This window comes from Solanum stenotomum, unplaced genomic scaffold, assembly GCF_019186545.1.
Source record: "Solanum stenotomum isolate F172 unplaced genomic scaffold, ASM1918654v1 scaffold23673, whole genome shotgun sequence".
NCBI classification, from domain to species: domain Eukaryota; kingdom Viridiplantae; phylum Streptophyta; class Magnoliopsida; order Solanales; family Solanaceae; genus Solanum; species Solanum stenotomum.
Window position 1 is genome coordinate 408,933 of NW_026027624.1, and position 118,639 is coordinate 527,571.

At 32.4% G+C, this 118,639-nt stretch overlaps 14 protein-coding genes across 22 annotated transcripts; 9 read left to right on the forward strand and 5 right to left on the reverse strand.

Annotated features, from left to right (window-relative positions):
- The first annotated feature begins 570 nt into the window (after positions 1–570).
- Positions 571–5,862, forward strand: LOC125851262 (two-component response regulator-like PRR1). 3 transcript variants are annotated; one of them, XM_049531048.1, is made up of 5 exons: positions 571–674; positions 1,932–2,666; positions 3,204–3,389; positions 4,185–4,545; positions 5,579–5,862. In XM_049531048.1, exons 1-4 carry the CDS (start codon positions 630–632, stop codon positions 4,479–4,481), a joined length of 1,263 nt encoding a protein of 420 aa, XP_049387005.1. In that variant the 5' UTR covers positions 571–629; the 3' UTR covers positions 4,482–4,545; positions 5,579–5,862. The 3 variants fall into 3 exon arrangements, with proteins under 3 accessions (XP_049387005.1, XP_049387004.1, XP_049387003.1); XM_049531047.1 differs by lacking the exon at positions 571–674 and adding an exon at positions 708–838; XM_049531046.1 differs by lacking the exon at positions 571–674 and adding an exon at positions 722–844.
- Positions 5,863–21,990: 16,128 nt separating this feature from the next.
- On the forward strand, positions 21,991–25,540 carry LOC125851236 (uncharacterized). 3 transcript variants are annotated; one of them, XM_049531009.1, is made up of 4 exons: positions 21,991–22,324; positions 22,521–22,588; positions 23,147–24,955; positions 25,066–25,540. In XM_049531009.1, the coding sequence occupies exons 3-4, from the start codon at positions 23,291–23,293 to the stop codon at positions 25,228–25,230; spliced, it is 1,830 nt and encodes a 609-aa protein (XP_049386966.1). In that variant the 5' UTR covers positions 21,991–22,324; positions 22,521–22,588; positions 23,147–23,290; the 3' UTR covers positions 25,231–25,540. The 3 variants fall into 3 exon arrangements, with proteins under 3 accessions (XP_049386966.1, XP_049386967.1, XP_049386968.1); XM_049531010.1 differs by having other exon boundaries at positions 23,182–24,955; XM_049531011.1 differs by having other exon boundaries at positions 21,991–22,588; positions 23,182–24,955.
- Positions 25,541–29,918: 4,378 nt separating this feature from the next.
- LOC125851293 (probable inactive histone-lysine N-methyltransferase SUVR2) lies at positions 29,919–35,303 on the forward strand. Of its 2 annotated transcripts, none has more exons than XM_049531082.1 (8): positions 29,919–30,168; positions 30,395–30,959; positions 31,814–32,943; positions 33,482–33,744; positions 34,236–34,302; positions 34,408–34,458; positions 34,585–34,680; positions 35,046–35,303. In XM_049531082.1, exons 1-7 carry the CDS (start codon positions 29,980–29,982, stop codon positions 34,675–34,677), a joined length of 2,358 nt encoding a protein of 785 aa, XP_049387039.1. In that variant the 5' UTR covers positions 29,919–29,979; the 3' UTR covers positions 34,678–34,680; positions 35,046–35,303. The 2 variants fall into 2 exon arrangements, with proteins under 2 accessions (XP_049387039.1, XP_049387038.1); XM_049531081.1 differs by having other exon boundaries at positions 30,386–30,959; positions 35,046–35,299.
- A 4,600-nt stretch (positions 35,304–39,903) lies between these two features.
- LOC125851286 (60S ribosomal protein L23) lies at positions 39,904–42,753 on the forward strand. The gene is made up of 4 exons (XM_049531072.1): positions 39,904–40,022; positions 40,119–40,403; positions 42,072–42,113; positions 42,500–42,753. The coding sequence occupies exons 1-4, from the start codon at positions 40,010–40,012 to the stop codon at positions 42,580–42,582; spliced, it is 423 nt and encodes a 140-aa protein (XP_049387029.1). The 5' UTR covers positions 39,904–40,009; the 3' UTR covers positions 42,583–42,753.
- A 3,329-nt stretch (positions 42,754–46,082) lies between these two features.
- Positions 46,083–47,858, forward strand: LOC125851257 (acid phosphatase 1-like). The gene is made up of 3 exons (XM_049531041.1): positions 46,083–46,585; positions 47,132–47,341; positions 47,433–47,858. Exons 1-3 carry the CDS (start codon positions 46,203–46,205, stop codon positions 47,608–47,610), a joined length of 771 nt encoding a protein of 256 aa, XP_049386998.1. The 5' UTR covers positions 46,083–46,202; the 3' UTR covers positions 47,611–47,858.
- Positions 47,859–48,236: 378 nt separating this feature from the next.
- LOC125851278 (peroxygenase-like) lies at positions 48,237–50,330 on the reverse strand. The gene is made up of 6 exons (XM_049531063.1): positions 50,197–50,330; positions 49,459–49,608; positions 49,290–49,375; positions 48,801–48,895; positions 48,581–48,706; positions 48,237–48,427 (listed from the first exon to the last, which is right to left on the reverse strand). Exons 1-6 carry the CDS (start codon positions 50,324–50,326, stop codon positions 48,274–48,276), a joined length of 741 nt encoding a protein of 246 aa, XP_049387020.1. The 5' UTR covers positions 50,327–50,330; the 3' UTR covers positions 48,237–48,273.
- Positions 50,331–51,480: 1,150 nt separating this feature from the next.
- On the forward strand, positions 51,481–54,959 carry LOC125851266 (eukaryotic translation initiation factor). The gene is made up of 5 exons (XM_049531050.1): positions 51,481–51,748; positions 52,513–52,681; positions 52,803–52,928; positions 54,586–54,648; positions 54,755–54,959. The coding sequence occupies exons 1-5, from the start codon at positions 51,552–51,554 to the stop codon at positions 54,800–54,802; spliced, it is 603 nt and encodes a 200-aa protein (XP_049387007.1). The 5' UTR covers positions 51,481–51,551; the 3' UTR covers positions 54,803–54,959.
- Positions 54,960–55,573: 614 nt separating this feature from the next.
- LOC125851287 (protein PROTON GRADIENT REGULATION 5, chloroplastic) lies at positions 55,574–57,600 on the reverse strand. The gene is made up of 2 exons (XM_049531073.1): positions 57,192–57,600; positions 55,574–55,813 (listed from the first exon to the last, which is right to left on the reverse strand). The coding sequence occupies exons 1-2, from the start codon at positions 57,444–57,446 to the stop codon at positions 55,709–55,711; spliced, it is 360 nt and encodes a 119-aa protein (XP_049387030.1). The 5' UTR covers positions 57,447–57,600; the 3' UTR covers positions 55,574–55,708.
- A 2,540-nt stretch (positions 57,601–60,140) lies between these two features.
- Positions 60,141–63,243, forward strand: LOC125851271 (uncharacterized). 2 transcript variants are annotated; one of them, XR_007444901.1, is made up of 2 exons: positions 60,141–61,232; positions 63,137–63,243. XR_007444901.1 is itself a non-coding variant. In XM_049531057.1 (1 exon), exon 1 carries the CDS (start codon positions 60,306–60,308, stop codon positions 61,170–61,172), a length of 867 nt encoding a protein of 288 aa, XP_049387014.1. In that variant the 5' UTR covers positions 60,141–60,305; the 3' UTR covers positions 61,173–61,357. The 2 variants fall into 2 exon arrangements, 1 of the variants encoding a protein (XP_049387014.1); XM_049531057.1 differs by lacking the exon at positions 63,137–63,243 and having other exon boundaries at positions 60,141–61,357.
- LOC125851270 (actin-related protein 2/3 complex subunit 2B) lies at positions 62,919–68,709 on the reverse strand. 2 transcript variants are annotated; one of them, XM_049531056.1, is made up of 10 exons: positions 68,043–68,709; positions 66,367–66,433; positions 65,925–66,126; positions 65,445–65,611; positions 64,516–64,593; positions 64,291–64,423; positions 63,911–64,002; positions 63,784–63,840; positions 63,611–63,662; positions 62,919–63,315 (listed from the first exon to the last, which is right to left on the reverse strand). In XM_049531056.1, exons 1-10 carry the CDS (start codon positions 68,099–68,101, stop codon positions 63,104–63,106), a joined length of 1,119 nt encoding a protein of 372 aa, XP_049387013.1. In that variant the 5' UTR covers positions 68,102–68,709; the 3' UTR covers positions 62,919–63,103. The 2 variants fall into 2 exon arrangements, with proteins under 2 accessions (XP_049387013.1, XP_049387012.1); XM_049531055.1 differs by having other exon boundaries at positions 65,919–66,126; positions 68,043–68,707.
- Positions 68,710–73,933: 5,224 nt separating this feature from the next.
- Positions 73,934–77,535, forward strand: LOC125851268 (uncharacterized). The gene is made up of 2 exons (XM_049531052.1): positions 73,934–74,679; positions 77,116–77,535. Exons 1-2 carry the CDS (start codon positions 74,444–74,446, stop codon positions 77,171–77,173), a joined length of 294 nt encoding a protein of 97 aa, XP_049387009.1. The 5' UTR covers positions 73,934–74,443; the 3' UTR covers positions 77,174–77,535.
- Positions 77,508–79,958, reverse strand: LOC125851267 (histone H2A.Z-specific chaperone CHZ1). The gene is made up of 3 exons (XM_049531051.1): positions 79,763–79,958; positions 79,120–79,190; positions 77,508–78,464 (listed from the first exon to the last, which is right to left on the reverse strand). The coding sequence occupies exons 1-3, from the start codon at positions 79,835–79,837 to the stop codon at positions 77,690–77,692; spliced, it is 921 nt and encodes a 306-aa protein (XP_049387008.1). The 5' UTR covers positions 79,838–79,958; the 3' UTR covers positions 77,508–77,689.
- Positions 79,959–83,911: 3,953 nt separating this feature from the next.
- Positions 83,912–87,847, forward strand: LOC125851285 (heterogeneous nuclear ribonucleoprotein 1-like). Of its 2 annotated transcripts, XR_007444902.1 has the most exons (3): positions 83,917–84,234; positions 85,616–86,936; positions 87,464–87,847. XR_007444902.1 is itself a non-coding variant. In XM_049531071.1 (2 exons), exons 1-2 carry the CDS (start codon positions 84,013–84,015, stop codon positions 86,819–86,821), a joined length of 1,428 nt encoding a protein of 475 aa, XP_049387028.1. In that variant the 5' UTR covers positions 83,912–84,012; the 3' UTR covers positions 86,822–87,107. The 2 variants fall into 2 exon arrangements, 1 of the variants encoding a protein (XP_049387028.1); XM_049531071.1 differs by lacking the exon at positions 87,464–87,847 and having other exon boundaries at positions 83,912–84,234; positions 85,616–87,107.
- Positions 87,848–89,329: 1,482 nt separating this feature from the next.
- LOC125851283 (uncharacterized) lies at positions 89,330–99,238 on the reverse strand. The gene is made up of 25 exons (XM_049531067.1): positions 99,100–99,238; positions 98,668–98,849; positions 94,362–94,579; positions 94,054–94,159; positions 93,869–93,970; positions 93,729–93,788; positions 93,503–93,581; positions 93,180–93,327; positions 92,884–93,007; positions 92,628–92,808; positions 92,484–92,512; positions 92,208–92,356; positions 91,930–92,032; positions 91,727–91,822; positions 91,601–91,656; positions 91,393–91,516; positions 91,237–91,299; positions 91,097–91,156; positions 90,854–91,015; positions 90,694–90,767; positions 90,502–90,595; positions 90,282–90,418; positions 90,130–90,210; positions 89,926–90,031; positions 89,330–89,487 (listed from the first exon to the last, which is right to left on the reverse strand). The coding sequence occupies exons 2-25, from the start codon at positions 98,839–98,841 to the stop codon at positions 89,425–89,427; spliced, it is 2,589 nt and encodes an 862-aa protein (XP_049387024.1). The 5' UTR covers positions 98,842–98,849; positions 99,100–99,238; the 3' UTR covers positions 89,330–89,424.
- Between the last annotated feature and the right edge of the window lie 19,401 nt (positions 99,239–118,639).

Sequence of the window (118,639 nt, forward strand, 5' to 3'; positions counted from 1 at the left end):
GTGGTAATTGTTTTTTAAAAAAATTTAAAATTTTAATGAAAATTTTTTAATTTTTGTTAATTTTTTTTTTGGGATGGTGTGTGGGGTGGTAATTGTTTTTTTTTGTTTTTTTAACATCTTTTTGGGATAGGGGGGCTGGTGGGGATGGAGTGAAGTGATAAAAAAAACTTAATTTTTTATTTTATTTTTAAAGCTTTTAACAAGATTTTTATTATAATATGAATACCCACATTATCTATTGGGTAACTCATTTTTATCCATTTAAAATGTGAGTCGAGTCGAGTAAGTTATCCATTTTTATTTAACTCATTTTTTTATCGACTCATATTTGACTTGATTCGCTCGTTTGGCACTCCTAGTTTTATATAAGCTTCCTAATCTAAATGCTCCCTCCACGTGTCAATATTTCATGAGACGTCCCACAAATTGACTGGCCCACCAACAACATGGTCGATCCATATATCACTAAAAAGTGTATACCTTTGTACTTCCATTTAGACCAACAACCCCAACCCAACCCACCCCATCTTCATATTATAATAATCCCAAATTTTCATAATAATCTCAATTCTCATATATATCCTATCTTTGTTTTTTTTCAATCCAAAAAATAATCCTATTTTTCTTGCATGGATTTCTCTCTACCATTGGTTACAAACATGAGTTTCATTAAGGTAACAAAAAAAGTGAAATCAATTTAATCACTTTTTTTATAAAAAATTTCTCCTTTGATATTATGCATGATATAAATTTTCAAGATTTTGAAAAATTAAATCAAGAAACAACAATGTTGCAAGACATGATGCTTCATCCTCAAGAACATCATCAACTTTTTAATGTACAAGTTATGTTGAATTCTTATTTAATTCTTATTATTATTTTTACAGATTTATATAGACAAGATTCAAGTTTTTATAGAAATGGGGTTTTGAGAATTGATTTTTTTTTATTCCTCTTTGATTTTTCTTTCAAGACCTTGAATTAGATCATATTACATATTTACTACTAACAACTATTCCTGTCATTTTCTTAGGTTGCATTTACTCAAGAATATTTTCCTTTTCAAGCTTATTATTCAAGTTGTCCATGTGAAAAATGATTCTTTTTTTTTGGTCTAAGGTTCTTGTAAAATGACTTTCATGAAAGGAACTTAAAAATTATACTCCCACCGCCCCATTTTATGTGGCAATATTTGACCGGATACGGAGTTTAAGAAATAAATGAAGATTTTGAAATGTTTATCAAATTGCCCCTTCAAAAATTAGTCATATTAACAAGTAGACTCACTTTTCTCCTCTCCTCATAAATGTATTGGAGTACTATCTTTAAGATTAAGTGGGACCAATAAGGGTAAAAGAGAAATTGTACCTTTAAATACTTACCATATAAGAAAATGTGACATTCTTTTTTAGACTGACCAAAAAGGAAATGGTGCCACATAAATTGGGACGGAGGGAGTAGACAAAAGTTACATGCTTATCATAATAGCCTTTTAGTGCTACAAAAATTCCTAACTTTGGATTCTTTTTCACTAACATAATCCTCAGAATTCATGTCCTTCTTTTGTACAATCTTAGATGCCACAAAGAGTTTTTAAGTGTACTAGTGTAAAGTATTAAGCATCTCTCGAGTCTCGTGTCTCCTGCAGGCTGCATGAAGAAAGATGGCATTTAGATAATATAATTAAAGTGTTACACATCTGTCGAGTCTCGTGCAGGTTGCATAAAGAAAGATAGTTTTTAGATAATATACATTAAAGTATTAAGCATCTATTGAGTCGGCTGCATTAAGAGAGATGGTTTTTAGATAATATACGCAATGACATGATTCTATTCTATGAAAAAGTAGTAATAGTAGTAGTAGTACTATAAAGATGCTACTAATTAATAAGTGATATTTGACTATAGTTTTTTTTGTTTTTGTTTTTGTAGGAAGAGATGCCAAGCCCATTAAATAATCAAATTTTGAATTTTTGTGAATCTGAACTTTTTTCAGAAATACAAAATTCAGATGTTGCTTCTAGCTCAAATGGTTGTTGTTATGATGAACAATCATCTTATAGTACTACTACCAATTTTGATCTAAACAAGTTCCAAAAAAATGACGAAAAATATGATGGGACGATCACAAAAACAGCTACCAGTACGACTAATGTTAGTCCTGATAGCAACAACAACAATAATATCGACAATATGTCAATGATATTTGATACACAGGATGAAATTGATAACGACATTTCAGCATCAATAGACTTCACACCATCCGCGAATTTCACACTTCATGATCATCATTTCCTACAACAACATGAGGAGCAATTCGACGTAAATTGCTCTGTTATTCCCCTGTCTCATCAGTATCATCATCATCCTCCTCCATTAGGACATATATACGAAGATGAATCGTTGTCTTCTCTCCCTCCTTACATGCGAGGGCTCGCGAGTACATCTTCTTGTGCATTTCTTGATCCTAATATGATGAATTATCTTCAAGGAAATATCAACAATACAATGAATTCAGAAACTTCAGCAATATTTGCTGCAGCTGCTAATAGTCATGCCTTGTTCTTTGGATCTCAATTGCCAAATCAAGAATTGGATTTTCAAGGAGAAAATGGTAGAATTTTTTGCCCTGATTCCTTGTCAAGAATCTATAACAATGAGATTCAGGTATTGATTTCCTTTCATGTGTAGCACACGAAGATTCATCATTTACTGTATATGCTTAAAAAATAATTTTGACCTTGTATACGCGTTGTGATTTTTCCAACAAAGGAGCTTCAAATGAACCCCTTGTGAGGCTAGGAATGGTGTAAAAAGGAAAAGTTAAATAAATCAAAGAGAGATTTTCCGACAACAAAAAAAGTTTTTTCACCCAAATCGAGGTAATAGACCACCTAATATTCAATGTAATTACCATTAAGTTAAATAAAATGAGAGGGGGAATTTCTGACAACAAAAAAAGTTTTTCTCCCCAATTGAGGCAATAGACCACCTTGTGTTTGATGTAATCGCCATTATGTCTGAGCTACTCCTTTGTAAGAAAATTATATTGTATAAATAGGTCAAATTTATCTATCTCTCTCTCTATATATATATATATGTTGAATCCCTTTATTTTTTTTTATGTATTTACTTTTTTTATATTTGGAATCATCTGAGTGAAAATTCTGACTCAATTTTTTTTTGTTTGTTTTGTTTATGTAGGCATTGAGCAATGAGAGTCAACATTTGGTTAGTGGTGGTGGTTGCTCTAACACTTTGGCCACAGAAATCACAAGTTTTGAAGATCCTACCTTTAAATCTGGTAGGTGTTCAGTTGAAGAAAGGAGGAAGAAGATTCATAGATACATGAAGAAAAGAAATGAGAGGAATTTCAGCAAAAAAATCAAGGTCTACATCTTCCTACTATTTAAACTTTTATTCCTTCTCAACCTTCCCCTGAAATTTTTTGAAGCAGTGGCGAAGACAAAAATTTTGCTAAGGATATTTTAATGTTTAATATATGTTTTAAATTAATATATAGTATAAATTTTTGACGAAGACATTCTATGTGGCGATGTACTTTTAACATTAGACTTTTTTCCCCTTTTTTCCTACTTTTTCTCTCTCCTTTGTTTGTTCTTCCACTGGGGTTTTCATTATGTTTTATAGAGATTCGAGCAAATTCTATAATAATAATAAATGCAGAAAGATATGGGGGAGGTACTTTCCCTGATATACAAAAAGAAAATCTAGGATGATGATTTTCAAAAGATGAGTAAGGGAAAGAGAGAGAGGAAGGCTCTTGAAACGAAACAAGTCTAGAAAGAACATGGAAAGTATCCCCATTAATATAAGCAATTTTGTCTCTTTGAGACAATACAATAAAAAGACAACCCTCTCTATTTCTCGATCTTGATCAACTCCTCTATGTTGTGTTGAGGGGAAGGGGGGAGGGGTGTCGCCGCCTAATAGAGGCAAAAGTGGTGACCACGAAAACTACATGCATCGAGTGTTTGGATCGAAAGAGGAAGGGAGACAACTCATCCTTGCTTCATACCCAAAAGACTATAGAAAACACCATATTGCCATTAATTACACTTGCTACCATTGGTAAATTTTAATTACTTTTGTCAGACAATTTTTATTATTTTTAATGAAATTTAGTGATTATACGTGAAATTAACCCTACCCCAAAATTTGTAGTATGCATGCAGAAAAACACTAGCAGATAGTAGGCCAAGAGTGAGGGGAAGATTTGCAAGAAATGATGAATTTGGTGAGGCAAGTAAAGCAAATTCTTGTGGTACTATTGAAGAGGATACAATTAGTCATGAAGATGTTAGACTCAATAATATTATGTATCATCCAAATATGGTTACATCTTCAACTCATCTTGACAACAATGCCACAATTTTCACCACCAATTGTCATGTACCAACTACTAATGGTCCCTATGATATGTGCACACCTCTCTATTGTACAGATGGTCAAATGCACTAAGTTAAAGAGTTTCTATAAAGCTCTACAATGTGCTCCTATAAGTTCTTCCTCTGCATATAACAAGGTACACTTCTAACAACCCTTCATATGTTTTTGGGATAAGGCATCAATATCCCTAGATAATTATAACCGAAATTTCGGAAATACATCTTAACTAAACTGAGGTCTTATTACTCCTAAACTCATTTTTTTTTGTATTTTTGTACACTTTTGACTTATGTAGCACACTCTGTGACTCCACGTAGTTGATGCCCGTGGGATATGTTTGGATGCCACGTAAGCCAAAAAGGTGTACAAAATTACAAAAAAAGGGGTTTGGGGGGGGGGGGGTGTAATAGGACCTTAGTTTAGTTAAGGTATGTCTTTGAAATTTCGGTCATAGTCTGGGGGACCCTTATGCCTTATCCCTATGTTTTTTCTGAAAAACTATCTTCGTCTTAATTTATGTGATGGTATTTGTCTGGACACGAATTTTTTTTAAAAAAGTTCTTTTTTGGAACTTGTGCTCGAAAATAAATTATATATATTTGTGAGGCTTAAATCGTCTTATGAAGGATAAAATGGTCATTTTAAAAGTTAAAATTGTTACTGCTAAACATAAAAACGTGTCATTTTTTTAGGCATAACACATAAATGTGTCATTAGAGTTACATATTTAGCTAAAAAGATTTCTCCATAGGTCAAATAGGGTTACATATTTAGCTAAAGCCAACCAAATTCTTATATGTGTTGAGTTGGACTATCAAAATGGATCGAATTAATAAATAGAAGAGGCCGACGGCCCTACCTAATACATCATATTTAACCCAATACATCTTAAAATTTATGAGTTCATATATACTATTATTATAATTATAATATATTTTTATGTATAAATTTATACTCTACATTAAAAAATATTGAATTCAGATAAACTCAATATATTGAAATTACATTCGCCCTCGCATGCTGTAGCACATAATCTAGCTTATTGTCATGTTACTAGTCATAACTTTTCTATGAATAGTTATAGTCACTTTTAGGTGTTTTCATAATGTAAAAACTACTTTATAATATTAATGTATTTAATTAAACTCATAAAATATATTGTGTAACAGTATTAGGTGGTGAAAGAAGAAGAGGTGGAATTCATTATATATATTTCCACATATTATTGGTGTGAATCAAATATTGCATCAAGCAATCTTGGATTTGATCAGCTGTCAACTTTATTTTGGATACAATTTTGCAGAATTTTGTTTCCAATAGGATGTATTAATTAGTCATAAACTAATTAATTAGAGAAAACAAAGAATAACTTGTAATAACTTAATCAATGTCCTTTAGTTAGGGCATGTAAATTTTGTAAATGTTATGCTATTGTAAGTTACACTTTTGTGTTTTGAATTGCTTGAAGTTTGGTTTGACTTATCAAGGTAAACTTCAAGCATTTTTTTTACTAAAGTTTTGACCTTTGCAAGGTCAAAATTCAAACATATTGGATTGAAGTCGTGGCCTTGGTAAGGCCAAGCTTCAGATATATAATGACTTGTTAAGATCAACTTCAGATATTTTTATCGAAGTTATGGCCTTGTCAATACCCATAATAAAAAAAACCCTGAGGTTATGGCCTTGACAATGCCAAATTTGAGACTTGTTTTTACTAATGTTCTGGCTTTAACAACGCCAAACTTCAGACATTTTTTTAAAAGGGGAAAAGCTCAAACATGTCATCGAATTTTGAGAAAAGCCTCATTTATGTCATATGTTAAAAAAATTGCCTCATATATGCCATTTTCATTTGAGAAAAGGTTCATACGTGCCATTATTTGTTAACGGAAATGACATAGATGAACCAATTTTTTAACGGATGACATAGATGAGCCTTTTCTCAAAGTTCGATGTCATATCTGATCCTTTTTCATTTAAAAATATATTTAATTAATGATATGGTTGAATCATAATTGACCATGTGTAAAAAGTGGTTTTGCGAAATCAAACTGTTTTCGTTAACAAATAATGTTATGGATGAGCCTTTTCTCAAACGAAAATGGCATAGATGACCCAAACTTTTAACTGATGACATAAATGAGTCTCTTCTCAAAGTTCGATGACATATTTGAGTCTTCTTTAAAAAATGAAATGTCAAAAGCACACTTAAACTATCCATTTTTTTAATTTCACACCTAAACTATTTGGAGTGTGAGAAATAAGCCTAAATTATCACTACTAAATTTGAGAAACACACCTCAAGTAATATGTGATGGTGGATGTACTACACTCTTTTCTTCTTCTTTTAAAAAAAGTTTCCACATAGATTGTCACGTGGAAAACAATCCACCATGACCAAAAGTGGCAACATATAATTAATACATGTAACAATCCCAACTGAAAATATAAATTGAAACACCCAACTTCACTTTATAATAATCAATTGAATATGTGTGTTTCTCGAACTAATGAATGAGTGATAGTTAGGTGCTTCTCGCACTCGCAATAGGGAAGGTGTGTTTTTGATATTTAACTAATAAAAAACGTGTTAGCAAAAAAAAACACTTGAATGGAAATTTGGGCCAGACCTGTCAGAGTGTGTGTATACACACATTTGGCCCAGTCAACATTGAAATGTATTTTTCAAATTAATGAGTGATAGTTTAAGTGTGTTTCTCACACTTTCAACAGTTTATGAAACTAAAAAAAGGATATGATAGTTTAGGTGTGTTTTTGCCACTTAATACTCTTTTTTTAAACTTAAAATGTGACCTTGACAACACCATATTTCAAACATTTAAATAAAGTTGTGGTCTTAACAATGCCAAATATCATATACTTTTTTATGGAAAAATTACGCATTTACAGGATTTAAGATAACATAATCTCTAAAAAATTCTTACCATTTGAATTATTTACAAAAATCCCCTTTTCCCCTCTCTCTCTCTCTTAACATCCGGATACATCACTCCACCTCTATTAGATACATTACAACTTTATTTGTGTACAATGCATCTGGTACAAATGTTATTGTTGATAGGGATAAGGCACAAGTACCCCCTAGACTATGACTGAAATCTCATAGACACACCTTAACTAAACTAAGGTCCTATTACCCTTCTGAACTCAGTTTTTTTTTTAATTCTGTACACCTTTTGTCTTACGTGGCACACTCTATGATTCCATGTTGTTGACACGCGTGGGAGATATTTGGATGCCACGTAAGCCAAAAAGGTGTACAAAATTTTTAAAAAAAAAGTTTCGGGGGGGTAATAGGACCTTAATTTTGTTAAGGTGTATCTCTGAGATTTCAGTCATAGTCTAGGGTGGTACTTGTACCTTTTCCCTTGTTGATACATAACCTCAATTATTTTAAACCTAAATCAATATGAATTTGGTTTGTAGCTATAGATCTGATACATAATTATATATATGATACACAACTTATGTATTGTTTACTATATATTGGGAGAAGGAGCAATGTATGTGAGAGTTATGAAAAATCTAGAATTATTATAATTAGGGAAAGTTTTGGAATAGAATATAATTAGCGCACGCCCAAATTGTTGAGATTTATGTACTTTATATTTTCAGTAATGGTGATTTATTATTGTTTTCTAGCTTTTTCTCCATATTTGATCCTCCCAGTAGAAGTGTTGGAATGTGTATATATAAAATGTGTATTGTAATGGTATGTATGAACTATGTATAAATTTTGTATACATTGATATTGTTTGATAATAGAAAGGTCTTGATTATTGACTCCACATATTAAATATTATTGAAAATTGGACTGGAGCATTTTGAAATATTTGTGGTTCCTTTGTGCATGAAATTTGTATAAATTATATATAATTTGGTGCCACATATAAGAAGCCCAAATACTTGGCTCGTTCACAAAAAGGGTCCCAAGTTTAAATATTTCAAAATAATCAATAAAAATTCAAGGAAAAAATGACAAATATATCCTTGAACTATCGTAAATAATATACAGATATATCTTTCGTCATACTTTTGAGACATTGGTGCCCTTGCCGTCCAAAAACTAGAGCATATATACCCTATATACTAACGGACATACACGTGTCATAATCTTATCCACCGATCCGACATTTATTAAATATCGGATCGATGGATAAGATTGTGCCACGTGTCCCTATTTAGTCTTCTGTTAGAGTGAAGGGTATATATGCTCTAGTTTTTTTACGGCAGGGGCACCAATGTCCCAAAAATATGACGGAGGGTATCTGCATACCATTTACTATAGTTCGGGAGTATATTTGTCCTTTATACACATCCATACAGTACTTTAAAAACTCAAAATTTTAATTTCAAGTTTCTGACTTTAAAATCTATAAACAACTGAAAGCTTAACTTCCAAATACCTTCTTTAAAAAAAAAAAAAAAAAAAAAAAACCTCAAATTATACTACTAGGTATACATTTTCTGAAAATTAAAGAGGAAATTAAATGACAAAAAAAGTTGGAATTTGCCTAAAAAGGAATAAGGGAAAGATGACTATATATATATGGGTCATATTTTGAAGTGCTTTACTTTAACATATTTCAAATGACATGAATTTATGTACCTACCAAAACTCTTGTGATCATATGTTGAATTATAAAACCATATATTATTATATTTTAAAATAGTACAAAGTTTCCTTTTCTTGGAGGGGCAATTGAAAGCTCCATTTTAAAACCATCTTACAAACTTTTGCAAAAGGTGTTAATAAAACAAGGAATATGGTTAGCCACATGCTACATTTTCTCCAAAGATTCTAATGGGGTGGTGAATATTCGGTCCCGAGTTTGAGTTCTGAAAATAAAGTTGATTTTGATAGATACTGAATTTGAGTCCTTGAATGAAGTTGATTTCGATAGAAAGTGTTTTATCCTTAAAACAGTTTTCTAATGTGAATATGAATATAATTAAGAGTAAAATATTTTTTATTTAAGATATCTTTATTTCAAATTTCGAAATATGATATTTTAGATTAAAAATGAAAGGATGCGTACCAGACACCACAATGTGATATATTTAGGTGAGAGGAAGTCAAAGATCACAAGCATCACATTGACACTTCCAATATCCAACTAATTAAATTTGCCTAAATTGAAGGTAATTAAATCAACAAGTCATTTTCACTTCCATAATCTGGAATACAACAAATTTAATAAAAATAATTTGACTAAAACATTTGACAAAATCAACCTTAAAACAGTAATATATAATTTCTCACCATTTAAATTTTTGACTTTGATGAACAACAAGGATTTATTTATTTATTCTCAAGAGTTGGTTGGTTAAATAGTTGTTAATCGTACAAACAAACATTTCTATGTCAATCAAGATTTCATTGCGATTCATTGCATTAATACTCAAAATTTTGTTCACATGTTTTTTTTCCGTCTCTGATATCCGCATTGGAGCTTGACAAATCTGAATCCATGACCATTTCTGGCGACGATACTCCCAACATAATTTTTTTCATTTTCGAGTTTTTTCATTCTCGAGTTACTTTAATTCGAGACTTTAGTTAATTAAGGATGCAAAAATAGCAACCATCCTGTCACGATCCATGTAATTGGTTCATAGTGATTCTTTAGTTTGGCCCTATCACCACCTGAATTTGAGTTTTCAAAAATGAAACAATTTTAATACATTGTGTAACTACTAAAATTTGACTTTTGTAACTCTGAAAATAAGTGAATAGTTTATAAAGTCATGTCCCTTTTGTATTTATTTCTTGAATTCAAAATTTTAAATTCAAAATCAATGAGATAATGTTTTTATAATAAAAAATAATAAACACCCTTCTAGTGTTGCAATTATTGGAGCATATTCTGGATTCATGTCCATTTTATGAATTTGAATTTCAAATTTGTTTTTATTAGTGAATATGCTGTTGTCTTTGTTGCATAGACAATATAGATTGTCACTAATTTTACCGCTAATTTATTGCTAAATAGTTTGTGATTAACAAGTTTTTTTTTGATAATTCGTCGTTAAATTGGATTGATGAAATCGTCACACGTCATAATTCTTTTCCATTTAGCCCTTTTATTTGAGGGAAAATTATATAAAATAGCAAACTATTAATTCAAATTAAATGTTATAACCACAATTTCATTTAATTCTAATATGTAGCAAACACTTTGTCATCGCCTCCCTCCCCAAATTTCTTGCTCGCCACTCTCCTGGTCTCGCTCACCAGTCTCTCTCTAGCCTCTCTCACTTTATACAAACAGAAATGTATAAATTATGTTTGTGTTTGTATAAAGCGAGAGAAAATTGTATATATACATATCTTTTCGTTCGCCTCTCTCCCTAGAGAATCTCGCTCGCTCTCTCACTTTATACAAACACAAAGGTATAAATTGCGTTTGTGTTTTTATAAAGAAAGAGAAAATTGTATATACAAATACAAATACATATACTTTCGTCCTATACACTTATAATTATACAAAGCTGCCAACGATTTATACAAACGAGAGGCTGCCAGCGATTTATACAAATCTGATGTTGCCAACGATTTATACAAATCTGATGCTATATAGCAAACATAAAGTTTGCTATGTAACGCAATTATACAAACTATAACTATAACATACAAATATGATTTTTATGTTTGCTAAACCTATTGCAATTAGTCTGAATTTATGTGAGATAATTATCTATGTTCAACAGAAGAAAATTCAAAAGTTAAACAATATGTTAAACAAATATCTTTGTAACTTTCATTAAATCCAAAATAATAAGTCTTCTAGTCTTACATTAACGTGTTATGTTTATATATTTATAGGATACTTTTCAAATTTTGACTAATGCCTAATTTTCTCTTCTTTGAATTTTACAATTAACGAACAATTAAGTGGAATAAGAAAGCTTAATGGAAATTTTGTGTCATAACCATATTGGCAATGAGTAAACTTTAGAGTATCAGATTTATATAAATCGCTGGCAACCTCTCATTTGTATAAATCGCTGACAGTCTCTTGTTTGTATAAATAGTTGGCAGCTTTGTATAATTATAAGTGTATAGGACGAAAGTATATGTATTTGTATATACGTTTTCTCTCGCTTTATACAAACACAAACACAATTTATATATTTGTGTTTGTATAAAGTGAGAGAGGCGAGGGAGAGTGGCAAGCGAGATCTGGGAGAGTGGCGAGCGAGATTCTCTGGGGAGAGAGGCGAACGAAAAGATGAGTATATATACAGTTTTCTCTCGCTTTATACAAACACAAACATAATTTATACATTTCTGTTTGTATAAAGTGAGAGAGGCTAGAGAGAGACTGGCGAGCGAGACCAGGAGAGTGCCGAGCGAGTAATCTGGGGAGAAAGGCGATGACAAAGTGTTTGCTATGGATTAGAATTAAATGAAACTGTGGTTATAACATTTAATTTAAATTAATAATTTTCTACTTTATACAATTTTCCCATTGACAATTTAAAAAGAAAAAAAAGGTTTGTTTGGTAAGGTACAAAATATTTTTCATATTTCACATATTTGTTAATTAATGTATTTAGAAAAATATTTTCTCCAATCGAAAAACTAGAAAAAACATGTTTTATAATAAAGTAACATTGTCACACTATTGTCTTCTCTCTACCCCCAATACCCCAACCACCCTAGAAAAAACATGCATTTGAGACGATATTTTCTACTTTCTTACCAAACGTCAAAAAGCATTAGAAAAATAACTTCACTGAAAAAATCGAGAAAACATGTTCTATAAAATAACACTTCACGTTATATATAGGGATAAGGGTCTGAAAAATATCCCAATTTTAATCGAATTTGCCATTGCGATACTAAACTTTCATGAGGACCTATTACCTCCTTAGATTATTTAATACCGTATTTTTTACCCCATGAACTATTTAATAGTGTATTTTAAAGGTATATATGTGTCCACGTGGACACATTACTATTTATAATTTAGCATTATTTTTTATGTCCACGTGGGTAAATATTTATATTTAAAATACGTTATTAAATAGTCTAGGGAGGTAATAGGTCCTCATGAAAGTTTAGTATCGCAACAGCAAATTCGACCAAAGTTGAGGTATTTTTCAGACTCTTATCCGTCATATATATATATATATATATATATATATATATATATATATATATATATTGTTGCCCATTCTCATCCCACTACATATTCTTATGATAATATTTTCTGCTACCTTATCAAATATCATATATTATTAGAAAAATGATTTTGTTAGACGAACGGAAAAAATATATCTATAAGTGATATTTGATCGCACTATTATCTCTCCCCCCCCCCCCCCCCCCGGTTAGCTACCACCTTGCTTACTTCCATTCCACTACATGCTTTTGAAACAATATTTCCGTCTTCTTATCAAATATTAAAAAGTATATAAATATAGAAAACATATTTATTTTTTAATTCATGAAAAATATGTTTCTTCGTACTAAACGCTTATTCTAGAAAAGATATGGAATCTAATAAATTATGATTGATGTAGTCATTGAACTAATCAATTGAAGGCAAACGTATGAATACCTTGTGTAATAAGTGGATCACTTCATTCATCATTTGAAAAGTCGAAATCAACAAATTGTTCACTCCATTAAGTGAATTAATGGATCACCATGTGCATGCACTATCTAATAGTTGTCTATGGTTTTAATGCATAACAAAAATTGAGAAGAAATTAAATATGATAACTATATTTGCTGCATACCACTCAATAAGAAAATAGTTGGCAATATTTTTTTTTTTCAATTTGATGTTCGGTATTTATATTAAGGTCTGGTTAAATTTAGATCTGTACATTGCAAGACTCATGAACGAGCCACCTAATTAAGAGAAGGGTGGTTCATTGCACACCTTTTGCTGAAAAATTATGTGGTGTACATAAGTTAAATTTTAGCTATTATATGAGTGTGTATGTGTTTATATTTATTTTTTCATACCCTTAATTAATATAACTGAGAAGAAAAGTTGCACATTCTTTATCAAATTTCTAGCTCCACAAGGCTGCCACTCGCATAACTCTGAGGGTGACGCTCCAAATGATATTGTTTTATTTCTAGAGCTGGCTAGAATCCGAACCTTTAATCAAGAATAAAGGAGCCCCAACCATCCAATCACATTGATTGTTGTCGATGTTTCTATTTCCATAACAATACTAGCTTTTATCCATCGAGTTAACAACTATAGAACCAAATCAAGGGAATTAATTTAAATTTATCGATACATATACTAATCTAAATTGCTCAATTTTACCGTGCAATACACTTTTGGTCCATGCATTCCTTATCGTTAGCAAAATATTTCTTACTTATAGTATCCTTTAAGAGTTAAATTTTGATGGGAATGTATTCTCGATCCTTGAATGTCATGCTCCAAACTGAATGATACTGAAACGCCAGATAAAGAATGTTTGGCTTCAGACTTGAGGGGGTATATGTTGATGGAAAGAATTCCACATTAGATTGAGATAAAATCCCTGATCGATCTTCTTATAAAGCACGCTTGAACAATCCTCCCTTATTCGACCTAGTTTGAAAAAAACCTTTTCTTTTTCAATATTTTCATAACTATATATTTTTATTTTTTATTTTAATTTATGTGACATTAATAAAATTTTAACGGTCAAACAATTTTTTTATATGTTCTTTAAATTTTAAGTTGTTGATTATTGTGGTTAATAATACTTTATATGTAATTTTCAATATTCCCTTTGTCCCAATTTATGTGTCATTGATAGAATTTCGAAAGTCAAGCAAATTTTGTATATGTCTTTTAGATTTTGAAGTTATTTAATTATTACGAGTTATAGTACATTTTACGTATATGTTACTTTTTCTATCCCAAACAATGTGACATTAGTAGAATTTTGAGAGTTGATCAAATTTTTTGTATGTCCTTTAAATTTTGAAATTGCTAATTATTGTGTGATTTGTAGTACGTTTCATGTTATTTCAAATAATATATGTTATTTCCTCTATCCTAATTTATATGGCACTAATAGATTTTGAGCTTTAACCAAATTTTATAGATGTCTTTATAATATTTTATGGTTTAACTAGATATAGGACCCCGTGCCAGCACAGGGCCCAAATATATATATTTTTTTATTTTAATTTATGTCATATTATGGAATTTGAGAAGTTATTGAAATTTTTATCTGATTTTAAAAATATTTTAAATTTTTAGCTATTGTGATTTGTAGTACTTTTTTTTAACATAATTTAGAAAAAAATATTTATTACTCTGTTTGTTCTAATTTATGTGGCACACGCATAATTTTAAATATTAAGCATTTTTTATATGTCTCTTTAATATATTAAGTTGTTAATTATTGTATTTTATAGTACATTTTGAACCTAATTTTTTAATAATATATGTTATTTGCCATGTCCCAATTTATGTGGCATTAATTGATAGATTTGTTGGAGTCGAGAGATTTATTTTGTTAATTATTGTAATTTATAGTTTCTTTTTCGTCAATTTCAAACAATATATGTTGTTAATTGATAGAATACTTTTAATGTAATTTTTTTAAAAAAATATGTGTGACTGTCCATGTCCCAATTTATGTGGCACATGTAAAGTTTTGACAATTAACCAAAATTTTAATACATTTAAAAAAATATTTTTAAGTCGTTAAATTTTAAGTAATTTAAATTGTTGTATTATTTATTACAATTTATAATACTTTTAAAGTAGTTGAAATATTGTACTATTTATTATGATTTATAACACTTTTTTTTTAAATTTATGTCATATTATGGAATTTGAGAAGTTATTGAAATTTTTATATGATTTTAAAAATATTTTAAATTGTTAGCTATTGTGATTTGTAGTACTTTTTTTTAACATAATTTTGAAAATAATATTTATTACTCTATTTGTTCTAATTTATGTGGCAGATGCAGAATTTCAAATATTAACCCTTTTTTATATGTCTCTTTAATATATTAAGTTGTTAATTATTGTATTTTATAGTACATTTTGAACCTAATTTTTTAATAATATATGTTATTTGCCATGTCCCAATTTATGTGGCATTAATTGATAGATTTGTTGGAGTCGAGAGATTTATTTTGTTAATTATTGTAATTTATAGTTTCTTTTTCGTCAATTTCAAACAATATATGTTGTTAATTGATAGAATACTTTTAATGTAATTTTTTTAAAAAAATATGTGTGACTGTCCATGTCCCAATTTATGTGGCACATGTAAAGTTTTGACAATTAACCAAAATTTTAATACATTTAAAAAAATATTTTTAAGTCGTTAAATTTTAAGTAATTTAAATTGTTGTATTATTTATTACAATTTATAATGCTTTTAAAGTAGTTTAAATATTGTACTATTTATTATGATTTATAACACTTTTTTTTTTAATTTATGTCATATTATGGAATTTGAGAAGTTATTGAAATTTTTATATGATTTTAAAAATATTTTAAATTGTTAGCTATTGTGATTTGTAGTACTTTTTTTTAACATAATTTTGAAAATAATATTTATTACTCTATTTGTTCTAATTTATGTGGCAGATGCAGAATTTCAAATATTAACCCTTTTTTATATGTCTCTTTAATATATTAAGTTGTTAATTATTGTATTTTATAGTACATTTTGAACCTAATTTTTTAATAATATATGTTATTTGCCATGTCCCAATTTATGTGGCATTAATTGATAGATTTGTTGGAGTCGAGAGATTTATTTTGTTAATTATTGTAATTTATAGTTTCTTTTTCGTCAATTTCAAACAATATATGTTGTTAATTGATAGAATACTTTTAATGTAATTTTTTTAAAAAAATATGTGTGACTGTCCATGTCCCAATTTATGTGGCACATGTAAAGTTTTGACAATTAACCAAAATTTTAATACATTTAAAAAAATATTTTTAAGTCGTTAAATTTTAAGTAATTTAAATTGTTGTATTATTTATTACAATTTATAATGCTTTTAAAGTAGTTTAAATATTGTACTATTTATTATGATTTATAACATTTTTTTTTTAATTTATGTCATATTATGGAATTTGAGAAGTTATTGAAATTTTTATATGATTTTAAAAATATTTTAAATTGTTAGCTATTGTGATTTGTAGTACTTTTTTTTAACATAATTTTGAAAATAATATTTATTACTCTATTTGTTCTAATTTATGTGGCAGATGCAGAATTTCAAATATTAACCCTTTTTTATATGTCTCTTTAATATATTAAGTTGTTAATTATTGTATTTTATAGTACATTTTGAACCTAATTTTTTAATAATATATGTTATTTGCCATGTCCCAATTTATGTGGCATTAATTGATAGATTTGTTGGAGTCGAGAGATTTATTTTGTTAATTATTGTAATTTATAGTTTCTTTTTCGTCAATTTCAAACAATATATGTTGTTAATTGATAGAATACTTTTAATGTAATTTTTTTAAAAAAATATGTGTGACTGTCCATGTCCCAATTTATGTGGCACATGTAAAGTTTTGACAATTAACCAAAATTTTAATACATTTAAAAAAATATTTTTAAGTCGTTAAATTTTAAGTAATTTAAATTGTTGTATTATTTATTACAATTTATAATGCTTTTAAAGTAGTTTAAATATTGTACTATTTATTATGATTTATAACACTTTTTTTTTTAATTTATGTCATATTATGGAATTTGAGAAGTTATTGAAATTTTTATATGATTTTAAAAATATTTTAAATTGTTAGCTATTGTGATTTGTAGTACTTTTTTTTAACATAATTTTGAAAATAATATTTATTACTCTATTTGTTCTAATTTATGTGGCAGATGCAGAATTTCAAATATTAACCCTTTTTTATATGTCTCTTTAATATATTAAGTTGTTAATTATTGTATTTTTTAGTACATTTTGAACCTAATTTTTTAATAATATATGTTATTTGCCATGTCCCAATTTATGTGGCATTAATTGATAGATTTGTTGGAGTCGAGAGATTTATTTTGTTAATTATTGTAATTTATAGTTTCTTTTTCGTCAATTTCAAACAATATATGTTGTTAATTGATAGATTTTTTGGAGTGGACTTTTTTTTTTATTAATTATTGTAATTTATTGTTTCTTTTTCGTCAATTTCAAACAATATATGTTTATTATATAATCCATTTTATGTGGTACCAATAGAATTTAGAGAGTCAATTAAATTTTTTATATAAGTTTTAAATAATTAAGCTGTTAATTATTGTAATGTATAGTATTACTTATATTATTTTTAAATATATTTAAATATTATATGTTAGGTTTTTTATCCTAATTTATATGGCATTGATAGAATTTAAAGTGTCAAATAATTGTTAATTATTGTAATAGATAATATGGAGTATTTAAGTCATTTATAGTATAGTAATTAATATATAATATGTAGTATTTAAGTGTTATATTATGGAATTTGAGAAGTTATTGAAATTTTTATATGATTTTAAAAATATTTTAAATTCATAACTATATATTTCAATGTACAAGATTTTGATAAAATAAAATCTTTAAAGTTAAATTATTAAAACATATATAATGATTTTATAGAAAAAATAATATCATATAAAATTAAATGAAAAGGATAATAAATTCAACTTTTACCATGATAAGGTTGAAAAATATTATTTAAGTGGAAGGAGATGGGGCCCACTTTTGATAGTAAATCCTAGACTCTTCTAATATATAGTAATTACCTCTTTTTGATTTTTAATTCATTAATATGCTTTCTTCACAATTATCAGTAGAGCTACCTTTCAATGTTGATGGTTTAGCAACATACCCTTAAAAGAACAGACCAACGAAAGCCTCCTCTTATTGCTTATTGTGCGTATTATTAAGTAAAAAGTATTCTAATTAATTCTACTAAAGATTCACTAATTGAATGCTGAGAGAAATTAATTAATGTGAGAAAAGTACTGAAAGAAAGACTTAATCCTACTCCATCCGTCCAATAATTATTGTCTATTATAGTTTTTTGGAATATCCTACAATACTTGTCCACTTTATGAAATCAATGGATAGTTTACCCCTTATCATTAATTATAGTAATTTTTCAATTATATTTTTTAATACATTATATTTAAAGAATGATATAGTAATATTACTCTTTTATTTATAATTTCTTAAAAAATGTATAAAGTCAATACTGGAGAAATATTATTGGAGAGAGAATAGTTGATATCAGTCACCAAAGCAATACAACTAAGTAGTAATAAGTGGGGCCCATGTTTTCAGAAAGTTGTGCGAATTATTTGTAGTTTTAAGGGGACAAATTAGTCCAATAGATACAAAAAATGAAATGCAGCTGCACTATTCCTTTAACTAACCAATTGAATTACATTTTTCATGTGAAATTACAAAAGTAACAACTGAGGATTTTTTTGTCAATTCCCATAAACGGGAAGTTCCTCACATTCACTCTTATTAATAGTAGTAATATAATAATTTTCAAAGTTAAATTAGATTGTATTAATTTGATATTTTAAACAAAAATAAATAAATATGCAAAATATATACAAAAAGTACTATAAATTGTAATTTTTTGCATATGAATATGATGAAAAAACACATTGTAAAATATTGGTTAAAATTCTTATAGTTTGACTCTAAAAAGGAAATCATAACAATTAAAAGTGTATAGAGAGAGTAATAAAGAAGTTTAAAATAAAAGGTTGAAAAAAAGAATAAGATAGACAACATATATTGAAAATTGAAAACATATAAATAATAAATGGACCCAAATGAGGTCTAACTTTTCGGCTAATAAAGTAGTAGGTAATTAATGATGTTAAATTGTCCAATAATATAAATTTTAAATTTACAACCATAAAAGAAGAATGTACAACACTATCTAAGCACATATCATCTAACACTTGTAATGTGCTAAGTAGTAGATATTCCCACTTATTATATATAGTAAAAATAAAAAAAATAAAAAAAATATATATACATATATATAATTCTTATAGTTTGACTCTAAAAAGGAAATCATAGTATAGAGAGAGTAATAAATAGGTAATTAAATTTCAAGAAGTTTAAAATAAAAGATTGAAAAAAAGAATTAGATAGACAAATATTGAAAATTGAAAACATATAAATAATAAATGGGCCCAAATGAGGCCTAGCTTTTCGGCTAATAAAGTAGTACGTAATTAATGGTGTTAAATTGTCCAATAATATAAATTTTAAAGGTACAATCATAAAAGAAGAATGTACAACACTATCTAAGCACATATCATCCAACACTTGTCATGTGCTAAGTAGTAGATATTCCCACTTATTATATATAGTAATATATTTTAATCAATCATCTTGAAGTTTGAAAAAATATTCCATCATATAGGTATGTCGAATAAATCGAAAGTCTAGTAATTAGGTTGAAATAATATCATCCTTGGAAGTATCTATAAAGTCAATTAACTCTAATCCTAACTTTATAAAATGGTAATTTATTATTCTCTCCTATGACCTATATATATCTAATCACATTTATTCTTTTAAAAAAGTAAAATTTTGCTCTTTTTTTTTCTTTTACTATCTATTTTTTTTTATTCCAAATACATCACAAGTTTCCAATCTACTGAGCTTTTTGCGCCGCAGATAAAATAATAATAAAGAAAAAACCAAGCAAGATAACAACAATAACAATTAAAAAACACTAGCAACATGACAATATTAAATAATTTGAATCATGATATTTAATTTATTTCACAGACAAATCTACCACCAAACATTAATTTCACAAAAGAACATTTCTAATGTCTCTAACATTAATTTCGAAAACATGTTTGAAAGATAACACCTCCAAAAAAAACAAAAAAATAAAAAATATGTCCTACCCTTGTACGTGATCTAAGTCAGAAAATAATAATATAAATATAATTGCGGAACCAAGATTTTAATTAAGGGAGTTTAAAAACTAAAAAAGTAAACACACGAACTAACTAAAGGGAGTTCAATATATATACATAAAAATTAATTTTAATTATACATAAATTATATTATTTTTCGTCGAAGGAGGATCGAATGAACCCCTGATCATAAATTGACTCCGCCCCAATATATATATATATATATATATATTAGAGAAGTCACATGTTTGAAGAAAAGTGATAGGTAAAAGGTATCAAGATTCAAGGTTGTTAGGTACATATGTTTATTTATATCGTCCTTTTGTTTTCTTGCATTTGGATGGTCAATGGTGGCATACTTGTAGAATTACTAATTTTGTGAACTATATTATATAGTTTAAATAGTTGAAAAATAAATATTTTTATTTATTTTATATAAAATTTATAATAACGCGGTCTCTCACACAAAAACGTATATACCTTGCTCCAAGCGGCATCATAGAATAGTAAGATACCACTTATAAGAAAATACTGAGTATAAATATAAAATATCACACTTTATAGTAATTTTTTTAAAAAAAAAAGTGATACTAATATAGAAAGGCTTTTGCGTATGTTATTGATTTACGTGTAAATATTTTTTTTACTAAAGATGTGACGTTGAAAATCATATACTTATATGTTCTAATGTCATAAATTGAATGAATTGCCAGAAATTTAAAAAAATTATAATAAGATTTTTCCTTAGTTATTTATTTTCAACAAAATGTAACAACATTGATTAGCCGTATGCAATAGCGACCATTTGTGACTTTAAGTTAATGATAAGAAAAAAATTATGAGAAATTTCTTAGTTAATGACTTTTCTTCTTCTTCTGAATTTCTTAATTATAGCAATAAATAACCTGTTTTTCCTGATCAAAACAACAAAGTACTCGTTTGGTCATAAAAAATTTGGAATAATAATTATGTTATTTAAAATTTGGTGTTTGATGATAAATTTTTTAAATTCAAATTTATATTTAAAGTTGGAAAATATCTTATAATTTATTTTTAATTCACTTTTAAAGTTGTATTTAAGTACATCCTAGTAATTCAAATATGCTTTGTAAAAAGTATAACCAACCATAACTTCATTTTCAATTCTATAAATTCCAAATAAAGTGAAAAGTATTTATAATTTATGACCGAATGCCTACTAATTATTTAGCTAGCGTTGACTATAAATTTTCAAAAATTTATCTTCAAATATATGTTTGACCATAAAATTTAGTTCAAATATCTATTTGACCAGGAAATTTAATCAGATTTTAAAAATCCGATCTTCAAATATTTTCAAATTCTTAAAAACTAGCTTCAACTTTTGACCAGGACTTTGACTCACGTAACTTCAATTTTTTTTTCTAAAAATATACATACGTATCTAATTACAATTTCAAAAACTCAAATGTCAAACTTCAAAATCTATTATCAAATGAGAGCTTAATTTAGAAAAATAATAAAACCTTCAAAGAAAAATTTGTTAAGGAAATGACATAGTGCCAAGTTGCCAAATAGTCCAGCACTGATCCTATTGTGCTAACCAGCTAAGACATTTTTGTTCCCTTTTTCTCTCTTTACTCTCTTACCTATACATACACATTTCTGTATGTCTCTTTCATGTTTTCACTCGTTTATAGATGTGGGGTGGTGGGGTTAAGAGGGGATTGGTTTATTCCATAGATTGGACCTTGAAAATGCAAGATTTCAGCAAATCTTGGACCCCACCATTGCCTATTCTATAGTTTTGCCTAGTTTTTCCAATAAACCAAACATGGCTTATGCACCCCACCCTTTCTTTGAACCCCATTTAGTTGAATTTAGCTAAAGATTTCACCTTTACTCTATTATTTTAAGTGTTTGGTTTGGTATTCTTCTTCTAGAATCAAGATTTGTCTAAAAACAGTTATTTTGTAGTTGGAGGTGAAAGTGGTGGATGAGGTTTCTTCCATGTGGTATACTTTTGTAGAAGTAATTTTTATTTCTTTCTTTGTTTCTTTAATAGCCAAAGTTTCTTCCTTTTCTTTCTCTACTTTGTTTTAAAATAGACTTTTTGAAGGACTAATTGTACATCTTATCTTTGTTTAGTGGGGTTGGCTTGAAATTGACTAACATTAAGTTATCTTTATGTGGTGTTTGTTGTTTCTGAAGGGGATTGGAAGAGCTTAAAGCTTGATCTGAGTGGTGAATTTGAAGTGGGGTTTCATTTTTTTTTGGAGGTTAGTAGGAAGTTATTGAGCTTTGATTTTACTTCTGATGTTTAGTTCTTTGCTTACTATTTGTTGGACATGTTATGTTTGTATTTTTTGTGCAATTTGTCTGGCAGTTGTTGCAATTCTTTATACTGTCTTTATTGGTTCTTGAAATGCAATTAGGATCTAGATATATATAACACTGTTTATTCTTCTTTGTTCTTTCTGTTTCACTGTTTGTGTCTCTCCCAGCTATTGGGAAGTGCACCACAAGTAGATTTCTGTTTTTGTAAGGAGATTTGTTGCCAAAGATTTGATTTTTTTCCTGTTTTTCAGCTGTTACAAAGTCTAAGACTTGTTTTGTAGACGGGGAATCTTAGTAGCTAAGTTCATTGGCTACCTGAGAGTTCGATTCTCTACCTTGTAATCTCGTTCACCTACAAAAGACTTGTTGCGTAGACCCTCTTGTAGTTCATTGTTTGATCAAGTTTTAATCTTTGGAGTAATTTAATTGGTAAAGATTCTTTCTTCTGATTCATGACTAAAAATTCTTGTGCATTAACTGGTAGTTCCATTTCATTTCAGCCTATTTCCCGAAATTTGAATTGGGACGATACAAGTGCTGGTGGATTTTGGTCTCTTTGTATAAACCGTATTTATATCGCAGAAGGTGAAGGAAGAAAGTTCATTTACCTGCTTTCTAATGTTTAATCACCTTGGAGGTGCAATATGGAACGCAGAAACATGGACAAGGATGGACCTAATAAAGAAGGTTTATTGCAGTTTGTGAACAAGGAAGAACAAGCAGAGGAGAATAGTTGTTTGTCGACAAGATTAATAGAAGAGTTAGAACCACAGCACCTACTTAGATTAGGAAACCCGCGCTTTACAGGAAATTGCACTCAGAAATTGTTCTTTCATAGTTCTCTTGGCTTACAAAATAAGCTTCCAAAGCATATAATAAGTTTTGACGAAAGATACTTCCTTCGCTGCCTTGAATTGGTACACATACATTCCACATGTAACTTCTCTTCAAAGATGCAAATTTTATCAAAGAGTTCAGGTTCAAGAGAGGTTAGAAATGAAAATCTCTGCACTAATGGTAATCTGGCGATCGAATGCCCTCAAGCTGTGGGGATTGAATCAAGTTATGTCCCTGACTCCTCCGCAGAGTGGATTCTTGGTGCAATAACTGGTAGTCAGAGTATGCTGAACATTTTAAAGAGTCCTTTACTTAATCAATTTGGATCTGTTAACTGTACTGTTGATTCTGGAAAGGAAAATATACGTGACAGTGAAGAAGCAAGTTTTTCCGATTTCATGAGCTCTCCCGGTGGTTTTAGTGTCAGTTCAGCACAGAAGCTACAGAAGGAGATGGCAGATCATGCATATGGATCTGAGCATGTACACAGAAGGGTTCTTTCTGTATCTAGTACAGCTTCGACATGCTCGGATCAATCTTGTCTTTCAGCGGCTGCGCCTATTTCTCAAGGAATGCTCCAGAGGAGATGGAAAAATGGTTTACCACATTATGTCTTTTCCATAGATGGTAAAAAGGAAGTTTATGTAGCTGATTTGCTGAAGATTGACTCACCTGATGATAAGTTTCTCGATTATGTTTACACATTTCATTCAAGACCAGAAGGCAAAAAGGAACGCGCCTTCTCTGCAAGGGAATCACAACTTGTAGGTAAAATGACTGTGTCAACTTCAGTGACACTCAGCTCAACCAAGTTGGAGATTATGGAGACGCGATTTGTTGTGTTTGGTTCCATGGATCAATATATGGATGAGATACAAACAAGTCATATCCTCAGGAAGAACAAAAAATTGGCAAAGAAAGTAACAGATGTGTTCAGAACTAGTCAGTCTTATAAGCAGAGAAGCTTATCCAAGTTCGGGGGAACAAGCGCCATTCTTGAAGATGCTTCTTGGACGCCATCCATAGATATGTATGATGATTATTATTCATGCGGCAATGCTCTTTTGGATCAACAGATTCCGCCAAATTTTGAGTTGGCTGCCATTGTTACCAGAGATCCTATTAATGACAGCTCCAAGGAGGCAGAGAAGGGTGGCTGGGGTATGAAGTTTCTCAAGAAATCTCCGACTGTAAGTAAAAATGCACCTCCTGAGATATCGGTGGAATGTCGTTCACGTGGCACCAGTGAATGCTCAACAAGCACGGATGTTATAATTCCAAGTGGTTTTCACGGTGGACCTAGAAGCAGACATGCTGGGCCGTCAAGCCTGTTGGAGCGGTGGAGCTCTGGTGGGCACTGTGATTGTGGAGGCTGGGATCTTGGGTGCCCCTTCACAGTTCTTAAAACTGGAAATGAAGCTTCATCACAAACTACATCTGGAGACTGTCAAACTTTTGATCTCTATATACAGGTCTATCTCATTATAAGTTTTTGTTCTCTATGTTCTTCAAGCAACTATGCATTTAAATAAGTGGAGCATTGAAATGTCACTAACTGATTTTCTATTTCCCGATTTTGCAGGGTTCAAAACAAAGTGCACCAGTCATGAAAATGTCGAATATTCATGATGGGTTGTATTACATCCATTTTCATTCGACTCTATCAGCTTTGCAGTCTTTTGCCATAGCTGCTGCTTTCATTCATAGACATAGTCCTTTCCTACGACCGAAACTGTACAGGAAGTGAAGTAAGATGACACAAAGTATGGTATCTGTTGTTATAGTTCTCTACTTTTAAAAGAAGTCAGACAAATCGACCATTAGAAATGGTTCGAAGATATAACATCTGATTGTCTCTCATGTTCATTAATTTATCTTAGCTGACAGATTATTAGATAGGAGGAAATTCGTTTGTTAGCTCAGATTATTATTTTGTTAGTGTAATGAATGATACAGTTTAGAAGCAGCGGTCAGTGTACAAATCGTCTATTGGATGGGGGGACATCCATTTGTACCGTTGATTAAGTTACTGAAAGTCGAAACACATTGATTTTTGAGTGGTTTGTTGATCCTTTGATCTTTAGTGCAACTTTCAGGTATCAATGGAAACTTCAGTTATGTTTCAATATCGTCTACCGTTGATTGTAAGAGGCCTCTCTCTCTCATTTATTTTAGCATATATGTGATGTTATGTTCACAGTGTAGATGAATCACTGCATTTCCATGCTTTCTTTACACATGTTCTTGGAACTCATCTAAGATGACATACTTTGTGTCAATGGTAAACTCAATCCTGCAAACTTCTTTGTGCTAATAACGACAACAACAACGTACTCAATGTAATCCCAAAAGTGGGGTCTGGAGACGGTTGGATAAACTCTTTGTTTCCTTATGGTTATGTTGCAATTGTTTCCGTGCTTTCGTGTATTGAGTGCTTCATATGGATGTAGCAAGCTTTGTTGACGAGTGACCATGTTAGGGAAGTAGTATAGGCATTTGGACATGTTTTGTTTGAATTCATTGCTTTCGGCTTGAACTATGTATACATATACAAAACGAATTTTAAAAATATACATATAATAAGGTTACGTTTTTCGATAAAAATGGCGTATAAAGAGAGTTGGTTGGTGATGATCTCTGAAAAATGCTATTTATTCTTACTTCATTATACAGTAAAATTATGAGGGGATTATAGTTGATCTTTTCTAGCATTGGTGTCAAATCACACGACTACACGTTCAAGGGTATGACTTAGTGATCAATAAATTAAACGTGTAGTCATTCAATTTTTACAAATAGATAAAGTAGAAATAAGATAATTAATGTAAGATAACTTCAAATTTCCCCCCCTATTATGAGTATATATTTTGCAGTATTACCTTTAAGAAAAGCTAGTAAGACAGTGTTTGTTTTGAGTAAAAAGAGACAAATTGAGAAGAAATGGTAAAGCCAGTGTTCTGTAGACCTCTGTTTGTATTAGACTGATTTCCCAAACAGGAAATAAGAGATTTGGGGAATCTTCTGTTGTGATATGAGCCGTTGGATCAGTAAAGATGAATGGTCAAGATTAATCTATAAAATTAACGGTCGTGATGAAATAATCAGACGGTCAAATTCATTCTGTCAACATATCCTACTAGGTCAAAGTTTAGTCCCGATCAATAAAGATTGTGATGAAGTGATAAGTATTTTTTCGTTTCGATTGTTATCGAAGAATTCGAAATACATCTCAACAATTTTGCAATCACGTACATAATAACTACGCTAGACATATAATGATCGTTACAAAATTAATGAAATGTCAATTTCTTTTCCATGTTTTTATAAGTGAAATGCAACGGCCATATCAATATATTGAAATAGAATAAGGTAATATGGACAATAGGTTAGATGAAATTGATTTTAAATACATCGATATATAAAATTGATATTGGATATATAAATACATAAAATTATGAAATTAAGATACATTTTGAAATAAAAGTACAGAGAAGGATAGGGACGTGGGAGAGAGGAGAGAGTCTGCGTATTTCAAATAAATGTAAATCAAACTTTGGATACAATACATATGAAACAAATTATATATCCAAAGCAAAAAAAGAAAAAGAAACAAATTATATCTAATTTGACTTGTGTGTCTAAAAAATATTTTTTCCTAAAAAATATATAATTTAGGAAATTATTATTTCAACCTATAATCAACATCAGTAAAATTGTTTCATGTTATTTCCTCCAAAATAAAAACAAACCATTTAAAAGCTCTTTTTTTTTTTCAATTTGTGGAATGCCAAAGAGTCGATGGTGGAGTGAAAAGGCAAAAGGTTGTAATACAATTGACAGTAAAAAGTAACTATTTTCTTTTATAGATATTTATAAAATAATTTATCGCATTTAAGTCGAGTGAAACTTTTTTTATTTCATTAAAATATATTCAAAGTTTATAGCCCAAAGTACAAAATTTAGATTTCATTAATTTGTGAAAAATAAAATAGAATGTCATACAATTTATTTTACGGAAAAAGGTTAAAATTACTTTTGAACTATGCGAAATAGATCAATTTATATCCTTTATTATATTTTGGGATAAAAAATACCCTCACAGTTATTCTAAGAGATTACAAACACTCTCACAAGTCACAAGTGAGACTAATCTCTCCACCTAACGGCAATGGCATTTTTTATCTCAAAATATAATGGAAGATATAAATGATTTATTTCACATAGTTCAGAGGTAATTTTAATCATTTTCCGTCAACGGAATAAGATTTCCCAAAATTTTCTTTTATGAATACATTTATTAGTTAACCATATTTACTAACTATACTTATAATTAAATTATTTGGTTTTATATATTCATAGGAAATTCTTATTGGAGCTTTTATCTCTCACCATTGTTGAAAAGAATGTTGTGATGGAGTCCAAATGCTTCTTAATGCTAAAGTAAAAGCTATTTCTCCAACTCCATAAAAGGTATAGTGATGTATCCTTTTTTTTTTTATAATTATGCAAAGGCGAATTCAGAATTTAAAGTTTAAGGGTTTGGACCCACCATTATATCTATAAAGTTATAGGTTCATATTTATTGTATCAAAAAAATTTATGCTTGGAGTCAAAAGTATTGGGTTCGGATGAACGCGATTTGTTAGAGTATGGTCCACATGAATGTTTCTTGATCCTCAAGTTTTTTAAGGTAAAAAGGTGAATACTTTATTGGATTTTTTGGGATTTGTGGAAGAATTTCGGTGAAAACTAATGGGGTCAGTCTTGCATTGAGTGATTCTGTGTTGGGGTATATAACCCATTGATATTAGAGAGTGAAAATGGTTTCATGCAGAAGAAAAAATGAAGAAAATGATATAAAATTTTTTACCTTTTAAAATGTATTTTGTTGTTATTGTTGTGTTTTTTTGTTTGGTTTCTCACTTTCTATCAAGAATTTTTTCATACCTAGGTCTCGAATCCGAGACCTCTGGTTTAGGGAGGAGCAGTTTGGATGCACCACATACTCTGTGTTGGTGTTGTTGTGTTTGAAGGAAGAACAGAGCAGAAAAAATAAAATCTTTGTTGTCTTTATTTGGAATCTGTGCTATTCCACATTTTGTTTTCTCTTTGTTTTGTATTTTTGCTTTTTATAAAATTTGATTCTGAATTCCCCATGTTAAGGTGTTCATGGTTCTGTTTCGATTAGTAATTTTTATTTTATGTTTCATCTGTTAAATAATGGTTTTGCTTCTTTGATGCTGTGAAATCTCATTAGTTTTGTTTCTGATGTATACTAGGTTTAGGGTGTGTTCGGTATGAAGGAAAATGTTTTTTTAGGAAAATAAGTCGGTTTCTTGCACCCAAGGGTGTGTCTTGTGTGGTCAATGAAGTGGTCGAGAGCCATGAGGTCTCAGGTTCAAATTTCAGCGGAGACAAAAATAATAGGTGATTCTTCCTCATCTGTCCTAGACTTGGTGGACAGAGTTTTCTAGTACTTGTTGCTGGTGGGAGGCAAGTATCCCATGTAATTAGTTGAGGTGTGTGAAAGCTGGTTCGGACACCACGGTCATCAAAATAAACAAATATATAAATAAGTCGGTTTTATACTTATTTTCTTGTGTCTGTTACGTAAGCAAAAAAATATTTTCTTAAAAAACATTTGTATATAATCTAGAAAAATACTATGGGTTGTGGGAATGGGGGTTAGGGGGTGAAGATGAGGTGTGTTTGAGGGTTGAAGGACATAATTAATGTGGAATGCCTTGCCTTGTGCGAGTTCCAGTCATGAGATGACTTTTCGCTTACTCCTGTTTAAAAACATTATAGAGAAGATGTTTATAAGAAATAGTAATAGCGAAGATGTCAGTGATGAAACATGACTTAGTGAACTGTGGGAGACAATTGCATTACTTCCTATATATGATGACTGATGACCTGATTATTATTCAGTCAACTCTTTTATACTGTCTCAGACTTAGCTCTATTAGGAATTTCTGAGCATGATGAAGTATCGGTTTATCAATACTTCTTGTTATTATACTTTACTTGAGCTGAAGGTCTGTCGGAAACAACCTCTCTATCTTCACAAGGTAGGGGCAAGGCTGCGTACACATTACCCTTGCCTGACCCCACTTGTGAGGTTATTACGATGATGATGTATCGGTTTGATGCTTAACAATATCATCTGGTGTTTTTTTTTAATTCATGTAGTATTTGATAAAACCAACATTCTATAGTACTTCCAATTAGCTTCTGAAAAAATGCTAGGAGTCCTCATAGATCTGTATTGAATACCGTTCAACATGGAATGTCATCTAGTAAGTTATTATGCTATGCATAAATTATTCCAGTCATCATGTTGGTAAAATTCAGACATTGTTTCTGCATTTTCTTGTTTGTGGTTGAAATGCAGATGTAATGTTTTCTCTTTTTTTTTTTTTTTTTTTTGCATTGAAAGGAAGAAGATATACTTCAACCTCATTGAGCTCCTTAAAGTTCTACATTATTATACTAAATGGCGCCAAACCCGAAGACTAGAGTTACAAAGGCCTTTGAGGCAATGAAGGTTTTTGGCTATAGTGAAACAGTTGTGAAGCCAGTATTGAGGAACCTTCTAAATTTGTACAACAAAAACTGGAAGCTTATTGAAGATGAGAATTATTCTGTTCTTTTGGAGTCTATTATAGACAGCGAAGAGTCTAAGGTATTGTTATTATTATGATTCAGTGCTTATTTCTATTGTCCATAACCACATGATACCCTTTGCGACATGTGAATCCTTTCTAAAGATTATGTGTGGTAATATTTATATCTATCTTGACATCATGCACAAATAGAAAAATAGGATGCTCATTCATCTTTACTTTTTTCCTTCCAATTTTCAATGTGAAAGCATGTCATTTAATTCCCCTGATGATCAGGAAAAGCAGAAATCCTCATTGGAAGATGAACCGGAAGAAAATGAACCACCATTGAAAAGATCTAGGCTCTACTCCCAGGGAAATCATTCTTCACCTGCTAAACACAATGCCGGCCCTAGTGCTGACGCATGTACTTCAGAGTTGCAGCCTTCCAGCAAGCAGAAGATGGCTGAAATCACCACCGAGTCTTATGAAACTCAGGATGCTGAACTGAAGCCTCGTTCTCTCTTGAACCATTATCAGCGCAAAGGTAAGAAGCAGATTTCTTCAGAGGCTTCTCCTGTTTCAGAGGAGGATAATGAGATTGTACTACTCTCTGATGATGACATGCGAGGACCTTGTACTCTGTCATCTCATTTGGAATTAAAGAAAAGGGGAGACACATCTCGTTCATATCCTGCTGTGATACCCAAAAGAAGATTAGCTTATAATAGTTGCCTGGAAGAGCCAAACGTCATGGGTTCTACTGATGTATCCAATGAAGGTGCACTGGTTCAGTATGGCTTCAGTGATGCTATCCCACTTTCTGATAACCTGCCAGGTTTTGATGTTCCTCTTGCTCTTTTCCCTTCAGGTATTCCTTCAATGTGTAGAGTTAACTTTTAATAAGATTATTCTGTCTCTCTCACCAGACATGGTTCTACTTTGAAACTGTGAACGGGTTGTTCTTTTTTGTGAGTTTTGATACCCATTCTGTTGATATTCTCTAGATGTATTTTCTTTTTGAAGTCTCTTTTGAGTTTGACTGCCATGTATGCTAGTTTTGGTGATTATTCACTAATTCAGGACGTGAATATTGAAATTATTGACTAAAAGGGAGAAATATAGGAGGAGTTAACTTGCTAATATCAATAACTATATTTTTGAAGTTAATGTGTTAACTGATGAAAGCCAAAGAAAGACAGCAAAGCCATACTGCTATATATCAATCCATTCTCCACTGGTATTTCTTCTTTATGAAGCTTCAATGATTACAATTTTCTGAGGGCAAATTCTATGAATTTGTTCTGCCTCTAGTGATCTTTATACAAATCAAAGTTGTGAAATCATATTTGTATACACGCTTTTTACAAAAAAGCTACATCTTCCTCTCTCGATTGAGCTTTATCTTTCATACAAGCTAGCTGTAAGATTCTTATGGTTTATAGTAATTACACATTAGTTTCTGCTCATAGTAAGCCCAATGATATTTTTGGTTGATGAAAAGGAAAAAGCTATGTGAATGAAGAACATAAGATTTGTTGAATCAGATGGGGTCATAAGTTGTTCTCTCTTTTTGTTGGTAAATTGTATGTCTGAAGTTGGGAATCCTTTTTTTTTGTGTTCTTTTCCTCTTGGTTTTGTAGTCAAATTCTAAGTCTTACCAAAATGTGAATGTTATCTATAGTCTAGAAGTTTAATTCTGTCATATTTTTTTGGAATTGAAAGGAATTGATAAACAAAACTTGGAGTGTCTCAACTCTGAACATCTGGGTACAGAAGGAACTGAAGAAGATGCAACAATTTCATCACGACTAAATATTGCTTCCTCCCCAAACGGGGAGGTGAAAGTCTCTTTTGTCTATAAGACATATTCTTCATCAGATTTTTGTCCACCAAGTTTAGATGCAGTCTTTAAGCGGATGGAGGAAAAGTATATGAAGTCCTACAGATTTTCTCAACCTGGTTTTCTGCTAAGTCTGATGGAAAATCTGTGTAAATGCTATCTGACAGCTGGCACCAAGGCCAGGGCAGCAAATGAGCCATCAGCTGGGATAGGGTCTCAGAAACTTCACCCAGTAGGTGTCAGATATGATGCTACTAATCATGAATTGCACTTTGCTCCAGACACTAGCAATGGCTCATTCAAATTGTTGAATTTTATCAAAATCTTACCTCAAATTCCAACATTTCCAGCTTCAGGAAATAGGGATATAATGTGCTATATGGTGGATTTTAATGGTACAAGGATTAATGGTGCTGAGAAGGACAACACTAACAAGCTTCTTAAACTCCTTGCCTCTTCAACTATGAACAATTCAGTGCTTGTTCAAAGTGAACACTCATCTCCTGGTCTTCGTAATTCTGTTTATTATATTGAAGACATCGCCAATGGTCAAGAGGATCATAAAATTTCGTTGATTAATGAATTCAGCCATGTCCTGCCTGTCTTTAAGTACATACCTAAAAATGTTATTTTCCAAAACGCATATGTGAAGTTTCTTCTTGCTCGTATATCAGATGACAGCTGTTGTTCAAACTGCAGCGGGGATTGTTTGTCTCAAGATATACCCTGTGCTTGTGCTGGTGAAACAGGGGGTGAATTTGCCTACACATCAGGTGGTTTGCTCAAGGAGAAGTTTCTTGAGAGTTGCATCTCAATGCGTTGTGAACCCCAAAAGCATGGTTTAGTATATTGTCAGGACTGTCCCCTTGAAAGGTCTAAGAATAATAGCGTGTCTGGCCTGTGCAAGGGTCATCTGGTGAGGAAATTTATCAAAGAGTGCTGGCATAAATGTGGCTGCAGCAGGGGATGTGGAAATCGTGTTATTCAGCGAGGCATAGCAGTGCCATTGCAGGTTAGAAAAATATTGCAAACCTAGAGTTTCATGTACCATAACTTTGACTCTTTGTGAACATAAAAAATAGGAGATTGTTTCAGTACTAGTGAGAATGATGTTAGGAGTAGTCATTTAAATTATTGGTCTGGGAAAACATGATGCTCCCTTTGTCCCAATTTATGTGGCATACTTTGACTTGACACAAAATTTAAGAAATTAAGGAAGACTTTTGAAATGTGGACTAAAACACACCTTAGTCCCTTGTGTGACATAAAAGGGGAATTTTAAAGTTAAGTTATTTCTAATTATATGAATGTGACATTCTTTTTGGGACAAACTAAAAGGGTAAGTGTGCCACAAATTGGGACAGAGGGAGTAATTTATTGTGGTTGAACTATAATCTATATTGTATAAATTGTTTTTTCCATCCTGGTGTGAATATAAATGATATCTGATTTATCCAAAAAGGAAAGAAAGGTTTTGTGCATGATCAATAGTTCTGAAGAAACCTAGAGTAGTAAGAAATTGTCTGACACATTTTTATCCTGCATGTCAGGTGTTTATGACTGCTGATGGGAAAGGTTGGGGTCTCAGGGCACTGGAGGATTTGCCTAGAGGTGCTTTTGTTTGTGAATATGTAGGAGAAATAGTGACCAACACAGAGTTGTATGAGCGAAACACGCAAACTGCTGGTGAGAGACACACATATCCAGTTTTGCTAGATGCAGACTGGGGTTCAGAAGGTGTCCTGAAGGATGAGGAGGCACTTTGTTTGGATGCAACATACTATGGCAATATTGCAAGGTTCATTAATCATAGGTTAGGCTCTAATGTTCATCCTTTTCTCTTTGTAATTGCCTTTCTTCTTTTTCTTCTTCTCCCCTCTTACATTAACCTGGTGATATGTGGTTTGTACACTTCTTCTACAAAGTAGATAATATTCATGTCCACCAGCTGTTACCTACTAACAAACAACTTGTTTCTCTTTGTTTCGATTACTTTGTTCCTCAAGTTTGGAAAGAAAACTGATAGGTAAGCATTAGATGCAACCCCATATATTGCATGTAGAGATATAATGATCAATTGATTACTTTTGTTATGGCTTTCCTTTTGAAGTACATTTGGCATGGAATAAACCCCCAGTAGAGCACCATTACAAGTCCCTTTTTTCTTCTTTGCATGATCAACAGCTCGTTCTTTGCTTTTATTGTTTCTAAGAATCACATTTACATTTAAGAAAAGTGCATTGATTCTTTTTTACTTCGCAATGTGGACTGAAACTAACCACATTGTAATATTATCTTGACCAGATGTTATGAAGGTAACTTGATTGAGATCCCAGTTGAAGTAGAGACTCCAGATCATCACTACTACCATGTACTTGTTATCTATCTTTCTCTTAACGCTTTTTGAAGTATCTCTCTGTTATTTAGAAATTCGTGCACTATCTACATCAAGCATCTTTTTTTAATGTCACTGCAGGTAGCTTTTTTCACTATGAGGAAAGTTAATGCTTTAGAAGAGTTAACTTGGGTAAAGCCCCTATCTATGTTGAATTCTATAACTTTTATTATAACTTTGTCATTTTGCTATAGGAAACATGAGTTAAGTCAAAGATAAGTATATACGAAGAATCATTACAAATTTGCTACATTGCAGGATTATGGTATTGACTTCACCGATCATAGTCATCCAGTGAAAGCTTTCAAGTGCTGCTGTGGAAGTAAATCTTGTCGTGACACCGGCCTTTGAAGAGTCAGTTCAACTTTTTACCTCTCTTTCTTATACTCGCCCTGCAGTGAAATCTGCCTACTATTTTCATGCGCATATTGACCTGAGTACTTCTCTAGAGCTTTATGATATGTATTATACACACATCTCTTCCTGCCCTTTATATCTTCTCGCGACCAGAATCAATCTGCCAATTGATTAAACTATATTCCTTCCTTTACAGTTCTACCTACCAGCCTTTAGTACATTGAAATGCTTACTAGGTGCACCATTTGTTGTAGAATAGAGTAACTTAAAGCCATTCCTGCGCGTGTTTCACTTCTAAATACTTGCTGATTGTGAACTACTTCATTCGATCTTTATATTTAATCAGATACCATTACTTGCAGGAGCTAGGAAGTATACACTGATGAAGATTACTCCTCACTGATGATGCTGATCCCATCGATAGCTCACATAGATATGATATAGGTAAAACAAGAAACATAGTTTTGTTATTTCTGGAAAAGAACAGCTGGTGTTAACACAGATGAAGATTCCTTCTTCCTGATGATGTTGATCGCTTCGATCAAGAAGCAAAATTTTGTTTTTTTTTAAAAAAGAACTGCTGATGTTATGTTCTACCAGTTGATGAGATTGCATTTGACTATGTTGGAAAAAACATGTTTTATTTGAGTATATTACTTCTTAAATACCTACTTGCCCAGTATACGCTGAGAAGCCCATTGGCTCGTCTTTGACTCTTACCTCTCATTTAACACTCTACTTCGTCAACTTCTCAGTCCCTCGTGAGTGTGGCACGAACCTCTAACTCTAAGCATGGAGTTGATGGTTGGTAAAAGTCTTGAATTACATTTCTTTGCTAAAATGCAATACACTCAAAGCATCAATATATTATTCTTGTGCTAAAACCTTGCATTTAGTTGGTGACTGGGACCACAAGGTCACAAATCTTTTCCATGAATCATTGTCTAGTTTGCATTGAAGGGATAGCCTTGTCTCTATGTGACGGGTTCGAGCTGTGAAATTAGTCATTGATGCTTCTGTCATGATAGAATTATCTACTTATTTTCGAGCCATATAAGACCTTGATGTTTGTGTCACAGTATAAAGTTGTCTCCATATCACATATAAGTCACAATTTTGAGCCGTGGAATTAGTGTTTTAAAGTTGATTGCCTACCTTACACCCCTTCGAGTGTGACCCCTTCCCCTGACCTTGCGTAAACGCGGTATAGCTTTATAAATACATCTATTTTCTTATTAATGTAACATGTTAAATAGCACTAGCGAATATATATTAGTAAATCTTGTCTGTCATACTATGTAACACCAAAATTAGTCCATAAACAACTATTATTAAAAGAACATAATATGAAGCAAGTCATGAGGTAGATAATAACTTTACAATAAGTCCAAATACTTTAAACTATAGTCAAAGAAATAGTCTAGTACTTACTAATTATCATGCAACATAAAAAAAAAAAGTCAAGAACCAACTAAATACTAGAAAGGTCGACTCCATGACATCAAGAAAAACCGATCTTGTGTTATACTCTGATGATCTCTTTCCTATCGAAACACCCAAACTCCCATCATGTTAAGATAGACACTAACATCAAATTCTCTCAAAACTTTGAACCAACACCTTTGCTTTCTCCATCACCTTATCCTCATTCAACACATACACACTTACAAACTTTGACTTCTCAACATCTTCAAACTCACTCTCCATTTTCCTAATCGTAGTTGTAATTTCTTTCCATCTGTCTAAGCTATCGACCTTTTTACATGAATCTTTTACATGTACTATCTTCTTCACACCATAACATTCCAATTTCCTTATATACCATTTCACATGACTTTTATATATAGCCATTCTCAACTGAAATTTCTTCTGCTTACCATAATATATCCTCTTATAGTGTGCCATAACACCTTTAAACCATATTTTTCGACTTTTTGCTACCTCAAAGTAGTAATTTTCCACTTCATCATCAATCTTGAACGCGATCCTTCGAATATTCTCAATCATATCACATAATTTTTTGTTTTCCTTTTGTTTTACTTCAGCTTCTTTGAGTAAAAGCTTCATTTTCTTGAGTTCTGTTTGGAGATCTTTTACATACTTTTTTGCACCACATAAAATGGTACCTTTGTTTATTTTCATTACACCTTCAACTCTCTCAATGAGAAAAGAGACAAAAGCTTCTGCCATTAAACTTTTTTTTGGAATGAAAAACTTAGAAAAAAATTTCACAAGAATGAGAAATCAAAATAGTGTTTGGTTAATTGACATTAAGTTTCTCAAGTTTATAATCTTGAAAGTTTACAAATTACACATGAAGTCCTTGTAGTTTGTTAAAATTACAAAAATGGTCCTTTATGTTTGGGGATAAGTTCAAAATAACCCCTTGCATATACTTCTTGAGCAGTTTCGATTAAGTTTGTTAGATGTGAATATCTTTCGGAACTGTGAACTAGGAAAGTCTTGTCAAAATCTCAAAAATTACAACACAAAAATCGCCACCAAATATCCAAAGTATTTTTTGTGTTTCAGTTTACGTGACATACTTTAACTTTTTAATTCGTTCAAAATGAATAACACGTTTTAAAATATGAAAACAATTAATTTTATACTTCCATACCCTTAATGAGAAGTTTTTTTTTTTTTGGAATGAGAAGATTTTGTAACGATACAATATTATGACAGGTTTAATATCTGAGGGAAAATCCTTATCATTTGTTTTAACTAAAGAAACCTCCCATTAACTTTATAAAATTACACTTTATAATCTTTTTTGTGATTTTTTTTTTCATTTCAACTTATTGTCCTTTACTTTTTTAGGTTAAAGTGTGTGCTAACAAAAGTTTTAGTGTAAATTGGATTTATTTTCTTAAATAGTGTATTTACAAATAGTAAAAACGCGTAAATAGTGTATTTACAAATAGTAAAAACGCGTGAAGAGGGAATAATCTTCTTTTTTTTTGTTAATTTCCCACTATATCTTCTTTCAATAATGATGCTAAACTCTCGTGAATGGCCTCTCAATAAATGACAAATAATTTACTATATGTGAAAATCAACCTAATTAGGTATCATTAAGTCGAGGATTCTTCGGAAACCATCTTTTTATCTTCACGAGATAGTGATAATATTTGCGTATATTATGTTTTTCTCAAACGTCACTTGTGAAATTTTACTTAATAATAGGTTATTGTCATTGTTGTTAACCTAACTAGGTATTTAACGCATATGCAAGCATTCAAATTTACCTACATATTATTAGTGAATAATAGTCTTTCTTTGTTTCTTCTATTGTTCATGAAGTTTTTGGACCACCATTTAAATACTTATTCTGAGCAAACTGAAAACTTTATGAGAAAATGTTAGATATCTGATTTAGAATTGTATAAATTATTGCAAATGTTTGACATTAGTATAGTATTTTATTTGTCAGATTGAGTAAAATATGAGTCTAATATTTTTTGGAATGATAATTTTGCAAGGTTATACTTAAATAAGTGATAAAATATAAATAATGAGGGTGGTATAATTGAACAAAATCATTTAACTTGACTAACCTGCTAAAATTTTAATTAGTTTGAGCCAGAGTAATTTTGATGATGAGTTGATTTGGGGTTATGCCAAATTAATCCATAAAATATCAGCATCCCAAATAAACTCGTGATGCTAACCATTCGTGATATATGTGATGATTGTTTTAGATCATAAGTTTTAAAAGAAATTTTTATTTTTTAAAGATCGTATCAAACCAAACAATGCTGCATAAAATGGAACCAAAAGGTATATGTTTTAAGCCATATTAATAAACTAGTTTTTTTTTGTTTCCCATATGATGTCTGATACACATATTGGGGCCCGATTAAATCCGGATTCGCGTCAGAAAGTCCCAAGATGGGGAGTAAAGCTCCCTAACAAAGACAACTTCATAATTAAGAGGACTCAAAACCGAGACCTCTAATTAAAAATAAAGAAATATTTACCTCTCCGTCACAATCCTCGTTGGCCATATTAATAAGATAATTTTACACAAATCTCATAGTATTAAAAACTAATTACATCCTCTCCATGCTCTTTTCCAAATTACAAAAATCCTTAAATTTGGTGGAATCCAGTTACATCCCAAAATGTCCTGATACAGTTTGTCTCGATTTCGGATACATCCTTTCCCTACTTTTTCAAATTACAAAAATTCTTAAATTTGATGGAATCCGGATACATCCCAGAAAGTCCTGATACAACGCATTCCGGTTTCGATACATCTCGATACATCACTTTTCGATTTTAGATACATCACTCAACGTCTCGATACATTGTAAAGTTATGTATCCGAGAATAAGATAAAATAGAGATTTTTGTAATTTTTTCAAATCGTAGAAACAAAATGGTGTTTTAGAATTCATGAAACTCTTTATTTGAGCTAATAAAGATGGTAAAAATGGTGAATTTTGTAAGTTATGTGTCCCCCACCAATATATATAACAGTTTTTGGGGGGTAAATTGTTGAGTTTAGGGTAAAAAACTAAATTGAACACATTTATTTCAATCACCTAGAATATATTAAGGATCAAAACAAAGCAACCCCAATATATCAAGGACCATTTTGATCATTTTCTCTAAGTTTTCCTATTAATAAACTAGTTGATTGAACCACACATATTCTTAACTTTCTCTTAAAACAAAAATAAATGAGCCAATATATCAAGGACCATTTTGATCATTTTTTCTAATTTTTCCTATTAATAAACTAGTTGATTAAACCACACATATTCTTAACTTTCTCTTAAAACAAAAATAAATAGGCAAATTTTAGAAATCACATATTTTTAAGGTAAAATTACAATTTATCCTTTAAAAGTTTATAATTACAGAAATCTCTCAAACGGATACAATAATATAAGCGTTGATACATTAATCTGATGCGCGAGATATATTAATCGTTAAGTAAGATACATTACATTTTATACATGATACACTAATCTGATGTACATTTTATAAATGATACACTAATATGATGCGTGAGATACACTAATCTGATGCGCTGATACACTAATATGATGCACGAGATACACTAATCTGAAGCGTGAAAATGAGGGATTTTGGAGATTTGTAAAACTTATAGGGAATAATGGTAATAAGTAAATTAAAAGGTGGAATTTCTATAATTAATCCAAAATAAATTAAAGAAAATGGTCTGGCCCATCTCAAGTTGTATGTGACAAGCCCAAATAGAGTCCATAACCAAACATTCTTCAAATTAAAACCCTAAATTGCCATTTCTATAAAACCCTAGCAAAACCCTAAATCACCGTACTTTCTGCATCCAAAAATGTCGAAGCGAGGTAAGTTTACTTCATGTTGCTTTCAAATTCAGAAGATCGTTCTCAATTATCTTCGATTTTCCCTAATTTTTTTTTTTTTTGTAAAATGATGTTTAGGGCGTGGAGGGTCTGCCGGAAACAAATTCCGGATGTCACTGGGTTTACCGGTGGCGGCGACGGTGAATTGTGCTGATAACACTGGGGCGAAGAACCTTTACATTATCTCAGTGAAGGGTATAAAGGGTAGGTTGAATCGGTTGCCATCTGCTTGTGTAGGTGATATGGTGATGGCTACTGTCAAGAAAGGGAAACCTGATTTGAGGAAGAAAGTGATGCCTGCTGTCATTGTTAGACAACGCAAACCTTGGCGACGAAAGGATGGTGTTTTCATGTACTTTGAAGGTAAGCTTTTTCCGCAAGCTTTTAAGGATTTGAGCTGAGCTTTTAGGTTGTTTTGTGATTTGAGCTGCTTGTTATTGTTTTCTTAGCTCGTTTTTTGAATTTATATGAATTGTTTGAATCAACTACACCCAGATTTGGTATCAGTTGATTTTATATTAGTATGTAGTGAAGTATCTATATGAATGATTATAAAAATGTAATCTTTTGAGAAAATTAACATTAGTTGGTGTACACATTGAGGTTTTGCGGATATCAATCTATCAGAGTTACTCTAGGATGTTGGGATTTCCTTGCTAATATAGTTATTCATACATTTAGCTTTGTTCATTTTCCGGAATTTGATGGTTATTCCATGAGTTTTGCTGGTTAGGGTGTGGTGCAATTATCCAGTGATCTGTTTTTGTACTTTGGTATTCGTGCTTGTTTTTATAGAAGTGATGTACGAATGAGAGCTGGTTTGGCAGTATCATCATCCAATTTTACCTTGTGCATGTGTCAAGGCATAAGAGTGAGTAGGTCTTTTAGATTCGAGTTTTTATCTGCACTTCCATGACCAGCTATAGTCTAACCAACCTTAACCTATCTTGGTTCATAATCGAATTAGATCTCCCCAATTGAACCTCACTTTTTGTGGTTTCTCTCTTTGAGCAGAGATAAATTAACTTTTGAAGCATATGATCTTAGTAACTGAATTCTTCAGTTAAAAGAAAGTTCCAATTAAGTGTATTAGGGAACAAATTTGTATCTTTTGATTGTAAGTTTTACTACCATAGGTCTTTCTTTATCTTGTTTTTGTTGATAGTAGGTATCAAAGGTAGGAGATCTGCTTGTGCAGTTGTTTCTGATGGATTGAGAAACATGTGTTTGTATTTATTTATCTTTGAAAACCAGACTTAGTCAGGTGTTAACATTTCTTATCGTGGTTAATACAGTTACTAGAATGGGAAATTAATGTTGTCTATCGTTACAGATGTGCTTATACTATTCAAGCACTTTCTGCTCCATATGGGCCCAACATGAAGTAATCCATTTTCTTCTATTCTGGACACATATATGCAGGATATGTTGACTTGGCCTCTATTGTTTTCTTAGTTGTTTAGTTTTATATCTTTTGAAATAAATTATATGATGTCCTTACAAAAACTGATTTCAAAATTATCTTGCTATTTTGATGTCCAACTTTTACATATCCATGCATTAGTCAAGTAACAACCTTCTTATACCGTGGTTGATACAGTTACATGCCTGGAAAATGTATGTGTCCATCGTTACAGATGTGTTAATTCCTATTATGCTCATATCTGCTCCATTGGGACTCTACATATGTTTTCAATTTGTAGCATTGTTAAGTATACACAGTGTCTTTACTTGAAATTGAGTTCAACGTTATCTTCTTGTTGTGTAGAACTTTAAACATATTCAGACATTAGTCAGGTTACAACCTTATTATACTGTGGTTGATACAGTTACATGGCTGGAAAATAGATGTGTCCATCGTTACAGATGTGTTGTTTCTTTTTAAGCTCACATCTGCTCCATTTGGACTCTACATATGTACTCCTCGAGTTGTAGCATGTTAAGCATTGTATCTGCCAGTAATATATTTTACGTACTTAGAAGTTTAGTTACTTTCACTGAGCTTATAACACGTCTTGTATGCTTCTGCAGATAATGCTGGTGTGATTGTGAATCCCAAAGGAGAAATGAAAGGTGAGATCTTATGCTTAATCTCCATCAAGTATATCTATCTAAACTATATGCCATTAAAACTTCGAAAACGAGGCCCCCAAGGCCTAGCTCAAGTGGCAAAAGGTAGAGGATTTGTGGCTTAGGTCACATGTTCAAGCTCCCACACCATGCAAAGCGAAGCCCGGTATTTAAGTGGAGAAGGGTAGAGGGGCGGGCCCATTATCCACCAAGTTTAGAAGGCTGTGATTGGTTCAAAGGGCGGGTCACAGACGGATTTCTCGGTTAAAAAAAAAAAAAACCTTCGAAAACGAGATCTTCTACTTAATATATCAAGAATTTTAAACTGTTTAGTTTTCACAATTTTCTCGATGTATGTATTGTTCATGAGCTGCTGTTGGCTGTTGTAGGTTCTGCTATCACTGGTCCAATTGGAAAGGAGTGTGCTGATCTATGGCCAAGGATTGCTAGTGCAGCTAACGCAATTGTCTGAACTCTGAACTACTAAGAGTTATTGCCAAGGATTGCTAGTGCAGCTAACCTGCAGATTTTGATACCTTGTATTTGGAAGTGCTGTTATTGTCACATATACAAACAAATGCAGCAATGTTGTATTGCTCTGAGATTCAAAACTTCATATAATACCCACTTATTTGCTACTTAATATCACGTCATTTACTTTTCGTCTAGTTTTTGATTTATAGCTTCGTAATTATTGAAGACTTGTCCACATAAAATAGTCTCATTCCCCTCGAATAGTCGAGGAAACATAGTTGAGTTCGAGCTTTTGGTTTGTTGAATTACCTTTGTTAGGGGAGTGCTTTAACTCGTAATAGAGGACTTTCTAACATGAATTTTGATTTAGTCGGGTTTTAAAATGGTTATTATACACCATATTAGGAATCGAGGAGAAGAGCAAAATGAAATATTTTGAGAGTTATAAATATTGTGTTCATTATATCTAAGTCGTTTTCTGATTTGTAACCAAATTAGACCAAATCACACATCTCATTGTTGCCTAATGAACCAAATATCTACCCCATAAAATTATGTCTATTAAATAATTCTGTTATTTTTTTCATTTTAATATTATAATTATGAGATTACTTTGTTTCCAATTTAAAAACTTCAATTATTTTGAAATTGATTCGACTGGTCAAAACGATTAATATTTGAGATTGAATAAATTATACTCTATGAAGTACCTATCTGCTTAGCAAAAACAGATAGATCAATTATATTCGTTATTGTTTATGTCATATAGTAGTATATATTTTTGGATTGGGTTATGAATCGGTTTACAAATTTTGGGCAATAGTGGAATAATTGAGATACTTTCATTCTTAGTTAAAGTTTTCAAATTTGAGTTCTGAATACAAAATTAAAATCCTATTAAAAGCACCTCCGGAATTAGCTAAATTCTAATGTAAATATCAAATATCAGGTGGAAAAATAATAATTATGAAACGGCATGACACAGCTGTAAGTTGACAAATGTGTGTTGACCAAAAAAAAGAAAAAAAAAGTACAGATGTGTAAAGAGACGTGCTACCGACTTGCTGATTAATTCCAAATAATAATTTGTTAAATTTCTGGTTTATGTTTTTAACAAGGGAAAAGGGTCAAATATGCCCCTAAACTATTTGAAAAGGTCTAGATATACCCCTCGTTTAAAGTTTAGCTCACTCGTGCCCTCGCCGTCTAACTTTTCGTCTAGATATGCCCTTATGGGCGTTAAACGCCAAATGAAATTGCCATGTCATTTTTACATTATCATATGGCATTGGAAAAGGGTCAAATATACTCCTAAACTATTCAAAAAGGTCTAGATATACCCCCCTTTTAAATAAACTATCCGATCCGTTTTCAACAATTTTTTTAAAATTTTTATTTTTTTCGGTAAATCCCGAAAATGAGTAACTGACTAATAAAAAATAGGAAAAATATAAAAAAATATATAAAATTAACGCCAAAAATTCGCAAATAAATATAGTAACCTTAAATTCAACAATTTCAATAATTTTTTTAAATTTTTATTTTTTTACGATAAATCCCGAAAATGAGTAATTGATTAATAAAAAATATGAAAATGACTTTATGCTGAATTTTTTAGGTTATATTTTTCATATTTTTTATTAATCAATTACTCATTTTCGTGATTTATCGAAAAAATATTGTTGAAATTGTTGAATTTAAGGTTACTATATTTATTTGCGAATTTTTGGCGTTAATTTTATATATTTTTTTCATATTTTTTTATTAGTAAACTACTCATTTTCAGGATTTACCGAAAAAAAAAATAAAAAATTTAAAAAAATTGTTGAAAACGGGTCGGGTAGTTTATTTATAGGGGGGGGGGGGTATATCTAGACCTTTTCGAATAGTTTAGGGGTATATTTGACCCTTTTCCAATGCCACGTTATAATGTAAAAATGACGTGGCAATTCCATTTGGCGTTAACGCCCATAAGTGCATATCTAGACGAAAAATTGGATGGCGAGGGCACAAGTGAGCCAAACTTTATATGGGGATATATCTAGACCTTTTCGAATAGTTTAGGGGCATATTTGACCCTTTTCCCTTTTAATAATAATTAATCTGTTGACATTTGCCTCTTGTAGGCATAAAAAAGCTTGCAAATCATAAATCTTTGTTTTTGTTAATTGGAAATCATAAATCTAAGTCTAATGAGCCTCCAATGGAACTCTGCCACATATCTCATCAAAGAGTGATGACAAAGAATTATTGACCTATTATACTTCAATAATTTACTTATTATTAGCTAAATATAAAATATTTTTAATTAAAGTAATTTGTTTATGTAAAATTTAAGTCTTGACAAAACTTAAATCAACTTTTTCCCTAATATAAAGTGTTGGGACTATCAAAAGATGAGACCTCTTCATCCTTAATCAAAAAATCTGAATTCAAACTTTAGAAATAACTCATTATTAGTAAGGAGCATTTTAATCTTGTTGAGTTATCACGTCATTGGTAATGAGTTATTTGATCTCCATACAAAATTTTGGACAATCCTTACCTCATGACTTAATATCTAAGTTGAGATTGACCCAGTTTAATACCCCATGATATGCCTCCATTTCATATTGTTCACACTTCATATATCCGATCTTTATGGAGGGGAGAGGGGAGGGTTGAGTTTTCACATCGATGGTGGATGACGAGTTAGTTGGCCTACTTATATGTTGTTAAAGTCAAACAATTCACATATTATAAATTAGTTACGTCTAAAATATTTTAACAAAAATCTAAATTAATTAGATTTCAAAATAAATATCGAACCTCAAACGAGAACAAAAATATAATGATGGGAGAGTGCCCCCCAAAAAAAAACTGTGGACATGGAATATGTTTCTAACATAAATATGTCAAGGAATATAGTAATTATGTAGAGAAAAAAGGATTTGGTTGGGGATTTAAATGAGATTAGGTTTAATTCCATGTGAGATAGTTGTATGTTGATATGCCAATTAGGTTCCACTTTCTAGTGGCACCCACATGACAATTATTATTTCTAATAATTATCAATTTCTAATTAGTTTGAAATTTTTGTTGTTATTTAATTCTTTTTTTTTTAAAATCAATATTATTTCTTCGCACAACTCAACGTATATTTGTCACAGACTCATAATATAATACTTCTCTTTTGAGCCAAGATTTTTTTTGTAAACAATCGTTCTATCTTATAAAAATAAGATAAGATTTGTGTACCTTCTATATTTTTCAAACTTCACTTGGAATTACACTGAACATATAGTTATTCTTGGACAATCACATGGAATAGGCTAGTGTGAACAAAAATACTTTTCATGATCTAAGTTGTGATTAACTAAAAACCAAAATATATAAAAATATAAAATTTTACAAAGTATAAAATAAAGTTTCATGACACCATTGATTGACATAATTTAATCAACCTACCACCCTATAGATCATGTTTTATTAAGGACAAAAAATAATATACATGGTGCCAACTAATTCCCATCACCCATGTGACCCCTTCCATTTTCAAAATTTATCACTAGTCCCCCCTTACAATAAGTAGCTCCATAAAAATCAACTAAAACTCAAACTTTCTCAAATCTCAAAAAAATGGCAAAAAAAATTGGAATTTTCTTTACACTTTTTTGTATTCTTTCAACTTCATGTCTTGGAGATTGGAACATTTTGTCACAACACAAAACCAATAGTGGCCTCAAAATTAGCCTCAAGAATTATTGTGAGAGTTGGAGAATGAATGTTGAGTTACACAACATTAGAGATTATGTTGTTGTCCCTCAAGAATGTGTTGCATATATTGGAAAATATATGACTTCTACTCAATATAAAGTTGATTCTGAAAGAACTATTAATGAATGTATACTTTATCTTAGTACTAATTGTATTTTGGAAAATGATGGGAAAGATGCTTGGATTTTTGATATTGATGATACTCTTCTTTCCTCTGTTCCTTACTACAAGAAAAATGGTTTTGGGTAAGTTTTGTTTCTCATTTTTTCTTTTTTAGGGTAATAGTTTTACGTTTTGTACACTGACAATGTATATTCAGATCGACCTCTTATACTACATGTTGAGTTTTTTCTTATATCGATTGTGAGATAGAGATTTAAAATTTTGTATGATCTTGAATGATCCTTGTCACCTTATGGATTAACTTTTGAAGTTGAGAATTATGGATTTCTCTTTACTAGTAAGATGTAAGGATCATAAGCTTTTAGTCATCTATATAGCTACATACTCTTATTGCAAAAGATTCATTTCTTATCATGATATCAGAGCTAGACTTATCCAATTTCTAGTTTACCTAATGTTGAGTTCGATATTATGTTGTCCACTATCAAGTTGGCAGACCATGTCGAGTCTAGGGTGGGGGAATGTTGAGTTTGTCCCACGTTGATTGTGGGATCAATGGGTATTTGATCTATTAAATAATCTCCACATCATGAACTAGCTTTTAGGATTGAGTTAGGCTCGATGTTCATTGATTGTTGCTAATGTTTTTTTTTTTGTTGGTGGAATAGGGGAAATAAGCTAAATGTGACATCTTTGGAGGATTGGATGAGCCAAGGGAAAGGAACAGCATTGGAACATTCTTTGAAGTTGTTCAATCATCTTAAAGGACTAGGAGTTCAAATCTTTCTTGTTTCTTCAAGAAGAGAACATCTTAGATCCGCCACTGTCGACAATCTTGTCAAAGTTGATTTCTATGGATGGAATAGCCTCATACTAAGGTTTGAATATATTTTTTAAAAATCAATTTATTTGGTTTATGTTTATACATTATTCTAAAATTGATATTTATATTTTGGTTGAATATTTTAGAGATCAAGAAGATGAATGCAAGAATGCTCAAAGCTTCAAGGCAGAAATAAGAAGTAAACTTATAAGCCAAGGCTATAGAATTGTGGGCATAATTGGAGACCAATGGAGTAGCATTGAGGGTCTTCCAAGTGCAAAAAGATCATTCAAACTTCCAAATCCAATGTACTATGTTGCTTGATTATAAACTTGTGAATTTGTCAAGTTTTTGTGAGGGAAAAAAAAACATGATTTCTTGGATTTTATATGTTGTTGTTTTTTGTGATGTGGATTATTGTTGGAAATAATTTTGTGAAGAATCTTGATGATTTGGTTGATTTCACATTAAATATGGCAATTATTGGAGCAAGCAATTGTCAACTACTACACAACCTAAAGGTGCATGTGAACATTTAAGAAAGGAAATAGACAAAAATATAGATGATTCATCTATATCATAGAGATGTTTTCACATTTTTAGAATAATACAAATTTCTACTTAACATACAATTTACTAGTAGTTGATTGTTAACTTATTTGACAACAATAAATCAACAATAACATATGAGCTAACTGAGATATAGAGAGGATAGAGTGTTACCTCTACCTTGGGAGGTAAAGAGGTCGTTTCTGATAGACCCTCGACTCAAAGAAAAGTAGATCAATTTTTTTAAAATGGGAGTGATAAAATCATGGAAAAATGCTATAGAAAGCATAATAAAACATCCTGAATTGTTCGAGACAGAGCTTGAACATTTAATGATATTAATGATAAGATGCAAGATCCTCTTACCGTGGGACGAAAAAATGCTTAAGCTTGTAACATCTTATATCAAAACACTAGCACTTATACTTCTAAGTGAACCTATTCTTGCTTAGCATAGTCACCTCCCATTTGTGCCTTACAATAATCGAACAAACTCCCATCGAAGCATCGCCTTATAGCCTCTTTCGATAAGAATCCATCTTCGTCTCGAGCAAGAAAATACAAAAGTCCCCATTCCAATTTTGAAGCAATCCTTCAAATTAAACCAAAAGATAAAAAAAAATAGATAAAACAACTATAATGAGCTAGCCCATTTGGCTTGGCTCGAACTCAAGAAGAAATTAAGCAACTTATGCACTGAGTATTAGGTCTAAATAAGCAGTTACTTGTTTGAATGACAACTTACCAGCCAAGAAAATCGTATATATCTCTATTGGCTTGAGTCAGATCCCACAATTCTCCAAGACTAAGCTTATCAGGCACGGTTCGAGCGTACTTGCTAAAAATGTTCTCAAAATGCACTGGCAAAAACCTAGGGAACAAATTAAACCACACACTAAGCTCATGATGCTCAGGAAGGTTGTAACACGAGGACTTCAGAACGAGTAGTACATATATATACTTGCCTGCCTTCTCTATCATAGGTCCCGGAATCACTTCCATGTTTGCCCTTGTGTATATTATGAATGTAGATAGGAAGGAATGGAGAAGGAAACCACCCCTGCAAATTAACATTTTACAATGCACTATTACAACATCAACATACACAACGTAATCCCATAAGTGGGGTGCAGGAGGTTAGACTGTACCTAGACCTTACCCCTAATTCATAGAGGCAGAGAAGCACAATGCACTATTACAACAACAACAACAACATACACAACGTAATCCCATAAGCAGGGTCCAAGAGGTTAGACTGTACCTAGACCTTACCCCTAACTCGTGGAGGCAGAGAAACACAATGCACTATCAATTAACAGAACTTAAAAAAACTAGCAGAAACAGGGGAAATACTCTGCCTCCATTACATTACATCAAATTGGGCTAATTCCGAATGAATAAGTGAACTCACAGATCAAATGCAAGACAGTATGAATGACTCTGCTTCAACTTACTGGGAGAGTAGGATAACTCAAGACAGCATTGATCATAATAGCTACTATGAATGACACGATCACATTGAAGCCAATTTGACGAAGCCCTATTCAAAACGAGGACGAAAAATCAGACATCAATGATTCTAAATGACAAAGAACTAAATTATGAACTTGCAAGATGAGTTACCGGAGTATGTTTCCCATGGATAAACAATGCCATTATCGTCCTGATCGAAGAAAGCTGCGTGTTGCTGAAGAACACTCATGCCATTGTGACTGTGGCCTGGAGTTCCATTGGGGTGATCCATGTCTGGAGCAACCAAACCCCTAGCCATATCTGAATATTTTTTTCGAGTTTTGTAAGGGGTGTCACGTTTTAAAATGAAAATAAATAAATAAAGCACAATTCATGTATATTACTATAAAACTCTCCCCGCAATGAAATTTCATCTTTTGAAATGTATTCAAAATAACTTCATTACCTAACGATAGATTAAAAAGTCGTCATTTATTTGATTTCACAAATCAATTTTGTTGTATAGCACTCAATTTTGTTATGAATCCCTAACAAAATTGATTGACAGCTCAGTGGTAAGGAAGGAGCGATGAAACTGCCTTTCACAATAGTGTTGTGGGTTCAACCCCATTAATGAAACATGTTTTGCAATATTTTTCTCTTCTATTCTAAAATTTGAAACTCCCAAACTTCCTGACTCTACCTCTGATTATGCATACATATTACTGTGTTTCACAGTAGTGTTGTGGGTTCAATCCACTAACGAAACATGTTTTGCAATATTTTTTTCTTCTATCCTAAAATTTGGAACTTCAAACTCCTAATTCTGACTCTGCCTCTAATTATGCATACATATTACTTATAAAAAAAAAAGATCGACGAAGCAGTGTCACATGAAACAAAACTTACAAGGCTTAGGGATAGAAGTTTCCAAGTCAGTTCTAACTTTGCGTTGAATAGTGATTGGGGCAAGAGTGGCCTCTGTTGTCAATGTTGGATTTCTCTGATCCATTCCACCTGTAATTGTTGTTTCTGCCATATCTCTTACTCTATTATTACTATTACTACTTCAACAAAACTGAAAAAATGTAAAATCAACAAAGGTTACAAGTGAAATAATTATGAGGAAATTAATGGAGCCTCTGTAAAGGTTACAAGTGGCTGTTTACAGTTTTTAGTGCTTCTTATGACACGTATCAGTCAAAATATGATCCGTTTAGTTCTGTTTATATTTAAATCGATTAATTTATAATATTAATAAGTGAGGTCTGAGAAGGATTTATATTGTGTACTATGCTTTATAGTTATCTTGTGTAACGTAGAGAAATTGTTTGTGCTAAATCAATGCTCATGTAAAGCATTTCAAAATGAAGTATGAAAATAAAAATATATAACAAAGAAGTCAAGTAAAAGATGAAGGAGAAGAGAATAGTGACAACAACAAATAATTTAGTAATCAAAGCAAAGAAAGTAACATGTAATAAATTTGAAAAATAAGATAATAGAAAAGTAACAATAATGTACAATACTAATAGGAGAAACTAGACGATGCTTGAATACCTACTAACATTCTACTCTAGTTCTTGAATTTCATATTATTTTATCTAAGGTCATGTCCTCGATAAACTGCAAATATGTCATGTTCTGTCTAATCACCTCTCTTCAATATTTATTCGACATACCTCTACCTCCAATCATATTTACTATAGCCAGCATCTCACACCTCCTCACTGAGATAATTATGCATATTCTCTTCATATGCTCGAATCATTTCAATCTCACTTCCCTCATCTTGTTCACCACAGAGGTGATTCTCATATTATCCCAAATATCTTCTTTCGTGGTCCTATATGTACGTACAAGTATGTTCACACATTCATCTCAACATCCTTACTTTCACTACTTTCATCTTCTGGATATGTGAGTTCTTAATCGGCCAACACTTCATCCCATACAATATAGACGATCTGACCACCACTTTATACAATCTACCTTTATGTCTTGATGACACATTCTTATCACACAAGACATCTAATACGTACCTAAAAAAAATAAAAAAATTGTTGGCCCATTGGCCCCATTCTATCACCAACCATGGGCTTAACCTTTCCATGGCTTTTTAGCTACAAGGCCCACTAACATCAATCAATTGGGCCTGTATAAATTACAACTCCATCGCTTAAACCTGTTTCCCTTTCTAATTCCTTTACGCCTCTCCGTCGTGAAAAAGCTAACACAAAGGAGAGGATTTTGACGTAAAAACTATGGCCACCGAAGCACCGGTAGAGGCGACGGAGATTCCGCCGGTCGCGGCGGCAGAGTCGGTGGAGAAGCAGCCGCATAAGCTAGAGAGGAAGTGGACGTTCTGGTTCGATAACCAGTCTAAACCGAAACAAGGCGCCGCTTGGGGAAGTTCTCTTCGAAAAGCTTATACTTTTGAAACTGTTGAGGAATTCTGGAGGTAAAATCTATCATTTCTGTACAATAGGAACGTGATATTTTCTAGATTCTTCATGTTATGTTTATTCAGATTTGTGCTCGTAAATTGTGGAAACCCTATCTATGTCTCGTATTACAAATTGATATCCATACTTCTGATTAAATGATATTTTCGAATATAACCGAACCTCAATTTACCCGGATTTGGATTTTAATGTGATTAATTGATTGCGTTTGTGGATTTTTTTTTTCTTTGATATTGCTACGTGTATGTTGATCTAAGAGTATATGTGATCTTCACCAAAGAGAGCATGTTCTAGACATTCTTTCAGCTGATTACTGATTGAATTTGTGCCTTTTCCTACCAGGTTTATGACCCTGTCTCTATTTTGTGATGTTGAAAAAGTTTGTCCCTTTAGAGAATAATATTAGTATCTGCAATGAAGTTCTATAACTAATATTGTTCTTTGCAATTTTCAAGCAATCAAATTTTCTCTATAAGACTAAGCTTTTAGATATTATTATTCTAATATTTTCTTCAACTACTACTACTGTATTATAAGTGAAATTGGCTTCTTAAACTCACTGTCCATGCAAGCAGTGCACTATTAAACGAAATGACGTACTTGTTTATATTAAATTTCCTATATGTTGTATGTCTTGATTATTTTTTTTTGAAAATTATGTTGTATGGTTTGATTTTGATTGATTAATGAGGTACTATGGTTTAGAAAGACTAATAGGTGCGTAGGAGTTTATCTTAAATGTGGATTGTCCTATTTGCAGTTTATATGATCAGATATTCAAGCCCAGCAAGTTGACTGTTAATGCGGACTTTCATTTGTTCAAAGCTGGGATTGAGCCCAAATGGGAAGATCCTGAGTGTGCCAATGGTGGCAAGTGGACTGCTACGAGCAGCAGAAAGGCTAATCTCGAGACTATGTGGCTTGAAACAGTAATAATTCTTCTTTACCATTTGGTTTCAGTTCTGTATTTAGTATGTCATATAAAGCACTGTTTTGATTAGTTTTCTTGCTAAAGATGTATTGTTTGTTGGATGTGCTTCTTTTGAACAGCTGATGGCATTGGTCGGTGAGCAATTTGATGAGTCAGAAGATATATGTGGAGTGGTTGCTAGTGTGCGTAGGAGTCAGGATAAACTTTCCTTGTGGACTAAGACTGCCACCAATGAAGCAGCTCAGGTAGTTTTCTTATCTCTGGTGTTATATAGTTTCAGAACTGAAATCTGTGTTATTGTCCCACTATCTCCGAAATGTGATATGAAATATTGTTTAAGATGGTCCAGATGACAGATCTATGTTTTGTTTCTCAAAACATTGGCTATTCCTGTATTAATATTATTTAAGAAAAGGATATACTCAAGTACTTGAAACAGATACATTTGCAGGAATTTTGATGACTTTTCACTTTCATTTTCAATTAATATGGTCTTGTGCTGCATTAAACGTTTTTCTTAATACTGATATGACCTATATCCATTTTTTAATTTATTTTTTGTTAAGAGAAAAGGAAAAAGCGACTTTATTTGAGCACCAAATTTAAGATCAAGAGAAAATGCCTTTTCCCATTCCGTCCTATGGACGAAACACTGGTGTTGATTATTAAATATATAATTTGAATATCCCGATCAGAAATATTTATTCTTTTTCCTGGCATGGAAGTCCTTAATATTCCTCTTTGCTTGTTCTTTAACCATTCCTGGCAGATATTTTTTTTGCTTATTGTAGTGGTATCTCCTTTCTCTATGGCATTTGCTCTTGTTATTTGTCGCTGATTTCTGTTCTGTCTTTAGGCATTCTGATAAAAGCACTTTGATCTGGGCACTTGTCCCTTGCACTGCTCTATGGATGTATATGCATCTAGATCTGCTTCATTTTCAGTTTTCTGCTTTGAGCTCTTCTGTAAACCCCTTAAAATGAGTCTTGAAATCTAAATTATTGTGTTGTCATGTTCTATAGCGCGTAATATGATTCAAAGGATCTTTAAATTCTCAAGTCGAAGCATAAAGATTTAACCTTAAGGCTATGGGTGATGTAGGCAAAGATTTTTATGAACTTCTTTCGAAGCCCGTACTTCCCATGTGAAACAACTATACGCGACACCATCTGATGTACAAGAGTGAGATATGAGTTTTGTGAAAGGTTAAGTTTTGATACCATGTCAAACAATTTGAGTATCCAACCTAAAACTCTTTAGGTCATTGGTGGAGTAGCCCAAGATCAAAGAAATGAGTGAAGTAGCTCATGTCTTTCATTTAACCCTCTGGATGCCCTCCCATGATCCATGTAAGAACTATATAACTCAACAGCCTCATTTTTTAAAGAAATGGCTAAGCGTCTGTGGAGGAGCAATTTTGGACTTATATGAAGTAACCGTACTACTGTGGTGAAACCGGTATCATCTGATGATAGTAAACTGAGGAAGGGAACATTCTGATTGCTTAACTACCACATTGTGCTGTGATAGTTTGCTATTCATTAACTTTTCTTGATGTATCAAAATAGCATATTGATACTAAACCCAAGATGGTATCATTTGAATATTTTCCCCAAGTTATACTTCCTCATTCTCCGTTTAGTAATCCTATGTACATTCATCTTACAGCATTGCAATACACAAGTTGCGCATTGAAATCTTTTACATTGCTTAACTAGGGGTTTTTCAGTCCTCTTTAGCAGATGATTCCCTTGTACTGTTCTGTAATCACGTATGTTTGCCTGTTTTTGGCCTTCTAACATCTCTGTAGTCTGAAGAATTGTTTTGCCTCCTGGCGTGATGCTACACTTGATGCTCCATGGTTTTGCATTTTATAAATTACTGGTTTGTTCTATGTTGTAGATGGGCATTGGTAGGAAGTGGAAAGAGATCATTGATACCGAAAAGATATCCTATAGTTTCCATGTAACTCCCTCTCATCACTTACAATTCTTGCAAATTCAATGGTCTTTTTATCTTTCCTCTTGATTTTCGTTCTTTCTTAATCAACATATTCTTTTGGTCGTTGCAGGATGATTCTAAAAGGGAGAGGTCAGCTAAGAGCCGATATACTGTGTGAATTTCTTTATCGTGTGGGATTAACACCACTCCTTAAGCTCTACCAATACTGAAATTGTACGATTAGCACTTTTTTGCGCTTGTCTGCTGCAAATTTTGATCTTATTGAAATTTATTCGAACTTGATGTATGTTTGGATGTATTGCGTTAAAAGATTTTGTTCTGGAGTTTGTTATTTATGTGGAATCACTTTATATCTCAAGTAGACTCTTTTACAAAAGGTCTAGTCGATTAATTGAGTAATTTAGTGTTTCAAAATGAGCCTCTTTAGTGAGTGTATAATAAAATTTTGGAGGAATTTAGTTTGATTTGAAGCACTTTAATACTTGTAAAACAGTATCCATTGTGTCTTCTAAAATAAGCATAATACTTTAACTTGATCTTAGTTGGTATCAATGTACAAGTATCACTTAAATTATCATAAAGTTGAACAACTAGACTCACATGAACATGCCAAATCGTGTGAGTTTTTTTACGTATGTTTACTTGTTTAATTTTATGATGGTTGAAGTGTGTATTCGTTGGAGGATATAGCTGAGGGTGTGTTTATGTATTATGTCTCCCAAATACGTCATATTCTTTTGTATCCACATGAGAAAATTAAAAATAGTTTTATTGCTCAAAATCTGTTTATTACTTCTGTTTTTCAATAAAATGGTGGTGTCTGCATCATATTTCTAGAATACATGACAATTCAAGTTTAATACTTTGCAATTTCGAGTGAAAAGTTTAAAATTGAAATCATGAAGACAACATTTTCTAGACTACAAAGCATATATATATGTTTGAATAATACATATAATTAAGTTGTATCTGATTGATTTGTCTCAATTACACAAAAGAGGCTATAGCTATTTGATCATAACACATTTTCCATTGGCAATGATGATTAATTATGTGCCATCCATCAAGCAAGAAACCCAAGTTTTTCACCATTCTTCTTTGCCAATCGAATTAATCCTTGCCTTTGCTTCTGATCTGCTCCTATTGACTTGCAAAACTCTGTGATTACCTGATCAAGCAAATGCCATCAACATTAGCTTTGGTTTTCGCGCTGGAAAGTTTCACTTTAGGGCATAGAATGGTTCCTACCAAAGGTGATTTCATCCTCAAGACTCAAACTCCAGTCCTCTGGTTAAGGATAGGGAGAGGGATACTTACAAGCAGTACCCGACTAATCTAGCGGATCAGTGTCTGGAAGTTCCAGTGTAGGGGTAAAACGATTCCTATCAAAGGCAATTTCATTTTCAGGACTCAAACCCTAGACGTATAGTTAAGGATACTTATAATCGGTACCCAACTAATCTAGCAGATTCATGTTTGGAAGTTTTACTTTTAGAGGTAAAGCGTGTGGTCCCTACCCAAGGCGATTTCATTTTCAGGGCTCGTACTTCAAAAGGTAGTTGNACTACTATGGGTGGTTGATATTGCCAATTGTGACCTCTTGGCCTTTATCCTTTTTGGAGACTCAATACCACATTTAACTTGAGAAATATACTAACAAATTGTCCTCTATAAAATCTTTTATGAATTGTATGAGTTTGTTTACTTTTTATAATAGTTTTCAAGTTTACTTTTAAAAAGTAAATGAATTAAATTTAATATTACTGGACATTTATTAGTCAAATCCAACATTGAAAAGCTTAACTTACTTGTTTAGAACAATAATATTAGAATTTGAGAACCAAGCCTCTTTGCTTAGACGAGAGGGAGTTGTCGAATGGTAAGCACCCCTCACTTTCAACCCGAAGGTTGCGAGTTCGAGTCACCAAGGGAGCAAAAAGGGTGGGAGCTCCTAGGGAGGAGGGTAAAAAAAAAAATTCTTAAAAAATAAAAAATAAAGCCTCTTTGCTTAGACTTAATATTATATAGATTTAATAATTTTAAACACGTAACACCTCAAAATTCTTGCCATAAATCCAAAATCAGTCCAAATAGACTCAAATTATATATCTAATTCTCAATTTGAACATCACATAATGTTTTAATGTTGAAATTAATTTATAATTCATCATTTTTCACCAAATAATTTTGATATTTTTATTGACTTTATCCCCAAAATAGAAATTTGATAGATCATATTCAATAATATCAACACTAAAGAAAGACTAAATCTACCCAAAAACAATATAAGCAAAGAAAAAAATTGTTAGTAGATAATGTCATCCCATCTTCACTTGGTAAACAAGCACAATTATCCCGTATCTACGTTGGTTAGTAATCAATAAAATAGATGAAAAACATAAAAGATCGATATTAAAATTTCTTCAATAATAATTAAAAAAAAACACGATAGGTGATTTCTGCTCATTTGCACTCGATAGACATTCAAAATTATACGATATCTATACTGATGGATAATAACAGATACCTAGTAAATGATAAATTACCTGAGAGTGTAAAGCAATAGCTTTGCCCCTAAGTTGATTGAATCTTTTCTTGCCAACAATATTCCTAGTGATAACAACAATTGGTGCAAATAATCCTTTTCCATCATTAACATTCCCCATCATTGTCCTTGATCTCACTGCCTTTCCAATTTTAACATTCATTAATGGTTGCACTTTCTTCATAAACATGCCATAATCTTCACCACCAACACATGAAGAAAATGAAGTTGTTGCAATTGAACTTGTAATTGCCATTCAAAAACTAATAATTACAACTAGTAGTAGTAATAATATTTTTGAATGTTGAAGTGATAATGGAGCTAAGGGTTTTTTTGTTGTTGTGGTGGATGTGTGTTTATAAGCTTATGTTATAAGATTTTTTTTGTGTGGTTTATGAAGGTAGGTTGTTGTTGTAAATTTTGTAGCCTTCTAGTTTGGTTTATATTTTGAGTGGTAATGAAGAGGCAAATTTAGAACCACACAATTGTACTTGCTGGCTTTTGATTGTTTTTTTTTCTCTTTATGTTGGACTTTGGTTTTTCTATTTTACTTGAATAATAGAAGTAAGATTCTTCTTGTTTTATTAATGGTCCACATATTCTATTTTATTTTTTAAACACTCAGTCTGATGCATGAAGTATTTTGTGTTAATATGGTTCTAAGAGTGTTGCATTTGAGGGGTGTGCCCTAATGTAAATATGATATCACTACAATATATAATAGATTTTGTGGCAATTATTTCGCAGCAATAATAAATATGAGTATTTGTAACCAACCCTCTATATTAATATTGCTAAACGCTTTAGTGATTCTGGATATAATGATACTATATATTAACCCAAGTTCTGCTAAATGTTTGTGTGGTAGTAACTAAAGGGAAAAATCTATTGTTACTAAACGTTTCTTTGTTGTAATCTATACGTCACACGAATACAACTTTATCGTTTAGATCCCTTTCCCATATTTTATTTTATTTATTTATCCCATCAGCTTGGAGATCTGTATCTACTATTCTAGTGGTTCTTTCTCTTTATGTAGGGTCTACCATTGTAATCTTGATCATAATTCATATCCATATGCCAAGTGGTGCCCTCTTGATCAATTGAAATTTTTTAAGTCTTTTAAATTAAAAAACGAATTATGAGTCTCAATTTTGGAGCTTTGAATGTATTTTTGCATCGTAAATTCCGTGTATAATCAAATCAAGATACAAATCAAAACGACTAAATAAAATTTTGGGAAATCCACATAAAATTAAAAGTGACTACTTTTATAGGTTGTTATTTTTTTAGTTTCTCACTAGCTGTCCAGTATTTGTATTAGAGTCTACTAAATCTAGATTCACGCATTACATGATTCATTTTTTAGTGTAGCACTCCCAACATGATTCCTTCCATTCGCATGGGCTTAAATTCGAAATGTTTGATTAAGATTGAAGGGATCCCAACCATCGCAACATAATTGCGTGATTTTAAACCATGTTTTGAACCTCTATGGTTCTGAATTATACACGAAGTCAGGATCCAAAAAACTTGGAATGCTAGGTGGCATGCAATTAGTGGACAATAATTGAACGATGCAAAAATGTTTGAAGACACATATATAATATTGACTCTAGGTGGGAAAGTTGATTTTGTATTTGTAAAGTCATAAATATTTTTCTTGTTTCATATTTGATGCATGTGAATAATGAACAGTCTAAATTTTCAGCCGTTAATATAATATTATGTGATAGTGTCCTATGAAGCTTCATTGAAGCAAATCAATTGCTTGTCAAATGAGACATGTCTCCTTGGCTTTCTTAATCGAGGTTAGACCGTCGCGTTTGAAATTTTATAACTTCAAATATTCACGTTTGAAAGTATGATCTTGTAAAAGCTAAATATTTTTGCTTGATGTTAATTTGTATGGCTTGTAAAAATAAAGTTCATACATTTTTTATTAAAATGCATATAAAATTTGGTTAAAATTTCAGTCATATATATCCAGATCTTTTCATCTATGTTTGCACCTTAGTCATACATGACTGAAATACATGTAAAAAGGGGATGAAATTTCAAATATGTGCATTTGAACAAAATATATAACTTATTCTTCAAAATTTCAACTATTCAATACTCAAGTATACTCCAAATAAACTCAAACTTAAAATATAAGTTTCATATATTATAAAAAAAATAAAATACAATTATCAATTTATCAAAAATATAATGAATATAATAAATCCATTTAATACCTTTTAGTCATGACTCCCTTCCCAGAGAATCATATATGAGACTGATGACTTATAAATTGTAGAATTTCAAGATACATATATATAATAGTGATAAGTTGATAAATTATTATTTAATAAACAAAATTTAAAATAAAAGGTAGTACAACTGCTAGAGCACCAGAATGGTCACCAAGTCACCATAGGCAACATTTTAAATTTCTCATTAAATTTCATTTAGATATTCGAACTATAATTTATTCTAATTGAACATTTAAGCACATGATGAAATATTTCAATTAGACATTTTTGGTTCAAACTTTTGGAAAAACTTTGTACATCTTCTCAGAAGTCTAATAGGTAATTAAGTTATCCACATAAAATATATCATCTCATTTAATTACATACATTTGTCTCAATAATTCGTAAAACCTCTAGATGTGTTCTAATTGAGATTAATACATAAAATCAAAAGACATAAAATATTTAATGTGATTAACTTGACTACCTAATATATTCTTGACAATACTCGAAAATAATTTTCAAAATTTGAATTAAGAAAAACCAATTGTAACATGTTATCATGTGTTCAGATGTTCAATCGGAACAGTAGTTCTAGTGTCTAAATAAAATTTGCTCGGAAATTTACGAAGTTGACTATAGGGGTTCAAAGTAACAAACAACAAACTTAGGGGTATCCATTAATAATAAACAGTTCTTCAATTTTGAAACTCTCTTTCTCCTTTTTGGTCCTTTCTTGCCAGCAGCCGGCGTTTGGGATTTTTCAGGTATTGACTTTTGCTAAAGCACACATCACCATTGATGAACTTGAAACAATCTTCCATTTCTCCTTAATCTCATCGAAATCCCTTAAAAAAAGATTCAAAATTGTTTCATTTGAGATGTCATTAGCTACCCATTTTTCAGCATTTGTTATCCTTTTTACACTTGGTATTCATCGTCTTCTTTGTTGCATCTGCAATTACCTCAAAAACCCATCACTCTATAGATCAAAAACATGGTATTTCTCAGAACCCAGATGGAAAAATCTTGATGTATACTCCCTTTTAATCATTCTACCTATTGCCTCTTTCTCTCATGTATTTCTGTTCTTAGCTTTCTCAGGGAACAATGTAATGTATAAATTCTCATTCTTGCAGCAATCTCTAGTCATTTTCTTCTTCTGGGTGTTCTTGATTCTTATTGTTGTTAAAGAAAGTTTTGATCTTTATGCAATTCTTGATAGCTTGGTTTACAGTTTTGCTGGTGTTTGTTTTGCTGTTGAATTCTTGATGAATGGGAAAGGACTTGTTGGTGTTAGTGGTGGTATGTATGGACATTTGGGGGAGTTGGCATTTGTTTGTGGTGGTTGTTGCTTGTGTTTAGCAGTAAAGCCATCTTTGTTTTTTGTGGAGTTTTTGTTTTCCTGTGTACTTGTGTTGAAAGGGACTTGGGTTTTGCAAGTTGGGTTGTCATTATATACTGATATGTTTTCACTAGATGGATGTGAGAATCTTTTGGTGGGTTTATCAAAGGGGAAAAATGATGTTAAATGTGATCTTGAGGAGAATAAGTTGAGGGGAACTGCATTGATGAATCTGTTGTTTATAGTGCATGCTGTTGTGGTGATGATCATGAGTTTTGGGTTGTTTGCGTTGTTGAATCGGGATAAGAGAATGAGATGTGGCGATACAAGTGGACCGTTGCTAACAGAGGTTGGATCAGAGGGTGTGTTGATGCGTCCGCTTCCTGAACTAGAGTTAGAATGAGAAACTTCGGATGTCTTTGATCGAGAAGCATTTGAAAGAAACTGCAGAAGTGGTTTCCTTGTAAGTTTTGAATTTACAGATGTTTTTTATACTATAGAGGAAATTCTAGCCTTTTGGTTTTCTTGATCTTCTGTCTTTTCCAATGTACCTTACTATTTGAATGAAAGGAGAGTTTATACCGTTCATTATATTATTGTTGTCTTTCTATATTTCTATATTATTCATCTGATTGTTAATGGCAAAATGCTGGTGGCCAAAGAAAGAACTCTTCAAATCAATCAAGCTCCGTACTTGTCTTTAAAGTATCTTTGTACTAAATTAGAAAAATAAAGTAGGTATTTTTATTTTTGGACTAAGGACTGCTGTCAATTACAAAAGCAGCAAGGCCATCTCTGTTACAGATGTAGAGAGCCTATCAAATCTAAAACTTCATTTACATTATCTGCAAATGAAATTTATACCAAACGAACAAAGACAGAAAGCCTTGATGCTATAAGGATGATTAGATTTTCCTCCAAACCATCTGGGGTTTTTCTCCTGAAGAGTTCATACAATGCAAACAGGGAACAGCAATGTGTGAACCATGTTTTTTGCATTCCTACCGCTGTTTTTTCTAGACCAGCGGTTCAGAAAGCTGCTGTTGGGGACTTTGGGTTCTTAGTATCATCACTGCTGCCCAAATTCTTTTAAAGCATAGATGTTGCATTGTACAATGCAAAGACAAGTGATTTGAGTCTTAAGTATCCAGATCACAGAAGTAGTATCTCTTACACGAATATAATCCCATAAATCCCTTAGCATTTGTTATGCAAATATAATCCCCTGAACTCCTTAGCATTTTATTTTTTTTATGACAAGGGAAACCCACAGCCGCTACCCTTTGGGTGCGCACAGGGTAAAACCCCCGTTCCTATGCAATAGCTCGCAAACCACATAGGAAGAACTCAATAGCATTTTTTACGCAAAAACAATCCCCTTCTCCTTGGATTTTCTCGTGTTAGACAAACTTCAGGCATAACAATCCTTCCTAACAGAATACTTTTTAGGGCCTTTGTATTCTTCCAAAGTTTTTCACTTTCATTCTTTCTCAGCTCTCGTAGATTGAATTTTTTTTTTTGGTTAATATGCTATTGCTATAAATTCACTGGGTATGTTGTTGTTGTTTTTGTTGTATGCTATAGCTATAAATGATCTGACCTCCTTGCTATACTGTCACCTTCCTCCAATTTTTTAGCAACAAAATCAGCCTTTTGCCTCCCAATCATGAAAGTCTCTTCTAAAGCTAATATTCCATCTTGCATTGTCTTTGCACTGGGCAATGGTGGCTTCTGCATTTATGACAATACTAGAATATATGCAAATTCATCTTTGTGGCATATGGCGTAACCACTGGTTCTGTCAGAAATCAGAATCTGATCTCATTCAGTCACCAACTTTAAAGCAAACATTAGCCTAAACTCCCCCATAGGTTTCTTTTGCATTCCTGAGGCCCACTTTTATGAAGCTTTCACTTCATAAATGTGTTTATCAGTCACAAACCTTAACCCTACCTCATGGAGGTAGAGAGGCTGTTGCCAAAGACCGTGGTTCAAGTAACACATAATGTTAATGGACAGTTGCATGAAATAATCACCTTCAAAGTTCAAACTATTGATCATCAAATAGAAAAGGAATTTTCTTGCTTAACAGCTAGAGTAATATGCAAATCTGGGTTTAACCTTTGGTAGAAGTATAAAACCACTGCTAAACAACTCGTTTATTGTGCTTAATAATTTTACAATGTACATAGTACACGGGTATCTATATGTATTGCCAACATTTGATAAAGTGACAAATACAAAGGTGTTTTACATGCTAGATTGTAACAACTATCCTGATTAAAGGATATGTTTGTCCCTTTTCAGGAAAACTCTGACCATAAGCAAAATCTATTAATTGTGTTGTAGAGAAATATCTTTTTCCAGCTTTCTGTATTTTGTCTTGGAGGAGAAGATGGGGAATGTCAACCATTTTCGACGAAAACGGTTGAACCCGTGGATTTTTAATCTCGAACGAATCCTCTTAAGTTTACTGGTGAAATCACTTCTATATCTGATTATTTTGAATTTTGTGAACTTTACCAACTTTTTCATGCGCTTGTATCCTGCATGAATGTTATTTGGAAAATAGTCAGCAGAAAGTAAAAGAAAAAGGATGTATAGAGTTAGAAAAACAGTGGAAAAAAAAAGTACTAATATGGAAGGTAAGTGGCTCCAAGCTAATAGAATTAATGATATTTCATTATGAAACCTATGATAAATTCACAGAATCTCTGTGTGTCGTTGCTTCTATTATATGTGCATAAACATCATAAATTCTGAGGTACTGTATTTGATTGTTAGTTTCTCTTTAGGTTTTCTATTCAAAAATATGTTGACCTCAAAATCAAAGGTTCATACCTTTCACCTCTTTAATCTGTTGCTCATCTTGAGGTCCTGTTTTCTGTAAGACCTACAAGTTGCAATCATATAGTAGTTCATCACTGTGTATTTTTGCAAAATTGACATCTCAGAGTGCAGAGAGTAAGAGAGGTTCTACTGTTTCCTGATGATTATTTGATCTATTTCCTTACCTCAACCAGGCTCTTCAGACATGTTCTCATCCTTCTTTGTATGAATCCTCGAGTGCTCTGTTTGATGCAGAAATAGGCATAAGATGTTAATAGGTACAATGCAATCACACTTAAAAAGGGTTTTTACCTTTACATGATTTTTCACAAATGCGTAAAAGTTCAGAAGGTTCCACACAGTCTTGTCTAGCCTTTTGCCTTCAATGTGGCGGGACGAGATATCTGTGAATGCCATGATAAAAAGGTAAATATCAGGCCAACTCCAATTCCAAGATTTAGAGAATGCAGGTGAACACCAATATATGTATCTTCTGAGCTTACAAGTAGATCTCTTCTCTTCTTTAATGTCTGTTTCAAATCATTACTCATGTTTAGGAGGTTCTTGGAGTCTGTTTTATTTTTCCAAAGCTGAAGTAATATTAATATTTTTCTTTTGCCTTTATCAAATGTTTCATTTATTCGAGAGAAACAGTAATTTGTGTATACGCGTGAATTGTTAATAGAAGATACCAAAAGAGACAAATCCTCCGTTTGTGCTTAAGTCTTCAATTGCTTCTCCTCTTAGCTCAGGAGGTGGAATAGGGGACCAGATGCAATGGGGTGCCTTGGCACATGCTTTTGTATTTGCAACATCCATGAGTTCCTGCTGCGGAAATTGTCAATGTCCTGGACACTTGAACAAAGTCATGCATGCTATAAAATTACAAAGTCGTACATGTTATAAAATTGCATTACCTGGAAGAAAGTTGTTGCTATAATCACATCTGTTTTCTCCTTAAAACGCATTGGGAATACTGCCGTGATTTTCTGGGGCTGTCACAAATGTAAAGTTTACATATTAAGAAGCATGAGGCTGTATTCTCTCAAACAAATCTCATATTTTTGGACGGAATTTATCTCTACATTTTTTGTACAATTATTTCTCTTCATTCAAGTTCCTTTAAATATGCCAATTTAAACCAGAGTTCCAGAGCCAATCATATAGTTGCTATTCATGTGCCATATTTTTTAACTTAGCATAATGCAGTAGCTATACGCAGTAGTTTGGAAGTATTAGATGGTGTAGTTTATAATTTGATCTAAAACATGCTTCTAGTGCCTTGTTAAAAAGTGCCTGCAACCTGTTCTTCCTTCACAGCTTCCTGAATTGGCATGAGAAAAGGTGTGTACTTTCGGTATAATTGTGAATATAATGTTTGCAATTTGTATGTTTACTGCAAGTAGAGTTTGCAATCCAAGGCGGTAAGACTTTTGATGGTTTGAAGAACAATCACTCTGCAGATATTAAAGTCTGAAATGGTCTTGAAATTTGATGGTTTCGGAAAATATGTTCTCACTTTAATTTTTAATTTCTCTTCCATTTGTAGTATAATTTTGTCACTTTTTGGAACATTGTTTTGAGTATTGCTACCTGCATGCCAAATAAACTAATTGTTTCTCAGAAAGGGCTTCAGCGTTTATGGCTGCCCCATATTGCATTTTAATCCCTCTACTGATGTTCCGCCAATGAGGATCAACTACTGCCAAGGTAATGTTAACTGAGCTAGTCTTATATTGGGCAGAGCTACTTATCTGCATAGTGTGTTCATTTACTTGTCCTTAAATTTGAAATTGTATATTCAGTTATGAGGTGATTAAACAAAGTATCACATAATGTGAAGTACCTGTTTTATGACATAAAACGGCTCTCTTGGGTGATAAACAAGTTTAATTGGTTTGTACATCCCTTGAGCCACATCTTGTGAATTCACATTCATCAGCATTTCTTCCAGCTGAGAACTCAGAATTACACCTTGCACAGCAGCAATGTCTGTGATCATTTTTATAGACTCTGAAAAGAACACAGAACAACACAAATTAATGAGCACCGCTGCAGTGTGGAATGCTATCAAAGTAGTAATTGAAAGAAATTCAATTTGGTTCCACTATTGATGGCTCAGTTTATATCTTATCATCACCATAACAAAGTGGCAGTAGCTGACCACTTTAATTTGTTATTGTTTTCACTTGTGGTGCCACATTTAATTGTTTATTGCCTGATCTATTATTCTGCTTCTGAGATGTTTCTAAAACACAATAAAGGGGTGGGGGGGGGGGGGGGGGNGGGAGGGGGAGAGTTGATGAGAGGAGTTCCAAACCTTTACCATGCGGCATTCTAGCAAAATTGAGTCGTATAGTCAGCTGATACCCTTCTTTTGGAGGCTCAACGATCTCCACAACTTCAGCACTGATAGCCTTTACCTTCTGTATAGTGTAGCGTGACAGTCGAGTTGAGACCAGGAATGCTTGAGACAGAATTGGGGTTGATATTGATAAGTAGGTATGATCAGGATCTGACACCAATGACTGACAAAATATTTCAAAAAGAAAAAAGTTATGGACACATATTTTGGATTGTTGAAAGTCAGCAGACATTTAAGCAAAAAAATGCATTTCTCAATTTGGAGTTCTTTTTTGTTAATATAAAAGTAGTTTCTCAAATTGTCCTTCAGTCCGAAGGATCTGCCTTAAGACAAACCTTGTCTTTTGTGCCATGAACTTCAATCAGGTATGCAATGTATGCTTGAGGTTGCTAGTTGCTCTTACCTGAATGTAATATTCAACGGACCCAAATTCATGAAGGTGATGGTCGGCATCAATAGCCCTTTCATCTCTGTCTCAAGAAAAAACAAGCATGTTCATGGTAAGAGTTTTAGTTTTTACATATATGTTATTCAAAAACTTAAGAAGAAACACGTTGGAGTACTGCTTACAATTCAGCTAGTAAAATCTAAGGTAAAATAACTTATACTTATTCCAGCTTAACAATACTAAATGGACCTCAACTTTGTATAGTTTTGTTTTTGGGATATTGGGGCAAGAATGATCTCTGTAATTTTTGAACTGTAGATGGGAGGTCTTTTTAGTCTTGCTAAACTAGTGGAAGGTCCATTTTGTTGCTAAACTAGAGGGAGGTTCAATCAGTTGTTTTAATCAATCTGGAATTAGCATCTCATTACCTAGATTTGTTGTGGTTGTCAACTTCTTGACTGCAGAAAAAGAGGTTTCATATTATACGTCTCTATTTTATTCCATGTTTTTGATGTGTCTTTTCTTTGTAGGTTTCCTATAAATCTCTTGTATATAGTAATGGTGTGGATCCAAATAGAGTGACATGGATAGATAGGATTCATATGCTGATCCCAACTTGTAGTCTACCTTGATATAAAATCGTGATTATTCAGTCCAATTAGTTTGTTGTATGAGTATGATCTAAATAACAGCATGTTGTTTATGCAGCAGGACCAACTTAGCAGGACTTAGAGATTATGGTGCTTGGCTGATTGGCTCATCTCTTTCAAGCACTTCGGTAAGTCCAGTACCGACTTGTGGTCACAAAAAGTGGCATCCCTTAAATTTTCTCAGTGTTGCTGTCACTAATTGACTGTTGAAAGCAACATTTGATAATAGACCAGAAGGCAAATGTATCCCCAGAAATGGAATTCTACCTGTACAACGCCTTCTTTTGTCTGCCAAATAGAATCCTTTTTGTGCACACTCAATGTCTATCTGCTTCCACATCATAACTATAAACAAATTACTATTCATCGGCAATGTTAACTAATCCTGTATTTCTCAAAACTTAATTATACTTTACCTAATGATTCCTGCTGAATCTTTATAATTGCCTTATGTTCTGTACTTTCTCCTCTTTACCTTATGAGATGCTCTCCAACGTGTTTAGTGAATTTTACTTGGGTTTCTAAATTCTAATTATGTGATCTTGAAAATCTTAGCGAGAAAATAATGTTCACTGTATGTTTTTGACAGACTAGAATTACCTAGTATTGAAATTGGAACTGAACTCGAATACTAGACTGACCCTACACTATGATCAGCAATGCTCATCCAGATGAATACATTGTTGCACTCAACGGTTCCCCTAGTGGTTAATGAAGTGGTTTGAGAACCACGAAGTCTTAAACACTATGTGATTTCTTCTTATTTGTCTAAACCTTGGTGGAAGGTGGATAGAGTTGGGAGATAGCATATACCTGTGGAATTAGTTAAGGTGCAAGCAAGCTGGCCAGGACACCATGATTATGAACAAAAACATGTTGCATCATTTGCTAGGTGTTGAGATTACAAAAGTTATTATGACTAATAAAACGCTTTGTTGTGTTTGCCTCTACAGTAAACAGATAATTTGTCTACTTTACTGAGAAGTAAATCTTGAATACATGACTTGAAGTACAAAGAACAACAAGTATAGTTCATTTTACCGGTATAATCTGAGCAGAATCTCCTTCAATGCTGGCGATGCACGTTCAAAACACGCCATGCTCTGTGTGTTGATCTTGAAAGTGGAATGAATTCACATGAAGGTATGTAAAACAGGTTTTTACTGATGAGTTGTTGTGGTAGAAGTAGTTCACTTTTTATTGAGTAAAATGCAAGTTTCTAATTTTGCAATCATGTTTAGTGTATTTTGAAGCAATTTATTCACCAAACAAGACAAATGGCATTACTTTTTTGTCTTCAGTCCATATGATCATATCTGTCAATGCTTGTCTTCAAAGATGAGGAAACAGATACAATAATCATGTTATATATGATTCTATGCACTGGTTACTGAACTATTATTTTTATTTTTTTGGTTTCCCACCCGGTGTCCGGAGCCCACATTGGAGCCCCGACTAAATCCGGATCGCGCACTACAGGGCCCATTCGGGGGTGGCGCTCCCAACAAGATTTTCTCCATACCCAGGGCTCGAACCCAAGACCTCTGGTTAAGGGTGAAACACTCCCACCAATGCACGGTTACTAAACTATTATTGATCATTATTATATTGTATCCACTTCACTTGGTTGTTGAATGTGTGCAAAATCAATCAAGAAGAGATCTTATTGTATAATTAAGTTAATGAGTTCTTGGAACTACTTATAAAATTTAAAAAAAATATTTGATATTTTGGATCTTATTCTGGTGTTGGGGCCAATCTTCACTAGAAAGTTGAGAGATTTTTATTGTCTTTCTTTAATGGTTGGTATATTTTCCTATTCCAATTTACACTTGGATTTTAAAACAAAATCTACTAAATGGAAAAGGGGTGTTTTCGGGTAAGGTGAATTCAGGATTTAAACTCGAAGTTATCTGTTTTTCTATCGTGAGAGGAGTTGATTTGGATTGTTTAAGCAATTCACGTAATCGTTGATCTCTTGCCAATTGATTTTGAGTAGCTTTATTAAAATCAGAAGCAAATTGTGCAAAGATTTCTAATTTTACAAATTGTATCGTTTGGTTGGAGATACAAGAGATAATAATCTGGCAATTAGATGTGAGATAGTTTTATAGTACGTTTGGTTGAATTTTTGAAACTGGGATTAGCAATTTGGGGATAAATCACTACAATGACAAAGATGCCCTTTTCCAAGGCTCTTCCCTCCAAAGTCCTTCATAAAACTCAAGGTTAAAATTGGAAATAAAAGTTTATCCCAACTTATCTAGTATACACCAAGCACATGTTTTATTTTATATTCGATATATCTCATTTTTAATCCAATGAACCAAATATCATGCAATAAAAATATATTCATTAAATAATTTCATTACTATTTAATCCTCGTATTATAACTTGGGATAACTTGTTTCTCCACTAAACTTATGCCAATTCCCAAATGGCTCTTAACATTTATGCTACATTAATTATAGTTGGTATCAAAAGTACTTGATTCAGATGAATCTATGTCGCAAGGTTGCATCCATCTTTGCAGAAGTGAATGCAACCTACATTCAATGAATTCAACTAAACTCAATATTTGCGACAAATACCTTTAAATTATGAAAAGCCAAGGAATAGGAAAGAAAATGATAAGTTTCTAGAGAAAAATTGAAGTATTGAAGACACTAGCTTTACCTACTCTAACAAGAAAGGTTGACAATTACAAAGACAAAGTTCAATACTTCCTCTGTTCTTAATTATTCGTCTAATTTTTCTTTTTTACTTGTTCATTTTGATAAATCAAGAAAGAATAATTTTTTTTAACCTATTATGCCCTCAATTAATTATTTTGAAAAAGATAGAACTTCTTGAAAATCTTAAATTTTTAATTCATCCACTTCATAATTAATAAGAGTAAAATGGTAAACTCATTATGTCAATCATTATTTTCTTAATAGACGTATCATTCAAAAGTGGACAAGTAATTCAGGACAGAGGGAGTACTTATTAATGAGGTTTAAACCACTATGATTATAAAGTACTTAGATTAATATAGACCTAAATTTGAGGTGGTCCAAAATTTAATACACCTTACTTCACCAATGTATTAAATTTATACTTACTTTACATCCAATAAATGTCTTCATTTTTTTGTCATTCATGAGAGTGTCATTGTCCACATCTACTCAATATAGAAAAAATCTTTCGTTTTTCAAATATATTTGAAAAAAATTTATTAGATTCGATCAAATTTAGATATGAACTTCTATCTCCGACCCTGTCTATACATTATTTATTTTTGCGTCATGCCATACATCACTATCCACTAGTGCCATAACATCATGCACAAATTTGGTAATTTGTTACTATGTCTTGTTCTCTAAAATAATTAGACGTTACTATTTGCTTTACACACTCAACAGCCACAAAGGATAAAATAGTAAAAATATGTATAATGACAATAATCTCATTACATGTTTCTTATCGAGGCGGAGTTACAGCATTAGGTACAATTTTTCAAACGAATTCTGTATTTTTTACTTGAACCTTGAGGGTTGAGATTGTATTCTTAGGAAATTTATTAAATATGTTAGATATTTAATTACAAATCGAGTAACTAAAATGAACTAAAAAATTGACGACAAGTACTTCATAATTAATAAATATATCTATTTATTTTATTATTCTTAACCTAACCTTATCTTGAAATGATCAATTCAATTTCTTGTTCAGTTTTAATTGAAAGAGTCTAATGAATAAAGTCTCCCTCCTTTTCTTGTATCGTAATTAACCAGGGTTGTCGTGAAAGTAATCAATACTCACTTCATCATCAAGTATAGATTTTGAGTTGAGTTTGAGTTCTGATAAGAATATTTTACCTTTTATATGAAATTTTTCGATGTGAATTCAAATATCATCAAACCCTAATATAAGTATAGGCGATGGAATAGAAAAGAAAAAAAAAATAATGGAGATTAAAAAAAAAGGTGAGAGTCATTAAAATTTTAGAAAAAAAATTTCTTCCTATTTTGCCCTCATATGGACCCTTTAATCATCTTTAATCATATGCATTTTTGTATATTTCCTAACTACAGACCTTATCTTGCCAGTTGCTAAACACCCCACCACCACAAAAAGTTAAAAAGAGTATCATATAGGAGTACTAATTATTATATGTTCTTCTAGTTTAGCATAACAAAAACGTTTTCCCATTATTGTAACTGTCTGGTAATTTGTCCCTTAAGGGTGCATGTGTTTGCTAAGAAATAATTATTTTTATTGGAAATCATTTTTCAGAAAAGTAAGTGAATTTTATTATAATTTTTTTGTGTTTGGTAAATAAGCAAACAATAAATGTAGTGTGTAATGCGTTTGTAGTTTTATTCCTATTTTATAAATATAAAAATAATTTTTTTATAAACACTCGACTCACTCATGTAGAAAATAATGAGAATGGGAATAATAAAAGTAAATAAAAACAAGGAAGAGCTGATCTAGTTAGAACATTAGTTTAATAATTATGTCCCTTTTTCACTCACAAAGACTTATATTTATTTATTTATTCATTAAAATGTCATATTAGTAATTTCGTCAATTGATTACGATTTTGTTAATGAGATTTCAATTCCTCATCTTATAATCCTCTTTTCCATTTTCCCTAATTGTCTGTACCCTCAATTTTTTTTTTCTTTATTCTTTTTAGAAAAAAAAAAGACTACATAAAAGAATTCTTAAGACTACTTTGAAATCATCCAAGAGATAATTTAAATAAATTATTTTTCACTAATCAATGGTTTTATAGTACATCCAACTCCATCATGTCCACTTTACACTTTTTATTTTAACCATTGACATCCTATCTTCTTTTTTTTTCATATACAAATACAAATTCAATGGGATGAATGGATTGGACTTTTTTTTTCTCTCCACGATTTGACAACAAAGTAGCCCTACCAAAAAATAAATAAAATCAAATCCAACTAACATGTCCATTTTCTTTTCTTCTTTTTACAAGAATAATGTCATTATTCGATACTGATAAGAAATGACATATATCTCAAAAATTCAATCGAGATGTACTACACTAACCTATACAATATTATAGTTATAAAAAAATGTTGTCACTATCATTTTAATAATACACCACAATCAATTAAGTTGTTCTAGTGTGATTGGAATAAACAAATAAAAAAGATTTCCATTATTCATCAAATTAAGAAAGAATTAACATCACTATTATATTTAATCATCATCAAGAGAAGAAAAAAAAACTCATACGTAAATACGGAAAAGCATTCCATAAAAGAGGAAGACATTTTTAAATCTAAATTCATTCAATATTTTATTCGATCTATCTTTATAAACTCATATATTGATAAGTAGAAAGCGATATCCTTAAAACGATAAAATAATTGCAGTATGATTCTTTCCTTACTTAAAAGTTGTTTACTCTAATTGGACTAACATTTCCTTCTATATAATTTCAAGATTTTAATAAACTTTAGGACATCATTTTTGAAAAAGTATAAAAATAAATAAGTACTCAAAAACAAGAAGGGGAACATGGTTTGTAAGATGAAACAAAGTATTTCCAAACTAAGGAATATTCAAATAATGACAATAATATTAACTAACCAATTTATTATATAAATTTTTATTTTTTTTTTATATATAAAAAAGACATCTTCATGTGAAGAAATTCAAAGTGTTTCCACTTTAGTATTCTTATATTCAACAGTTAGGCCCCACATTTCCACCTGTCATCTTCATAACTAACTCCTTTTTTTGGCATTAATTAATAACTACAATTTACTTCTTAATTAATCCTGGAGTTTATTTTATAACACTTATCCCCTTAGCTTCTAGTTTTAAACTTTATCAAACATTTAAATAATAATAATTTTCATGTTGTAAAACCTATTGTTTCCACATAAATTGACTTATATATGAAGAATTGTTATATCATTAACCAATTGTCTCTAATAACCTTTATTAGCATTTTTAAGAATCCAAGAATTGAAAGGAGAGCGATAGAAAGGATGAGTACAATTTTTTTGGTATCTAGTGCAACTTCAGATTAACGAGAACATGTTCTTAGATTAAAAAAGTATGAATAATGTGTATAAAACGATAATAGATAATAAAATATTTCTTATTTTCTGAAAGTTTAGGCTTGTTGATGTTTGTCGTTGAACAAGCTATAGCCGTATGATTATAGTATTTGCTTTTGATATCTATCATCGTCTGTTATTTATTGTGTTTTGATTATTGCACTGAATTTTGTTGTTCTTGTCCCTTCCTAATAGGTATTGCATTGCCTTTCTGGTTAGTTGCTATGGTTGATACATTATTTTCTTCTTCTTTGTACTTAGATCATTTGGTGCACTTGCGCCGATATCTTTTGAAAACAGTCTCTTTACCTTCATGAAGTAACGGTAAATCTACGTAGATTGTATCTTCCCCAAACTCCACTTATGAGATTCAACAACTTATGTATATACAAAAAAAATTATGCACTATTTATAAATTATTATTTTAACAAAGCGTATTCAACTAAAACATCTTGCACCCCTCTATCTCCACTTTTATACCTAATAAATTAATTAAAATGTACATAAACTATCAACATATGAATCATAATACGAAAAAAAATTATTCTCCATTTTTTTTTAATCTCTATATTAAAGTTTGATTAATTTGAATTTGTATTCTGTAGGGCCTTATTTGGGTGAAACACTCTCTATCAAAAAAATATTATATTTATGACTCAAATTCGAAACTACTTATTAAGAAAAAATAAACAGTTTCATCCACTGTACCACATCTTTTATCGATATTGTTCTCTGTACTTTCACTGAGTCAAGATTGGCAGCAACAGTAATTAGATACAAATATAGAAATATTAATCCTAATTATTTTGTGAAAATTTATATTTAGCTTCCACAAATAACAAAAGTAAACGCACTTCTCTCTCACACACACAGACACACACTCTATCTTGTATCCTCTTTCTATTTTTTCTCTTTTTTTCCCAATCTAATCATACAAATTCAAGGGTTTTTGATTCATTGTTGTACCAATTCTCCTACTTTTTTCCATTTTCCTTCACATTCAGAGAAGGAAAATTTAAAAAAAAAACAATTGTTGAAGCTAAACCAATACAAAGATTAGCTTTTTAGCTTTTTTAATACATACCCATATAGTTTTATGAGGATTTAAAGATCAAGAATCTGCAAATTCCTTGTTTTGATATCATTTGGGAGGTGGGTTTTGTGGGTTATGAAGATAATGCATTAAATCTTGAAATTTTCTTGTAAAGATTTGAGCTTTTTGAGTATTTTTGTTGAAATGGGGTTGTTGGTTTTGCATTGGAATCATCTGATTTTGAGGTTGTTTAGGTAAAAGAATTTAGAAGAAAGATTTGTTTTTGTTGTTGTTGTTGTTGTTGTGTGTTTGGAGGAATGGATACAAAGAATAATAAAGATTTTAAAGGGGAGAAAATTCAGTATGTTGATAGTGTGGAAGCTCTTCCTAATTCTGTGTTGAATGGTGGAAAAGATGAAGATGATGAGTCTAAAGCATTGTTGCCTCCTAGGAAAGGTGGATTGTCAAAAAAGATAGCTAAGCCAAAGAGAAAAGTTCAGTGGAATGATACAAATGGGAATAAACTTACTGAGGTTTTGGAATTTGAGCCAAGGTAAAAGAAAAAATAGTAGAAGAAATTCTCTTTATTGTCTCCTCATTTAGCTTATGGTTAATCAGTAGAAGTTTTGGTCTATAAAATTTGTTTCTCAAGTCTCTGATTATGTGTGAAGTGTATTGGTTGCTCATTCTGGAAAATCATAGTAGTTAATCAGCTTGATGTTTTCGCGCGATGGATCACTAGAACAATGTGGCAAATCAATAATTCTCAGTAGAGCTATTGATGGTATTAGATCTTTTATTTATCAAAAGTGAAAATATCAGATAAAAAGAAAATAAAAAACTTAAAAGTGTGATGTTTTGTTTATGCCTTGTGTCAAATCTGAAATAGAGTACTAGATGATGCATATGTAGTCTGTGTGTAGATATCTTTTTTATGATAACCATATTGATTGTGTGAATCACAGCTATAGACTAGTTGTCCGTGATAGCGTTCTTGGCATCCTAATATACCTGTTATTGTAAGTCGCCAAGGGATGACTGAGTGGTTGAGCCATTGAGGCATATCAGTAATGTGAGCCCATCTGCTCCAACTCTGGTGGGTATGGTTCCCACAACTGTGATCGTGGGCAGTGGCAGGCTATCCGGTGGATTAGTCATAGACACCACTATCATCCAAAAGAAAAAGAAAAGAAATCAATGATCATTAGATTTCTTATACTATTAGCTGATGAACTGTAAGACCTTAAAGGAACATGCTTAGATTCTGACTGCATTCATGGGATGATCTTTCAAAACGTATAAGCTTCACTAATAGCATTGGGCAGCATTACAGTATAAATGCTCAAGCTATCCAAAGCCACAAGAAAAAGGCCTAAGTAGTATGCCATCCAAATGCAGTATGCTGTCACTTTATATTAAAGTGAATGTAGTGGCAACTCCACATATTTAGGAACTAGGAGCATCTTGTTTGAGCAATATATCCATTTAATGAGCTGCCAGTATTTGTTTCATTTTAACTTGCTCATGCATTGTATTAATTGTAAGTTTCTTAAACATCTAAGACTCTTGCAGAAACAAGTATTAATGTAGAATCTTTTAAGAAATTTTGGTCTAAGAAATGTGTGTGCAGCTCAAGAAGAGAAGTAGGATAAACAGCTTGGGGGAGGTGAAGGCCTTTCTCATGTATTGAGTGTCGATACTGATATCAACTATACAATATTGCATAGAGTCCTCTGCTTGGAAATGTGTGCCTCTACAGTTTGCTTTACTACCTCTTCGGAATAAATTGGGCAAAGACTATATGCGTCTTGAGAAAATTTTAGCATATCCAGAATGATATTTTGATTAGAATTTACAGGTTATACAATATGTTATTGGTAAGGTGACTAGAGTTGGACTCTTTCTGGTCTTAAGTAACACTGCCCCCCGTCTTACTTTGACTTAAGAACTAGGAGGTCAAACGCTTACTGTATACTGGAATATGCTATGAAAAGGAAGGGTAGAAACGATAAGCTTATTTTCTCATTTTTGGTCAGAATGTGGGAAGTTGTTTTGTGGGTGCTAATTTACGCCTTGTCACTTGTGTTTTCAACTATGGTTCCTAGCTTTCTGAATTTTTCTTGTCTGATTTCGCACAGTTATTAAGAATAATTTTCTGGATATTGCTAAGAGGCTCAGTTAGGGGAACTAGGGATGATAAACAGGACCAATGAATCCTTTCCCTGCCATAGTTTTTAACCCTGTCACTCCCCTCCCTGCCCTGCGTAACACCTTTTAGAACCTTTTTTCCTCCGTTTTTGTGCACTGAATTATAATGATCTTCTTAACTTTAATAAGAAAAAATGGACTTTGAGCCTAACTCAACCCCAAAAGCTAGCTAGCTCATGAGGTGACCCCAGACCATATAAGGAGGCAATAACACACTCAGAATATGACCCACTGCACCTTTCTGTCATCGCTGGTTAATACGGTTATGTCGTAGAGGCATTTAGGCACCCATGGCCCCTGCCTGCTATATTTTAGAAAAGTAAGCATTCACCTGCCCATCCTCCCCTGGCCTACCCTGCCTGAGCATTGCCCTGCTGCCACCGTCCTCCCCATTAACATCCCTATGGGGTGTACTATATAAGCTTAAGCTATGTGTCATATGAAACATCATAAAAGATGAGATAATATCTCACTATAGACTTGACTTTAATGCAGTACATCTAGCCCAAGCACTAGATCTTGAATTTTTCGTTAATGAGTAATGTTTATGTTGGTCATCTGGCACATGAAGTTGCAGGCACTACTTGATCTAGTTTGTGAACATTTGTTTTTTTCTCTAGTTAGTTCATCAAAAAGATAGGATGCAACTACTTTACCCCTTTGCCATGGAATGTACAAGTTTGTTTTTTGTTAGTCGCTTGCTTTGAAGTTTGAATTTTATGCTACGGTTCTTCAGTTTATTGGGATTGCTCTTACATATTAGCTTTTTGTTTGCTTGCAGTGATGCAAGTGACTCGGATGACGATGATTCAGATGCTTGCATTTGTAGGATAATGTAGTTCTTATTAAATGCAATACCAAACCAATTGTGAATCAAGAATGTTGAATCTTCCTTTGATTCACATCTTTATAGCATACAATAACAGCAGTTTTTAAGAGAGTCGACTGTCTCTAATTTGGTTCAAGTTATCTGAGCCAAATGAAACGACCCTTTCTCATTGTACACAATCAGATAGAGAGAATGACTTCCTCTATTGTATAATGTATATGAGTGCTTCGAGTTATAGTAGATAACATACAGAACCCTTCGGATTTTCTTGTTTTCTTTTGCTTGTTTATAATGTATATGAGTGCTGAGCCTTACAGATGATGACTTTTTTCTAGCAAGAATGATTTTATAACATCTTTAATTCTTTGTCCATTGCTTTGTTTTGTAACAATAAAAGAATTACAACATACATATGATATCCTCTCAACCAAATACAACACACTGCACACATAAATCATGCACAAAAACAATCAATTCTTTACACAAACATCAATCCAAATGTATTTAGGTACTGCACTTTCTCTGTTTATATGACATTGACTTCATCGAGCACGACTTGATCTGCAGCTCTATCTTGAATGTAATACATAGCTGAGTCATTTACTGATGTTGTTCTTGCTGAAACCATCCAGTTAGAGAGGCTGGCATCAACTGGAATATCATGTCCTTGAGGCTTAGGCTTAGCCTTAGAGTTGTTCTTGGGATTTAGGTCCACACAATGGGTGTTTACTGGTTTTGCAATCAAGGGCAATTCTTGTTTTCCATCCAATTTGATTATGTTTTCCTTCTGATGCTTCACTTGCTGTGCTCCTTTTGCTTTAACTGCTTTCCATTGAGTGAGATTTTCAACTGGAAGAAGCACAGAATTCCTATGATTTCGACTTGCTTCATTCGATTCATCTTTGTTCAGTTTTTCAACATGTCCATACTTGTTTTCTGTTTCAATATGCAAAGAATTTGCACATTCATTACCACCAACATCATCATCATTGTCATCACTAACACCATAGTCTTCTTCTTCTTCTTCTTCGTCATCAAGATCGTCGATATCACTGTCCTCAAGTGTTATCTCGTCTTCCTCCTCATCGTAGCTATTGTTGCAGTTATAGTATCGATGACTCGAAGGGTACATAGACATACTTGCTTTGGCTGTCTCTTGTTTATTTGTCTTCTCCTCTTCTTCCTCTGGGAAATATGTTGTGTTGTTTTCATCATCTTGAATTCTCTCATAAGTCTTCACATCCAAATTGAAGCTCACTTTCTTTTTCACCTTACGTTTTGAGGATTCTTTTGGCTTATCCCTACATGAAAAAACAAATAAATTCACAAATAAAGTGACCTAGTCGTTAATGAAGTCGGTGAAAAGTATAGGAGATCAAGGAAAGCCAAATAAAATTCACAATCTACCTATCATGAAGTAGCGTCAATGAAGTCGATGAAAATTATGGGAGAGCAAGGAAAGCCAATAAAATTCACAACTACCTAATATGAAATGACATCAATGAAGTCGGTGAAATTATAAGAGATCAAAGGAAAAATTCACAAACTACCGAACATGATATAACCTAGCCGTCAATGAAGTCAGTGAAAATGGATTAAGGTTCAAATCTCAATCAAGATAAAAAAGAACTTTAGATGTTTTCTTCTCATTTGCCCAAGTCTTGATTGGCACAAACCTGAACAAATAGTCAACAACAACAACATACCCAATATAATCTCACAAGTGAGGCCTGGAGACAGACAAATGGAATTTTGGGACACTGATGTGTACACAACCTTACACTTAATACGACTAACTAATAACTGAGGTAAACTGAAATAACTCGTGTGTTCCAATAGTTTCTGACAGACCCTCGGCTCAAAGTAAAGCAAACCCAATGAAATTATCAAGATGCATAAACTTATCCAGACATCATTGCTATCAAAAAGGGAAAAAAACATGAATTGCTAACTCACCTGGGCTCAGAATTTGCTGAATCTATAACAATTTCCTTCTCAGAATCCAGTGGTACATACTTTTGATGCACCTAAAAAATCAAGATTCAAACAAAGCAAACATCTTCATATTCAAACAAAAATTAGTTAAAACACTTCTAATGATTTTTTTTTATTTGCTTCATGCCAATTCAGACAACATACCCAGTATAATAGTTCCACACAAAAAGTCTAGGGAGCTAGGGTACAATATACATGTAAGCAAACCTAACCCCTACGAGGCGGAACCAGAATTAGAAATTTGAGCACTAATGTGAAATACATTTTCACTGCCTCTTCCTTACCACTAAGTTGTCAATCAATTTTATTAGCGATTCACAAATCAATACACATATAAATTTATTTAATCTTCTAATACAAGTACAAGGTCTACGAAAAAGCTATTGGGTTTATCAATACCCATGAACCCCACCTAGCTCTGCCTCAGCCCCCTACACTTCAACCATCATTTCTAAGCTAGAAGGGCGAAAGGGATTCATCTAAAAAGACAAAGATCTATTTTTTCCCAGTAAAAATTATGTCTTCGCCACTGCATCTAAACGACTCAAATCGTTCGATTACAAATAAATGTACACAAAAAATTAAATTTTAACAAGCAACTTACTTGAAACTTGTTACAAGGCTTTATACGCTTTTGTTTCTTGTTTGTAAAACCAAAACATCCAAGAAAACATCCCATTTTTTTGTTTTTGTTTTCAAGATCTCTACTTTCTTGATTTTCCCAACAAAAAAAAAATGCAGGGAAGAATGGAGAAGGAATTATAGACTCTGTATTTGCAGAGTGTTTATATTTTGGTAATGAAGATTTAAATATGTTGTTGCCTCCAACGGTATTTGAAAAAAATAGGAACGTTAAGAAAAGTATAATAGTAAGTAAATAATAGTAATAATTATAAGTGGGGTAGTGGATAAAGACAAAGTTTCAAGCTAGTTTGCCAGCTCAGAAAAAAAATTGAGGTCTTTTTTTTATTGGTATGATAAGTCTGAATGGGTCGTTTGATATGTCGGATAAGGATAATATAAAAGATGAGTTATTCTTGTTTATCCTGTTTCACGTATGGAACGGTTCCTAAAGATTTGGTGGTATTTGTTTTTATAGAATTGAGGTTTTACTTTTACTAGGTGTTCATTCTATGACGTTGGAGTTGGAGTAAGGTTTGTGTACATTCTATCATTTGCGTACTTTATTTGTTGTTGTTGTTTTACTTTTACTATTGTGGTTTGAGTAGTAAGAACTCCTTCATTTTAATTAACCAAAAGTTTTAGATTTAGACATTAATTATGAAGTCATCTTTGATATATAATATTTTGCTCTAAAATAGATCTGGATATCAAACATTGAACGAGAATTTTTTATTTTTTTTTAAGTTTTACTTTCAAGTATATATGTGACATTTCTTTCCTTTCTAACCTAAGTTTCTTAATACCTACGATTGATACACTTCAAAATCTTATATGGTGTCGAAGAATTCCATTATGATCGAGGCTGTTTTTACAAAGAAGTGGGTGCAAAAGGAATAAAGGAAAAAGAAAAAAAAGGCTTATTGTTTAATTTTTTGATTTATATATTCGATATTTTACTGATTCAATTAATTTAAATTAACATCATATATGGTTCATTTAAGAGGGATGATTTAGTGAAAAATGAATGTACCAACTCTATTAAATTGCTACATAAAATTTTGAGGAAATTATGTGCATTAATTAATTGGATTTACGCAAATTGATGTTAGACAAAACTCTAATAAAAAAATAAATCACTTTTTGAATTTTTTTTTGTCTTTTTGAATTTTACACTAGCTAGGTAGTCTATGATATTGTATAAAGTATATCTCATCCACTACTATGAAAACATTGACTTTTAGTTTTTTTTTTCCGTTCAGTGTTTGAAGCATGAATTGGAATCTAATTAAATTTAAATTACGCATTATGAAGCAGTTTTATCACAACACTACAACTTATATATGTTGATAAATTTTATAGTTTTTACATATTTGAGAATGACAGAAATTCAATAGTAAGGTTGCAAACTGATAAGATTAATTAACATAACATTTGGAAAATAGGAAAGACAAAGCAAATGACAAAAATAAAAAAATAAAAAAATAAGAGAGCTAAAATGAGAGTGTAGGAAAATCTAAGTAAATTTTGAATGAGTTAGAATTTGAATACATTAAAAACGGCTTAATTTATTTGTTTTTTCTTTTATCTTTGATAAACTTCGATTCATATTATAATTAGTTGTGACTTGCGCTTAAATAAGCACAAATTTTACTAATATTTCTATTCTTTTACTCTTTTTTTTTTTATTATTCCAGAAATAAATCTCAATCTATTTTTTTTATACAAACGCGGTATGTTTTTCCAATAATTTCATCGTTTATTTAATTTTAATATTTTACAAAAGTATATGGGGAAAAAATATAATTAACTTATTCAATTTATACCATCCAAAAGCTAGAAATAAATGATATAATGATAAATCTCTTTAACAACCATCCTTTATAACAGTATTTCATTATAACAATTAATTTTGTTATAGCATTTTTCCATATTATATTATGTTTTATTACATGTTCTTTATAATAATATTTTGTCATAACAATTAAAAAATACTTTAACAAACTATGTTAAAGCCAGAGAAGTTTGACTATATATCACGATTTCGCGGCATATACTTAGAATATCTTTTTCTTCTTTTTTTCAATAATTATGAATTATGATATTCGATCGCCATACACTTATACTTTGCATCAAATACTATGAGAATCCATGGAAAAAGTTTTTATTCTTTGAGTGGAAATTATTGTAAAATCAGAATATAATCACTCAACATTCTGATCAAAATGACACGTATGCAACTCAAAATCACAAATAATATAATATGCTTTTGTTCCATTTCATTTTCCACCTTTTTATATCTTTGTATATTTTGTGATTTTTTAAGAAAAAACATCATGTTTGTCAATATATCATTTGTTTGAAATAATTCATGCCGCATAATGTAGTAATTATTTCCAGTAACTAATTAACTATAGCTTAACCTAATCAATCAAACCAAATAACTTTGAGTTGTAATTTGAGATAATTTATCAACAAGATTTATAACTATTTTTTTTTAAAAAAAAGTGGCTTGGTAAAGTGGTAATACAATTTCTAACTTTTGCCAAAAAATATTTCGAATGAAAATATACTAATATGCTATTGTTGTTAATATAGATTTCTTAAAATTTGTTCACGAAGGAGCACAAGTTTTTGAGGTAAAACTAGGAGATGAGATGTTAAATTAAGCAGAAAAAGAAGAAGAATGATTATTCATAGTAGAATATATTAAGTTCTTAAACTCAGGGCGGCTCTACAGCTTTGCAAAAAAAGCAATTGCCTTAGGTCCCAAAATTTAAGGGGCCTCATTTTAAAAAAAAATAATAGGTTATAAGTATTTTTTTAAAAAAATATCGAGTATTATTTGTAGAAAATAAAAGCTTTTTATAAAAGAACAAAGAAGTAATAGAAATTTGACAAATTATGACTACTATGTCTCAAGAAAGATCAAATAATTGACTATAATAAACTTCATAAAAAATATATATTCAAATTTAAGGTCTCCATTCGAATTTTGCTTTAGGCCACCGATTTATTAGAGCCGCCCCTGCTTAAACTAGAAATTTAGCAATTACTATTTATTAAATTGAAATATCGAGTAATAATATTGGGAAAATTACGCAAAGTAGCAAAATAAATATTTAGCCTATATTAAATACTATAGCTATAGTTTAAGAAAATTGCAATTCGCACCTACAATTTTCCTTATTCTTGTTATTCGCATGATCATATAATTCGCCTGATTTGTATAAATCCAGAATTTGTATAATTCGGTTCTTGATTGTATAAATTCTGAATTTTGTATAATATGCTCACCCTAGCTATTTGTATACGATTTATGAATAATTTATAATAAATTATCATGTTTGTATATTGGCAAGCGAAATATACAAACAGAGTTCTAAAAAATCCTAAATGTATAAATAAATAATTTGTATATCCTTACCTTATTTGTATATTCGGAAGCAAAATATACAAACCGCAGCCTCCATAGCAAACAAAATTATAACTATGAAGCATAATTATCGAAACTATAGCTATAGAACCTTATTATGTCTATTATGTTTGCTATTTCTGAAATTTTCTCATAATATACGTGCAAGTTATGTTCAGGGCTGAGGTGAGGGCTGAATTATTGTCTATCATTGATCTATCCGTCTACATATTTGAAAGACAGTGATTTACCCTGCAACAAGGTACAAAATGTATCGTAAAATATTCAAATATAATTTCATAACATTTAATTTCGTTCAAGTAATTACGAATCTAACAAACTAAAATGATCTTCATCACAAAATATTCATAGATCTCAATACATTAAATAAAAATTAGCCCGATAATTACCAAAAGCATAAGCTAGAAAACACAATACGTGCTCCCGCTACACCTTTGTAACAACAAATCCTCCTTCTATCACTCCCATTCACTTGAGGAGGAATAACATATCAGTATAATCTCACAAATAGAATTTGAATTTAATTATGATAAATTAATACAATTTGACTCTTTTTTTTTAACCTATGTAAAAAGGCAAACAAAATCTAAGCATAAAATAGTGACGTTAAAGAAAAAAAAATATCTTACAACTCATAAAAAAAAAAAACATCAAATTTATAACATTAAATCTGGACCGTTGATTTCTCATACGCTACGCAAAGTCTCTCTTCTTCACTTTTTGTAACCCTTATTCTTTCTCTGAATTTTTTTTCTCCAAGTCGGCGCTTCTCTCTTCAATTCCTCAGAGAAAACCCAATGGATTCAGATCAAGGAAAGCTTTTTATTGGTGGGATTTCATGGGAAACAACTGAGGAGAAGCTTAAGGAGTATTTTCAAGGATATGGAGATGTTTTGCAGACAGTTGTTATGAGGGATAAGATTTCTGGGAAGCCAAGAGGATTTGGGTTTGTTGTTTTTGCAGATCCTAATGTTCTTGATAGGGTTCTTCAAGATGAACATGTTATTGATGGCCGTACGGTGAGATTTGGTTCTTAGATTTGTTGAAATTTATGTTTTGTTTTGTGGGGTGTTTCATTAATTTGGGTTCTGGGTAAGTGTGTTTTTATTGGATTATTGTTATTTGAGATTATTTGGTTGTGGGTTTTTGATTTAAGCTTGATTGGGTTGTTAAAGATGAAGTTTTTATTGATGGGGGTGTATGGTAAGATTTTTCTTAAGAGGTATTAATGTTTTAGCTGCGTTTTGTGGTAAAGTTGTCTACTTTTGTTTGTGGGTGGTGTGTATTTACTTGATTTGGTTTTAGAGATGATGCGTTTTTAGTGTTTTAGTTTAGGGTTGATTTTGCTGAACTTGAGCTCAGTTTCCTTTGGAAACAGCCTCTCTACCTCCACGAAGTAGGTGTAAGGTCTGTGATTTCACTGAGTATGATGCTGTTGTTGTTGTTAGTTTAGGGTTGATTTTTTGCTGCATTTGAGCTGAGGGTGCTTTGGAAACAGCCTCTTTGCCTCCACGAAGTAGGTGTAAGGTCTGTGATTTCACTGGATATGTTGTTATTGTTAGTTTAGGGTTGATTTGGGTTCTTCAAGATTAGATATTTCATTGATGAAGTGAGATTTTCGTCGGAATTTTTTATGCTTTGTTATGGCTTTCTCCCTAATTTGTTTTGTGGGTGCTCTGTAATTCCTTGACTTTTGGTGCTGGAGTTGTTGTGTTGAGTCTTAGTTTATGCTCGGATTGAAGATAGATGATGTCATATATGGTTGTATGTTGAGGTTTTTCTGCTTCATTTGTGGATTTTCTCTGTAGTTTAGCTTCTTGGAATTGTGTGTATCCTTGTTTTTCTGTTGAGGCTTGGGGTTAACCTATATTTTTTTTGTCTTGTATTCTTGTTAGTTGCTTAAATTTGTTGCTGTCTGAACTTTTCACTTCTTTGTCAGCTATAATTTTAGCATTCTCTATGTTTTGCGTTTGTGCTGATATGTTAAGAGTGTGCATCTGTTCTCTGTCCCCTTTTTCTCCTTGATTTTCCATTGCACCGACTACTTCTGCTGTAGATATGCTCTTTTATTTTGTTTGATGGCATTTCAACTCCTCAAGTGACTTTTACCTATGTAGATATGTACTTTCCTTTCCATTTTTTTGAGGAAGATTCATGTTCCAATGCCTCTCAAGTCACTCATTGTCTGTTGATTGTATCAGATCTATTGTTACACACATTTTACTCACCCTATCAGGCATGAGGTTCTGTAGAGGTTTCCTATGTCGCAAATATGATTCGTATTGTATGATTTTAATTGATAACCTGATTGCTGTAAGATATTTCGTGGTGATCTTCTGGGAGGTGTTGTTGTTTCATGTATGCTTCTATTTTGGATTGGCTGACATATTTCTTGTTTAGGTTGATGCTAAGAGGGCCTTATCGAGAGAGGAGCAGCAGGGCTCAAAATCTGGAAACACAAATAGTGCCAGAAATTTTGGAGGTGGTGGAAATACCAGGACCAAGAAAATTTTTGTTGGGGGATTGCCTCCCACTTTGACCGAGGAAGGATTCAGACAATATTTTGAAAGTTTTGGTAATGTCACTGATGTAGTAATTATGTATGACCAGCAGACCAACCGACCTCGTGGGTTTGGTTTCATCTCATTTGATTCCGAAGATGCAGTAGATAGAGTTTTACAGAAGTCCTTTCATGATCTGAATGGTAAACAGGTAGAAGTAAAGAAAGCTCTTCCTAAAGATGCTAATCCCGGTGCTGGTGGCCGTTCCATGGGCGGCGGAGGTGGTAGTGGTATGGGTGGTGGAAGTTATCAGGGGTATGGTGGATCAGGTAACAATCCCAGTTCTTATGACAGTAGAATGGATTCCAACAGGTACATGCAAACTCAAAATGCTGGAGCTGGCTATCCTTATGGTTCATCTGGGTATGGTACCCCAGGATACGGCTATGGGCCATCCAACAATGGTATGGGCTATGGTGGTTATGGAAGTTATGGCGGAGCAAATCCGGGCTATGGGGGTGCCAATCCTGGCTATGGTGCTGCTGCAGTTGCTGCAGCCTATGGAAATCCAAATGCAGCCAGTGCTGGTTATGGAAGTGGTCCAGCGGGTGGACCAAGAAGCACATGGGGCTCTCAGGGTCCTTCTGGGTATGGGAATATGGGCTATGGTAATGCCCCTTGGGGTGCTGCAAATGCTGGTGGTGGTGGTGGTGGACCTGCTAGTGGAGGATCTGGTCAATCTCCAACTGGAACCGCAGGATATGGGAATCAAGGTTATGGTTATGGGGGTTATGCTGGTAATGAGGGTGCTTATGGAAATCAATCTGGTTATGGTGCTGTTGGACGTGCTAGTGGTGCTCCTAGTGGTAACTCACCTGTTGGAGGTGGTGCTGCAGGAGACATGCAATCAGGTGCTGGGGGTTACATGAACAGTGGCTATGCTGATGCAAGTGGAAACTCTAGCTATGGGAATTCAGCATGGAGATCTGATAATTCACAAAGTTCTGGTAATTATGGTGCTGCACCAAATGGAGCTCATGGTGGCCAAGTTGGATATGGTGGTGGATATGGAGGTGCCCCCAGTCGGCAAGCTCAGCAGCAGTGAATGAATGCTTCGTGTTGTCTCGGACTTCATCTCTTTTACTGGAGAGTTTGCTTCACTTTTGCGTTTCACATGCAGAGTGCTGCTCTTGCGAGGTGTCACCTGCTAAATGAGACTGGTTGGATTGCTTGAATCCCTAGTAGTTTGCAGTATTTATTTCTAGTTTATAATAACTAGTATTGTCGCTAGTACTACCTATTTCGTGTTATTGTTGTTAAGTGCAGTCTTAATCTCGCTTGCTTATGATTATGTTTGTTAGTTAATGTGGTTCATTTGTTTCCATAGTCCAGATATATTGGCTTGTGTTAAACTTGCGTGAATTTACTTTTTGATTGATCCATCAGTTGGGGAATTAGTATTTGAAGTGGATTTTAACCTGTCTTTTGAAGCAGGTGGATGGTTCGGTGCTATTATTTTAAGTGTCACATAAAAAGAAAATGTTAAATAAGAAGAATAGAACACTTTCTATTTTTCTTTGCGTGATGTAGTTGGACCATGAGATTTGGTGGTGCTACTTACTCATAGGAGAGCAGTTGTAGCAGACATGGTAGATCAGTACGTAATGGATAGCGATAATGTTAGCGGTAGTTGAATTTTGAGAATGGCATAATCATTTCCCCCTGTATTTGACCTTGTGTTGTACAGGAGGAGATGCCTGAGTACTGAATGTGATGAACAGCCCACTCGGAGATAAATACGACCTGGGTGCTGGAGATGTTTAGTAAAGAAAGGTATCTTACTATGGATTGGCTTGTTTGATGGGGTATTGTCCTGAAAGTTGTCATGGTGAAGCAGACCAAGGCCAAGCAGGCGCTGCTGAGTTGTATTTTGTGCAGGGTCGAGACTAACAGCCATCCACTTGGTATATGTTGCATCCAACTGCTGTTGAGTGTCGATTGGTTCTTTCGAAACTGGAAACTTAGACTTTTAGTGTCTCAATAATTTAATTAGGTACTTTGACAATTTAACTTGCAGAATTTCTTCTTTAGGTTTGAAACAGTTTTTTCAATGCAATGGATTCTTTTCTCAGGACGGTTGTTAGAAATTAACATGGTTTAGTAGGTCACTGGTGTAAAGATGATTTGGCTTACCAGTCTGCCATGTTTCTCGTGTTTATACATCATCTTATATCAGTAGGATAACTTAGTAGTTTGTGCCTTCTTTAGAATTAGAATTTCGTTGTTTGTAGTTAGTCGAGCCTTTCATGATGGATAGTCACATCATTCGTGTATAAGATGATTCGACTATATCATCTACAACGCTCTCACATGTGTTATTTTTATATCAGTAGGTTAACTTATTAGTATACTGCCTGTCATCAAAGTAGAATCCAGATGTGCATTAAGTTTCTTAGTAAATACTGCAGATTTCTTTGTGTTATTAGAGCATATCCCTTTCTGAAATCGTGTGGTAGTCTCTCCCTCCCGGATTGGCCTCCAAAGGAACTAATTTCCTTTCTTCTTAGGTTGAGGTAAGTTCATGTTCCTATCTATGGTCTTTCCTTGTATAGATGGAAGTTTTAGATTGTACAGGGTGTCGTCCATCGCTTGTTTCATTCTAACTTTTCAAGGGGGCTTAGATGTTAATGTCTATGTACTTGTAACTAATCATCTTCTACTGTTGTTACCTTTCCCTCAACACCTGAATAACATGTCTTCTGGCTCCTTTGCTTTGTGAACCAAGTTGAGGCGGCCTTTGTGTATACATTTCTTTTGGTGAATGAGAAATCTATTTGGAGTAAACCCCGAAGCCTGAAACTTGGGGATGATGGGTCGCTGCTTTATCCTTCCCCACTTAAATATTGGATTTGGTTTGTTTGACATAGAGCTCAAACAGTGTAGCTACACAAGTTGTAGTGTGATGATTTTGTTGCTCATGTGCTTAATTTACCATTTGACTTGTCGCATGTTTGGAAAGCAGGAAAGAGGAGTGAGTAAACTCGAAAACACTGGCTTCCCTGTTATTTTCCTTGGTTGGAAGAAAAGGAAGACTTTCGGTTGATTCTCCATTCCTTACTGCAATTTCCTCACTTTGTTTTTGGGAGTCGAGATGAAGATGAGATGTGTTGGACAATAGAGAGGATACAGTTGACGTAGAACACTAGTGCAATTTGTTTTCGCTACTAAATCACTTTTAAGGAATTTGTATATTTAGAAAAAAATATCAATTTTCTTTAATCAATCGAAAGTGGTATCGTGTTCACACTGTTGTATTGAATGATCTCGAAACTTCCTTGGTGATAAGTAGCACATACAGTAATTTTCACGTGTAGTCTCAATGAAGCAAATAAATTATCTGTTGTAATTACCAAATTTGGCATCTTAAGTTATTTGGAGCGAGTATTGGAATTTTTTTTAGTAAGCTAAAACCATATAGAAGAATGATTTATAATCACTTTCCAAAAATACAGTATGGCTTGGTTAGGTATTTTTTTGCAGTGTAAAGGAATCAAAATATTTTTTCATGAAGTAGATTCTTATTATACAATAATCTATAAGAAAATCACCGCTGCTTTCAAGCAAGAGTAGGACCGAGACAATGAACTCAAGAACATTTATAAAACAAGCCTACGATCAATCGTATGAAAAAAATGAACTCTAATAAGCTCAAGGCACACCATTGTAAGGATCACCAAATGCTGCAACATTGCCTGGCCTTGAGAATACAATCTATATATACAAAAAAAACAGAATGAGAACAAACAATTTTACATGTTGTAAGCATTTAGATAAAGTAGAAGGATGCTATGTTGTCCGGACGAACAAACAATTTTACATGTTGTAAGCATTTAGATAAAGTAGAAGGATGCTATGTTGTCCGGACTTTTCAAAATTATCAACAAGTGCATGTCATATCCTATAAAGGTAGTGCATTTTTTAAGGATCTGACACGGTGCAACAACATTATTGGAGAGTTTAAGAAGGGAAACCATGTATTAAGGTGAAGATCAAGGTCCATTTATTTTCATTCTTAACTGCTTGCAAGTATCAATTGAGCAACATACACATTCACAAGGGGCAGAAGGGGTTCATCATCTACTGTATTTACATTAAAAAAAAGACCATTGTACTTCGCCTATAAGTATTTTCGAAGGTTTTTCACCATACCTGATAATCTCCTAACGTGCACGTTTTGAATCCAGCAGCACAGTAGTCAAAGTAGTACTCCCATGTCCTGATGAACTTATCGTCGAATCCCAAAGCATGAATTTGGCTAGTCACAAAGTTATTAAAGATAGTCTGTTACTTTAGAACAAGCTACAGATTGATTCATGAAGGAAACATGTTAAACACAATGTATGTTGTCGTTACCTTTGTTTTTCCAGGAAGTTTTTCCGCCAGCATCTCAGCGTTTGATAGTAATGGATTCCTATGTCTTCTAGGTGCTCGACACTGCATTTGTATCATTTGTCAAATGGACATACTATGCTTGTGTCAAATGACAACATGAACTCTTTGTTTACCATAGTCTAGATGCAGCAGACATGGCTGATGTTACTCGACTTAGTGCAGGTAAGCATCCACCGGGGAATATATACTCTTTTATGAAGTCTGAGCTCTGTCTGTATTCGTCATACCTCTCATCTGGTATTGAAATGAACTAAGGAAAGCCAACGTTTGTGAAAAGAAGAGTGAAGGAAATTGATGGGAAGACGTGAACAATGTGGAACGTATATTCATTACCTGCAGAACAAGAAGGCCATCTTCTGCTAGTGCAGATTCACAACAGGTAAAGAATTCCTCCATGAACTCATGACCAACAGCTTCTAACATCTCGCTGAAAATGATTATTAGTACAATTATATCACACTGGCACTGGCTTGACTTGTAATAAAGTAATATGAAATTATATAATTTAGGTATGCAACGACTTACCATGATATAATCCTGTCATATCTGGACATATTTGGTAATTGACGATAGTCACATAGGAGAAATGTTATATGATCCTGTGAATGCATTTCATTGAATATAGTTAGTACTGATCAAAATTCTCCGAAATTGGTTCCAATGTATCATCTGTTAAGTTATGTACCTGAAGGCCTTCTTGCTGAACTCTTAACTTTGCATACTTCAGTTGCTGCTCGGAGAGAGTTATACCAGTATATTTACATCCTGTTTGCTTAACAACTTCCACAGCTAAACTTCCCCAACCACAGCCGATCTCTAAGATGTGATGTTCCTTCTTAACCTTTGCCTAAAAAGATCAGAATCAGAATCAAGTTTGGCTCGAACTTAATGTAGAAATGAGGGATTATTTACTATGTTGACAACTTACCTTTTTGATGAGAAGGGAAATCTTTCTCTCCTGTGCTACTTTCAGGTCTTCCTCTTCACTCTAGAACAATTACAAAAAAAAAAAAAGATCACCTTAAGAACAAGAATTAAAGAACAGAAAATGTATCTTTGACCTCTTACCTTAAATATTGCACATGAATATGTCATTGTCTCGTCTAGAAAGAGCGAGAAGAGCTCATTACTCTGAAAAAAGCGATAAATATACTTATCAGCCTATGTAAGATGACAACGTTACAAGAAAACAGTAGAAAGTGACTAACTGTACAAGTTATTTACCAGGTCATAGTGACGAGAGATGTTCCTACGAGCCTGAGTCAGGGTGTTCTGATTTGAAACATGTCGAATGAAGTACTTTACAGATGACACTGCAGCTGTAAAAAGAAGTGGTGTCCACCATCCTCTGGAGATACACGTAATGAAAAAAACTTTTAACGGGTCAACGGAAGTTGTAATGTTCTGATTACAGTTTCTGTTAACTATTTACCTTTTCTTACTAGACCTTGTGACAGATGCTTTCAAATCTCTGTTGTTAACAAAAATCTGTAAAAGGATTCAGGCTGCCAAGTACCAACAAAAAGCTATTGACATATAAATAGAGTCAATTTCTCACCATGAAAAGATTAAGAAGACCGTCGTTCTTATCAACAAAAGAGAAGTCTCCATGAATAAATGCATCAGCAAGGCCTAAGTCACCTTGAGTTGCAACCTGTAAGTGATTAGTTTATGTCAAAGAATTTATTTATTCCTTTACATTTTTCTTCTTTAGTTGCTTGATGAATACGAGAGACGGAAAAAAAAACTAACTCTAGTTACCTTCCAGTAAAATTGTGGACTATGAACTCTAAGAGAAACTTTGAGAGTGCTTTTCTTCTCTGTTCCTTCAAATGTGAACATTGTACCTCCTTCTTCTAACAGGCTGAGCACAGAAAAATATTAGTCTAAAAACAACGTATGCATGATTCGTTTATGTAGTTTAAGTATAAAAGAGCATACTTTCTCATTAAAATAGTTTTGCTGAAACTGGATGGATAGAAATACCATGTTGTTAAGCCATTTTGGACTATACAAAATGAAACTAATATATAACTCACATTAAGCATCCTGTCGCGATGAAACTCTTGAGAAATCTAGTAACGAGGAGGCGTGCTCCTGTTTCTGGCCAGGTAGGTACCATGTGTTTGGGATTTTTCAGGATACTAAAGTTTTTCTTAAGTAATCCTTGTGCAGCAATAGCACCTGCCTGAGAAGCAGCATAAAAAGCAGATTATTATCCACATATTGTATATCGTGTATTCGTGTTCATGGATTTCATTTCTCCTTCAAGTTGAAATGTGGTAAGCTTGTTGGAAGGATATATATAGTACTACCTTTAGTCCATCCTCATGGAAACCATAGCCTGAAAGTAGTATTGCAATTTAACATCAATGAGTGGTGAAAGAACAACGCGGCTATAAAATTCGTGCACTAAAGGAAGCAAAGATAAGAGAATCAGGACAATTTTATGAAAGTACCTTGATATGCTCCACAAAACCATATTCCTCTCTTGCCTTGGATTTGATAAAGCTCAGATGATGCTTTCGATGCAGCAACTGAGGGTACTGGATGACCGGTGGTCCACTTAAGCAACGTATGCTCTGGTGTGTGAGGAGGATTAAGAGTTACACAATAAGGCCTCTCTGTCTCACCAAGGTTCTGTTGGTTTACACATTCCAAAGATAAGAAGACTTCCTTATTGAAAACATTATAGAAAGGAGATGCATCATATACCTGGAGTATATTGAGCCAATATGTCACACATACTCTACCGTTCATGGTTCCAAGAAAATTCCATGAGCTCCACGCTGCTGAGTTGCGAGGCAGGAGAGTTTTGTCACAATGAAGGAAAATATCACTGTTGCAGAGGAATAGAAAATGAGTGTTCACGTTGACATTATAAATCGTCGTAACACTGTGGTTCTAAATACCAACTAACTTCATTCAAAACCAAGCAGCAACAGAAGAAGTTCAAAGAATTTGTCAAGAAGATGCATTCTCTTCAACATAATAATGAGCGCGCAAAGTACCTGTAAACATATTGGAAAGCACCCAATATTCTTGTTTCATCATATGTTGCCTCTTTGCCTAACATCCTCAGAGTATCTGGTGCATGTGCAGCCATTATGCATCCATCGTATATGTCTTTGGAGCCATTGGTGCAAGCTACAGTACAACCTACACGCGCTATCTTTTACAGTTAGAACTTAGAATCATGACTAGTTTCTACCTATCGGAAGATTTTTCTACACCAAATGAATTGTATGGACATATGGACAGGAAACTCTTACATAAATACATAAACAGACATGGAGAACATAGAGGGATTCAAAATGCTAAAACAAAACCGGACCTTCTTCATTCGTAGATACAGAATTTACTTCACAGCCAGTCCTTATTTGACATCCTCTCTTCTCCAATTCATCCTTAACCTGTTTATATACAAATCAAATTACTCAGAAGGATGATAGAATTTTAACTAATCATTCAAGAGAGCAAAAAATGTTACTTGCTTGAAGTTCTTATTGTATGAAATCAGTAATTTTTTTGTATGGTACTTGAAAGAATAAAAGTACCACCTTGTTTACATATGTATGTGATCTCCATCTAACAGTGAGCCATTGAGGGCGACCAAAGAGCTGTAAAGAAAGAACGAAAGCATTTGGCTATAAGCTATACAGAAAACGTGATCGTTAAACAGTTTGTATGAGAATTCTACCTGAAGAAGATGGTGGTTGCGACAAAATGAAAGGATGGAGTAAGCAGAAAAGCCCATTACTCCATCTGAGGGGCAGGACCATATAGAAGCACATATTGGAACCTGTGAAACATATGTGTGAATTGCTTGTAGAAAGATTAATACTTTGAATGAACAAGAGTTCCTATACAGAACAGCAGCCTCACCAGATAAGCTTTCTGAAATAACTCTGAATAGCCATGTGATTGAATAAAATGTCCTAATGTCTCGTTACGATCAATATCAGGATTGTTATCAAGTTCCTCAAGGTAACTGCATTGCAGCAGTAGATGAATAAGTCTTTCCTACAGAAACTGTGCTAAACAGAATGATTTAGTCGATTTCCATCGAAAGCTGCATGATCTTCAAATGAACAAAGAAGACTGTTTTTGTGGTCTAATGAGATGAGTAAATCAACAATGGCTCAAACAACATGAACTGGAATTGATTGCTGATAAGAATCAGTTATCGGTACCTTATGACATCCTGCTTGAACCTGATAATTTCTCTGATCATTTGCCAGAAATATGGATTCAAGACATTCTTTTTCTGTGCAAACAGACCAGAGATTCCATTCCGGCTACCCCATTCGCAACCATGACCTTTGTCTAAGCTCACTGAAAATGACATATCGGAGATCTCCATATCGACACCAAGACTCTCGAAAAATTCCATCATGTTTGGATAAGTTACCTGTCAAATACACCATTTCAGACATATACTAGTGTTCAAACCATATGGAGTTCAAAACAACTCTAGCTATGAACATGAAATCCGTTAAGAAAATGATCGGTGAGTATTGTTCAAGACTATATGTCCGTAACGAAAGTGAGATACTAACACTTAGGACTGAACATTTGGAAGGTGGATAACATAACATAGGGGCTAAGCTAAATATTGAATAAACCAATATGAAGGATGTATCTTAAGAAAATGGACGTTGGGCCTAACTCAACCGTAGAGTAGATCAATGTGGCACTTTTATAAAATCCAAATTGAGTTTAATGTTGATGATAATACATTTCTTATCTTTCTTCTCAGACACATGACTATGCATTAGAACCTACCTAAAAAAGTTAGAAAAGGAAAGTTTGAGAGATAGAGCATCGCTCGTGACGGAGGACAGGACTTCTAGGCTAATAAGCTTCTAAAGATGAGGTGCAGATGACACCTTAAGAAAATCCCACTTCGTATTGGAAGAGGAAAGTGAAGAGTTCTATAAGCATAACTCAAATTCATATGGTACACACTTTTGGGTCAATGATAGTGTAGCCCAAGGGACGAATATGTGAGGCCTGTTGGGCCAAAACACATGACATATGATTCCCACATCGGAATGAGGAAGAAAAGTGAATGCATTTTATAAGATATATAGTTCAAGTTCACATAGTATTCGAGCTTTAGAGCTCGATGATGAAGTAGTCCAAGGAACAAATATGTGAGGCCGGTTGGTCCAAAGTCAACAATATGTGTCATGGACTTGAACTGTGACAAATAGTTATATAAACTTGTGAATTTGAATATGCAATGAGATTTTCGAATGCTATATAAAATAATATATTCATTTTAAAATAGACAAATAAAAAAAATACTGTCACAAAAAATGACACCAAGAGGACACTTTTGGTGTTCACACATATTACACTTAGGTGCAATTTTTTTTATTTTTTCTTAAAATTTTGTGTCCAATCAAATACGAATAAATCGGGACATACCGTCCGACAAGAATTCAATATTGGGCCTAAATTCACTGTAGGACCACATAACGATGGGTCTGTTTCTTCTCCTGTACCTTTCAATATATGATAAAATAGATTTTTAAGACTAAAAATGTCAATTTTCAATTCTATTAAAGAATAAAAATGTAGTAATTTTCAATTCGATTAAAGAAAAAAAAATTGTTTTTATAAAGTATGAACATGATAGCATTGTCGTATGTTTATAAATTGATTTGGTTAATGTTCGTTTGGAATCTTTTATTTGTTTGTTTAGGTAAACACGTCCAAAAATTAACTTTTATTCTCAACTATATAAACGACAATTACAAACATGTAACGTGTAGGAATTAATCAAAATAATTTTCCCCTTTTAAATAGAGTTAAAACTTAAAAAAAAAAAATCCTAAATTATTTACGTTTAAATTGTTGTTGTTACCCCCCGAACTACTTTCTCCGTTTCATTTTACTTGACGTTTATATCGATAATAGATGTTTAATTTTACTTATTCATTTTTAGTAAATTCTTAAGAGCTCGTTTGGTACGAGAAATAAGGGATAACTAATTTTGGGATGAGTTTATCCTATGTTTGGTTGGGATAAAATCATGAGATGACTTATCGAGATTAGTTATCCTGAGATTAGTAGTGCTATTTTTATCCGATATTAAAGATGGAATGACAATCCTGAAATAACTTGTTCCCCAACCAAACCCGCCCTTAAAAGAGTTGATGGGAACCATGCAATGCCTTTATTGGATTTTATATTTTGAAATTTTTACGCTACATAACGGCCTAGCAAAATTCACCAACAAAAAATAACTATATATAGTCCTTATTTTTAACTATTTTATCTAGTGTATATAGTGCATAAATAATAAATAATCATTGTATAATTAAAGAGCTATGTTGGTGTGAAATTTTATTTTTATATGTGGTTTTATTATGTTTTATATGAATCAAAGGTTTATTAGAAATAATATTTTTATCTTCATAAGATAAAAGATAAAGTCAATGAGTAATCAAAATAAAAGCAGGGGCGGCTCTATGCTTTGTAAAATAAGGCTTATGCCTCTCCAATTTTTTATTAAGAATAAAATATGTGTTAAATTTTTATAGAAAAAATGGATTATTTAAGATAAAAAGTATAATATTTTAAAAAATATATTATTTCACCCACTTTAACATATTTTGTACTTTGTTAAATAAGAATTAATAGTGAAAAGTGTTGAACAAAGTGTATTACAAATTCTTTTTTATTTGTTTTAAAATTTTAGTTTCAAGCATTACAACAAGCATATTAAAATGGGGTATACCAAGTTATCAACTTCTTGAGATTCTATGATTCTACTCTTATCTTTATTTAATATTTGTCAACTTATTACTTATAGAGTTATGTTAACAATTCATATAATTATTGCCTCACTGAAAGGAGGTATTTCAATGTTGAGATGATAAAATCTTACCCAAAACTAATAACTGAAAAAAACAATATTAAATTTCATCTAAATAGTGTTAGAAAAATAAAATTTGAATAAATACGTATACGAAGTTTGTTTATATTTTAGGCCTTGAATTGAAATTTCGCTTTAGGCCCCCGATTACGTTGAGCCGCCCCTGAATAAAAGAGCTCGGATTGAATTGACATATTGCTAAATCTTAGTGATTTTCTTTATCTAACGAATGAGATATTCGCTTTAAAATTGCTCATCCTGCCCACCCTTAAATATACGCTTCAACGAGAATCAAACCATATAGTCATAAAATATATTTGAGATAAAAAAACATACGTTCTTTTTTTCCCTAGAAAATACAAATACGTAATTCTCACTCTTAATTATCAAATTTTACTTATAAGATTACACTCATCGACTAATAATGTTGTAATATTCGTTTAAATTTTGGTGGGAGACAATGACAAATATCTTCATGGAAAGATAAGACAAATGTCCCTCTCACATCTCAATTTTAACATCTATGAACGATACACAGTGAAACACGTTATACGTTTTGAACCCACAAGAAATAAATATTCTTATTATAATACTATATCACATGATATTTCTTTCATTATTTGTAAAATTTTATTACAAAAACCCCTTTAAAATTGTTGATCAGCTTCATCATTTTATCTCTAATTGTTCGTTTGATTGTGAATAAGCTATTTTGAAATAATTAATTTCGAAATAAATTACTTTATTATGTATATAAAATATTACGCTAATATCTTCAATCAAATATAGAATAAAATAATCCTATATTTTATTGTAAAATAATTATACCTTATACATCACGTCAAACTCATTTTAAATACTAACTTATATCTCTGACTAGTTTTCTCTATTTGATAATAAAAGTCTTATCTTTCTTGTCTCCTCGTACATAAACAGAAAAAAATCACCTTTTACACAAGATATACAAGTGGAAAAACAATATATACTTTCCTCATTTTAATTTATTTATTCGATTTTAAATTAATCTCTTAAATTTTGTAGTCTTAAATTAAAAATACGTAAATTATACTAAAATGTCTTTATAACTTTGTAGTTTTAAATATGTCACGTGAAAAGTTAAATTTAAAAAGCTGTTAAAAATGATTTATTTTTAAACAGACCATAAAGAAAATAGAACAAACAAATTAAAACGAAGAATATATTATATTTTTCAGCATAAATCGAAATTAATCCAGCCTCAAATTGAATATCATAAGGCAAACAAACGAACAAAAAAACTAAATTATGAGTGTTTTTTATATGACTCTAATTTTTCCATATTTATTTGGTCAAAATCTTTATTTTAGGAAAATAATTTATTTTTTAAAAAAATAACGAAAATAACTTCCCTAGTGAAATCTTTTTGCCATCCTACCTCCACCACCCCGAACCCCCAGTCTTCAGCCCGTCCCATCTCCTATAGTGTTTTACTAATTACATATCAATAAATTTTAAAATAACGTTTCTTAATTTACTTATCAAATGTAATTCGAAAGTAAGTAACTACGTAATTATTGAAAAAAAATATCTTTCTTCGTATCAAACACAACTACGAAAATTACATATGTACTTACCCGATTGAAGACCATAAATCCAAGGTCAAGATCAACGCCGTTAACGGTAACGGTCTTAGCATGGCCGCCGATATAATTTTCCTTGTCGTAAATTACAACTTTAACCCCAGATTTTGCTAATTCATATGCAGAAACCAATCCACTTATCCCTGCCCCTACCACTGCTACTTTCATTTTTATAACTGCAATAACAATAATCATCAAATTAAAAAAATTAATACTCGCTTCGTTTCATTTTATATGACGATATTGTGTAATACAACCATAAACTAACTCATGTTACACATGACATCTCATATAAGGGGTCAATTTCTCAGATGACTTTCTGAGATAATAACTGTTAGTTGAATGATTATCAGTAGTCGTCGTCATTATATGTGGAAAAAAAACGTAGAATGCATAGCCATTGTGTGAAAGTGAAAATGAACTTACCTTAATGATTGAAGTTGAAGCAAAGAACAAAATGCAGGAAGAAAAAAAAGCACAAAATTAAGCAGTGAGGATTGGTTGGCTCAGTACAAAAGGACACAGAACCTAGTGGAAAAAAGAAGAGAGTGGGCACTATTATGTCTTAATAGACATATATATATAAAAGATAAGGTCTTCTGTTGACTCATAAAAAGAAGAAGTTATCTAGTGTACAATATAACACAGGTTTTGAGTAATTTAGATTCGCGTTATATAGACTAATTATAAGTGAAAAGGTTCTCTATGGGGTCGTAGACGGGCAGTAGCGGACTCAAAATTATTATTAAGGGGTGTTAATAGTTGTAAAAAATTTAAGTACGAGGCTTGTATGACTAGAACCTACAACCTCAAGGAGGTTTTAGAACACCTTAAACACTAGACTAAACATTTAACTTGTGTCAAGAGATGTCAATGCTTACATATGTATTTACTAAACCAAAATTTGACCTCTGTATACAATGTAATTTTCCGACGAAGGTAGGTACGCCCCTGGTGGACGGATGACGGATCTAGAGGATTGGTTATTTTTACTTATTCACTTTGAATTTTACACGTCTCTTAAGAAATAATATTTATATTAATTGATGTATATAGTTTTAGGCCGTGTGAAATATTTGGGAAAAAGTAATTAATGTTGATGATAAAAAAAAATACTTCTTTTTCTTGGACAATAGTAAGAATCTATTTTCCATCGTACATTTTTTCACGACAAAATTTCTCACTGATTTGCCGTGACAAAAAAAAACCTTTATTTCTAATAACAACAAGTAGTTGTATGTGCCTCACACATATACCGTAGAAATTATTTAAAATAAAGATTTAATAGCTATTTTTTCAATTAGTTTCAAATTATAATTTAATCTAATGTGAAATTTTATTTTTTTAAGAGTAAAATAGTCTATCAACATTTCGTGTTAGGGTTTTAATTATGCTTTTATCAAATGCTAATTGACAGAAATATCCCCAAACATTGAACGAAATTTATACCCTATACAACATTAAATTATTTATTAAACAAAGATTATTTAACATTGAATAAAATTACAATAAAACTTAAGTTTATGGAAAGTGTGATTGCACTTAGCAAAACTATAATCTTTCAAATGAATAATCAAACACTGTTTTATATCCATTTGTTGAATTTTCCTAACATTTTTTTAAAAAAAATTGATGAATAGATTAATCTCAATATGATTTCTCAATGCAAATTAAGTCCAAATTCATATAAATTCATGTTGAAAACATGAAGGTAAAAACAAACAAAACCAATTATTTTAAAATCAAATGGTATAAAACGAAAAAAAAAACCTTTTTTTTAATCAAATGATATAAAATGAAATAAATATAGCTTAAAGAACTCACCTGGTTAGGAGCAATCAATTAATATCCATGGAGAATAAATAATTAGGTTACTAATGAAGTTTTTAAACCCTTTTAATAGGAGTAAATAGTAATTAACAAGTTTCCTATTTGTTCTCCGATTATATTAATTTTTCTTTACAATATAGTTTAATTCTTATTAATACTTGTTCTTCTTTTATTTTTTGTCATGTGAAATTTTGTGTTTACTAAAAAAAACTTTATTTGTGTTTACTATTTTATCAAAGCTAGAACATATTTACCTAAAGGTAAAAAATACCAACAAAATTTTGCTAACATATTTCGTATTTTTATTATAATATTTTAATTTTAGTGTACGTATATCGCACGTGATTCCTTATTTGAATGAGAACAAACTTTTAAAAACAACATAAATATCATTTGTAAAATAATAATTAATTTTACAAAATAGCAAGTTCTAAAATAATAATTACATCTAAAAAAAGAGACTTCTAAACCTAAACGAAATTAAAAGTTATAACTTCAAACGCGTTTTTTTTCTCTTTTTTTTTTCTTTCTATTTTTAAGAGTTATTTTAATTTTATTAATTATCAAGAATTATGTTTTTAATTCGAAAAAAGAGAATTATGTTTATATTAATCATTCAAACGCCATCTAATTTTTCAGATCTAAATATTCAGTTAGTAGTTAATCTTTGGACGAATTCAATAGCCTTGATTTGTTGCATTTTTAGTTAAATCATTTTGAATAAATAAAACTCTTATTATCGTACTTAGTTGTTATACGGTTCCTTGTATATATGCTTCATATTTCTTCGTTATTAGTTGTTATGTTTCTCTCCATTACCCTTTTTTTCTTTTAATTATTGCTTTGATTTGTTCGAACTGAAGGTCTTTCTGAGACAACCTCTTACTAGTTAATTGTTATTAAACCATTCATTAACTCTAATTAATCTCAAATTAAACCAATGTCTTTGACGATAGTGACTTATCAAAGAGATCAATTTTCCAACGAAACACATTTTCCTCTAATTTATGCAAAATAAGCCATAGAAATTATTTAGTTTTGGGAGATTAAGTTTCAAATTCCAAATTCTCCTTCAAATTCATACAAATTAAATATGAATTTACTTTAAATTTGTTTTGCTTGATTTGTATGAATTTACTTCAAATTTGTTTTGCTTAATTTATTATTTCTTTTTTCATATTTGTAAACCCTTGCCAATATATACTGTCTGACCCTATCTCTTACATTGAATAATATTTAATTTGCTTGTATTCCTAAATAATTCTTCAGATTTATAAATCTTTGTTAATACATGATGTTTTTCATTTTCTACCATTATTATAATTTTATTTTATTTTTGTAATGATGAATCTTCGTAACAATTGTAATTTTACGAGTTGTAATGGCTAGTAACTGCACTACTATTAGTAGTTTTTATTAAAATATTGTGTTATACTTTTAGGATAATGTATTATTTAGTTTATTATAAAAATGATAATTTAGTGTCAAACTTATCTGTATATAAATTATACATTTGTGATAATGATAATGAACGTCATTACTAAAGATTATTCGGCATATTTGGAATTAGCAAGTATGTTTGTTGGGTATAGTTGAGTATTTTTGATAGTTTTTAGAACTTATAAATATAAATCATATTTCATATTTTTTCAAATAAATAATAAAAATGAGATATATTTAAAAATAAACTATGACCAAACACATTTTGAAACTTCAACCCAAATTGCACCTAAATCTGATTTTAAAAAATATTTGAAAATCTATGGTCAAACGCTAACTAAATTTTAACCTTCAGAATCTCTTAATGGCAACTTGAGTTCTAAATTAGCAACACCTTGTGATAGTTAAGATCGTATTAGTAAGATTTTCAACATATCCTACATTAGGAAGATTAGAAAAGGATCGTATTTTTAAGAGGCGATATAGACAATTTATCATAATGCAAATATTAATGATTGTTTTTATGATTCAAATCCACAGTAACTTATAATCATGCAATAATAATTTTACTGTTGCTTTAGACTTTCTGACCGAACAAAAGAGAGAAAAAGATAATTATCAGAGGAGTTGCTATATTTTGAAAAACAAAAGTTGACTTATTGGTGTTTGGATTACATACATGAGAACAAAATCAAAGTCTTTTTGAGTGGTTGGTGGTTTGAAAGTTTAAAATGATAAATATTGATGAAGAAATCTATAGATTAATATACAATGTAAATATTTTTTATATTATTCAGATCATCTTTATTTATGGTTATAGATAAGATTCAATTTTCATATTTTCTACTTATATATCTTGTTTAAATAATTTAATAGTTATAAAACTTTAAACTTACAGAGTAAGCAAAACATTAATCAAAGTGACGATGACTACTTTGTTGTTGAATACAAAGTCTTTCGATTTAATCCTAACTTGACATTATAATAGTGGAAGATGAAATAATTTTTTTAAAAAGGGCCAAGAACATACATATAAATTTATATTTTACATCGAAAGTTATCAATTTAATTGAATTCGTATTTATAATGGTACATTCGCCCCGGTTTCCACCCTAACCCTCCCCATGCCCACCCCAAAACTTAGTTAATTTGTCATATTATAATTTTTTTTTTTGAAAATATTCTTACTAATTAAATACTTCAAACACAAAACAAAAATAAATGAGAAAATCGCTTATTTTCAATGTAAAGATTTTTTAAAAATGTTTACCTTCATATATTTTGTTCGGAGGAATTTTTTTTTTCTTTATTATTGTTTTCAACTTACTTACCAAACACCGAAAAAGTGAGTAAAAAACAATACTCTATTTGTCCCAATTTATGTGGCATTTTTCATTTTTTCGAGAGTCCAACAGTTTAAGTTTGACCGAGAATTTGCGCATGAAATCTTCAATTTTTTTGAAATGAAATTTATATATTTGTAAACTACGTAAAAAGTACTATAAGTAACAACAATTGGTAATTCAAAATGTGTAAAAGATCTATAAAATATTTATGGTCAAAGATAGACTTATTTAAATCTCGAAATCCGAAAAATGCCACATAAAATAATATAGAAAGAGTACTTTTTTTTTTCATAGAAATATTTTCTTCAATACCAAAAACACCCTAATCCTTTTCTAATTTTCTTCAATACCTCTATTTAAAGTGGAGTAATTTAGTTTCAATTTCTCTTTATAAGGAAATTAATGAAAAATATGAAATTTGAGTTATCAACAAAGTTGTTAGCATGAAGAGTGAAGCTAATCATAATAAGATTATACTATCTCCGTCTCATATTAGATAGACATCTTATTAGAAGTATTTGTCTCATATTATTTGATCACTTATTAAATCAAAATATAACTAATCCCCCCCCCNATTTTACCACTAAAATTAATATGACTTTGGAAGTTTAAACAAATTTTGAAGACCCAAATTCTTTCAAGAGACTAATTAATATGAACAAAATGCAAAATAATAAAATTAATCAATCTATTAATAATTTATTAATAATCGTATAAAATAGAAAATGTCCATTTTTATTATAAAGTCAGTAACGCATGCATTTTGAATTAGTCATTTCGATTTTTTTAAACCACATTTTTGCAAGTGGACTTTAAGAGAAACGTGGCCTAATGGATACCTATGACTACACTTGGTAAACTAGAATTCCAAGTGACAAATCAAGAACAAGGAAAAGTCCAATTTAATTTGTCCTTTTAAATTTTAAATTTTATTTTTCACCCCGCATTCTTATTTATGTTGAAACCCGACTAAATTTTGAGTCATGAAAAAAAAAATAAAAATTAAGGATATTTATTCATGCAAATGTGCTTTTCAGACATGATACTTAGAGGATATTTGGATTGACTTAAAAGTTGGTCAAATATACTTTTAAGTCAGTTTTTGACTTCTGGAAGTGTTTGACAAATAGAAAAAATAACTTAAAATAAGTCAAAAATGACTTAAAATAAGTTGAGAAGTGTTTGGAAAGGTCAAGAATGACTTAAAATAAGTTTAAAATGACTTAAAATAAATTTATTTTTTGACTTAAAAGTCAATTTAGTTTGACTTTTTATTTTTGACATAAAAACTATTTTTTTAAGCCAATCCAAACTGGCCCTTAATAAGAGCCGATTTGAATTGACTTTTCAGTTTTGACTTATTTTTATTAGTTTACCTTAAAACTATTTATAAATATTTTTTTTAAAATTTATTCAAATACTATAAAACTGCTTAAAACTAAAAACACTTAAAATAAGTTAATACAGAACACACGTTGATGCCATTCTTCTTATATTAAGTGTTTCATTGATTTTAATGTAAATATTTATTTTCCCGACTTTATAAAAAATTAATGAAATTTATTATGATACACTTTAAACTCATCTTAATAGAGGTTTTCAGACACACCGTCAAATAGTAGTTATAACTTCATGATTTATTGAGATGTTTTCCATTTGACTATTTAAGTAAAGATTTGAATTTACGTGCATCTTTCAAATTCAGACATTCAACATATAAATCTTAGTGTCATGATGCTAGACCATGCCATGAATAAGTTTGGAGTCATTTCTAAATTTAAGTAGTGTATTATGACTAGGAATAGTCTCGAATTAAATGTTCCTATTTCTTAGAGTATAAGAGAATGCCATAATTAAGCATGATACATATCTTTCATTATTTGCAAACAAAGGGAATTATTACACTCTAATAAGCTGAACGAACACCATTGTAAGGATCACCAAATGCTTCAACATTGCCTGACCTTGAAAATACAATCTACAACAATATATAGATCAAATTAATTATTTTACATGTCAAAGTAGTACTCCCATGTCCTGATGAACTCGTCATCGAATCCTAAAGCACGAATTTGGCTATTGACTCAATTAACCATATTTGAGTTTTACTTTTTTCTTTAAGGATAGTCAAAACATTACCATAAATATTTTTACTTTTTCCGAAAGAAAAAAATATAATTCTCTTTCATATTTGGTTTATAGGTAAAAGATTCGAATTTTAGCAAAATTCACCAGAATAGAGTTTTCAAACTCATCTGTAAAAAGCTTGGAACTCCCAACATACTATACACATGTACATTTTCCCCATATATAACATCCCAAAATAAGATCNGTTGTGATGAGGCAGAAGCACCAACTTACAAAAGCCAGAATTTAGGATAATTTAAAACATAGAAAGAGGGTCAAAATTGCCTTGAATTATGCAATAAACCATTTATACCCTCCGTTATATTTTGGGGTAAAAATATCCTCACCGTTATTTAAAGAGACCATAAACATGTTGGGTATTATTTACCATAATTAGGTTTTCCTTTTAGGAAAATTTTTTGGATTGACTAGTCTTTTTTCTTGTAGGAAAAGGTTTAGGACTCTTTAAATAGAGGCTTGTTCCTTCTAACTTAATCAACATTCACAATATTTTCCCAGGGGTTTTGAGAGTTTTGGTTAGGGGGAGAATTAGTGGGACACAAACTTGATATGTTATCACTTGTGTGGACCCCCATGTATTCCGAGTGAATTGGTTGAGGTTATTTCTCTCTATATTATGTACTCTCATATTTATAGTGGATTGCTCATCTCCTTTGTGGACGTAGGTCGATTGACCGAACCACGTTAAATCTTTGTGTCTTTTGGTATATTTCTCATTTGTCTTCTTACTCGTGATCTTTTGAGGTTTGCTTTGCTAGCTTCCACTTGACACTTGATTATTTTCGATCCCAACAAGTGATATTAGAGCCAAATTCAATTATGGAGTTGATACGCTCAAATTAGACCTCCCTACAGAAATATAAGCGATCGTTATCAAGTAAAGAACCCAACTTGTAGGTTGGAGTCGATCCCACGAGAAAACTGGTTTAGACTTTACTTTAACCAACAATTATATTCAATTAGTCAAACTACTTCCAGAAAAAGGTAATTAAATGGGGGGTTTGTTTGTGTGAAACAAATAGGAAGAATTTAATAAGTAATCAGTAATAAAAACTCAATTTTGGTTATTATCAAGATAAGAGAAATAACTAGGGTATACGTGTTCCCCACAAGCTCATAACGCAATAATCCTAGTAATAACAATCATTTCCTAGTGTATTACATGCAAAGTGATAAGTTAGGCATCTCTAAATCCTTGGTCCGGCATCTAGAGAATTTCACCCCACACCTTGGTCCGGCTACGTGTGTATAATTTACTAACCATTACATTTACCTCATATTAGACATCATAATTGATGTTTGGCTTAATTATTACTTCGTACCAATCGACACTAGCCTATTAGATAGTGTCACACTAAATCTATGTTGATAATTCTTTTCTTGTTGATTACCTCCTTGGTCCGGCAAGTAGCAACAAGGCGAGTTCTAACGTGTGCACTCGTTAAAAAGACTTCTAAACGAAAGAATTATCAATGCATGCAAAACACTATTCAAGAATTGCTTATTTCCTATTCATAATTTGTTAATCGCTCATGGTTCCCACAACCCTAGTTGTGGAATTAGTTACCCATATTAGCAAGAACATAATTCATAGGTTTAGATGAAGAAATCATTAACTTACGTAAAGAGAATAATAAACCCATAAATTCAACTTGAATTGCAAAGCCAAAGTCTTCAAAAAAACTTAGGAAATCAATAATTGCTAGAGTTGCAAATTAATCTCCAAAGTCACAAAGTAAAACTAAAATAATAATGTCTAACCCCCAAAAACGAGGTTTACATGCCTTATTTATAGAAAACAAATCTTAAATTAAAAGGGAAACAAATTAAGGAAAGTTTGTTCAGACACGCGTCTTCATTCCACGAGACTGACTTACGGACCGTCGATGGGTCTACGGTCCGTAAGTCCCTTCCGTCAGCCAGGACTTGGAAAATATTTCAGCTTCCAAAAATCAGCTTCTCTGAAGAAAACAACGGACTTGCAGTACGGACCGTAGATCGATCTACGGTCCGTCAATCCCCTCCTTAGCTCCACACTTAGAATCTTCAAAAATCAGGCACTGGAACCCTCGCAGTATCAATCTACGGATCAATCAGTTCGATCTGTAGATCAATAAACGGACCGTTAATGTCCACCATGGTTCCCCACTTGGTCAGATTTCCCTGATTTGTCTTGCATATCTTGCCTACTGATCTACGGTCATCACCTACAGACCGTCAATGGACCTACGGTCTGTAGATCACCTCCGTGAATGCCCTTTTTCTGCATTTCTTTCTGTTGTGTCTATACTTCTGCGCTTGAACATCTTTCCTGCAAAATACGATAAAAATACATAAAAACCAATACAAAAAGGCCCTAGACACATACAACTTGTAAGTGAAATGAATTAGAAATACTATAAACTCACGGTATATCAATACCCTCAACTTAAATTCGTTGTTTGTCCTCAAGCGACGCACTACGACTCTACACGACACTTGTATAGAAGCAGCATTTCAGGCCCAAGCAATCACATGGCTCTCGACCCCCCTCACTTTTCAGGTGCAACTTCATTCTCTTAGACTCGACAAGATAATCCATGCGGATCAAACCATGACACCGATCGACCAACTGCCACACAACATACACCTTCTCACTGTCACCAAGGCACCAACTTTCTGACAATGTAACTAGTGCCCTTACTTCAAACAAAATCCCTTTTGCACAAAAAATGCATGTCATTCATGGTACAAGAATTTATTCAACACTCACACTCAAAAGTAATTTCAAGTACAGTTAGTGCTTAATGCCATAAGCTTGCCCTTATTTTCACTGCTTAGACTCTCCAAAGAGAAAATGACCAAAAGCCCCCTTATCCTATAGCTGGATTCCCAACTACACACTCATACTTTACGGGGGTCGTATTACCCCCCCGAACATTTTTTCTTACTAATTTTCTCACCCTTATTTGCTGACATGTCCAAGAAGGTGAGACCAACTCCCTTAGGCACGTAAGAACAGAAAATAAAACGTTAAAAGTTGAAGAAAACTACACATGTGAGTCCAAATTAGCTATATTAAATCTCCAATGGTATAATCTCATCTCTCCCAAAATCAAACTCTCTTTTTCTTCTTTTTTTCTCAATTCTTCTAATAGTTGACAAATCTCCAACGGTATATTCCTTCATTCTCTCCCAAATCAGCTTAAAACTTGAATTTACTTGTCAAAGCATTCGACTGTAGTTTCAATTTCGAAAAAGCTTGAAGCTTTAGGACATGTAATTTCTCTGATTTCATAGTTATGGTTCAAAAATGTTCTTTAATGGAATGCTATTATACCAAAACCCAGTTATTGCTCTTCATTTTTTTGTCAATTTCATAACCCTAATCAAACACAATAATCAATATTGTTCAAAATCGCTAGTAAAGAACTAAAAGAACTAACCTTTACTTAGAGAAAACTTCGACCCAACAAATGAAAAAAGTTAAACAAACCTTCCCCAACCTTCCCAGCAAACTTCGATTGGAACGAAATCTCAGATCGAAGAGAATGGGGGTGAATTTGGTCAGATCGAAAAAAGGTTAGGGTTTAGAAAAAGAAAGAGGAAAATGAAAAGATTAAAGGAAATTCGTGGGTTCTGGGGTCCAGTCATTATGTGGCAGCGCGTGTAAACAAACATTTAATTATATCTGGTTTATGTGGACACGTCAGCAAATAAGGGTGAGAAAATTAGTAAAAAAAATGTTCAGGGGGGTAATAGGACCCCCGTAAAGTATGAGTGTGTAGTTGGGAATCCGGCTATCGGTTAGGGAGGCTTTCGACCATTTTCTCCTCTCCAAACTAGAATCTAAGATCACCATAGAACTTTATTGGCTTGTAACGTAGGCTCAGGGTCAGGTGTGGTACATTTGGGTACTGCTTAGTGACTTTCTATCCTCCTTGACATTACACTAGGCTTTTAACCTCTTTTGCCCTATTTCTGTCATTACTATCGATTTACCTTATTTCCCTTAATTTTCTTCAACCACGGATGTGACTTTAGACTTTCTAGATCTTTTTACTTTTATTTTATTTTTCTTTTAGCTTTCAACAAGTCACATCCTTTCCTCCCATTTTCTTTTTTTTTTCACATCACTCTTTTTCATACCTATTTTTCTTTCAGTTTCCTCTTTCATAGCCACCCTCAACTTATGGATTTTTCGTTAGTTGAGGTGCACAATACCCGATGTCGGGTCAGGGCCAATATTGAAGTTACTTTTTTACATTAGCCACCCTCAACTTAGACTTTTGTCCTAAGTCGAAGTGCACATGTCCAAGGAGGGACCGGGACCAACATAGTAGATTATGGGAAGGTGAGTTCGGGGTTTGGAAAGAAATGGTTTACTTTTAGGCTCAAAGTTGGATCAAAGGGAGCAGTTATTTCATTTGGTTAGATCTTTCTTTTAGGCAATTTGTGGATATTATAACTTCCTAACCTCTAGATTGAATTGTCTTAGCAGGACTAACCGGGCAAGTTCTAGTTTTGCACAAAAACTGTTTGAACACTAAACGATTCTCACCCACTCTTGGCACATAGTTTCATTATCAGATTATTAGATTAACTCAGTTCAAGTTTCAGCTCAAGTCATGCCATCGAGTTGATTCGTTATTATGTCATACTCAGAGCCAACATATTCAACTAATCGTAGCCTACAACTTCTAGTATACATCCTAAAATCTGACGGGTATCATTTTTCATAAGCCATCATGCTTCTTTCTTTATCATGCTGCTACACATACAATCCTAAGACATGCCAGTTCAACAAAAATTAAACAGTCTCTTAGGAGAAAAGAACAGATGCAAGAAAACCCCAAGAGAGGATTCATGAGTTGGGTTATTCAGACTTCACCCTATCACTCACAATCCATTTACCCCACCCCCAACAAAAATAGATGCACTTTTCCGATTGGGTGAAGCAAAACTGTGGAGCAAAGCGCCAGCGAATCATTAACAAGCAGGGGGGTCCGATTTCCCGGAGCTCGCTGGAACAACAGTGGGGGCACCCTCAGTAGTGCCCACATAAGCAATCATAGCACCCTTAGTAGTGCTCTCTATCAATCTCTTCGCACCATCAGTGGTGCTCACAACGTCCCCCAAAACAGGTTGGGCCTCTAAAACTGGGGCAGATCTTGATGCCCCTGCAACTCTCTCACGCACCCTTTGCTAGCGCAACTCTTCGTCTATAATCGAGGCCCTCCTTTCTTCCTTTTCCTGCCTACGCTGTCTCTTGTGAACTTTCTTCTCATTAGTGCGATGAGAACGATGCCGCATGCCCCTCCTTGGCGGTCCCACTGAATAGAGCGTCTAACACTGTATCATCAGCCAGTGCAGTAGGTGCAACCTGAGGCTCAACTGAAGGGGTGGCAAGAATGGCATCAACGTCGGTCCGAAGGCTAGCTAAGTCAGCCTGCAAAGCAGATAGATCTATGGCCAGGGCTGATCGCTCGAGGATGCGTAATTCAAAAGCATCAAGTCGCTTATTAACAGCTTGGACCTTCTGTCCATCATCCCCTTCATCCTGCGCTCCATTCTAGCCTCAGACTCGGCTATCAACTTTTGCATCCACGGCTAGATGTGATGCAGCAATGTGGCCATCTGAGCCTCTAACCTGTGTACTTTGGCCAACGGGACAACAGTAGCTCCTACTTGTGGTGTGGACCGGGAAGAGCTAGGAGCCATACTAGCTGCCTGAGATGAGGAGCTCGGGACAGTATCGATGTGATATGGGATGCTGAGGTCACCGCCCTGTGCCTGCCCCACTGTGTCTGCAAGATCGGTACCCAAGGGAGGTACCTCAACCTGAGGCTCTCTGCCAGGTGCTGCCACATTTGCCTCATCTCGAATAAGGTCGATGTCTAATGCCCCTGTAGGGTGGACTAACTTGTCATAATGCCAGATCGGCACTCTAGAGTCCCTGCACAGATGAAAAATTAGACATAGGAAGAGGTAGGTAGTAGAGATCTTGAATGCCCTCTCATGAATCTCTGCCTGCAGCATGCGGGCAAAGTCAATCTCCACTCCTGCTACTAATGCCGCAACCATGACCGCTCTATCTCATGTGACGTGGTTGTCAGCTTTTGTATGCAACACTCTGTTCCGTACTAACAGCCAGAAGAACTTGGCCACAAAATTTAATGTGACCTTTCGGATGCCCAACCGTGGAGCGGCGACCCATTCCACACGCTCGCCATCTGCAGCAATTTACCTGGCCAACCATAGTAGAACAGCCTCTCACTGCTCCGCGTTCCTCTGGAAAGCGCCACTCCACACGATGTCCCATCTGTAATCAAACTCTGTTGTGTTGAGAGACCAAGAGTGACCCATGGTAGGACCATAGAGAAAACGTCTGATCGTGGTAGGTGATATGTCCACCGGACAACCTCGAACCAAAGTGGAAGTGAGAGGGTCTTGAGCTAGGGGCTTTGACCGCTTGGAAATTGAACCACGGAGAGTGGCAGCATAGGAAGCATAGAATTCCCACACAATCTCCTCGCTATATGTCCCTAGGTCTCGAGCCATCCAGTCACACTTGTAAAGGTTGAACAGCCGGTGAATGTCTGGAACAGCGTGCAAGCTCCCCGTGAGGACTCTGCGCTCCTCTGTAATTAGTCGGGCCATCTTCTATTTGTCGTTTACCATCTTGGCATTCCGATAAATTTGCCATTGGCCTTCTACACACCTCCTATTTAGCTCGCCGGCTACTGGAGTGGGGTCATCATTTCATGGTGCAGGTATGGACTCCTAGCTAGTTGCCTCATCAGACGAGGCTGCTTGGTCATTCTCACCAGACCCTGTGGCTGATTTAGCACTGGACCCTACAGCATGAGCAGACTCGGATCCTAAAGAATGGGCAAACTCGAAGCCTGAAGCATGGGCAGACTCGGATCCGGACATTGACCCCTTTGAACTGGAAGCAGCCTCAGTTGGTAATCCGATCAGTGTGTGCTCCTCATCAGACTGGAAGATAGTGACTACGTCGAGAAGCCTTTCGGGGTGTGCCTCTGGTGCCTTGAGGTGCAGTGCGAGAAGTCCTAGTGTTGAGAGGAACATATGCTGGATCTGTGTCTGTGTCTGTGTCCTCATCGATTAACCGGAAACTAGGGGCAACAGATTTAGACTTGCCCCATTTTGAGTAGGTGACTAGCTTCTTGGGTGCCATCGTACCTGAGGGATCGATATTAGTGCCCAAGACTAACCATAAATATATTAAGAAAAAGTTGAGAACTATAAACGAACAGTAACAAAGTCCCAAAAAATTTCAGTATGAGGCCACAGTGGTTATCCACGGAGGGTACCTACGGTCCGTAGACTGATCTACGGTCCGTGGAACTCTTTCGTGGATCAGGGGGCCAACAATATAGGTTGCAGATGGAAACCACGGATGTGCAGAACGGTCCGTAGATCAATCTACATTCGTGGTTTCACACTTGGTCAATTTTTTATGTGCATCCAGTTACGAACCTCATCTACGGTCCGTAGATGGATCTACGTTCCGTAGACGGGGTATCGTGGATGCCATATGTGCCAGGTTTCAGCCATTCTTTACTCTGATCATACATATTTTGCCTTATTTTTCAACATTAACGAAGTCTCATCATGCATTTCAACATTCAATTATGCTAGTTCTTTATTCTTAAGATTCCGACTGATCATTTTACCAAACAATTTAGACTAGTTTTGGAACCCTAAGTCGAAACTTACATATAGACTTACACTCACATACAATAAGGCTACACAATCACTATCTATCGTTCCAAGGGCATTGTAATTTTCAAGTTTATCATGCAATTTAATCTAACAATTACCCAAGGTCAAGATCCAACTCCCGACTTTCTATATTCAATCTATGAATTAAAATTCAAAGTGACGGGAAAGTCTATTACCTTACAAGCAACGAGAAGTGGGGTGATTGCGTGATGACACGAAGCTTAGCAAGACCAAGGAATTACCTCTTCGCTACTAACCAAACACCGGACCCTTCTTGTGGAATATGGAATGGGTTATATTTGAAATGGAAGGAAATTTGGGAATTTATGGAAGGGATGATATTATGGTGGAGTTATGGAGTGATTTAGGGAGTTTATGTGATGGTGGAAACGGTTTTGGGAGTAATGGAGGGAAGTGGAATGGTTTAAAACATGGGGGTTTTTGAATAGGGGGTTCGGGTCGGGTCAGACAGCTTTAGGGTTTGGACTCACGAGATCCCGTCTACGGTCCGTGAGTCGATCTACGGTCCGTAGATTAGGACCGTAGATCGCTCTTACACTTAGAAAAATTTAGAGGCTTACATGGGATCTACAGACACCATTTACGGTCCGTTGATGAATCGACAGACCATCAATGGAGCCCGTAGACCTCTGCACCAGACCATTTTCTGTAGATTTTTTTCGTGGTGTACCTGCACATGTAGCAACCAATAGGCTATTATTTTTTTACGTTTTTTAGACACTTTTTAGACACAGACCATATACTAATTCTGGCCAACACCAAGAACTAAAACACTAAAACACCTACCTAAATTGATACAAATACGCAATTAAACAGAGAAAACTAAACTACTAAATGGAAAACAGAACCCTGTCGTTGGCTAGATTGTACATCTTGGGTTGCCTCCCAAGCAGCGCTTGATTTAACGTTGCGGCACGACGCAAGTGTTTTGATTACTCAGACTTCATCAAGATTGTAGGCCTCAATCACTTCTTGCACAGTTTCAGCATTTCCCAGATAGATCTTGATCCTTTGCCCGTTTACCACGAACCTTGTTCCATCCCTTTATTAAAGAAATATCAAGATTAAGATACTTAGCAAAAAAATATTACAATAAAATCTTTAAAACAAATCACTCATCTACCACACTACCACCTACCACACTACCACTTCCATGAATTCCTTAACCACCAGTTTCGCACCGAAAAATGGTATTAGAGCTATGAATAGTAAGAAACATACGAGTAGAAAATTAAAAAAAATAAGAAGAAAATTAAACAAATTATATCTGTAATATAAACAACTTAATATTAGAAAGACTAATAACGAAAAATTAGATCAATTAATAGATAATATATCTAAAATAGAATATAAATATATCCAATATTTAAAAATACAATGAATAACAAGAATAACGAACATAGGCAAAAACTTAATGAAATAATTATAGAAAAACGGCTGTCACAAATCTATAATAGCACAAAGAAAGACTATTTTATATCTAGAAATACAAATAAATAACTTAGAATATAAACTACAACATAATTTATAAACGAATAAAGAAGAATACGCAATAGATGAAAAAACATATGAAAATTATGACGGATTAAAAATAAAGAAAATATTTTCTAATCTAGGAAGAAGATATAAGAAAATAGGAAACAATATAAGTTTAATGTTAGAAAAAGAAACGGTAAAACTAGAAGATAGTTTAACTGCTATGATAAGAATAACAAAAGAAAATGAAGAAATAGATAGAAAAACAGAAATTGAAAAAAAAAACAACAAGCAAAAAAGGAAGTACAACAATTAGAAGAAGTAAAAAATACTAAAATAATAGAGCTAGAAAAAGAGCTAGCAATATTAAAAGAAATGTATGAAATTAAACAAAAAGAAAAAGAACAAAAAACAAAATTAGCAAATGAGATAATTAAATTTAAAGAAAAATTACAATTACAAGATAAATTACAAGAAAAAGAAAAAAATAGCCAAGATAATCTACCCGAAATAAGAATTGATGAAATAAACGACGATGATCTAAAACAATATTCGGAAACAAACGAAACATATACGGAACTTTTAGCAAACATAGATAATACAAAGAATTTAGAAGTAAATACAGAAGACGTAGACATGGACGAAAAACCTAGCACATCAGGAGTACAAAACCCAAAAAATTTTAATCCAAAATATTATAATGAAAATTATGAACAATATGATAAAGAAAAAACTACATGGGATACAAGATTAAGTAGAAAATGGACACCTAAACCAATAACTGGACAACCTGATTTTTTAGATTTAGACTGTGTAGCAGATATAAATAAAACAACTCAATTATGGATAAGATACATATCAAAACAATTAATAGATAACAAGATAGTAATAGCAGAGGCACCAGGATACATAGAAAGAACACGTATAGGAACAGTAAAATTATGGCTACAAAATTTAACAAGTGAAAGCCTAACAACTTTAAGAAATAACAAAAAAATTGATGGTGGAGTAGCCACTACAACCATGAAAATATTATATAAATACGAAATAGCTATAAGAAATGAATTTAGTAGTATGACAACAGAAGTAGAAGAACAAAATAAAGAAAAAATCATAAATCGGAATCTAATGACAAAATTAGCAATATGCAATATGTGTTACATAGATGAATATACATGTGCATTTAGAGAATATTATTATAAAGGAACATATAGCACAGAAGAAAGTAAAGAAATAAGAAAATTATATTTTACAAAATTACCAGAACCTTTTAATTCAAAAATAATAAAAAGTTGGAATGAAGCAGAATTAACGGACACCTTAGGAGCTAGAATGAAATTCTTGCAACGATGGTTTATGGAACTATGTGAAAAGCATAAAGAAGAAATAAAAATGGAAAAAATATTAATAAAGAACTTAGCATGTTGCAAAAATAAAACAGCACCCCAATTTGGTTGTACGGATAAGTATTATAAAAATAGAAAGAAATATAATAAAAAATATAGATCAAAATATAAATATAAAAAACCAAGAAGAAGGTACTATGTAAAAAATTACAAAACCAAAAGACCATATAGACCAAAAAGAAAACTAACGGAATGTACTTGTTATAATTGTGGAAAATTAGGACATATAGCTAGAGATTGTAAATTACCTAAAAATCCAAAGAAAAAACAAATATCAGAAATAATAATAGACGATGAAAAATATACACAAATAGAATACGTAGATTATGAATTAGAAAGCAATGATAGTATATATGAATTATCGGAAAATGAAATAGATAATGACATAGAAATAGAATCAGATAATGAATTCTATAATATAACAAATGACTGAAGCAGATATACAAACAATAAATAAAGAAGAACATCAAGACGAAGAATATTTAGAACAGAAAATAATATTTGATAATAGTATATTTGAACAAATAAAAGGAAAAGAATTAGACCTAAGCGTAGCAAAAATATTCGAAATACCAACAGTAAGAAACTGGTTTAAACGACAAAAAGAAGAATATTATGTAGTAAGTCAAAGAGAACATATCATAGATTGCAAATACACTAAAGGAAAGGCCAAAATACCAATAATAAATAAACGAATAATAAATAAAGAAATACAAGATATTAAGGCTAAAAATCCAATTAAATATGTACATTTAGGAGGAACAAAAATATTAATAAAAGCATGTTTTAGAGAAGGAATAGATACACCCATAGAAATATACTTAGCGGATGATAGAATTATACAACCCATAGAAAAAAGTATAATAAGTGCAGTAAGAGGTAACCTCATATACCAAAAATTTAAATTTATAATAAGTGCTAACTACTCAGTAGCAATAAATGACAGAAATATAGATAAATCACTAGTATTATACTGGCGAATGTCAGGGATAGAACTAGCCCCAGGAAGTAAAATATTTACAGGTAGATGTAAAAACTTATATGTTCTAACAACAAAACATAAAATAACAGCAAAAAATAAAGGGAGAAGGGACAAATATACCCCCGAACTTTTGTAAATGGTATGTGTATACCCTTCGTTATACTTTTAGGACGTCAGTATCCTTGCCGTCCAAATTTTGGAGCATATATACCCTTTAAGTTAACGGTGGTACACGTGTCTCGATCTTAACCACTGACCTAATATTTGTTAAATTTCTGCCCAAAATTTAAAAAAATCCACCCGAATTAATTTAGAAATCCGCCCAAATACATAATACCCATAACCCAAAAATATTAACCAAATCCCCAAATCAATTCACTTAATTTCAAATTAAGCAACTTAAACACTTGTTTGGCAGCATCTTTCCCCATCTTCATCCCCAAATCTCCTCAACACTAAATTCTCCAATTTCTCCTCAAATTTCTCATAGAAGAGGAAGACCCATCCAAACAAGCACAAAGACTGATACTAGGATTAGGATTTGCATGTTTCTTCTCTGTTCCAGCAGAAGGCTTACTGGCAAGTTGATGAGCATTTCCTTTCTTCTTGTGCTCATTCACAAGGGACATGGGAAAATTACTTCCATTCATTATGATATTGTAGTTGTTAGAAAGCCGATTCTGGATCTCTTCTCTAAAGGATTCCAATTTCTCCGGAGTATTGATGAACCATCGGGGATCTGGTTGTATCCTCGTTGACGGAAGCTGCTTTGATTGATACTCGTGCTTCAATATTTTACCCTTCCGATCACGCTTCGGCCTACAATTATACATCTTCAGCCGCCGTGTAGTGGCGGAGCTACGGTTGCCACTTTTGTTCTTCTCCCTTAGGTGAATTGATTTGAGGATTTGGGTTAAAATTTTCGAGTCATGGGTATTATGTATTTGGGCGGGTTTCTAGATTAATTCGGATGGATTTTTTTTAATTTTGGGCAGAAATTTAACAAATATCAAGTCAGTGGTTAGGATCGCGACACGTATACCACCGTTAACTTAAAGGGTATATATGCTCCAAAATTTGAACGGCAAGGATACTGATGTCCTAATAGTATAACGAAGGGTATACACATAACATTTACAAAAGTTCGGGGGTATATTTGTCCTTTTTCCCAAAAATAAAATAGATAAAATAAAAATAGAAGATCCCTTTGAAAGGATAGTTACAGTCATAGATAAAAATGATTATAGTTATAATGAAATTGATATAGAAGAATATTTAGAAATAGTAAAAGAAAGACTAAGCATATCGAAAAGAATAAACAATGAGATACCTCAAATATCATCAAAAATGAGTACCTTAAGGAGAATAGATAAAACCCCACAAAAATCATGGAAGAAGAAATAAAACCACATCATTACTACATAACGGGAATAATGGAACAACGAAAATATTTAATATTAATAGATACAGGACGAGAAGAAAACTATATTACAAGAGAATTAGTGACGGAAGATGAAATAATAACTATTGAACAATCATGCCCCGAACTACCAAAAACATTAATGTATACCGAAGAAACTACAGAAAAG

Bases quoted from the DNA above. Each gene is read 5' to 3' on its own strand.
- LOC125851266 (XM_049531050.1), top strand. From the start codon at position 51,552: ATGGCCACCGAAGCACCGGTAGAGGCGACGGAGATTCCGCCGGTCGCG. The intron at 52,682-52,802 runs GTAATAATTCTT...TCTTTTGAACAG, and splicing joins AGACTATGTGGCTTGAAACA to CTGATGGCATTGGTCGGTGA. The intron at 54,649-54,754 runs GTAACTCCCTCT...TGGTCGTTGCAG, and splicing joins AGATATCCTATAGTTTCCAT to GATGATTCTAAAAGGGAGAG.
- LOC125851285 (XM_049531071.1), top strand. From the start codon at position 84,013: ATGGATTCAGATCAAGGAAAGCTTTTTATTGGTGGGATTTCATGGGAA. The intron at 84,235-85,615 runs GTGAGATTTGGT...TTTCTTGTTTAG, and splicing joins ATGTTATTGATGGCCGTACG to GTTGATGCTAAGAGGGCCTT.
- LOC125851262 (XM_049531046.1), top strand. From the start codon at position 737: ATGCATGATATAAATTTTCAAGATTTTGAAAAATTAAATCAAGAAACA. The intron at 845-1,931 runs GTTATGTTGAAT...TTGTTTTTGTAG, and splicing joins ATCAACTTTTTAATGTACAA to GAAGAGATGCCAAGCCCATT. The intron at 3,390-4,184 runs GTCTACATCTTC...CAAAATTTGTAG, and splicing joins ATTTCAGCAAAAAAATCAAG to TATGCATGCAGAAAAACACT.
- LOC125851270 (XM_049531055.1), bottom strand. From the start codon at position 68,101: ATGGCGTGTTTTGAACGTGCATCGCCAGCATTGAAGGAGATTCTGCTC. The intron at 64,594-65,444 runs GTACTTCACATT...CATTTGTGACAG, and splicing joins CGTTTTATGTCATAAAACAG to CCCCAGAAAATCACGGCAGT. The intron at 64,424-64,515 runs GTAATGCAATTT...TTTCCGCAGCAG, and splicing joins TAGCAACAACTTTCTTCCAG to GAACTCATGGATGTTGCAAA.
- LOC125851267 (XM_049531051.1), bottom strand. From the start codon at position 79,837: ATGGGATGTTTTCTTGGATGTTTTGGTTTTACAAACAAGAAACAAAAG. The intron at 79,191-79,762 runs GTAAGTTGCTTG...TTGATTTTTTAG, and splicing joins AGCCTTGTAACAAGTTTCAA to GTGCATCAAAAGTATGTACC. The intron at 78,465-79,119 runs GTGAGTTAGCAA...TTTTTCATGTAG, and splicing joins TCAGCAAATTCTGAGCCCAG to GGATAAGCCAAAAGAATCCT.
- LOC125851271 (XM_049531057.1), top strand. From the start codon at position 60,306: ATGTCATTAGCTACCCATTTTTCAGCATTTGTTATCCTTTTTACACTT.
- LOC125851257 (XM_049531041.1), top strand. From the start codon at position 46,203: ATGGCAAAAAAAATTGGAATTTTCTTTACACTTTTTTGTATTCTTTCA. The intron at 46,586-47,131 runs GTAAGTTTTGTT...TTGGTGGAATAG, and splicing joins TACAAGAAAAATGGTTTTGG to GGGAAATAAGCTAAATGTGA. The intron at 47,342-47,432 runs GTTTGAATATAT...TGAATATTTTAG, and splicing joins TGGAATAGCCTCATACTAAG to AGATCAAGAAGATGAATGCA.
- LOC125851287 (XM_049531073.1), bottom strand. From the start codon at position 57,446: ATGGCAATTACAAGTTCAATTGCAACAACTTCATTTTCTTCATGTGTT. The intron at 55,814-57,191 runs GTAATTTATCAT...TTGCTTGATCAG, and splicing joins CTATTGCTTTACACTCTCAG to GTAATCACAGAGTTTTGCAA.
- LOC125851236 (XM_049531011.1), top strand. From the start codon at position 23,291: ATGGAACGCAGAAACATGGACAAGGATGGACCTAATAAAGAAGGTTTA. The intron at 24,956-25,065 runs GTCTATCTCATT...CCGATTTTGCAG, and splicing joins CTTTTGATCTCTATATACAG to GGTTCAAAACAAAGTGCACC.
- LOC125851286 (XM_049531072.1), top strand. The intron at 40,404-42,071 runs GTAAGCTTTTTC...ATGCTTCTGCAG, and splicing joins TGTTTTCATGTACTTTGAAG to ATAATGCTGGTGTGATTGTG. The intron at 42,114-42,499 runs GTGAGATCTTAT...TGGCTGTTGTAG, and splicing joins TCCCAAAGGAGAAATGAAAG to GTTCTGCTATCACTGGTCCA.
- LOC125851278 (XM_049531063.1), bottom strand. From the start codon at position 50,326: ATGGCAGAAACAACAATTACAGGTGGAATGGATCAGAGAAATCCAACA. The intron at 49,376-49,458 runs GTAACTCATCTT...CGTTTTGAATAG, and splicing joins TCCATGGGAAACATACTCCG to GGCTTCGTCAAATTGGCTTC. The intron at 48,896-49,289 runs GTAAGTTGAAGC...GTTAATTTGCAG, and splicing joins TGAGTTATCCTACTCTCCCA to GGGTGGTTTCCTTCTCCATT.
- LOC125851283 (XM_049531067.1), bottom strand. From the start codon at position 98,841: ATGAAAGTAGCAGTGGTAGGGGCAGGGATAAGTGGATTGGTTTCTGCA. The intron at 94,160-94,361 runs GTACCGATAACT...GCTGCAATGCAG, and splicing joins TTCAAGCAGGATGTCATAAG to TTACCTTGAGGAACTTGATA. The intron at 93,328-93,502 runs GTCCGGTTTTGT...TAGCGCGTGTAG, and splicing joins TGTATCTACGAATGAAGAAG to GTTGTACTGTAGCTTGCACC.
- LOC125851293 (XM_049531081.1), top strand. From the start codon at position 29,980: ATGGCGCCAAACCCGAAGACTAGAGTTACAAAGGCCTTTGAGGCAATG. The intron at 30,169-30,385 runs GTATTGTTATTA...CCTGATGATCAG, and splicing joins TAGACAGCGAAGAGTCTAAG to GAAAAGCAGAAATCCTCATT. The intron at 30,960-31,813 runs GTATTCCTTCAA...TGGAATTGAAAG, and splicing joins TCTTGCTCTTTTCCCTTCAG to GAATTGATAAACAAAACTTG.
- LOC125851268 (XM_049531052.1), top strand. From the start codon at position 74,444: ATGGATACAAAGAATAATAAAGATTTTAAAGGGGAGAAAATTCAGTAT. The intron at 74,680-77,115 runs GTAAAAGAAAAA...GTTTGCTTGCAG, and splicing joins GTTTTGGAATTTGAGCCAAG to TGATGCAAGTGACTCGGATG.